This window comes from Stegostoma tigrinum, chromosome 8, assembly GCF_030684315.1.
Source record: "Stegostoma tigrinum isolate sSteTig4 chromosome 8, sSteTig4.hap1, whole genome shotgun sequence".
NCBI classification, from domain to species: Eukaryota; Metazoa; Chordata; class Chondrichthyes; order Orectolobiformes; family Stegostomatidae; genus Stegostoma; species Stegostoma tigrinum.
In genome coordinates, this window is record NC_081361.1 from 73,879,919 (window position 1) to 74,018,552 (window position 138,634).

At 40.5% G+C, this 138,634-nt stretch overlaps 1 long non-coding RNA gene across 2 annotated transcripts; it reads right to left on the bottom strand.

Moving 5' to 3' along the window:
* Positions 1-22,834: 22,834 nt before the first annotated feature.
* LOC125456612 (uncharacterized) lies at positions 22,835-116,457 on the bottom strand. Of its 2 annotated transcripts, none has more exons than XR_007248481.1 (4): positions 116,064-116,457; positions 83,156-83,276; positions 47,905-48,011; positions 22,835-23,200 (listed from the first exon to the last, which is right to left on the bottom strand). It is a non-coding gene; the product is annotated as an uncharacterized LOC125456612 (long non-coding RNA). The 2 variants fall into 2 exon arrangements; XR_007248480.2 differs by lacking the exon at positions 22,835-23,200 and adding an exon at positions 36,494-46,009.
* Between the last annotated feature and the right edge of the window lie 22,177 nt (positions 116,458-138,634).

A 138,634-nucleotide genomic window follows, 5' to 3' on the forward strand; every position in this document is an offset into this window, starting at 1 on the left:
GGGGGTTGGTTAGCTTAGTTGGCTGGATGGCTGGATTGCACTGTAGAGTGATTCCCATGCCAACTGAGATCACTCAATGGTTCCATATTCTCGACCTCACCCCTCACCTGAGGCATGGTGACCCGCATGTTAAACCCACCAGCAGTCGTCTCTCTCAACTGAAAAAACGATGGTGACTTTTACATCTTTTCTGTCTCAATGCCTCCCTTTTCTCTTGTCCTGATCGCTGCTATATTAAAACATGGGACATTCATTGGAATCTGAGACATGACTTTCCTAGCCTCCTTCACACTCAGACTCCAGTATATTACCTGTGATGAGGGTAGGCCTGCATCAGAATTTGAACCAGTTAAGACAGATGAGCTTCACTGAGAATCTCTCTTGTTGTGAGGGCTGAAGGGAAAGCCGCAGTGTCTAATGAGGCAAGTTGAACCAGAGAAGGCAGAGGAGGCACATAAAATTAGAAGTGACATATTCAGGCTTCTGTATAGTTTCAGTTATAGTTAGGCTATGATCTCTGGTCTGGATGGCAGAAGGATCAGTTAGTTGTCTCTTTTGCATTTACTATAAATTTTATTTGCTTCAATAATGTAGCTGTGTTTACTACAAAGCTGTACTGCAGCCAGCACAGGTTTTATTTTCAAAACAGTCTAGCCAAGTTTTGCAGCAACTAATATACTGGAGCCTCAACTTAACCACGAAAGTATTGCTGCAAACATTATGCTTTTTTTCATCATATTAGATTCTATCTTAGTTGATTTTTTATAATTAACAACAGACTTTAAACTTCAAGTTTCTGAAGGAACTTCCTTCCCTATATTTTCATCCTGAAACAGAGTCAACTCCAAGATCTAACCTTTCTTGGATCTGGCCAGTATTAGTAATTAGAGTCTTGACTGCCTTCACATTTAATTTGTTCTATATTTTTTTCAAAGAGATATTGCATTCCTCATTTCTCTATAACATTAGAGAGCTTGTTACTGGCTGTTGTGAGGATACTGAAAGTTATATAGTATTCTAATTAATTGTGACATGAGTTCATGTTAAAACTCAGAGCTTCCTCAAGGATATTTTAAACATAATTAACCGTGTCAAATTGCCACCAAATAGTAACATATGTGTTGTTATTGTTCATTTAGCGTGTGTTTTTTTTTCAGACAAGTGAAGTATTGGTAACAGCATTTAAGCAATTACTTCAATGTTTAAAGAACCATCTTTGCTACATTAGATAGTTCCACGTGTTTCACAGTCTAGTTTGAAAACTACATTTGGCTGCATATCACCTAAATAATCTTAGCTGCATACTCACTGTTCTGAAATTTAAAAAATTGTGGTGTGCGTGTTGTTGTTTATTTATTTTCCATCCCTAATTACTTTTGAGGAGGAAGTGGTGAGGTGTCTTTTAGTGTAGGTCATATCAGAGAGGGAGTTCTAGCATTTTTACCCAGCAATGGTGAAGGAATAGTGATAGAGTTCATATCAGGATGCCGTGTGGCATGCAGGGAGACATTGAGATGGTAATGTTCCTATGAGTTTAATGCCCTGTCTTTCACAGTGGTGGAGATTGTAAATGTGGAAACTGCCGTAGAAGCAGAATGAGTTGCTGCAGTGTATCTTGTAGATTGTATACACTTGCACTGTGCACTGGAGATGAAGGGAATGGCCATTTAAAACAATAGGTAGGGCGTCAATCAAGGGATTGCTCTGTCTTGGATGCTGTTGAGTGTTGTTAGAGCTGCACACAACCAGGCATGGAGAGCTTTCCATTCTATTTGTACTTTGTAGATGATGGATACACTTGAGGAGTCAGGAGGTGAATTGCAAATTGCAGAATTCCCAGCTTCTCAGTTACTGTTTTAGGCATAGCATGGTCTATCAAGTTTCTGATTCATGGTAACCTCTTGGATGTTGATGCCTTTTCAGTCATTGTAGGCCTATTACAAATGAACAAACAGAATGCCCTCCTGTCTAAAGTAGAATGTCAAAAATCACACAACACCAGGTTATAGTCCAACAGGTTTATTTGAAAACACAAGTTTTCAGATTCTTGCTGAAGGAGAGCAAATCAAATGATTTTTGACCTTGCCCACCCTAATCTAACCCCGGCACCTCCACGTTAAGAAAAATGGACACCACGTCATTTTAATGTAAATCTCTTCTAATAATTTCCCACCAGTTTTGGGAGACGAAACTTTAGACCATTCTAAAAAGCTACCTGCAAGCTATAGATGTGGAAATGGATCTACATTTGATTTAGAATCTTCGATCACTTCTATTACCTCCTATTACTCCTATTATATGGATGGTCAATATGCACCAGTGTTTTTTCACTGTCAATCTGAAATAAGCCTGCAGGTGGGACCTAAACTAAAGAAGCTTGGAGCAACATTGACCCAGGAAGTGTCACTGGGTCTGAAACGTCAATTCTGATTTCTCTTCACAGATGCTGCCAGACCTGCTGAGCTTTTCCAGCAACCTTCTGCTTTTGTGTCAAAAGCACGAGACTGCTCATAATTCAGAGAAGCAGTAAGGATAGGAGCAGATAAACAGGAACGTGGTATTTTTGGGTCTTTTCCACCTTTCAATAATACTGTGAGATCACATGTACATACTGGAGTAGGAAAATGGTTTGTGAAACTTCAGACACAATATTGTACTTTTAATACATGCTGTATCTGAGAATGCTCAGATGGATAATACTCCATTTCCTCACATTGACATTCCTTCCACCAAATTAATCTTTAAAGATAAATTACTAAAAAGTTTGGACCTTTTCTTGGCCTGACTGACTAGATTTTCAGTAGTTTATAGTCAATGAATGGAAAGTCTAGCACAACAGTCTTGAAAACGGGGATGGTGAGGTGAAATGAGACGCATTTGTTTTCATTCAGTGTTTGAGCCAAAGAATGCTTCTGTTGGCAAATAAATATATTAGGAGCCATCTGTACAGCTTACTCTTTGGCATAGTTGTCAACATGTTATATTAGTTTTGCATTTTTCATTTTTAATCCCCTTCCCACAGCATTTTATTACTATTGTACCTCAGCTGAACTTACTCGGAGATGTTATTACATGACATCAAAATGAAATAAAATCACATCTTCCATGCTGTAAATAACTACAAAATATTTCTGACGATTAAAGCATGGAGTTTAAACTGCAGCAGTGCACTAATAAGTACAGAACTGTACTTTATTCTTGCTAATATTTATTAATGATAAGGGCTCCATTTGTGGGAGCTGAATTATTATTTGCAGGCGCAGTGTTTGTTTCTCAGCAGTAACATGAGGGAAAACCAAGGTGCAGATCTTTGAGATGCCAACTGGCAGCAAGTTTTGTGTTAGTTTTTCAGGTATAACACTGGCGCAATTTATTAATATGTCAAAAAGATTGTTAGCAATTAATCTGCAGATGTGTTGTCACATTTTTAAATTTGCAGAGTCCCTCGTTTAGCTATCGCTACACCTAAATTTGAACAGCTAAATATATAAATGTCCGAAAAGATTTGCCACCCTTCGAGTGAGGGCCATTATTAGATCAGCTCCACTCACAATACTTCAGTGGGCAAAAATAGCTTTTAAAGAGAATGTTACATCAGGACTTAAGAGCTGCAGTGGATCACTGAGTTGTTTGGACCTGTGACTTTCTTCATGTGACAAAAGTGCCGACAAGGCCCGAGGCCCAAATTGATTTAACTTGCTTTATTATTGTCTCATGTAACTAGGCACAGTGAAAAGTTATGTTTTATATGCAGTACAGGCAGATCATACCATACAGAGATCATAGGGCAATCGAACAAAGCGAAGAATACAAAGTTACAGCTGCAAAGAATGAGTACAAAAAGCAAGATCAACATTAGATTTAAAATTTGACAGGATCATTCAGAAGTCTAACAACAGCGGACAAGGAGCTGTTCTTGAACCTGTTGGTATAGGTGTTTAAGCTTTTGTATCTTCTGCCTGATGGAAGAAGTTGGTAGAGATTATAACTGGGGTAGGAAAGATCTTTGACAATGTTGGCTGTCTTTCCATGGCAATAAGCGTAGTGGAGTCAATGGATGGCAAGTTGGCTTCCATCCACCTTCGTCAATCCTACAGTCCTTTGCTTGGATGTGCTTTGGATGCAGAACTGCATGTACTACATGCAGAACCCGAAACTGTTCCCTGCTTCAGAGCTGCCTTTGTGCACTTCCCTGGCAGCTCAGATAAATTTTTTGACAAAAGGTCACCTGCCCACTCTCTTCACTGGACAAGCAGTGAAGACTTCTTTTCAAAAAAAGCAAATTATCTACATAATGGCCCAGTAGATTATTGCACTGCCAGCAGCACAGTTGAATTAATTAGGAAAATAAGAATCAGGAGCTGAAGTAGGCTGCACTGTTCCTTGAGCTTGCCCCACCACCCAGTAAGATCATGGCTGATCCGATCACCCATAATAACTTTTCACTCCCTTGCATGTGCTCCCTGCTTCCACCAACTTTGGAGAAGACAGTTCAAAAGACACATGACTATCTGAGAAAGATTTTCTCCTCATCTTTCTGTTAACTGGGTAAACACTTACTTTTAAACAGTTCTAGATTCTCTTAAAAGTGGAAACATCCACTGCGTCAAGACCCTGGGAATGTTAAATGTTTCAGTCAAATCATCTCTTACTGTACAGAAACTGAGCAGTTAAAAAAACTTGCCAATCATACACTTCCTCATAAGCCAACATGCACATTCCTTGAATTCATCTCGGAATCTTCCGTGAAATGCTTTCAATGAATTTATGTGCTTCCTTGAACAAACACACAGTGCTGTACATAGAGTCCAGAAGTGGTCAAACCAATGCCTGATGTCATGAAAGCATCCTTGCAATAAATGATAACATTTTATTAACTTTCCTAATTACTTGCTGTACTGTACACTAGCTGTTTGTGACCCTAATCCCTCTACAACTCAGAGCTCAGCATCATCACATCATTAGGATAAATTTTTTTTATTCTTCCTATGAAAATAGCACTTTCACATTTTCCCACGTTATAATCAATTTGCTCGATCTTTGCCTGCTCACTTACCTATCTATATCTTTTTGAAGCCTCCTTATGTCCTCTTCACAATTTTCACTTGATCATAAATGGAACGATAAGGGAAACTACAGTGAAGCTCAGCCCACTGTCAATTTCTATTTATTCACTCAAGGAATGTGGGCTTGACTGGCTAGGGCAATATTTATTACACAGCCCGAATTGTCCAGGGGTTAGCCAACCAGATTGCTGTGAATCTGGAGTTACATATAGGCCAGACGAGATAACGATAGCAGATGTCTTTCCGTAATGGACGATGGTGAAGAAAACAGGCTTTTCAGACAGCCGTTTCGTGGTCACCATTAGATTTTTAATCCCAGATTTTTATTGAATTCACAATCCACCATCTTCAACTGCAGGATTTCAACCACCGATTGCTGCTCCCTCACTGTTCCTCCTCTCACCACCATCACCACCGACTGTCACCCCTCACCAGCCCCACTCTCACCGCCATCACCATCGACTGTTACCCCTTACCTGCCCGCTCTCACTGCATTAAAACCGCCAGTTACCCCCTCACCAAGCCCACTCTCACCGCGATCACCACCGACTGTTACCCCCTCACTGGCCCCGCTCTCACCGCGATCACTACCGACTGCTGCTCCTTCACCGGCCCCAGTCTCACCGCCATCAACACCGACTGTTACCCCTCACTGGCCCCGCTCTCACAGCCATCACCGCCGACTGTTACCCCTCACCAGCCCCACTCTCACAGCCATCACCGCCGACTGTTACCCCTCACCAGCCCCACTCTCACCGCCATCAACACCGACTGTTACCCCTCACTGGCCCCACTCTCACCGTCATCACCGCTGACCGTTACCCCTTCACCAAGCCCATTCTCACCGCCAACACCACCGACTGTTACCCCTCAACAGCCCCACTCTCACCGTCATCACCGCTGACCGTTACCCCTTCACCAAGCCCATTCTCACCGCCAACACCACCGACTGTTACCCCTTCACCAAGCCCATTCTCACCGCCAACACCACCGACTGTTACCCCTTCACCAAGCCCATTCTCACCGCCAACACCACCGACTGTTACCCCTCACCAGCCCCACTCTCACCGCCATCACCACCGACTGCTGCTGCATTGCTGCAGAGGACTGTGGGAGTCAAGTCACTAAGTGTATTTTAACCTGGGATAGATAAGTTTGTGATTTAACAAAGAGATCAGGCTTTTGGGAGAAAGCATCAAAATGGAGTTTAGAGACATATCAGCTATGTTCGAATCATGGAGCAGACTCAGTGGGCTTAATAGCCTGTTTCTGCTCCTATATATTATGGTCTTACAGCCTTGATTTCGAATTAAGAGTTATAACAAATGTAGCAATTTGCTGTCAACCACTATCACATACAGTCAAACATTGACTTCAAGTGAGAAGGGGGAGAGGGCGTAAAATTGGAAGGATAACTACAAGAGAACCTTTTACTCCAGTATGTTTTAAAAGTAAAGCAGATGCAAAGAATCAGCTGCTTAGAATGACCATCTGTGTGGATTATAAGATATTCAAGAGTTCTGCCAGTGCTGTGAGTCACTCCATAATTTAATAGGAAACTAGAAGTAAAAGGCTGCTTTATCCACAACACTACAAGTAAATCCTTGAACTTGATGACAGCGTTCCTCCTTACATTTCAGAAATGTCTACAATTTCTTTTGTTAAAAGAAAACACTTTAACAAAAGTTTAAAACCAATTATCCAAATGTGCACGATTATTGGAGAGCATTGAGTCCAAGCTGAGATCATGGGCACTTTGCCTATGCTTTTATGGGAATTTAATTGGCAGAAAATCACGGCTTCAAAACATGTTATCCCTTCGATGAATGGATGGGGGTGATATACCCTGCCAGTTGCATATTTTCATATGAATTTTGGGTAATTCATTATTATTTGGAAGGTTTGCATGGTAGTTTAGTTCTTATGAAATATGATTGTGGATTTATTCTGATTTAGTAGAAATTCATATCTATTATTAATTTTCACATTTTACAACATGTAGGCAAATGAAGTACTTTGTCTCCTCATTACTCAGTCATTGGTGAAACAAAGTCAACATATGTGTCAAAAATATTTGTAACCGTCACCAGCTACTTCCAGTGTTTCCATCTATGAGTGAGAGAATAATCGATATACCACTCACCTTCAAGGTCTCCCCCTTTGTCAGCTGCTCTATTTGTGATGTCCACCTCCAGTTCTGTCCCTTGTGTCTGCACTCTGTACACTTAGAGGGAAAATCTGGGCTGTGAGTCAAGATGTACTCTGGACAGATTGATGTAATGCATTTGGCATTGGTGACTATCAGATACACAAGCCAAATTGCATAAGTGGCAACAAAGTTTAAGTAAATGGGGAGACCTGAAACACAAGGAGAATGAAAGCTGAATAATTCTGAAAGTTAACTGGGTGTGAAGAGTGATGTGATTCAGAAGAATTAGCAAGATCATGTTGCGGGAGCATTTTATGAAAACAACAGTGGAGTGCCTGAAAGAAATGTTGATACGTTGCACATAACTTAGGAGTTGTGGCTATTGACTAACAAAATAAGACATGTGTAAACATGCTCCTGCATTCACGGTATGTACATGGGTTGCAGTGTAAATGACAGAAAAGAACCCCCACGTATTTGATGAGAGATAATGGGAACTGCCGATGCCGGAGAATCCAAGATAACACAGTGTGAAGCTGGATGAACACAGCAGGCCAAGCAGCATCTTAGGAGCACAAAAACTGACATTTTGGGCCTAGACTCTTCATCAGAAGAGGGGGATTGAGAGACAGTTCTGAAATAAATAGGGAGAGAGGGGGAGGCAGACTGAAGATGGATAGAGGAGAAGATAGGTGGAGAGGAGAGTATAGGTGGGGAGATAGGGAGGGGATAGGTCAGTCCAGGGAGGACGGACAGGTCAAAGGGTTGGGATGAGGTTAGTAGGTAGGAAATGGAGGTGCGGCTTGAGGTGGGAGGAGGGGATAGGTGAGAGTAAGAACAGGTTAAGGAGGCAGGGATGAGCTGGGCTGGTTTTGGGATGCACTGGGGGGAGGGAACGAGCTGGGCTGGTTTTGGGATGCGGCGGGGGAAGGGGAGATTTTGAAGCTTGTGAAGTCCACATTGATACCATTGGGCTGCAGGGTTCCCAAGCGGAATATGAGTTGCTGTTCCTGCAACCTTCGGGTGGCATCATTATGGCACTGCAGGAGGCCCATGATGGACATGTCATTGAAGGAATGGGAGGGAGAGTTAAAATGGTTCGCGACTGGGAGGTGCAGTTGTTTATTGCGAACCTAGTGGAGGTGTTCTGCAAAGTGGTCCCCAAGCCTCCACTTGGTTTCTCCAATGTAGAGAAACCCACAACGGGTACAGTGGATGCAGTATACCACATTGGCAGATGTGCAGGTGAACATCTGCTTAATATGGAAAGTCATCTTGGGCCTGGGATGGGGGTGAGGGAGGTGGTGTGGGTCAAGTGTAGCACTTCCTGTGGTTGCAGGGGAAAGGGCCGGGTGTGGTGGGGTTGGAGGGGAGTGTGGAACGGACAAAGGAGTCCCGGAGAGAGTGGTCTCTCCAGAAGGCAGACAAGGGTGGGGATGGAAAAATGTCTTGGGTGGTGGTGTCGGATTGTAGATGGCAGAAGTTCTGGCGGAGGATGATGCGTTGTATCCGGAGGTTGGTGGGGTGGTATGTGAGGACTAGGGGGATTCTCTTCATTCTTCTGATTCCAATCTCTCTTAGAGGCTAAAGGAACAAACAACAATACAGCTGATAAGCCATCAGTCCTCATATATTGATCCAGAAATTGAATTTTGACAACAAAACAGAATTAGCTCAAAGTACCAAGGCTAGGTCTTGAGTCCAGACATCCTAGCTCAGAGGTAGGGACACTACTATTGCATTGCTGCTGTTGTTGTGTGCACTTAAGGCTGAGATAGATTCTTGATTAGCAAGGAAATCAAGGATTGTGGGGAAAGAGCAGGAGAGCAGACATGTGCAATGTTGATCAGCCATGATCCTACTGAATATTGGAACAGTCTTGAGAGGATGGACAGCCTACTCCTGTTTCTGCTTCTTATTCTCTTAATAGAAAAGTCCTCGTAACTGGAATTGCGTGTTTGCAGGGAACTACTTCTGTAAGGTCAAAATCAATATGAGATCAAAATAATATAGTAAGTAATTAAGGTAAGAATGGTAACAGATGGTTGTTAACTGATTAGTTAATGTTTGAATGTACACATTGAGTGGGGAGAGAGGATTCCTGTGGTACAATGGACCCAGGAGGACCATGTTCAAGTCCCACCCATAAGTGTAATAACACCTCTGAACAGGTTGATTAGAAAATGTCTATGAAGTCAGGGAGAAGAAACTAGTTGTATGGTCGTTTCATTGTAATATCAGTAGACAGGTAATCGTAAGTGTTTTTATTCTGAAAAAGGGTTACTGGACCCAGAACATCAACTCTGCTTTCTCTCCACGTAGGCTGAGTTTTTCCAGCAAGTTCTGTTTTTTTTTAGATTAGTTTAGATTCTCTACAGTGTGGAAACAGGACCTTCGGCCCAACAAGCCCACACCACCCTTTGGATCATCCCACCCAGACCCATCCCCCTATAACCCACACACCCTGAACACTACAGGCAATTTAGCATGGCCAGTCCACCTAGCCTGCACATCTTTTGGACTGTGGGAGGAAACCAGAGCACCCAGAGGATTCTGATTTCCAACATTTGCAGTTCTTTGTTTTATTTTAACAAAAAAAGCTTGCTCGGTCCATTTTCCTTTTAGTTCAAGCCGTTAAGCCGAACCTCATGTTTAGCTTGCAGTGATAGTAGGAGCTGCAGATGCTGGAGAATCTGTGATAACAAGGTGTAGAGTTGTATGAACACAGCAGGCCAAGCAGCATCATAGGAGCAGGAAAGCTTTCAGAGATAGTAGGAACTGCAGATGCTGGAGAATCTGTAGAGATAGTAGGAACTACTGCTGCTTCTATGATGCTGCTTGACCTGCTGTGTTCATCCAGCTGTAGACCTTGTTATCTCTTCAGCTTGCAGTTCCTCGTGCACGGCTCCAAACCAAAATGGATAAAAAAAATTGAAAATAATGAAAAATCAATGATGGCTCTCACATTTGTGATATGTAGGTGCTGTGCTGCTTTGAAATGCAAAATCCATGAGTCAAAACTAAGGGGTTCAAGCAATTTGAGATTCCACAGCCTGGATTAATCAGTCAACTTCTGTGTTTTGCTTGTACAATTTTAGGACAACACGAGAACACTATCACACCCTGCCCAAAAAAATTAATATCAAAGACATACACCTATCCTTAGTCTTCTAGTTTTGTTACAGTTTAATGGTCTTAGAATGACAGAATCCCAACGGTTTGGAAACAGGCCATTTGGCCGAACAAGTCCTTACTTCCCCTCTGAAGAGCATCCTACCCAGACCCATTCCCCTAATCCTGAATTTCCCATGTCTAAGCTTCCTACCTAAGCATCCCTGGACACCATGGGCAATTTCCTGTGGCCAATCCACCTACCTTGTATATCTTTGGGCCACGGAAGGAAACCAGAGCACCTGGAAGAAACCCATGCAGACACAGGGAGAACATGCAAACTCCATACAGATAGTTGCCTGAGGGTGGAATCGATCCCGAGTTCCTGGAGCTGTGAGGCAGCAATGCTACTCACTGAGTCACCATGCTGCCTTGTTCACTGATAATGCAAATTCACTGTAAAACAAATTTATAGCACCTACTGATGCACAGATGCTGTACATCTCCGACTACAGCTACTAAACAGGTGGAAAACAATGGGGAATTATTATTATAATCATAACAGAACAAACCATGAGAATCCAAAATAACAAGGTGTAGAACTGGATGAACACAGAGGGCCAAGTAGCGTCAGGGGAGCAAGAACGCTGATGTTTCGGACCTAGACCCTTCTTCAGAAATGGGAGAGGGGAAGGGGATTCTGATATAAATAGGGAGAGGGGGAAGGCGGATAGAAGATGGATACAGGAGAAGATAGGTGGAGAGGCAACAGACAGGTCAAAGAGGCAGGGATGGAGCCAGTGAAGGTGAGTGTAGGTGGGGAGTTAGGGAGCAGATAGGTCAGTCCAGGGAGGACGGACAGTTCAAGTGTGCAGGATAAGGTTAGTAGGTAGGAGATGGGGGTGGGGCTTGAGGTGGGATGAGGGGATGAGCTGGGCTAGTTTTGGGATGCGGTAGGGGGGAGAGGAGATTTTGAAGCTTGTGAAGTCCATATTGATGCCATTGGGCTGCAGGGTTCCCAAGTGGCAAATGAGTTGCTGTTCCTGCAACCTTCGCTGGCATCATTGTGGCACTGCAGGAGGCCCAGTATGGACATATTGTCTGAGGAATGGGAGGGGGAGTTGAAATGGTTTGCGACTGGGAGGTGCAGTTGTTTAGTGCATACCAAGTGTAGACTCCGCTTGGTTTCCCCGGTGTGGAGGAGGCCACAACAGGATGCAGTATACCACATTAGCAGATGTGCAGGTGAACATCTGCTTGTTGTGGGAAGTCTTCTTGGGGCCTGGGATGGGGGTGAGGAGGGAGGTGTAGGGGCAGGTGTAGCTCTTCTTGCGGTTGCAGGGAAAAGTGCCGGGTGTGGTTTGGCTTGGGGGGAGTGTGGAGCAGTCAAGGGAGCCACGGAGAGAGTGGTCCCTCCAGAAAGCAGATAAGAGTGGGGAGAGAAAATTGTCTTTGGTGGTGGGGTTGGATTGCAGATGGCGGAAGTGTCAGGGAATGATGCGTTGGATCTTGATGTTGGTGGGGTGGTGTGTGAGAACAAGGACGATTCAGTTTTGGTTGTTATTGCGGGGAGGGGGTGTGAGGGATGAGTTGATGAAATGCAGGAGACATAGTCGAGGGTGTTCTCAACCACTGAGTGGGGGAAGTTGCGGTCCTTGTAAATTGAGGACATCTGAGCTGTATGGGAGTGAAATGCCTCACCCTGGGAGCAGATGTGGCAGAGGCAAAGGAATTGAGAATAAGGGTTGGCAATTTTGCAGGAAGTTGGGTGGGAAGAGGTGTATTCTGGGTAGCTGTGGGTGTCGATGGGCTTGAAATGGATATTGATTTCCAGGTGTTTGCCAGAAATGGAAATAGAGAGGTCCAGGAAGGAGAGAGAGGTATTGGAGCTGGTTCAGTTGAACTTAAGGTTGGGGTGAAAGGTGTTGGTGAAGTAGATGAACTGTTCAAGCTCATCGTGGGAGCACAAGGTGACACTGATACAGTCATCAATGTAATGGAGGAAGAGATGGGGTTTAGGGCCAGTGCAGCTATGGAAGAGGGGTTGTTCCACGTAACCTACAAGAGAACCTGGGCTGACCTATCTCCTCCCTAACTCCCCACCTACACTCACTTTTACTGGCTCCATCCCTGCCTCTTTGAACTGTCTGTCTTTTCTCCACCTACCTTCTCCTCTATCCAACTTCTATCCCCCTCTCCCTCTCTCCCTATTTAATTCAGAATCCCCTTCCCCTCTCCCATTTCTGCAGAAGGGTCCAGGCCTGAAAAGTCAACCTTCCTGCTCCTCTGATGCTGCTTGGCCTGCTGTGTTCATCCAGCTCTATACCTTGTTATGTCAGATTCTCCAGCATCTGCAGTTCCTACTATTGATGAGAATCCAATATACGTTATAATTGCATACTTGAATTTGTGCTGTGATCGGTTTATCCAACATGAAATCACTGACAAATACACACTTGATGCCCTCATGTAAACTGTATGTTTTGACTGTAATATTCTTGGTCTCAGTGTTCTGCTAATTAATGTTTGCAGTGTCCATTCTGGTGTGGAATCAATTAACCTTTTTAAAATAAGAACTTACTGTGACTTCATCTTGCTATGAGGCTGCAAGAGATTGCAAGATCATGTGACATTGCATCACTTCCTGAAATAATATATACAGTATCTCATTAGTGTATCACCAAACCCCTTCTACTACATCTCCTCCCTGATTCTATCCAGCAGATTACAGCTCTCCCGAATTAGTCTCCAGTTTCAATTGTTTTATATTGGCAAATTGCTGCAGTAGTTTCACAACGTCACCGACATATGCTCTCAACTCCTTTGGAGGAATTTGAAAATTTAAGACTACTTTCATTTGGTCTCTTGGACTCTGCAGTGCAGAAGTAGAATTGATAGCTCTGAATCTCTCATGAATACAGTGTCTCTGGTCAGTTTGACTGTACTAATAACTTACCTGAATATTAGAGGTATGCCCACTTGTGCATACCACAACATAGAACATAGAGCAGTATAGCACAGTACAGGCCCTTAGGCCCACGATGTTGTGTCGAACTTTTACCCTAAACCTAAGGTCTATCTAGCCTCCACCTCTACCTTATATTATCATTCATACGCCTATCTAATAGCCGCTTAAATGCCCCTAATGAGGCTGATTCCACTACCCTCTCCGGCAATGCATTCCATGTCCCGAACACTCTCTGAGTAAAGAACCTACCTCTGACGTCTCCCCTATATCTACCTCCACTCACTTTCAAACCATGTTCTCTCGTAATAGCTACCTCCACCTAGGAAAAAGTCTCTGGCTGTCCACTCTATCTATATCTCTGATACTAGTGCACATTTGTTCTGCTTCCCTTTACAATTTTCAATTTGAATAAAGTAGAGCCATGGATGTCCCACCAGCTGTCCATAATGAAGTGAATACAAACTGTCTTTCTTGATCAGAGATTTGGTAGGTTATGCGCTTTGTGATATCTGGCATCATTCTACATGTGACTGGAATGAAATTCTTCCTCTTTCTTCTTCACTTTTACCAAGTCATCCTTTTGTAACTATTCAAGAATGTATGTTGGAGAGTAGAGGGTTGAGTTCTCAGCCATCTTACCAAGAGGAGTTCACACAGAGCAAAACTATTTTTGATTAGGATTGGATGATAGCTCAGAAGTGTAAGCTGAACACCATTTTTTTGTTCCAGCAGCGGTTTCATTGTATGCACTCCTCCTCTTCAGTTTTATCACTGGTTTTGGGTATCATAGATGGTAAAGATGGATCCATATAATGTCATGAACTCCCTAAAGTAATCATTGACCAACTGTTGTCCATTGTTTAAGGCTACCAGATTCTCTGTATTGAGAAGAACACTTTTAGTGATAGATTCACTACTTCAAACATGTAACATTGCAGTTGCTTGACTGCTTCATCTGGACTCGTGGTCTGCTACTATTAACAACTTTTTGCCTTGCCTAACAGCTGATACAGTAGCTTGTTTGTGACACTTATTTGGGCAAGAACTTTCTGATTTGATTCCCTGGAACTTAGTCATGTTGTGATAAATTGGAAACTCCTTGACTGCTGATGTCTTCCGTGGATTAACACTGATTCTCAATGTGAATACAATATCCCCAATGAATGTGAAGTAGGTTTTGAGAACTGGCATTTACTTTTAAGGGTGAGATCTGTTTTTGTTGGTATTGTAATGCACTGTCGTGTTCTGCCTGAGTGGATCCTTGGTCAGGACAGTATCCACGTGACATATGATTCCATCCATTCCTTCAAGGATGCATGACATTGTCCTTTGGAAGATTTGTGGTGCTGTTGTGATGCTGAAGTGTAAACTGTCGAAAGAAAAAATTCCAAATGACATACTGAATGTTGTGAACAGTGTAGACTCTTCTTCATGCAGTATTTGCCTCAAAAGGCATTATTTGCTTTCTGAAGATTCAACTCAATCTTGATTTTGCTCAGCTTTCAACCATGCTCAGCCTAGGATGAACGTTGTATCTCCCTTACCTAAGGTTTGGAAGCAGTCCAGAAAAGATCCATTAGGTTGGCTGTTGGTATGGAGGGACAATCTTACGATAACTGATTAAGCAGTTTGGGCCTGTACTCATTGGAGTTTAGAAGAATGAGAGGTGACCTTATTGAAACATTCAAGATTCTCCGGGGACTTAACAAGGTAGATGCGGAGAGATGGTTTCCCCTTGTGGGAGACTCTAGGACATAACCTTAGAATAGGGGTTCATGCATTTAACTAGAAGATGAGGAGGAATTTCTTCTCTCAGAGGATAGTGAATCAGCTGAATGCTTTGCCACAGAAAGCTGTCGAGGCTGGGTCATTAACTATATTCAAAGCTGAGATAGACAGGTTTTTTTCTTAATTTGTACAGTTTTGAACCTAGAAACAAGGTTCCTCTTTACCTGTAAGAAGAGTGAATGTGGAATTTTGCTGGGCGTAATCAGGCACGCTTAGTTTTATTTCAGAATGTACAGTGATGTGACACACGGCTTTCAACTTTTCCAGTCCTGTGAATAGCTGTGGAAATACAACTCTGAAATGCTTAAACTGATTGTCTTGGTTTTCAGTGATAATTAGCTATTTGACAAATCAGATTTAAGATGGTATGAGCTTTTTTATATAAGTATAAAGAACTCTAGTTTATGACGCCACATAAAGTTTTAGTGATTTTTATCCCTACTAAAGGATTGCATTTGGTTGTCCTATGACCTTGAATTCTATACTTGGCCCATGTAGTTTTATGCATGACAGCTGAAGTGAGCTTTTCTCCAATCATCAGCATCAGAAAGAACTGAGACTGTAACTAATTTATATCTGATTTAAAGCTGGGTTCCCCTGTGGGGAAATCAACAGTCCAGTAACTGCCACTTGTTTCTTTGATCTTGTCAAAGTAAGGTCACTCCACAACTTTTGACACCTTCTATTTCACAGATTTTGCCATCTTCTCTTTTGGCTTATTGTATACAAGCTTCTTGTAGGGAACCACAGTCGGAAGTGACCCTTCATCTTGCAAAAATGGCTATCCGTATCATTGGTGGGACAATTTTCACACCTGTATTTTGTCAGCTATACTGACAACAGTTAGCTTGGGTGACTAACACACCATCCTTCCCACCTCCCACTACACATCCCCACATTGGTGTAGAACCACTATTTTTTGTTTTAAGTTTAACATGCTCAACTGAATTGGTCAATTTTGGGATATTGTTCTCCCAGTCATCCTAAATCATGATCAACCTTGCCTACTGACCTCATTTTGTTTGGTCAGTTGAATTGCCTTTACTAATGTTAAGTTATTCCTTGAATGCAAATGGACAGATAGTTTTTCATTTCACATTCTGTCACAGAATAAGGGGAAACAAGGGTGAATTTAAATTATAATTGATTTTCCTTTCTTAAACCTGAAACAGTGTAGTATTGTTTATTTACTCCTTTCCCTTTTTGCTCCCATCTCTTATAAAAATAGACTGAATCATGTTCCCCAAAGCCCCAGTTTTTGGATTCCAATTTTTGAAATAACACAGGAATCATAGGAAAAGAAGCAGGTCATTCAGTCCCTTGTACTTGTTACACCATTCAATGAGATCATGGCTGATCTAAGTCTCTAACTTCAAATACCTGTCTTTGGCCCATATCTTAGCTTGGAAAACATTATCTATCTCAGATTTAAAATGAACAACTGATCAGCATTCACTGCCATTTGTGCAAGAGGGTTCCACACATCTATCAACTTTCGTGTGTAGAAGTGCTTCCTAACATCTGTCCTGAATAACCTGGCCCTAATTCTCAGACTACGTCCCCTAGTTTTAGAATTCTCAACCAGTGAAAATAGCTTATCTCCCCTATCTTTTCCTGTTATTATCTTAAACACTTTGATCAGATCACCCCTTAACTTTCTAAATTCTCGAGAAAACAGGCCTAATTTGTTTATTCTCTCCTCATAATTTAACTCCTCATATTCAGGTATCCTTCTTGTAACCCTATGTTGTAGTCTCTCCAAGGCTAAAATATCCTTTGTAAGGTGTTGCACCCAGGGGAAACATCTTTAAGATTAAATCAAAGATGACGTTTATTAACAAAACATTCAAAATGCAGGAGAATTGCTTCACAATTTCACTCACATAGACAGGAACTCAGGGACTTAAGGAAGAGCAGTTCAGGAAAATGGACAGGTTAAACATTATAGAGATAATGGGAACTGCAGATGCTGGAGAATCCAAGATAATAAAGCGTGAAGCTGGATGAACACAGCAGGCCAAGCAGCATCTCAGGAGCACAAAAGCTGACATTTCGGGCTCAGACCCTTCATCAGAGAGGGGGATGGGGTGAGGGTTCTGGAATAAATAGGGAGAGAGGGGGAGGCGGACCAAAGATGGGGAGAAAAGAAGATAGGTAGAGAGGAGAGTATAGGTGGGGTGGTAGGGAGGGGATAGGTCAGTCCAGGGAAGACGGACAGGTCAAGGAGGTGGGATGAGGTTAGTAGGTAGGAAATGGAGGTGGGGCTTGGGGTGGGAGGAAGGGATGGGTGAGAGGAAGAACAGGTTAGGGAGGCAGAGACAGGCTGGCCTATTAGGTTATACATTATAATTTGGGTAATTCCAGAGTTATTGAAAAAACTTCAGTTGACATGAGGTGTGACTTCCCAGAAGTCAACATCTAATAATAATTTCCTCAATAAGCTGGGTCCATTAGTTTTCCATCTTGAAGATAAAGTGTAGACTACTTTCCATCCAGCAACTTGGAAACAGAAGTGGAAAGTCAGAGCCAGGGTGCCTAGTCCTCCTATCTCTGTCTGTCTGGATGTCAAACTGCAACAATATTAGACTGTTGGGATCATACCAGTGAATAATTCAATGAACTCCAATTGTAGTCATGTGACAAAGAGGCATTTCACATACTGATGGTCCACCTCTTGAGGCCAATTGAAATGTCATTAAGCTAACGTTGCAGCTTTACCTTAGGAGCACAAAAGCTGACGTTTCTGACCGAGACCCGAACGTCAGCTTTTGTGCTCCTAAAATGCTGCTTGGCCTGCTGTGTTCATCCAGCTCCACACTTTGTTATCTCGGATTCTCCAGCATCTGCAGTTCCCGTTATCCCTGATTGCAGCATTACCTCCCCATTATTGTTTCCATTGTAAAGTGAAGAGGTGGCTAAAAGCATTAACACCTGTTTTAGCATAATGGGTTTTGATATTTTTCTTCGCTCAGAACTGGCTTGAAGCTGATAGTTCATCTCCAAACTTGTCAGTCAGCTTTAGTTGGAATGCCTATACATTCAAGGGGATTCAGTAGCTTTTGTAAATACAATGGTGTGATTAACCTTGGATATTTTACGAGTCATACAAACTTATGAACAAGGAACAGGAGTAGACCACCTGCACTTCAAGCCTGCTTCAACAGGCTGTTTTATCCGCTGTTCCCGTTGTGGCCCTCTCTACATTAGGGAAACCAAGCGGAGGCTTGGGGGCCGCTTTGTGGATCACCTACACTCAATTTGCACCAAACAACTGCACCTCCCAGTCGCGAACCATTTCAACTCCCCCTCCCACTCCTTGGTCGACATGTCCATCCTGGGCCTCCTGCAGTGCCACAACGATGCCACCCGAAGGTTGCAGGAACAGCATCTCATATTCTGCTCGGGAACTCTCACCCAATGGTATCTATGTGGACTTCACGAGCTTCAAGATCTCCCCTCCCGCTACTGCATCTCAAAACCAGCCCAGCTTGTACCTGCCTCCCTAACCTGTCCTCCCACCTAGCCACTCCTCCTACCTCAAGCCCCAACCCCTTCTCTTACCTACTAATCTCATCCTGCCTCCTTGACCTGTCCGTCCTCCATAGATCAACATATCCCCTCCCTATCTCCCCACCTACACTCACCTTTACTGGCTCCAACGCTGCATCCTTGACCTGCCTGTCTCCTCTCCAACTGTCTTCTCCTTTATCCATCTTCTAAATGCCTCCCCTTTTCTTCTTATTGATTTCAGAATCTCCTCCCCCTCCCCCATTTCTGAAGAAGGGTCTAGACCTGAAACGTCAGCTTTCCTGCTCCTCTGATGCTGCTTGGCCTGCTGTGTTCATCCAGCTCTCCACTTTGTTTCTCAGTATCTTCAGCATCGGCAGTTCTTACTATCTCCATATCCACGTACTAATCATCTTCATTTAATGCACTAGGACACCCAGGGCTCTCTACTTCTCAGAACTCGGCGCCACTTCACCAGTTAGATAATATGCTTTATCTTTATTCTTCCTGCCAAAGTGGATATTTTCACCCTTTACCACTTTGTACTCCGTTTGCAGATCTTTTCTCAGTCACTAAACTTTCTTATATGCTTATGTAGGCTTCTTGAGCACAACTCACTTTCCTACCTATCTTTGTGTCATCAACAAATTTAGCTTCCATAACTTTGGTCCCTTCATCCTAATCATTTAAATAAGTTGCAAAAAATTAAGTATCCAGCACCGACCCCCGTGGTATACCACTTATGACAGCCTGTCAGCCTGAAAAGATTGATTTATTCCCGGTACAAAATTGTAAATTGCTGCAAGATCTCAGCAGGTCTGGCGGCATCTGTGCAGAGAAAACAGAGTCAACATCTTGGGTCGGATGACCCTTTTCAGGCCCATTTACGATGGTTCTGATGAAGTTATACAGTTTTTACTTATTCTTAGTCTCTGTTCCCATTAGTTAGCCAAGCCTCGAGAGAGAAATATCAAAGTGAAATCATAATACAGATGCCAATATGTTACCTCAACACATGAGCTTTTAATTTCCACATTTTGGTGTGGCACCTTATCAAATGCCTTCTGGAAATCCATGCACAATACATCCACTTAGTTCTCCTTTATTCACAGTACAAATTACTTCTTCAAAGACCTCCAATAAATTAGCTAAACATGATTTCCCTCTGATGAAAACATGTTGGCTCTACCTGATTACCTTGAACTTGTTTAAATGACCTGCTATAACATCTTAAATAATTACTTCTAACATTTTCACAAAGGCAGATGTTAAGCTAATGTGTCTGTAGTTTTCTGCTTTCCTCCTCACTCCCCTTTTGAATAAAGGAGTTACATTAGTTATTTTCCATCCATCCCAAAATTTAATGAGTTTTGCAAAATTAAAACCAACACATCAACTATCTCACTATGTCTTTTAAGACAGTAGGATGAAATCCATCAGGACTTGGGGATTTGTCAATTCATGATTCTAACAATTTACTCAGCACTATTGCTCAATGATTACAATTTTCTTGAGATCCTCGCTCCATTTCAATTCCTGATTTACAGCTACTTCTAGGAAGTTACTTGTTTCCCTGTCCAGCAAGATTGTCAATTTTTCAAAAAAAAAGAAGTTAAACATGAAGATTATAGAAAAGAACACAGTTTTCTTTGTGGTTTCTCTTCAAAATCTCTGGCCATAATAATTCCAGCCACAATCCTGTCTTTGATTCGGTCCTCTTCTGAGCTGCCATTGTCACAGCTCTCTGATCTGTTCAAATCATTGATAAAAGTATCATTGTTATGGTGCCCTTATTAAATTTAGCCCACTCAACAATGGTATTTTTTCACTGATTGAAGGAAACATGAAGCGATTTTATTACTTTCCCATACATAGCTTTTTCTTTTGTTGATCACTTGCCTGGCTAGAACATCACTTGCACAGCCAACTGTTATTTCAATAGTGCTGCTTTCTGCTTGACTTCACAGCCAAGTTAAATGCAGTGCAATGTCTTCACTGCCAATTCAGCCAAACGTCTGCTTGACTGGGTGCTGCGACCTGCTCAGAGCTTCTTGCAATGACAGAGTCTTCCATATTTATCTTTCACCGGCTCCCACAATATAATACTTTTGATCTGATTATGCTGTTAAAGAGGATTGATGGAGTTTGCTGCGGCGTATGAAGACAATTCACTTTGTAAAGGCGATCTTACTGTAGCCTCATCTTGCTATGAGGCTATAAGAGAGAGCCAGATCATGGGACCTTGCGCCACTTCCTGTGATGATGTCTTATTAGCATATCACACATTCAGACAGCACTTATACTACATTCCCAGAGACAGATTATGCTACAGTTTAAAAATACGTATTGAATGAAGTAAGGAGAGAACACTCAAAGTTCATTTAAACACAATCATCTTTATTTAGTTTGGTTGGTACCAGTTAGCAATAAAATAGACTTCTTTTAGTCATTCGTGAGATGTTGGTGTCACTGGCTGATCAGCATTTATTGCCCATTCCTACTTACTCTTGAGTGGGTGATAGTGAGCTGCCTTCTTGAATTGTTACTGTCCACCTGCAGTGGGTTGATCCACAATGCCATTAAGAAGGGAATTTCAGAATTAATACGGAATGACAGTGAAGGAATGGCAATATATTTCCAAGTCAGGATGCTGAGTGACTTGGAGGGGAACTTGCAGGTGGTGATACTCTCATGTATTGGCTGCCCTTGTCCTTCGAGATGGAAGTGGTCATGGGCTTGGAAGGTGCTGTCAAAGAATCTGGTAAATTTCTGGAGTGCATCTTATAGATAGTACACACTGCTGTTACTGATTGCCAGTGATGGAGGGATTGGATGTTTGTGGATGCAATGCCAATCAAATGGGCTGCTTTGCTCTAAATGGTGTCAGGCTTCTTGAGTGTTGTAGGAGCTGCATCGATCCAAGTTTATCACAAATACACTGCAAGAAGTGACATTATGACCACAGCAGTGGGTTTGCACTTTAAATGCTTTCTTTACAGTGAATTTGTATTGTTTTTAGTGAAGGTTCAGTAGGATCATCATAATTTAACAGGATTATGTGATATTTTGATGGATTTATTTAAAAACTAGTCATGTTTTTCAGTCTAAGGTGAGGTGAGAGTGATTGCCAATGACATCAAGGCTGCAGTTGACCCAGTGTGGCATCAAGGATTCTGTCAAAACTGGAATTAATGGGTATGGGGGAAACTCTCTGTTGGTGTGCATCATACCTGGTACATAGGAAGATGGCTGTGACTGTCTTGAAGAGGTTTAAGAAAAGTATGCAAACAACATCAAGGGAGTGCCCCAATGGCTGTGGTCAGTCATCTCAGCTCCAGGACATCTCTGCAGGAGTTCCTCAGGGTAGTGTCCTAGACCCAACCATTTTCAGCAATGCTTCAACAATGACCTTCCCTCCATCATAAGGTCAGAAGTGGGAATGTTTGCTGATGATTGCATAACGTTCAGCACCATTTGTGATTCTTCAGATACTGAAGCAGTCCATGTTCAAGTACAACAAGACCTTGACAATACCCATGCTTGTGCTGACAAGTGGCAAGTAATATTCATACCACACAAATTCTAGGCAGTGACCATCTTCAATAAGGGACAATCTAACCACCACACCTTGACATTCAATTGTGTTACCATCATTGAATCCTCTACTATCCTCTACTGCCTGGATGTTATTGTTAACCCCAGAAACTTAGCTGGACTCACCACATAAACATAGTAGCTACAAGAGCAGGTCAGAGGCTAGGAATACGATGGCGAATAACTCACCTTCTGACTCCCCCAAGGCCAATCCATCATCTACAAGGCACAAGTCAGGAGTGTGATGGAATACTCCCCACTTGCTTGGATGAGTGCAGCTCCATCAACGCTCAGGAAGCTTGACACCATGCAGAACAAAATAGCCTGCTTGATTTGGCAAAACCAAGCATCCACTCCCTCCATCTCCAAGGCTTGGTAACAGCAGTGTGTACTATCAACAAGATGTACTACAGAAATTCACCAAAGATCCTTTGACAGCATCTTCCAAGCCCACAACAACTTGTATTTAGAAGGACAAGGCAACAGGTACATGGAAACACCACCCCCTGCAAGTTCCTTTCCAAGCCACACACTAGCCTGACTTGGAAATATATCACCATTTCTTCATTGCTGCTCAGTTGAAAAGCTGGAATCTCCTCTATCAAGGCATGTGGACCAATCCACAGTACATGGACTGTGATGGTTCAAGAAGGCAGCTCACCATCACCTTCTCAAGTGCAACTAATGACAGGCGATAAATTCTGGCCAGCCAGTGACATCCATGGCCTACAAGTGAAGGAAAAAATGCTGATGTACCTAACCGCTCTTTTAAATGGCCTTTATGATTTTATTTCAAAGGTAGAAATGTTTATATCATTGTCAGGCTGGTCATGACCTATCAAAATCTACCTTAAGCTAAATTAACATTGGGGCATCTAATTCTTTGTTCACACCACCACGTTATAGCCCACCTTGATGTTGTTTGTGTACCTTCCTTAAAGCTCTTTTTCCTGGTGATGTATTCCAGGACGACCGAGAATGCAGTCCTCTAATTATTGACTCCTTGCAAGATGTTACCTGTTGAATTTAAAACAAAGTAAACCTGATTAAACATAAAAAAAATGCTTGCAGAGTTAACTTCTCTGGATTTCAAAAGAAGACAAGCTCAACAAATGCTGACTTCAATCAATCCATGTCAGCTCCACTGGTGTCTTTCAACTTCCAAATAAATTTTACACAATTTCAATTAACTTAATTTCTGTGGTTCTGTTTTATAATATGCCCAGATCAGACAAGGTGACTCCACATTCTTTGTACCTGGTTTCATTTTTAACTTATTAACTTAACTCAATTAACTTAACTAATTCCTGTTTCTTATCAAAACATGAAGTTTTGCTAATATTCTAGCTTTTCATCAAAAGCTTTTAATTTGGACTATTGTTTTTATTCTCATTTAATGATCCTTACAACTGTTGGTTAGATTTGCTATAGACTGAGGTGTTGTTTTTCATCATAGTCCAGTAACGTTGCCTACCTGTAAAAATAATTTCTGTAGCTTTCTAGTAGGTTAAAAATTCAAAAAAAGACTTTTGCCATTTAAGAGGCAGGCTAAGTCAATTAAGACAATTTTGCAGATTTGGTTTTTTTTGGCAACAACATATGGTAAACAGCAATCCTTTATTCATTTAAATCACCAATGCTTCTGTGTTGGATTGCTTCACATATCTCTACTCCAAATGTCAGTGAAATTACTATTCTAATTTGTTACTTGTAACGAACTTCAAATTGTTGGAACAAAGAGGATTGATGAAGGCAGAGTGGTAGACGTTGTCCAGATGGACTTCAGTAAGGCATTCGACAAGGTTTCACATGGTAGACTGGTGAACAAGGTTAGATCACATGAAATACTGGAAGAACTAGAAATTTTGATACAAAATTAGGTTGAAGGTAGGAAACAGAGAGTGGTGGTGGAGGGATGCTTTTCGGACTGAAGGCCTGTGACCAGCAGTGTGCCATAGAAATTGGTACTGGGTCCACTGCTTTTTGTCACCTATATAAATGTGAATACAGGAGGTATGTTTAGTAAATTTGCAAAGGACACAAAAATTGGTGGGGAAGTGGACAGCGAAGGTTACCTCAGAGTACAATGGGATCTTGATCAGATGGGCTGAAGTGTGGCAGATGGAGTTTAATCTGCATAACTATGGTGTGCTACATTTTAGTAGGACAGGGCTTGTACACTAAGTGGTAAGGTCTTGGGGAGTGTTGCAGAACAAAAAGACCTTGGAGTACAGGTTCATAGTTCCTTGAAAGTGGAGTCGCAGGTAGTTAGTGTGGTGAAGAAGATATCCTTGCCTTTATTGGTCAGTGCATTGAATATAAGAGTTGGGATTTCATGTTGCAGCTGTACAGGACATTGGTTAGGCCATGTTTGGAATACTGCATTTAATTCTGGTCTCCTTGCTAAAGGATGAATAATGTTAAACTTGAAAGGATTCAGAATAGATTTACAAGGATGTTTCCAAATTTGGAGTATTTGACCTATAGAGAGAAGCTGAATAAGCTACTTTCTCTGGAGTGTTGGAGGCTGAAGGGTGACCTTATAGAAGTTTATAAAATCATGAGGGGCTTGGATAGGGTGAATAGATAAGGTCTTCCCTCATGGTAGGGGAGTCCAAAACTAGAGGGCATAGGTTCAAGGTGAGAGGGGAAAGATTTTAAAAGGAACTTAAGGGGCAATTTTTTCACACAGAGGGCGGTGTGTATATGGAATGAACTGCCTGAGGAAGTGGTGGAACCTGGTACAATTACAACATGTAAAAGACATCTGGAAAGGTAAATGAATAGGAAGGGGCTGGCAAATGGGACTGGTTTAATTTAGGATACCTGGTTAGCATGGATGAGTTGGACCGAAGGGCCTATTACCGTCCTGTACATCTCTGACTGACTATTCCACAAACAAGGCTCTAGTACAATACAAGGCCCACCAATATCTGAAATAAAAACAGAAAATGCTGGAGAAGCTCAGCAGGTTTGGCAGCATCTGTGGAGAGAAATCAGAGTCAATGTTTCGAGTCCAATGAGCCTTCACCAGAATTCAGCCCTCCATATCTGTGTGTATATGTATGTTTAGAAAATTATATAAAAATTGTGCAACATCATAATTATAGATATAAACCTGCACATATTGATCACACAGGGAGGTTAATGTTGTTAGTGTGAGTGGATTAGGTAAGCCATTATGCTCAAGTATATTGAATAAAAGTAAAACAGAAGCTTTAAGCATTTGGCTGTGGATGTTTTAATGTCAAGAAACAGGCAGTAAATTGCGAGAACATTAGTATTGACTTTAGGGGGTTACCCGCCCTCAGAGAGTGTGAGACAATAGAACAAATAGCTCATAAAACAAGCACAATTCGCTACTGGGGAAACTAAGGTTCTGATAAAAATAGATTTCCTTTTTAACCAGATAACATAAGAGACATATAAATTGACAGAAAATTTATGATAGTCGCAGAATATTGAATGAGTTGAAGGATAGAATGATTGAGAGGTTTTCTTTGGCCTCACGTGCAGTGAAGATTGTCTCTCCAATTGATAAGTGGTAAACAGGGTTTATATAATAAATGTAAAAACACTAAAAGATGTTTGGAAGGGAGTGTGGAGAGTATGTCGTTGAGTGGAACTGCTTCTCTCAACAGTAATTTGCCAATGCAAAGGGGAAGATAATAATTTCAAGCTCCTGTTCTACCAGGGCCAACATTTTCAGTGTTGGCTGAATTAAGCAGACTGCAGCTGCATGTTCCAAGCCATTTCCAGCTTGATTTGATTTCCTCGGCATCACCCTCTGTTGCTGTTCCACTCCAGCTGAACTGAAGGCTGGTGGGGCCAGCTGTTGCCCTAAGCTGATTACTGAAGCATGAAAATAATAGTCAAAGGTACACCAATGAAGAACTAGAAGCTCAATGCATATCTGAAGCCTTCACACATGAAGGCTTGGGAAAGGGATGGAAGTGATGGATGTTGGTGTTTGAGAGGGGAAATGAAGCTTTGCTATGTACCACAGGTAATTGAGTTATTAGTTCCTTGAGAAGAACAGCTTTAAGATATTAATTTACATTTCTTCTGAAAAAAAATCAGAAAAACTGTTTTACTTTCACACGGTTGCTATTTAAGGCAATTCTGCAAGTGTAAGTTCTGAGTGTTGTCTGGTGTCACAGTATTTTTTTTAACAATTTTAGTTGAAACTAGGATGAAATACTAATTTTCCCTCTGAGTCTTTTTTAAATCCTTGTGAGTGTAGTTATGAGAGTCTCTGAAAGGAATAGCTAAATATCAAGGCACTTTTGATGTCATAAAAGTAAAATACTGCAAATGCTGGAAACTTGAAAAATGGAAATTGTTGGAAATGCATGGCAGGGTTTGGCAGCATCTATGGAGAGAGAAATAGTTATTGTTTCAAGTCCAATGCTTGGGATTTCCCTTCCATAGATCTGAATGACATTTTAAAAGGCAGGGTACTTCCCAATTATTTCATTTGCTTATTTAGTTGAGGGATTATTTTACACTTCCATCTATTTTCATATTCCTGTTGGCATCTGCTCAGCAGCAACTGAAGTAATAGGGGACCTCTTAGCTATTCCACAGGGTTAAGAGAGTTGAAATCTGGTTGATTAGCTGTGGTAGAGCCACTGTTTTAGGACGTGCTGGGTTTATATCCTGTCTAAGACTTCATCTGAATTCAAATTGGCGAGAGTCAGTGGGTAAGTCTTTTAGTCATTTTCCTCCTAATCCAACCATTGCTTTTGAGACATGTCACAGCAGTTTCTAGATGCCTCTGGGAATTCTACTGGTCAACAGACTTCAATGGTTTATCAGCGAGTTTTTTTTCGACTTGAGCAAACAATTATAGCTATGTGCCAAGAAATGATGAACTGGGGAAACAATTAGAAAGAATCAGTTCTATTCATCTGAAGACCAGCCTATTTTACAGTTTAGGGCAGAATGTAACTGACCAATGGACAATTTAATTTCGGTGTTTCAGAAATCGCAGTTATATAGTTGTGAAGTCATAACCACAAAAACATTTTGTTATCCTGTCTGGGGCTCTACAACAGTATCAGATCTAGCTGACTTGCTAGACTTGAGTGCTATGGAGGAACACTGTTGGCTGGATTTTAAGGCTGAAATTTGCTCATGAACATTTTACAATGCCAAATTCCGTTTTTTTTTAATTTTGAGGGAAAGATAGTATGATATTTTTAGTTTTTGTTTTACTGAAAGTACTGAAGATAGACTTTTAGCCTGATGAGAACTAGTATGTTTATGTTTTGCATTTATGGCCCATAGAGCTACACTAGTTTCTTTGATGAAAGTTTTTTAACGTTAAAGAAGAGAGGTTGACTGAGCTCGGTCTCTTTTCATTGGAGAAAAGGAGGAGGAGAGGGGACCTAATTGAGGTATACAAGATAATGAGAGGCATAGATAGAGTTGATAGCCAGAGACTATTTCCCAGGGCAGAAATGGCTAGCACGAGGGGTCATAGTTTTTAAGCTGGTTGGTGGAAAGTATAGAGGGGATGTCAGAGACAGGTTCTTTACGCAGAGAGTTGTGAGAGCATGGAATGCGTTGCCGGCAGCAGTTGTGGAAGCAAGGTCATTGGGGTCGTTTAAGAGACTGCTGGACCTGTATATGGTCACAGAAATTTGAGGGTGCATACATGAGGATCAATGGTCGGCACAACATTGTGGGCTGAAGGGCCTGTTCTGTGCTGTACTGTTCTATGTTCTATGTTCTATAATGCCCTTAGCTCTGACAACGCACATTAGCTATGAGCTTGTATTCTTAAGTGAAGGTGTTGCATGCCAAGAGAGAATTATCACTTGTTAGATTTCGACTGTCAGTGCCATGTTTGGGTTTGATCTGAGCTTCTAGCTGTTACTTACAGGTACCTGTCACTATTTTATTTTCCATCAAAACTTACCGATTATAAAGGTAATAAAGAATATATTTAATTCCCAGGCAATATTGGAGAGCCATAACTCACAGATAAAGGAACCTAGGGTGGAATATAATCCAAGTGATGGGGGTCTGATGTGAGTTCTACATTACTATGTTTGGGAAGGCCTACTGCATCATGTGCCAGCTGGCAATTGGTGACTGGCAGAGCTGTTGGGCAATCTAAGGTTGCCAGCTCCTTATATTGTCAGTGTCACCAGGGAGATAGTGGTAGCAATGCATCCAGCAGAAGCCCCAGATCAGAGAGGGCCACAGGTCACATCTGAGTGAGGGCAGGATGGGGATCATAAGGAAGGGCCCACTGGCTGCATTGGCCGGTGGTAATTGGGGCTCTCAGAGAGTCACCCTCTATTGTATCCTTTAACCAGGTACTGAATGGCTTTGAATCAGGGAGCCCCCTGAGGAAACCACAAACAAGCAAAAAGGGGTGCACATTTTGGCATTTCTGCATGGTGACTGTGCTACCCAGAAGTGATTGAAAACCAGAAAACCCACCACGAATTCCTGCAGTGGACATTCATAGCCATCGAAAGGGTCTCTACTGGGCTTCTGAGTCCAACAACCCTTCTTTAGAACTTTGTAATCTTTGAACTCAAATGTTGAGTTGAATCTTATGTTTCTTTTGCCAAAGTGTGAGTTTTATCGAGTCCTTTAGATTTTCTTTTGACGTGATGCCTAGTGAGATTTCTCATCATATCTTAACAAACTCGTCTAATTAAGTACCTCCTCCATCTCTATGGCGACCCTCAGGTCTGATGATATTCTGATCTAGCCATGCGTCATTCTGGAACAACCCATCGTTCGCCAGATACCCACTGAAACACCAGCTTTTCTTGGTGCCTGTGCCAGCTTTAAAAGCCCATTGCGCACCCGGATAGCACTGTCAGTTTGGACCTGCCCTGCGTGGTTCCAGACATGGCAGACAAGGGGTAATTGTTACTTTGCTTTGTGAATGGACACACGGAGGCCATACTGGTTGGGGTGGTGCAAACACAGGATGTCCTTTTCCCCAAGAATGTGTAGTGGAGATGATGACACCAGACCATACCAGCCTGGTCCCAGGTTACCACCCAGTCCAGTGCAGTCTCAGCCATCTGGAGGAAGGGACAGAAATGTAGGAAGAAGGTTAATATCCTTTTCCACTCTGCCAGCATAAGTGTCACCATCATTGTTCCATACCCCTCACACTCATTAGAACTGTGCCCACCTCCCACCAAGTTTCTTGTTCTACCACTCTCTCTATGGGCTGCTACATCATCTCTACACGCTCTCTCCCACCCAAATCCCAACACCACTGGCCCTGAATGCTCTCCGTGCTGCCTACTCACTCACTCAGGACACCTCTCCAGCTAAACATTGAGAGGTTTTCTGGAGTGTTGCAGGCTAAGGGTGACCTTATAGAGGCTTTTAAAATCGTGAGTGGCATGGATAGGGCAAATAGACAAGGTATTTTTTTCCCTGGGGTAGGGGAGTCCAAAACTAAAGCAGTTTAAGTTGAGAGGGAAAGATTTAAAAGGAACTTGAGGGGCAACTTTTTCATGCAGAGGGTGGTGTGTGTCTGAAATTATCTGCCAGAGGAAACAGAAGAGGCTGGTACAATTAAAACATTAAAAAGGCACCTGGAAGGGTCCTAGAATTGGAAGGTTTTAGAGGGATGTGGGCCAAATTCAGGCATTTGTGACAAGATCATTTCTGGATATCAGGTCAACATGGACAAGTTGGATCTATTTCTCTGCTGTATATCTCTATATTTCTATTTTCACTGCTATATTGAACACTATACAACTAGAAGCCCTGGTATCACTGCAGTTGCTGTTAGTGCTCTCAGGCAAATCTTCCTCAGGAATGAATTTACTCAAAATTATTTAAAATTGCTCTCAATGGAGACTTCTCAGATGGGTGGGTTTCAGCCTTTCAGTCAAGCTGTGCTGAAATTAAGCCAAATGTTCTTAGTCGTCCCTTTTATAAAATGCTTCTCGAAGATAGTTAGTGTTATCAGAACCTCTAAAGGCAGTCTGTCCTGCGAAGGGAGGAAAATTATGTGTTGTTTTAGCAACTGAAGGTGCCAAGCTATACATTTGCATCCATGATGTAGTTTTATGTCCGTAGCCGAGTTAAATTGTACTGTTACACTGTAATATCTGAGGGCATCAAGGCCGCATACCTAAATTCACTTCTGCTGGATAGATAGTCTATAATTTGGGAAATGGAGGAGTTGTCTTCTTGGCACAGATAGAAGAAAGGGAAGGGAGGGGAATGATATGATCCTTACCAAAAAGACAGTAGCTGTGGCATCAGATTAACCATTCACAATTATTTAATGTTGGACCAAGGTCATTCCAACATTACCAACATACACCTTTCCCAATAGTCACATGTCATTAACGCATCAAATACTATTAGGAATTTAATCACCTACATCAAGAAATTCATTGTAGCCTTCATATCTCTTTAGACCATATGTTATAGGTGCTAAAGTAGGCCACTCAGCCCATCAATGCTACTCCACCATTCAATGAGATCATGGCTGATCTAATAATCTGCAACTCCACTTTCTTGCTTTATCCCCATAACCCTTGATACTGTTACTGATTAACAATCTGTCTGGTTCAACCTTGAATATGCTTAATGAGTCAGTTTCTTGGAATTGTCCCTTTATTCATAATTTAAAATGGAGGGAAAAGTTGTAAACCCTCATAGTATACAGAATCTATCTCTCTCCCATGGGCAGGTTCAGTGGTGGGATGGGCCATATGATCAAACCCGATCAAATTTGAGGTGGAAAGGCCAACTGGGATCCATACGTGATTCCTTAAGAACCACACTTAAGGGTCTCATCCGACTTCAGCTAGTATTCAACCAGTTGTGGGTAAGGGACTAGGCATAATTTGATTAAGTACCTGATTGGAATGAAATATGTCAGACTTCCTGGTGAAAAGTGACTTATGGCCCTCACTCGTTCTCCAACCAATGGGTGAGGTTCCCTTTGCTAACTCCTGGTCAGACAGTATTTCAGTGTCATCGCACCCAATTAAGAAATTAATGCGCTCCAAATGATTCAATGCAGAAATCCTTAATGCTTTTTATTCCTCCTTTTTGTTGGAAATAAGAACAGGCCTGATAGAAGAGAAAGAATGACTAGATGAATCCTCCTGAATTCTGCTGTTGTATGAGCAGTCAAATGAAGTTAAAAAAGAAACTATTAAAATATTTAATTGTATTCAAAATTTGTTTTGTTTTAACTCTCAGATTACAAAAGTACCTTTTATTACACTTTTGAAACATCTGCAGCTTTGCATTTTTTTATCTTTATTTCTGGAATATCTGAGCTGTTTCCATGAGGCATTTTTTAATGGAAGCTGCAGTGCTGGGAAAGTGTGGGAGACACTAATAGACAGCCTCTTGCCATTATTGACAACGTGAGTAGTTGATGAAATGCGTCATCAGTAAGGAAGAAGAAAGGGAGGTGAAGATTCAACAGTGGAGCTGCCCATTCTATTTCCTCCAGCATAAACTCAGGAACTGCTTCAAAGTAAATAGATACACAAGGAAAATTCAGGCACAAGATGTCATGTGAATCAAGAGGTGTAACTGCCCTGCAATTCCTTTACAAGTGGATGCTCAGAAAGGCATCAGGTGTAACTAAATGCATAAACAAGATCTCACTAATACAGCAAGTACAACAATAATGCTTTTATATATCCCTATCAACATAATAACAACATTTCCAAAGTGCATCACCTTTGATCATTGGTCAAATGACCAAATACCTGGCGAAAGAAGTAGGTTTAAGGGAATAAAGCAGAGCGGAGAGTTAGAGAGAATTTTAAAGCCCAAGGTCTGGTTGGGGGAAGGCATGGCATAATAATGGAATGATTAATATTGGAAATATTCCACAGGCTAAAATTGGAGTTCTAAGGAAGGGTTACCGGACTCAAAACATTAACTCTGATTTTTTCTTCCTAGATGCTACCAGACCTGCTGAGCTTTTCCAGCAAATTTGTTTTTGTTCCTAACATTGGTGAAGTTTGAATATCATATGGACTTAAAGGGAGACCTGAGAAATTGGGGGAGGCCATGGAGATTGCTCAACCAGGATTCAGTATTAGTCAGTGACTACAGCAAAGATGATTGAATGAAACTTGGTAAGGATTTAGGACATGGTCAGTAGATGGAGGTGGCCTCAGTTTTACAGTGACTAGAAAGCAGCAAACTAGTCATTCTACATACTAGGCAATGCCAAGATCAAATCAACAGCAACATATAAATGTTCAAGGAAGTCAGAAAATTATCCAGCTGTATCTCCTCTTCAGTAATCACTTCTTCAAGAGTCATTATTAATGCAATTATTCTCCTTGTAGAAAATATAATGGAAAAACACTGCTGCCATTGTGTAATAAATTGTCAGATATCACAAGGTACAGTGACAGTGTTCCTCCAAATATCTGGAAAAGTAAATTCTTGACAGAATCAAAGAAAGGCAATTCCTGGATTCAGTGAAACAAGGTGTAGAGCTGGATGAAGACAGCAGGCCAAGCAGCATCAGAGGAGCAGGAAGACTGATGTTTCGGGCCTAGATGCGGGCCTAAACGTCAGCCTTCCTGCCCCTCCGATGCTGCTTGGCCTGCTGTGTTCATCTAGCACTATACCTTGTTATCTCAGATTCTACAGCATCCGCAGTTCCTACTTCTCCTGGATTCTGTGGCCAATTCTTGGCTTCAGTTTCAAGCTTTAAATCTTTAGCATTTGGAGTACATTAAGTGTTAAATTGATCCTAGGTGCTCCTGAGATGCTGCTTGGCCTGCTGTGTTCATCCAGCCTCACATTTTATTATCTTGTTATCTGTATCTTCTTTTCCTTCTCACTATGAAGGATATCATGAACTAAACATTAGATCGACAGGTATTCCTGTTACTGAATGGTTGTGTTCAGTTGGGTTTCACAGAGCTCAGTGTTGAATCCCTTACTCAGAGGCATATATAAATGATTTAGCCTTAAATTTAAGGATATGTTTGAAGGTTTGCTGATGATACAGCAATCGATTTTGTAGTTGGTAATAGGAAAAAAGCTATAGACTGCATGAGGGTATCAATGAACTAGTCAGTTGGGCAAAAGACAGGTAGCCAATGGGAATTCAATCTAGAGAACTGTAAGGTAATTCATTTTGAGAGAATAAGCAAATCAAATGAATATATGATAAAGGGTAGGATACTGAGAAGTATAGAGGAGCAGAAGGACCTTAACCTGCTTGCCTGAGGATCTCTTAATGCAACAGGACAAGTGGGTAAGGTGTTTAAGGAAGATACTTGTTTGCTTATCGACTGAGACTTAGAACATGAGTATACTGACGTAACACCAGAACTGTACAAAACACAGGTTTGACTACAGTATAAGTACTGTGTACAATTCTGGTCACATTACAATGGGTAATTGCTATATGAAGGGTATAGAGGAGATTTCTGAAAATGTTCGCAGGATTCAAAAGTGTTAGCTATGATGACAGATCGCATTGGCTGGAGTTGCTTTCATTGAAACAGAGGTGCCTGAAAGATTTCAAAGAAGTACCTAGCATTATGCAAAGCACTTGACAGAGTGTTTAGGAAAAATCTACTTTTATTCATAGAGAGACAATAATCAGAGATTATAGATTTAAAGTAATTGGCTGTAGGATCAGAGAGTTGAGGAATATTTATTTGAACTAGAGGGGTGAGGTACCAGATTCACTGCCCAAAAGGGCAGCAGAGGCTGGAAGCTATATCTTAATTGAAAATATGCCATGTGTGAGTACACGTCAGTAATCACAGGAGCTGTGCACTACATTATAAAAATAGAATCTTTTTCAGCTGACAGATATAATAGGCCAGTTGCATTTCTATGCTTCTAGAGACAATCTCCTCACACTATCCAATGATATCCCTAGAAGAACTACTCATATCTGTTTATAAAAAAAAGACAATGGCATAATCTTTCAAATAAATTTGTTAAGTGATGACATAGAATTTTGCCAATTTGAATCTTGGCTCATTAGGTCATGCACTAACTCTTAGAAGTTTCAAAAGTCTGTCTTTGTTATTGACTTAGAATTGCCCTTGAACTTATTTCTAAAGTATTACTTTTGACAAACATACCAGATTCTAAATAAGCAATCTGTTAAAAAAAATGTTCTTTCCGCATCATTTCCTTTTAACCTCATCAATATTGGCTGAAATAAGAGCGAATCTTCAAAATTTATTCAATGACATTTCTGAACATACATAAATTGATCATGGCTTTCTCACGGTATTCAGCATCTGTGTCTGAGATGATGGCCATTAGGAAGTGCACAATGTAGGTCTCCCTACCAGTTTAGGGAGTGTTTATCTTCAAATACTTTGCTGAGGAATGGTGCCTTACCATTTAAGGAATTGCATGTGCTAATTTGGACTATATTGCCTTCTGGTATACAAATGTTGATTTCTGGTGTAGGTCCTGTGCTGCTACAAATGGAACTAGATAGAATGTACAAGATAGAATTTTAAGATTACACCTCATTACTGTCATAGGTATTTCTGAGAGAGAATAATTAAGATGCAACTCTTATTGGGGTAACTACAGGTTTGATCGAGCAGCAATAAGAGTTTTAAATATATATTACATGCACTAACGAGTGAGTCTTATAACTTATCATATTTTTGAAAATTAATTCAGCTACAAGATTCAATGAAAACTTTTGTATATTGTTGTAAGTGAGAGTTGTGGAAATAATAATAACCGTACTTACAAATCACAAAGATTGGTATCACAAAAGGTCAAAGATCAAATGCTTCCTCCATTAATTTGAATTTGTGTTACTCCTTCTTCAGAAGGAAGTTCGAGCTGTCCACAAATCTCAGGAAGTGTAGTCAAAGGGGAACAACTTCTGTTCCTGCTGAACTGAGCCAGTGCAGTCTACAACAACTGTTATCAGCTCAGTAGGCACAGAAGGTTGAGCCCGGTTGCCCCAATTGTTGACGGTCTTTCAGTTCAGTAACCTAGATAATTCAAGCAGCATTTGCAAAGCAAATTCAACAGCATTTTCTTGATCTGCAATCTCAACTGCCTGGTAACATAGGGACAGCAGGGAACATCACCTCCTCCAGGTTCCTAATTGAGCAACACACGAGCCTGACTTGAAAATGTATTGCTTCTTTCTCATCATTGGGTTAACTTTCTGGAATTTCGTCCTTACAGGCCTATAAATATAACTACATAAATACACTGTAAAGTTTCAAAAAGGTGTCTCCCTAATACCTTCAGAAGGATGCAGTGATGGGCCATAAATTCTGGCCTTGCCAGCAGTGTGCACATCTCATGGACAACTAATGAAGAAAAAACATAATATAATAATAGCTCTACAACCATAGGGGCTGGGCCCTTCTTCATGTTAACACTTTGCAATCTTGGTTGACAGGTGGAGGACTTAGTGGTGTGGAATAACTTGGATTAGAAGAACATTTGCAGATAAAAGGATGGGGCCAGGCACCACTGTAACATTATCCATATCATTAGGTGCTTTATATTTATTTTGTTTTGGTAGTACTGCATTATTCTGTGCCACCCATTCAACACTTAATTGTGGTGCAATTTCTGGAGTGCAGGATAAATCGCCCACAAGGATCATCTCTGCATTGACTGTGCTTATGTGCAACTAATGCAAGTTAACTTATTGTCATCAATTTATTGTCAAATTGATTTACTAACTGAAATGTAGAAGGTCAGCAATTTACTGTTAGCTGATACAGAGTAGCACCCAGACAGTAAAATAACACTGTCTCTGGTATTTGATTTTGGAGCTGCTGAAGGTGGGAAGCACTGGGAATACGTCCAAAAAAGTATACCAGTGTAAAGATTGTTTAACAAGTTTTCTTTGCTGGTAATCTTCCTTTATAGAAATCATCTTTAATAGAGCTCAGCGTTAAGTAGACTCAAGCTTATTTGACATAACAGTCATGAAATAGATTTGGCAACCCTATTTAAAAATGATCTAACGCTGTTGACATTTAAATTCACTTCATGACCAAACTCTACTTGCTCTAGTGTTATTGAAGGATAGCCTGTCCTTATTTCCAATCCAGAAATGTTCTGCAAAAAATAGAGTAAGGTTAAAGGATAGTTTCATTCAAAATAAATTGAAATTAGAAATATTACGGTTAGAAGCAATTTTGCAATGATGGACAATCAATCGGAGACTAAGTAAGAACAATAACTTCACAAAATACATATGTATTCTTCCAAAACATTTAATTCTATATTGTACCTTGGATTAATAGTGATGTTGAGTTATAACATCTGTACAAGATCAAATATATGATTATGTTTTGATAAACGATCGATTTCACAGTATGCTCCTACTGAAGGACAAATTCCTTACAATAGTTATCTGCTTTTTGTGCCTGTACTAATATTTGTAATCTATGTACCTTAGTTCACCTCTGTGCCAGATTGAAAAATACATTAACCTATGATTGATGCAGCTTTCCATCTAATTTCTGTCTGCTATTTAAATAGAGGTTAATATTTAAATAATAATTTTGCACAAGCTAATTCCGAGGTTATTCCTCTTGTGGGGACTATATTTCTACTAGTTGGGATGAGAGTGCTGTTGGTAAAGTGGGCATTTATTGCCTATCTTTAGTTGCCCTTGAGAAATGGTGGTGAAGCCTTCTCAAACTGCTGCAGTCCATGTCATGTGCTGAGTACTATTTGCGAAGGAGTTCCTGGATAAGGTGAAATTAGATTAAATTTCAGTGGGACAAAAATGTGACTGACCGAGTTTTGTAACATAATTGAGTATTTAGCATCAGTCAGCAATTTCACCAATCATGGTTTGCTAGACTGTAAGTAGCAAAGTCTTATGCATACTCTTCTTTATATGTAGATTATAGTCTCGTGCGTTTATTTATTTTTTTGGTAAAGTTCTTGCATTCACTTACACAATGTGAATAGTGAGAAAAGGATCCTTTCTTACTGTTGACATGGTTATGGGAATATAAAGATGTTTTGCACATAATTACAGAAAATTACTTCAGTTCAAAAACAAATCTCTTAAGTTAATATTTTTGTTAATACATCAGATGAAAACACTGAGACATATGGCTCAATTTTCGATCCAGAGTCAGGTGCAAAGTGTCAAAAATTTTCCAGTTCCCTAAATCTGACTGGTGAGAAACTTTCTCAGATGATCGGATTTTCATCCTGGGTACAGGCACCAACTGGAATCAGTCTTGCCACCCTTAAAAACAGTGCACAGGCAGCCACAGCAAGTACTGAGGTAGGCAGTTTAGAAAACCCACCTCAGTTCTCTGGGCTTCCATCCTCATTATAATAGAAACAATATCTTCCTCTAGCCCTCATTCCTCACACTTTCCTTGCTGCGTCATACCAACTCATGCCTCTGTACTCACTCCCATACTCCTATATGGATTCTCAGAATCTGTGCCAAGTTAAAACCAACCCATGACCCCCACTCATCTTCATAGCCCAATAACTTTGCTAACTTAGTGTCAAATCATGTCAAATCATGTTTCACCCACATGCTCATGTCAACTCACAAATGTTTACAATAGACAGATCACAGGACACATATTGATTTAAAGTCAAAGTACCTGTTAAGAACTATTCCGTGAAAGTACTTATCCCTTGTAAAAGCAAACATGTATGTTCATAGCCTCATAGCAAAGGCGTTTAATTCCTTTATATTTACTTGGAGCCTACAATCAACATGTGTATCTACAGGCCCCCCACTGTGATAAGATGCATTGTGAAAGCAGTATAGAAGCAGTAAAGCTAAAATGATGATCCACAAGTCTGTGTCAACAAATAGCTAATGAAATTGCAAGCCACTTTGCTTTTTCGCACAGCAGGCATTTTTTGATCAAAATTTAAAGGGAAGGTGATTTAAACAAATTGATTGTTCCACACAGCTTTTATACACATCATTGTCTGTTGTTAATAATCCTGAAGAGGTACTTTAACCACTCCAGAGGTTACCCAGACCTCTCCAAACATATACCTGAGCTCCCCAAAGGATCACCTGACCTCCTCAAGGTGTCTGGTAGATTTAGAACTTTCCTCAAATGTCTAAAGCCCACAGATTATTTTTCAGAAATTTAGGTGATGAAACTCACCTCTGAGTCAAGGCAGTTGCACATTTAAAAGTACTGTGGCCACCAACAACTGTGGATGTATGAAATACCTCCCAGCCTAATACTCTCTTCTCCTCAGTGAGAACTGTGAGCTTGGGGGGCAGGACTTCTAGAATCAACACTCTGGTTCCAATCTGACTGAGGCAAGGAAACCTTCTCACTCAAAAAAATTGTGTCATAACCTTCCTGGTAAAGAGACTGCAATGAGCTCTTCAGAGCTTTTAATAATTGTTCTCATTAGGTACAAACCACCCTTGAAATGTTTTATTTCTCTGACATTGGATTGGAGAAATTCATTAATCTATAGCGCTAGATTAGAAAGTGGTTCGGAGCATGCAGTTTATGGAGGGATGATGTTCAGTTCAGCTGCCACGTAGCACTCAAATGTTATTAAGAGCAATAACTATTAGATTTGCACATTTGCTGGGGCCTGTCAGTCATCCTTCATTACTGTGTTTTCAATATTTAGAATTTTGTTTTATTTCATGTTCAGACACTCCAAACAAAACAAAGCACTCACAGAGATAAAAACAAATTATAGAAGCCAGTTTCAAAGTATATTTCAGAGGTATGCTATCCATTATTAAATCAAAAAATCTCTTATTACAGTTATAAATAAATTACAGCTTGTGCAGCCTCTAAGTGCCCAGTGTGAGCCTAAGCAATGACTGTCATCCTATCAATCAAAGGATGCTTATAAAAGCCCAGGAACAAAATCTACTGTGCCAAATGCATGTTAAAAGAGACTCGGAGTTCTGAATGATTCCTCCTTCATGAAACACAAGTAAGTTATGCTCTGTGCTATTTGGCTGGAGTGGTCAACAAGCCCTGGGTAGACATATTCAGCAGCTCCTTGTCTCCAGTTACATCACCAAGTTCAGCTTCATTGCGACCGTAATTGAGAGCGATAGGTAACAATGCAGGCAGCAAAAAATCCCACCCCCAACTAGATCCCCACCTGGCCTCTAAAAAATATTTTGAAAACTCAAACCTCGAAACAACAAAGGACAATATAAATATGCTTTCATAAAAACTTCAGGCTATATTTTGGGGACATTTCATCGTCATCAACATGGAGAATTTTAACTCTCAGATATGGACCACTTTCCCACTTCCAATAAGTTTCCCAAGAACTTAACAAGCTTTAACTGACAATGACTGGGAAAATGTTTTCTCATCAAGTAGAGCGCAATAGATCATCTGTCCGACCAATCTTGAGATGCAAAAGACTTTGGTGCCCAATGAAAACAAACCACATCAGTGGGATTCAAGTCAAAATCATGCATTGGGAAGGTCAGACTATTAGCTGTGAACATGACATTTTGTTTGCCTATTTCACTTTTTCCAAATATAAGCAAACAGCTTTTTGAAAATTTTATGAGAAAGAATTCTGGCTTTAAAACATCAGTGACTTCCACTTCGGAAAAGGCTTGATATTTTTGGACGAGGATTCAAAGTTATGAATATGTATGAACTATGGACATAAGATTTTGAGCAAGCTAGTGGATCAATTAAAACATGTTTCAGTTTAGGTTCTACAGAACTACCAGAGAGGTGAATTTCTCTTGTTCATGGCACTGTTCAAACCTTGATCCTGGATATGAAGGGACTGAGAGGCTTGCGTCAAGCACAAATGGATTGCCCTGTTCATGTGCTGTAAATACTTGTAAACATTAAATGCGTTAATAACTAAACATTTCACTTAAAAATACAGTTGTGTGGTAAAACCCAGCCATCCTGTTTCCCTGAATTTACCAAACAAAGCAAAAGTTAAACAAAGTGAATATAGGAGATCTAAAATAAAGAAAGTGCTGAAGAAACTATGGGTCTGGGAGCATCTGTAGAAAGAGAAGGTGTTAATGCTTTGAGTCCAGTGTAACTCTCCCTTGGAACTGAAAACATATGGAAAGTGATTTTTTTTTATTCTGTAGAAATCCAGGAAGATCAACTGAAAGGCAAGGTGAGGTCAGGTTAGAGGGTGAGGGAGATTAGAAATCAAAGGTACACTGAACAAAAATAGTAATGATTGAAGAGAAAATATAAAAAAAAGATTCTGAGTAGGTGTTAAGCGCAGAATAAAGTTCAGTTTTGCCTGAAAACAAAAACATGGGGTAGAATCTGAGTGACATAGGATATGGTAAGATGTGTGACACAATCAGAGAAGTCCAGATCACCTTGTTCAATCTTTCATGGTTTCAAATTTTTGTGTCGAGTTTCACACTAGGCAGCAGCAAATTGCCAATTAAGGGGGATTCTGGCTTATTAAATACCTTGCTGACAGCCCAACTCTCCTCGTGAATATTCAGTTTCCTGTTTTACCAAACTCACCTAACATTGTATGCGTGTGAAGTGTAGGTACTGGGGGTCAGATGCTGCTCAAAGGTAATTTGCAACATGCCATTGGTTCTTGCAAATTGAACTTGGGCACCTTAATGATTTGGATGTTAGCAACAAGGATGTTACAGAAGGCCAATACTGGTTGAAAGGGATCCAGTCTGTGTGCAACTTCCAAGGTTCCTGTGCAGACCACACAATGTTGACAGATAATCTGTCACATAGTTTGACAATAGTCTGTACTGAATGTGGGTGAGACAAGGGTGTCAGATCACTGCAGTCACTTCCTTCTTGGTGACATTGGTTGGCATCTTCACCAAGTTACCGTACAAGCTGAGCCTGAATATGGACATTCTCAGAGTGCTGCATGTCTCACTGTACAGAGGGGTATGCTTAGCCCCCATCTGTGTAGTGGGCCACCTATAACTGCTCGAAGTTCAGAGAACCTCGTTCACTCCTTCTGTTACCATTTCCACCAAGCCCTGCCACTGGTTGCAATGATGGTTTACTGTGGCTGCCTACCTACAAAGTTGAATATGGTTGCAGGAAGACCAGGGCCAACGGCAAACCCAACAGCATCAGGCTGGTGTGGAGGATTAGAATTCAACAGGCGGTTGCAGAGGTAGGACCCCTAGGAATGTTTGCAGTATTCAAGAAGCCTAGAGTTTCATTGGGTACAACTCTTTGCTGGGAAGAAGTGAGGTACAGTGCTAACACAAACTCTGTATGTATTATTTTTCCTTTGTTCATTCATGGGATGAGAGTGTTGCTGGCTAGGCAGCATTTATTGACCATTCCCAATGGCCCAGAGGGCAGTTAAATGTCAACTGCATTAATATGGATCTGGAGTCACATGTAGTCCAGACCAGGTAAGGATGGCCGTTTCCTTCCCTAAAGGACATGAGTGAACCAGATGGATTTTTCCGAAAATCGACAAGGTAGTGGGACACTGTAACTGAACCTTGGATGCTGGAGAGGGACCTGATGGCTGCAGCAGTGGGAAGCTGTAGGAGGCGTGCTGAGGGCTGCAGCTGTTACAGTCCATCCTCTCTGAGCGGCTGTGAGGGTAATGACAGCTATAAAGCTTTATGCAACTGGTTCCTTCCAGGGCGCGACAGGTGAGCCAAATGGCATCTCTCAGTCATATACCCACAAATACATCAGAACAGTGGCTGATGCCATCTGGGTGACACCACATTGACACTCTTAGCTGCCGAATGATGAGATCAATGCTGCAGCCCAGGCAGTAGGATTCAGAAATGTGGCTGACATCTCTGAGTTTACAGGATGCCATTGATTTTATGCACAATGACACTGAGAGTGCCATATCACGACACTGTGGAATTCACCAACAGGAAGGGGTTCCATTTGATTAATGTCCAGGTGATCTGTGATCACTGCAGCCACTTCCTGGACATGTGAGCCTGTCAGCCTGGCAGCTGGTGTGATTCCTACATCTGGAGCACTCTCATGGACCTGTGTATTTGAGGGCCCAGGGGCTTACAAAGCTGGCTACTGAGAGACCAGGGGTACCAACTATAACCACAGCTGATGACACTGCTGGGAAACCCATAACTGAAGTGCATTCCTCAACCTGGGCTATGGTGGAGCAGGTGATGGGCCTGATGAAGATGTAGTTCTATTGTTTGGCCCTCCAATATAATCCAGCCCTCCTTGTCGTTGACAGAGCTCTCATGTGTCAGGCATTCCCAGCCAGACAGGGTCTGACTGACTCGGTCCAGTAGATGTGAGTTGGATTCATCTGACCATCATGGAATGTTCGATAATCTTTGGTCATGATGTTGAAATCTGGTTTGCATTGTTGGGGTAAACATCAGCCTCTATTGCTGAGAATCTCCAGCAATTTCTATTTTTGTTTCGGTCTCTATTGGTTTCGGTTGTGTTCCCTTTTAGCTTTTATTGCAAATAAAAGCTCAGGTTTCAAGTTTATCCAGTTGCTTGTATGTGATGGTCCCCAAGTTGACAGTGGCAAGCAGTGGATCTACAGTGGGCATTGGGTCCTAGCTAACAATGACCTGAGGAAGATGTTTCCACAGGATGTAGCTATGGGCTGGTAAACTGCGGAGCTGGTGGTTAAACAACAACAAGTGTGAGAGAGACCGTTTGTGTGTAGGAGTGACAGCCATGCCAGTTACATGCTGTGACAGTGTGCGTTTGTGGCTACTGTACCATGACGTTGCTAAGGGCAATTGCAGTGGATATTCCTCCAAAAATCTTGATGGAATTGAGGTGTCAATTTCACCTTTTGGAAACCAAATACACATGCCAGCGAGGGTGGGTTGGTATATCAAAACTGTCACATCATGAACTCTGCTCACCATTTTTACCCCCAGTATCTGCTTCTTAAAATCATAGCTTCCCTACAGAAAGAGGCCATTCAGCCCATTGAGTCTGCATCGATCCTGCAAAGAGAATCAGACCCAGACACATCTCTCTGCTCATCTCTCTGCTCAAATGCAGTAACTCTGCATTTCCCATAATTAACCCTGCTAGCCTGCATGTTTCTTGACACTACAAACAATTTAGAACAGCCGATCCACCCAACCTGCACATATTTTGACTGTGGGAAGAAACCCACACGGACAGAGGCAGAACATGCAAATTCCACACAGATAGATATCAAGACTGGAATTGGACGTTGGTCCCTAATGCCATGAGGCAACAGTGCTAACCAGTGAGCCACCATGCCACCCTTGTTTTGATTCCTTTGTTTTCAGTCAGGACTTACCTTTATTCAACTGTGAACGCCCACTCCAGATTGATGTCTTTTCTGAGTTTTTCCAGTGCTTTTTTTTTAAATTTCACCAAATAAAGGTTTATTTTTAGCAGACCCGGAAGTGGAACAGTGCTTTAATAGCAAACATAATTGTCTTGTTGGACCCAGCATTGAAGGAATTGTAACATTAAGTTAGTAGTGATGTACTACAAGTGAATTACAATCTACAGTTTGCATAGTGAAGCAAGGTTAAGGTTCAGATAATAGTTTTCTGGAGACGAAAGCTGTTTCAGGTAAGTCCTGTTCTCAGACTGGTACAAAGTTTTAAAATGTTTTATGGCACTGAATGATGTGTGAGCATGGTTCAGTCTCCCTGCACTCACATGCTTTTTGCCCATATATTTGGCCTGACTACTCCTGCTGTACTTGATATCTTTGTAAATAGTTGACGAGAAACTTTCCAGACGCTTTGGAGCCAGATCCAATGTAATGCGAGTGTATTTAAGAGTTTTTTTTTACAATGTTTCTCAAGTTTAAAAATGACACAATTTAAAGATGTCTAGACCTGCCCTTATAAGACACATTTCCGCTTTTATTTTATCTTGTCACCCCCATTTGTTGCTGAAGTTGCCTGCAAAATACTTTGCTTCTTCTTTCATACAAAATAGATCTTTCCCTCACCTCAATTTTACTTGTCCTGTAGTTGGTTTGTTCTCCCATCAACTGTGCTGCTGTTCCATTTCATAGAACATAGAACATTGAACAGTACAGCACAGAACAGGCCCTTCAGCCCACGATGTTGTGCCGACCATTGAACCTCATGTATGCACCCTCAAATTTCTGTGACCATATGCATGTCCAGCATTCTCTTAAATGACCCCATTTCATTGGCCATTATTGTTTATTCTAAGATCGCACACCAACTCATTTGCTGCCAAATCACCCACTACAACATTCTATTGATCCTGTAACTTCAGTCCATATAGGAAATGATTTTGATCTTTTAAACTTGACAATTCTACTCTTCTTATTTTATTGGTTAATGGCAAGTGCAACGATGACCCTCCTGTATGGCTGATGTTGTCCACAAGATGCTTTGCTTCTTCTTTCATACCAAATACATCTCTTTCCCCACCACAACTTTAGCCATCAACTCTGTTTACAAATGCTGGGAATTTCCTCTCATTCCCTTCTGGATTGGGTATAAGACAAGGCATACTTTCAATGACCTCTATCCCCTAAACTCTCTTCTCATTATAATCTCCCTTGACCTTGTATAAATTTTCTTGTCTTACATCTCTGTAGCTCCAACTCTAGCATGTCCTCTCAACTGTGTCAGGTGTTAAATTTATTGATTCTTGCTCCATTTAATTATTTGACAGGATTTCAGTACTCGGGAATTATTTACTTCCCTTCCTTCGCTAGATCTAAGACTTCAAGATATCATTCTGGCTCTCGATTGCCTTATGCTGATTTATCTTATACCTTCTTTTACTCATTGCTAATCTGTGCTATCGGCTGAGCTTTCCTGAGGCTTTGGGGCCACAATGTCAGGAACAAATTGTGGTCCCAAGTCTGCATTTACCAGCAGTACCCAGTATGGAGCCATTTCACTGTGCTATTCAGGTTAGTATGCAGGGTCTCAATGCTACAGACCCAAAATAGAATACCTGGATTGACAGCCCCACCAAGAGAGGTGGATGTCATTGAGGCATGTTGGAGACGCCCATAGCAAACACGAATGCACATAAAACATTCTGCAGAATGAAGCTGTCAGGACCTTCATAGTGGAGGTGTGCTGCTTCCAGCTAGTAAGTAGTTTGGGCCCTAGGTGCAGTTTCACCTGCCCATGGAGGATGTCACTGGAGTGTGGAGTCTCCAATTAGGGCCTGCCCTCAGCCTCTGAAGGGACACTGCCTTCATTGTGCCCTTCCTACATCACCACAGTGCCATGCTGTTCCGGCAAAAGAATGGTTACACAACAAAACCACTCCTCATTGGAGTTTTAGTGATTTCAACTGGCTGCTGCTGAAAGCAGAAATGCGATGGGTATCGGCCCAAAGGGGTTTTCCTCCACTTTCCTGACCTGCATCTTGCCTTCAAGCTTCCCACTGTTGCTGGGAACATTCAGCCCCATATGTCATAGCTCATTACAGGGAAGTATGAAAAAGCATTTGTTTCTAAATCTTACTTAAAACATCGTAAGACACCACGTCAGTAATCTGGACCTCCTCTTTTCTATTTACAATCATTATATTGAAAGCCCGCTCTTGCTAATGAATTTTCAGATGGAATTCTATTTTGACTAGTAAATAATTTCAGTTATTGATTGCTGATGCAGACACCAAAAAAAAGTGATTGACAATTTAAAAACGTTTTGCTTACTGAGATACAATAGATAATTTAGAGGAAATCATTATACTGGGTGAGTTGGGGGGAGAGCGGTGTAGATGTCACAGCATTATGTTTTCATTGGAACATGCCAAAGCTTCCTTGGCCCGAGTTTGAATCCAGGAAATTAACTCTTCTCCAGCTGCTGGTCACAAGAGTTCCAAAATCCGGAATAGCCATAACTTGCATTGTAGTGCAAAGTTGGACATACATGTTAAGAAATAATTCATGATGTTTCCAGGGCTGTGTAATATAAAGAAAACATATGATTAAATGAGCAATATCAATCTGATCAAAGACATGCGCACTTGATGCTTTTGAAACCTTTGGAGAGATGAGATCTGAGAAAATGAAAAGATTTGAATATTTGGATATTGTCTCAAGATCCGCATTTACGTTTCCCTCAGTCTAGCATGCGGTTTTAATCATCCCATTGAACTCAAAACTATTCTGGGAAATGTTGTGCTGAATCACACAGCACAAAAAAAGATAATTAGTACTAACACGACCTGTGGACTGATTGACATAAGCCTGCAGTGACATATGAACTGCAAATGGTAGCCCGGAAATCTTTTTGAGTTTGACCCCTGAGGTGCGGAACTTAGCCACTGTGAACATGAAGGCATTCAAAAATCTGTTCACAGAGTTAGCTAAGTCCTTCACCGCACAAGGCTCATTGAAAAAAATCCCTCCTCCAGGGTTCCCTTTGTATTACCACATGGATATGCACTTCATAATCTGAAGCAGCTGATGCTGAGCAGCCAGGAATCATTGCACGCTAAGGACACAGGCATGAACTCACTCCTTCGTATCAAAACACAAAACTGGATTTTTAGTCTTTTTCAATGGAATATCATACCATACAATGGAATCAAACACATTCTCAGTTTTTTATATCAAACAGAAAGGAAGAAAGTGTAGTGAACAACTGAACATTTTTTGAGTGTTATTATTTTCCATGATTTACAGAGGATAATTTTACTGGTTGCAAAATTCTGAGCAATGCACATCCAATTTGTACCGACAGTGGGTGGGATTTCTGATCAGCAGAGTGGATTGTTGTGGCATTACCCTCATAAACTCTCCGCATGTTCACCACTCCTTCAGAGTGAGTGATACTATTGTGCTGAGGAGTATTCAAGCCTTAGAACAACAAAGCAACGATTACCTCTGCATATATCCTTTTCACAGTAACAAACTGTCCACCCAAACAAATTGGTTTTGCTAAAAGGTGAATTCAGGAAAAACAAAACTCTCCAGCAAACTCTTTATAATTTAAGTGCAACAGCAATGTAAAATGTACAATACTGTCCTCTTATTAAAACAGCTCTTCAGTTCCAATAGTTCCAGTAGATGTTTACTGAGTGGGCATACACATTTTACACTGTCAAAATAACTCCTGTGTCTGCTGTAATCCTTCCTAACAAGGGAGACATCACACAGGTTAGGAGAGGCTTCACTCTTAATGTGTGAAAAACAGAAGCTGCCCTGTTGCACCATGCTGTCAATGGAGCGGCAGATGTCAGACTCTGAACTTTTCTCCTCTAGCAATTCCTATGTTTGCAGTGAGGTGGACAGGGTTTACCATTCCCAGCTGTCCCCAGTGGCAAGATGCATTTTTCTTCTAGGAACGGCTGGTAATAGCTGGCGACAGGTTGGTAATCCCTGGCAATGTGATTTTACATTATTAAATCAAATCACTCTGCCAGGAACCCAACCAGCCACAGCAGGCAATATCTCACAGTCCTCAGGGATCGCTGATTTGCACCTAAAGCCAAGCTGAGACCCAACAATAATGTTTTTTGATACGTAGCTGATCCAGGTGAGTTAACTGCCATTCTGGGTGATGGTGTGAGACTTAATCCCCCTATTAAACAGCCAACATTTTCTAATCCAAAGTAAGACAAAATTATTGAAAGTAATCGAGCTGTTGTTCAATAAAAACATCTGACTCACAACAGCAGGTTGTGTCCCTAGAAATGAAACGTGATTAAAAGCTTCAGCAGAAGTAAAACTAGTCTCTTTGAGTAAACTAATTAAGAGAAAAAAAATCTGTTGGTCATTGAAGTAAAACATATAGTTTTCGGAAGGATGAAAATAATGTATGTTGGAGACAAAAGGAGGTTAATACATATTACCTCTTCAAAATGTAACCATCTCGTACAAGACACAACGTCAGTTACTACAGCAGCGAAATGGATAAAGTTTCCCCATGTTCAAGTCCTGTTATAGACTGGAGGTCTATCTGTAAAACAGAACACATATCATTTTAGCTCATAAGTGAATATGAGTAGTATTTATGCTAGCTCTGGTTCAGTCAGCGGCACTTTTAAAGCCTTACTCCAAGATGTGAGCACAAAAATCCAGACTAACTACTCCAATTCAGTGCAGAACAGTGTTAACTTTAGGATGAGATATTAAACTGAGACCCGTTTGCCTGCTTGTGTGGGTTGAAGAAGAAATGCAGGAGAGCTATCTCACAAGCCCTGGTCAATGTTTATCCCTCAATCAGTATCACAAAATCAGGTTATCTGATCATTACTATAATAGCTATTTGTGGGAGTTTGCTGACATAAATTGGCTGCTATATTTCCCACATTACATCAGTGTCTAAATTCTAAAAAAATACTTAATTGGATTTAAAATGCTTCAAAACTCAAATGCTTATAATTGATACAAATGCAAGCCTTCCTGTATCTTTTAGAATACTTGTTTCTCCTCTTGGCGAATCAAGCAGACTCACTGTATGAAAGATCTCTCTGTCAGTTATGGAAGCGTAGAGAAACTAGTATTGGAAATTTAATTAAATTGGCATTAATCCACAGCAAAACTAAACTGTGCCATCCAGTATTATTGGTTAGTGAAATGGCAATCTCACACAGGGAGACCACAAAGATGGTTAGTGTGGTGAGATGGGATCCTACACAGCTACAAATCAAAGATTGATGCAAAAAAGAATACCACTTGGTCCGTCTTGTCTGTTTGGGTCTTTAGCGGTTGCATTCCTGCTCTTTCCACAATATCCTGCAAAATTATTTTCTCTTTAAGTATTCTTTTGAGAGTTACTATTGCTACTGCTTCCAAAACCCAGTGTGGCATAACAACTCATTGCATAAAGACAGTCTCACATTGTCATCTCAGGTTCTGTGGCCAACCATCTTAAATCTGTCTACTTTGCTATCTTTTCTGTTGCCAGTGGAAATAATTTCTCTATTTATTTCACCATAACTCGCTTCAAGTAGAGCAATCCAGATTCTCAAATCTCTCCAAGTCGCTCATCTCTAGTACCACGCCAATAAATCGCTTCTGCAGTCTCTCTAAGCCCCCTAACATCTCTCTAAGTCATGGCTCTCAGATTACTCCAGTTAAGTTTTTTCAACAGTTTCGCATAACTCTTTTACTTATGTCCCCTATTGTATCAGCAAATCCTTGTGTTTTTCTTAATGGCCTTCTCAAATTGTCCTGTCACACTCAAAAATTTGAGTACATATAACCCATCAAGAAGTTGTCATATACAGAATATTAATCTTTAATTCCATTGACAGGCTTAACAATCAAGACTTTGTTATGGAAGAAAACAAATGAGCTCGAACATTGTGTTTTAAAATGGCTGCAAGGGTCACCTGACCTATAAGCGTGGATAAGTTTCCTACAACTTCTGACATGGATTAATAATGGATATGCCTGAACTGTTCCCCTGGAGAATTTTAAGCTTGCGATTATGCAAACTATCTTGAGAAATCCTCAGGATCTTGTCTGTAGAAACTACCAGAGACAAAGGGAATCTACCTAAACCCTTTGTACAATACTATTCAAAGATATTATACAAAGGGGTTCTGAAGACTTCCTTTGTTTTAATGCATTTAGGTGGCTTTGACAATGGGAGTAAAACTCTTTCATTAGCAATGGTTTGTCCCTATTTTGTTCCAATAGTCAGCTATCACTTGACCAAAACTGCCCTTTGTGAAAAGCTGATTATAAGCTTTTCTGCATATAACAGAAAAGTAATACGTGCCGTGTGGAATAACAACAGCTCTTTATCCTGACAGTTTTTTTAAAGCTCTGTTACAAGTTGGAATACATAACCGAGACAGTGAATTTATAAATAAGAGAAACTTCAAGTGCCAGAACACCCACTCTGGAAAAGAACTGATTGCAGTTTGAAAGAGAGCATCTCCAGAAGAACAAGAATAAGATTACATTGGCTGCAACCAATGGAACTTCAACTCTACCAAAGAAACTTGAAACATAAATTTATTTTTACCTATAGATTTTAACTTCTTGCCAGTTGCATCTCCCCCATTCCATAACATGTTCTGTTCTGCATGCTAGTGTTTTTGTGTGTATGTCGCTGAATTTAGGATGAGTTTTAGGTTTTTCAAATGTGTTTTATATGTGAGTGCATTTACAATAAAACTAATCCTTTAATTGTGGTAACTCAAGAGATGTGTCTGATTTATTTCGTCATGTAGCTTTACACAGGTTCAAGTACATATGGAATTTTAAAAAGACACATTTTTGTAAAAAAAATTCACAATTTTAAAGAAAATACTATTGTTAAACCAAGTTCAGGAATGAAAAGTGAGGAGTTTATTTGGCCCTCCAGACATGGTCGTAACTTTGACCTTCAGCGATGATGTAGCTTTCAGAAGTTATTTTGTCCCGGTGTTCTTGTTAAAATCCATTCTAAAAATGATATAATTTGGTTTACATTACCTCATCTCATTCAGTTGTCACATCATATTTGGCATTAAATTTCATCCACCAGGTGTCTACTCATTTTACCATTGCACCTGTAATCTTTTACAGCCCTCAGTATTTACAAATTTCTGCGTTTTGTGTCATTTGCAAACAATAAAATTATTATTATAAATCTAGTACAATAATGCATGCTTCAAGGAAAACATTTGTTCCAATACCATGACCACTCACTTCCCTCTGCAGAATAAAACACTATTCAACACTATTCTCTGCTTTGTAAGCCTTGTGCAACTTGAATTCACATTGTCAGTATCCTTTAATCCCAAGAGCTATAATTTTGCTGACATATTTATTAGTTAGTAAATTGATGAATGACTTTTGTAAGTCCAAATACACATCAACTGTTCTACCTTCATTGTTCCATCCAATTACTTCATATAGAGCTGGATAAGTTAGTCAAACAGAATTCACATTTCACAAACTGATGTTAACTGTCATCTATTAGCCCATACTTGTCCAAATGTCAACTCGTTTTTCCTCAGTGTTTTTTCAACTGAGTCTCAACTCCCAAAAACAGTTTGACAGCAAAAGGTTAAATAAATCTGGAGCAGGAAGTGAATCTGCCTTGTAGTCTCCCACTTCCTGTTTGAATGGGTGCAGGTTCAGGGGCACATTAGCAATGTGATCACCACTTTTTATAGTGAGAGTGTGTGTTCACTTTAGTTTCCCACTCTGATCTGTGTGCTGCCCACCCAAACTACTGTCAGACTCTCCCTTGCAACCATGACCCTCCTTTTGTGATCAGGCATCCCACGATCTACACCTAAATCCCACCATCTGAATACCTCATGATGCATACTGCCTACATTAGGCTAATTGGCCTAAAGTTGCCAGGTATAATCTTTATTTTAAATAAAAGATATAGCCAGTCCCTGGGTTGCAAACAGGTTCCATTCTGCAGTCTGTTCACAAGTCAAATCATACGTAAGTTGAACACAATGCCGGTCAATGGAAAGCAGCTGTTCATAAGTACAGGAAATGGTTGTGTGTTCGATATTTAAAATTACACTCCTCTATGGGGTTACATTTGTAAGTACAAGCATTCATAAATCCAGGGATCTCTTGCATAACATTTGCAATCCACCAGATACCTGTTACTTCTCCTAAATAAAAGAAGGATTGGAGGATAATGGCAAAGCCTTTGATAATTTCAAACGTAAGTTTATACCTTTCAACAACGCCTGCACTTCAAAAGTCTTTTATTGTGTGTAAGATACTGCAAGACTTCCCGTGGTTTTAGATGTTACAGAAACACAAGGCCCCCAGTTTCTGGTTTGAACACAGCCCTTGAAGCTAGTATTTAAAAGTGGCCAGTTGGTTTCCCCATTTTCAGCCTGGCAGGATGGGCAAGTACGGAGTGAGGCTGGGCAATCCGAGAAGAGGGAAATAAGCTGCCAGTTCCTGAAAGTTGGGGGAAAGCCTGGCTGGGGCTCCACAATTTTTAAAAACTAATACTGAAACACCCCTAAATACTGAAAGGTGGAACAATCCCTCTTCCAAAGGTACAATGGCCCTATCCCCCACCTCTTCGTCCGTTACATCGATGACTGTTTCGACGCTGCCTCATGCTCCTACAAGGAGCTCGAACAGTTCATCCACTTCACTAACATCTTCCACCCCAACCTTAAGTTCACCTGGACTGTCTCTGACACCTCTCTCTCCTTTCTGGACCTCTCTGTCTCCATCTCTGGCATTCACCTGGAAACCAATACCCATTTCAAGCTCATCGACTCCCACAGCTACCTAGAGTACACCTCTTCTCACTCAACTTTCTGCAAAAATTCCATTCCCAACTCCTTCGTCTCCGCCGCATCTGTACCTGAGATGAGACATTCCACTCCCGGACATCCCAGTTGTCATTGTTTTTCAAGGACTGCAACTTCCCCCCCACAGTGGCCGAGAACGCCCTCGACTGTGTCTCCCACATTTCCCACAACTCATCCTTCACCACCACCCCCGCAATAAAACCCAAAACAGAATCCCCCTAGTCCTCACGTATCACCCCCCCCAACCTCAAGAGCCAACACATCATCCTCTGACACTTCCACCATCTGCAATCTGATCCCACCACCCAAGACATTTTTCCCTCCCCATCCTTATCTGCTTTTTGGAGGGACCACTCTCTCCATGACTCCCTTGTCCGCTCCACACTCACCTCCAACCCCACCAAACCGCAGGAAGCGTGACACCTGTCCCTACACCTCCGCTGACCCCCATCCCAGGCCCTAAGAAGACCTTCCACATCAAGCAGATGTTCACCTGCACATCTGCCAATGTGGTATACTGCATCTGCTGTTCCGTTGTGGCTGCCTCTACATCGGGGAAACCAAGCGGAGGCTTGGGGACTGCTTTGCAGAACACCTCCGCTCGGTTCGCACTAAACAACTGCACCTCCCAGTCGCGAACCATTTCAATTTGCCCTCCCGCCCCTTGGATGACATGTCCATCCTGGGCCTCCTGCAGTGCTGCAACAATACCACCCAAAGGCTGCAGGAACAGATTCTCATATTTCCCTTGGGAACCCTGGAGCCCAAGGGTAACAATGTGGACTTCACAAGATTCAAAATCTCCCCTCACCCAACTGCATCCCAAAACCAGCCCAGCTCATCCCCGCCTCCCTAACCATTCTTCCCACTCAAGCCCCATCCCCATCTCCTACCTACTAACCTCATCCCACCTCTTTGACCTGTCCATCCTCCTTGAACCGACCTATCCCCTCCCTAACTCCCCACCTACATTCACCTTTACTGGATCCAACCCCGCATCGTTGACTTGTCTGTCTCCTCTCCACCTATCTTCTCCTCTATCCATCTTCTATCTGCCTCCCCCTCTCCCCCTATTTATTTCAGAATTCCCTTGCCCTCCTCCATTTCTGAGGAAGGGTCTTCTTTCCTGCTCCTCTGATGCTGCTTGGCCTGTGGTGCTCATCCAGCTCAACACCTTGTTATCACTGAAAAATCTCTCCTCCCCTCACCTCTTTATCTCCCTCACTCTTCATGTCTCATCCAAGATGTCCCATACAACCTAATGCCCTCAAACTATCCTCCCTGGCCCCTTTTATCCCAGTGCTAACCAGGCTCCCTTCATCCATCATCCTTTCCTCCTTCACTTACCATGACAACTCATTGCGTATTCTCAAGTACCTAAGCACATAGGAGAAAAAAAAAATACAGTTCTATTGCTTATGTTCTATTTTGCAGACCATACTTCACTGAGAAAAGCAATTTTGTTCATTAAAACACACTTTGACGCTTCTTGTCAAGTCCACACTTATTGACACTTATAGACACTGGTTGACAAATCTTAACAAGTTTAAGAGTTCCAAAGTGCATCACCACTTTTTAATGCACAGCATTCTCCACAGTTAAGTCCAAGATGCCTGACCCCCAACCCTATGGTGCCCTGGAACCATATCTATAGAGATACCTCATCTTCCCAAAGCAGGGCCTTGGCTTTCCAAAAGAATTGCACTGAGAACCAGCTTGGTCCAACTTGATCTAATCTCCCACTCTTGCACTTAGGACTCTAGAATCTTTGTTATTTATATGGCCAGCTATCTTGGGAACTTGACCCCTCATAAAAATGAAAGAGTTGGGTTTCAGATGGGACTTGATGTTTGCAAATTCACTGGCACTTTTGTATAATTGAAACACCCTTTGTCATGATGAAAGTCTCAGTTCAAGTAAATCATTTCACTTCTGTCAGTAACAGAGTTCACTCTATCCAAACATATGGCTTTTCTACTTGGATAGGAAGAAACTCACTGAGATTTGGGATGTTCAATGAAAAGAGAGCATTATTCAATATTTAATGTGTACTGTGTCTAACCAGGGAGATCAAAGTTTCCATATTATACATGCAGCATTTCTTGACAAAGGGTATAAACAAATAACTTGTTGCAAGAACCTGCTCACACTATGTTAAAATTGCTGTTACTTACAATTGTCATTGTTTCATTTGGGTTGCAGGTTAGGTTTCCCTCCGATACAAAGAACAAGGTTTAGCGTATTGTGCAAAATGAGCCTGTCTACTGTTTTACCTGTCTGATGTTATCTAAATAAGGAATTCTTGTCAATCATTAAGTGTATGAAGTCTAAGAGATAACTGGGAAGTCATTTCAATAAGTGGCAGTTTTGGATGCTCCCATTATATAATTTCTGAGCCCAATGATGGAAACGAGGAAGCGATGTACATAATGTGGATTTCACAAGCTTCAAAATCGGTCCTCCCCCCACTGCATCCCAAAACCAGCCCAGCTCATCCCCGAATCCCTAACCTGTTCTTCCTCTCACCTATCCCCTCCTCCCACCTCAAGCCGCACCTCCATTTCCTACCTACTATCCTCATCCCGCCCCCTTGACCTGTCCGTCCTCCCCAGACTGACCTATCCCTCCCTAGCTCCCCACCTATACTCACCTCTACAGGCTCCATCCCCGCCCCTATAACTGTCTGTCTCCTCTCCACCTATCTTCTCCTGTATCCATCTTTGAACCGCCTCCTCCTCTGTCCCTATTTATTTCAGAACCCTCCCTATCCCCCTTTTCTGATGAAGGGTCTAGGCCCGAAACTTCAGCTTTTATGCTCCTAAGATGCTGCTTGGCCTGCTGTGTTCATCCAGCTCCACACTTTGGTATCTCAGATTCTCCAGCATCTGCAGTTCTCATTATCTCTGATACATGTTGCCTTTGTTCCTTTCTACATCGCACTTTCTATTAATGAGGAAAAACTCTTGTGCATTACACAATATCACACACTAACGCTGAGATATGCATTTACCTAATAAATCATTTTACATCTGCTTGGGCGTAAGTTTCTGTTTCAAATTCTGCCTGGTTTTGGATTGGCCAATTGGATTGTGAAACCAAAGGCAGAAAATTGTCATGATTATACACATGAAGCATTCATCATTAGCTTCCATATAAAGTAGTTTATAACTACTTTTGATACTTTGAGATGAAGTTACAACTTCCAGATTGGTTGAAATTCTGTTATTTATTTAACAATATGTGCAGTTTCATTCTTTGTTCTCTGCCACAGCTGTCAAGTTGAAGGTCATGAACTAGCATGAAGGAAATCCCCATTAAATGTTCTTGATATATGCAGTAGCAGCTTCTTAACAGCTATATTATTTATTGAGAACTAAGTGAAGATGTCAAAGGTACAATGCAATCAATAAGACTGATCCTGTAATTGCAAGCTCCCAGCTGGGAGTTGTGATGAAAATGGAGAATGTGTTGAAAAACAGGGTCTATAGAGTTGTATTCCTACCTCTGACCTCCCCTCCTTTCCTGTTTGACTCCGTGTTGTAATAGTTGGGTGAATTCACTTGACTGCAGAGCAGTCATTATATTTTTTACTTTAAAAAAATCATCACTACATCATGATAACACATTATACATGGAAGAGCAATAGAAAAACCATTTTTATTTCTGAATAAATTATTGATAAATATCACTTCTCACAGATATGTGTGAAGAGGTAAGAAAAACATATTGACAGTTCACTACTCTTGGCTGTGTGCAGAATTGCAAGCTATTACATATTTCCCTTCACATCCCTCCTTTGATGTTGTTAAAGTGGAATGTCATAATTTGGATTTTGAAAGATTTAATGATGTTAGCTCTCAGACAGTTTTACATAAAGAGGCACATGAATGTTTTAATGATACACCTCTCATGGGGTCTTCAGTTAGCATGAAACCTGTACTATACATGAATGTGACAAGTTTAGTCAGTTTCCATAGCAGCTATCTGAATCATTGGACTTGCAAGTTTATGCTATAAATTTCTCGCTCTTCCTCTGGGCAACCAATTGCTCATTTATCTTTCCTGGGGTAGCCTCCATTTTCATGAACAGTTCCAACGCTCAAAAATTTAACAATCTCCAGAACAAAGTGGGCTGTTTGATTAGCAAACTGTTCACTGCCTTCAACACTCAACCCGATCGTTGCAAGCCATACACCATCCCAACTCTGAACTTTATTGCCGTACCTTCATTGTTGCTCATTCAAAATCTTTCCTAGCAGCACTGGGAGGTATACTTACCGCCACCAGCAGGAGCACTACCACTCCTCCCCTCCACCCCCTACCAAGAATTGTAGTTGTTCAAAGAGGTGGTTCAATACCACCTTCTTCTCAAAGACAAATAGGAATGGAGAATGCACGTTTGGCCCAATGGCAATGTTCTCATCTCATTAATTAATAAGGGGAAGCAATGGCCTAGTGGTATTATCGGTGGACTGTTAACGTTCTGGGTACTCAGGTTCGAATCCCACCACAGCAGATGGTGGAATTTTAATTCAATAAATATCTGGAATTAAGAATCTGACGATGACCATGAATCCATTGTCGATTGTCGGAAAAACCCATCTGGTTCACTAATGTCCTTTAGGGAAGGACACTGCCACCCTTAACTGGTCTGGCCTACATATGACTCTAGACCCACAGCAATGTGGTTGACTCTCAGCAGCCCTCTGGGCAATTAGGGATGGGCAATAAATGCTGCCTGACCAGTGTCGCCCTCATCCTGTGAATGAATTTTAAAAAATTAAATCACATTATCATCTCACAAGGCCACAGATTGAGTAATGGATGAAATGAAGGCATGCATCCATGTTCATGACAAAATGAATAGAATGTAATTAAAAAAAAGACTTTCCAGAAACTGTATCAGTCTTTGATCTGACAATGCTTACTGGGAAAGAGGAATTTTCGGAGTTAATCACTTTCCAGTAGAGACAGCTGTGAAACCTCTGTTGTTACTGATATGTCAGTTTGCTACAGCTGGAAAAGCTCTGTATTTCACTGTATACTGCTATCTGTTACACTGCAAGATTTTGCATTCTCAAAGTATTAACTTTTCTTGATGTTATGGGAAAGGATTGAATTGTCGTGTATGACACGTGTTATATAAATGTGATGCCACTGACCACAAGAAGGCTGTAATTCTGTGTACGTTTTAGCTAACATAGGCCAATTTGGGAAATAAATAGTCTCAAGGTTTTACTAACGTTGACAGCTCAAAGCATTATAAAAGGAATCATTTGGAATGGCGGAGAATCTTTTTGTTTACATTAATTAATAGTGTAAGATTGTGTGGCTGATAACTATTGCTTATCTGTAGCTTCCTTGAGAAGGACCAGACCACATTATTGAGCAATTCAGAGTCAACCATGTTGGTTTGTCACTGGAGCCAAATATGGATCTGATCGAGTCACGGTGACACATTTCTTTATCTGATGGATATGAATGAGCTACAGTTTGGTGGCAATCTGACAGCTTCATTGTCACTTGTATCATTGCCAGGTTGTGGTGTTCAAATGTACGGGAAAGCAATGTGGTTAATACAGTTGCAGAGTTCCTTGCTGCCATCTCAGAAAAGCTTCTACTATAATATATATAGACTGACATTACTGGGTCTTTTCTCCCTTGAGATTCAAGCATTGAAGTTAAGTGCACAGAACTTCTACTTACAGTGCAAATATCCACTGAACTTATACTGTTACACTTTATAAAGTGGATGAATAGAACAAAGGAAAGCAATTGTATTTTTTCCTCGCTGGAACACACTTTCTGTAAATGGGGTACAACACTTCTGGGTGCATTATACATTGTGCTGCGACATGTATCCACCTAATAAAATGTTTTACATTATATGGATGTAAGGTTCTTATTCAAAATCTGCATGCTCTTGCATTGGCTAATCAGGTTGTAAATCTGAAGCCAGAGAATAGCTGTGGCAGTATACGTGATACACATGACGCATTGCACATGGTTTTCCCCCATCATCTTCAAGTGACTTTAAAGATTAAGTGAAAAATAAAAGGAATGGAATAAATGTTGTTTATCTTTTTCCTTGGGATTTCCACAGATCGTTTATCATATTAAGACTGATAATAAAGAAAACCCCACCGATGCTAACTTGCGGATAACACAGAACAACATTACATTGAATAACAAACTTTCAAGGACCTCAGGGTAATTATGAAAATTAGATAAATCTCTGTCTCCAATTATGATTGTAACAGTATTTTCAAGCTCGTCAGTCCTTGAGTGGAATGCAATCTGCATGTTTCACAATGTGTAACATAATGTAAATTGCCCTGAATTTTCACCTGCCATTTTAACGAAAATCAATCTGTACTGTTGCAGAAAATTAGAAAATGATGCTTTTTGTCCTATTCCCATCACAATCCCATTTCTTTTCCCTTCTCCAGTCTACCTGGAAGATGAGTGGCTGTTTCTTTGCTGTATACTGCTTAATCAAGCTAGTGCGTTAGTAAATGATGCGGCCTTGTACATTTCCCTACATCTTTGTCTTTAACCACTGATCTGATTCATCCCACCGTGAGAAGAAAAGGGTTGTAGAATAAGGTCTTTGATTCACCATTTCTGAGAGGCAAAGGCATTATTAGTTCTTTGGCTAACAGAATTCGTGCTTGGTCTTTGGGTTTCCATTTCACCCCCTTTCCTAGCACCTCTGTTTTTGTTCCTGTATTGGAGCAGTAGTGCCTTTGCAGACATGGGCGTTGCTAGCTGGTTAGCATTTTTATTGCCGTTCCCCAGCAGCCTTTGAACTGAGTGGCTTGCTAGACCATTTCAGATGGTAGATTGCTATGGGTCCAGTGTCACTTGCAAGCCAGACCAGGTGAAGACAGCAGATTTCCTTCCCTGAAGGATGTTAGGGAGTCTTTGGGCTTTTCCCAACCATTGGCAATGGTTTCATGGTCATCAGTAAATTTGTAATTCCAGATTCTTTTTTGTTATTGAATTCAAATTCCACCATCAGCTATGGTGGGATATGAAACTGGGTCCCCAGTCCTCCAGCAGCAGGCTGTCTTTCTATAGCAATGGTCATACTGACAGAGAGCCCTGCTAACCTAAAGTCTTGTGAAAAATCATTCAGGATCAAGATGGCAAGAAGAGGTTCTATCCAGATGTAGTATCACAATGGATAGGGATTTTTTTAATCCTTTGCCACAGAGTATAATTATAGAATCCCTACAGTCTGGGAGCTGGCCAATTGGCCTGACAAATCCATACTGGCCCCTGAAGGGCATCCCATTCAGACCCATCCACTTACCCTTTCTTTGGAACCCTGCATTTCCTATGACTAGTTCACACACTCTTGTACAGTATGGGCAATTTAGCATGGCCAGTCCATCTATCTTCCACATCTTTGGAAGGAAACTGGAGCATGCGGCAGTAACGCACAAGGACAAGGGGAGAATGTGCAAATGTGCAAATAGTTGCCTGAGGGTAGACTTGAACCCGTGTTCCTGGTGCTGTGAGGCAGCAGTGCTAACCATTGAGCCACCCTTGATAAGCTCCTTGATATGTTGTATTCGAGCTGTAGGCTATGAACATATGCAAACTATGACCTTGTAACTGGCAAAGTACCCAGCATCCAACATTGCAGCATCTTCCATTCATTTATGGTATTCCTACTTAAGCCAATGGCAATGAATGTTCTTGGCAAAATGATTAGTAACATCAGCCGTCAGAAACAATTTCCACTAATCGTATCCTCAAATAGCCTCCAGACCTTTCCGCAGCAGAACATAATCAGCATTTGAGTTGTGAAACAAACTTGATGGAAACTCAGCAGAGAAAATGAAAAACAAAGCAAAAATGTAAAGTTGGTTTGTTTTTTGCAATGACTGATTCGGAAGTTGTAAACTATTCTAATCTTCACTAATCTTCACTCTTTGTCATAATTTATTCAGTGTGTACTGGCCTGGAAGCACCTTGTCGGGTAACTACTCATCAATGCTTAACACATTCACTAGAAGTTCTCTCTGTTACCTGAAATAAATTACTGCTTTCCAGTAAAGCAACAAGAAAGAAGCATTTTAATTGAACAAACAATTAACCCACAGTATAATTCCCAGGGAATGTATTTTTTGTTCCTTTTGTTACATTGTGGTCACTTCTTACCTTCGAAAACGGCTTCTCCACTATGTATCTTTGTTATGTTGTGCCAGCATAAAACAAGTAATATTTTTGTTGGTTTCCAGTTGTGCACTCAAGGTGTATTGCGGAAGGATGGAATCTACTGTCTGCACTACATCAAAGTCAAACACCCCAAGTTTAGGGATAGCAAACTTTAACAGCACCAGAAAGCTCCCTCTGCTCCTTTGCTCTGTACTGTAGAGTGAAGATTATCATGTCAGTATCAGATTATGGATTTACTTCGATTTCAGACGTTTTATCAATTAAAACAGGGTGGAGGCAGAAAGAAAAGAGGCTCTCATCGCCATAATCCCAGCTTAGTCTCCATCCATAAGTAAATGTAATCTGTTTATATTCATAATGTGCACATTAATTGTACACAGACTTTTCTTTTTAAAAAAAGTCTTAAAGGATATGAGAGTGGCTAGCCAGGCTAGCATTCATTGTCCATTCTCGCCCCAGAGAATGGGTTGGTGAACTACTTTCTTGTACCACTGCAAACCATCTGGTGTAGGTACAAGTACAATGAGCTTAGGACTGGAGTTCTAGGCTTTTGACTCAACAACAAGTGTGACTTGGAGGTGAATTTCAAGGTGCTGGCTTCTCTCCCATTTGTCTGCAGCCCTGTCCTGCAGAGTGTTGGAGATCACGGGTTTGGAAAGGACTGATGAAGTAAGCCTGTCAGAAAAAAAACATAAAAATATAGAAAATACAAGGAAAAGCAGGCCATTTGGCCCTTTTGCCCTGCTCTGCTGTTCATTGTGTTGATTACCCAACTCAGTAGTCTGTTCCTTCTTTCCCACCATATCCTTTGATCCCCTTAGCCCCAGGTGCTATATCCGAATCTTGTTTGAAATCATGTATGTTTTGGCCTTGACTGTTTTCTATGGTAATGAATTCCACAGACACACCCACCACTCTCTGGGCGAAGACATTTCTCCTCGCCTCAGTCCTAAATGGTTTGCCCACATTGTTAAACTATGGTGGCTGGCTCTGGACTGCCCTGTACAGTCAAACTTCATACAGATAAAAACATACAGTACTCACTTTATTGATTGCTACCTCAACAATTTTGGGAACTCTGCTGTTTATGGCTGGTTGAAATTCAGTCTTCACGCTTTCCCACTAATTTACATGTTATCTTTCATTGTAGGGGATCGGGAAATAACTTACACTTTGTGTAAAAAGTAACCACAGTTCTCTCTGCCATGTGCTGGCACTGACAACTAAAGACAGCTTTGTGAAAATTAAAAGCAAGAGGAGCTAATTTCTACTTCAGTAACCACAGGACTGGCCTGAATCAACCCATCTTCAGCAAAGTCAGTCCTTTCTACTTTCCTCTCTGTCTCTATTCCTTTCACACCTCACTCCATTATTTTTGCTGTCACTAATGAATTTTCATCTGCATCAGAGCTCACCAGTTAAGTGGATACCTTTCTCTACTGAATAAGTCACACCTTGCTTATAACTTGTTTCCATATCTAATGATGAGTCTGTAGCCTGTTCTCATGTTCATTCATTTCATACTCAAGATAAACCTTTAGTGTGTTTGTGATTAATTTTGTGGAAAGGATGTGAGGATTAAGGGAGGCATGTTGCAGCAGGGCTTTGCTTAGATATGGGTTTATTCCTCTGTCATTCTGCTGGTCTCGTTCATAGTAAACCTCTTCTAAAGTACACAATAAAGGGACGGGGAATTGTTTTAAATCAGTTTTGTTGACAGTAGAGTCATTAATGTTGAAATTCTATCACCATTAATCTGCCAAATATACTTTTGTTAACTGTTGACTCAATGCAGAGAGAGGCAGTAGTTACCGCTGGAAAGGCTGTCATCTGCAGTGTGTGCACAGCTGAGTAAATTGAAGTCCTAGCTATATACTTCAAACAAAATTAACAACCATAGACATCAAGGCATGGGGAGGAAAGAGGAGAGCTCTTGTCAAAATAGACAATGGTGGCTTCTGTTCACTCTTTATTTCTCAGGGCAGTGGCATCTAGTGGTCATACTATGTGAGGACTCTACATTTGAAATACCGTGGAGTCTGTTTTCTCTACTGTTTGGGTTGAGAGTCTTTGGGGAATGGCTTTCGTCAAACCTCTTTAAGATCTAAGTAAAAGAAAACTTTAGAGGGAGGCAACCTGGCAACAATTTGAGAGCAGAGTTAGGCAGCTTAGCCAGCCTCCAATATCACAGCCATCATCACTTTAAAATTTGAGCAAAACATAAACACTGCGAAAGGCAACAGCACGACAGAAAGCTGCATAAGGCAGAATAGGAATATGGGTTGAAAATTTAAGTTAAAGCAGGCATGTATTGAATTTATTAATTTGGTTCAATTTGATTTTTGATTTTCTCCAGCAATGCTGCTAAGGTTTGTAGAAAGCCTCTTAAAAGATTCATGCAGCCTATGTTTTTCCCCTTTCGTACAACAGCACCAAGGATTTGGTAATATTCAATTATAAATAACTTAAGAATGAGGTTCCCCTGTGCCATGTGGACTAATTTTATAACACATAAATTTTTGGATTTTAAAGAGAACCTCTTTAAATAACTGTGCAGGCTTGAGAGGCTTTCCACACAATATTTGCAATCAATTGTTTCCATAGTTTTCTATTGTGCCATTGAGTTTATCAAGATAAGACATACCAAAAAATAAAATGAATGTGTGGTGGGGCAGGAATTTTGACACGTTTCACCAATGTATGTGTTAATAATATGTCAGACCTGACAGCGTGATTGAAAATTAGAACGCAGTGACTTTGCAAAAGAATTTTTCATGTTTTTCATCACACAGAAGTTGAAGCTATCAATTGCTGAAGGAGACTGGCCTGTTGGGCTCATGAAATGCATCTCCAACAAACTGTCCAGTGCTCAGTCAGACCCCTATCTGGAGAATTGCATCCACTTTTGGGCACCACAAAACAGAGATGTGGAGCTATGACTCTTGTAGTCTGAGGTTTAAAGGGTCAACTATATATCTATGAACAGTTTATGGAGCTATGTCACAGTGACTTTGGATCAGATGAAATTAGAGTCTGAATCTGTAGAGTCTCAGGAGATGTTTTCCCATCCTATGGATATAGCTATGCTAAATCAAGCCATGTTCACTTACACGAGTAAGGACCTGATCTGATCATATGGCTGTAGTGGTGACCTGATACGTAGAATGCAAGGTAAGGAGCACCTAATGTCAAGCTTAGAGACAACATGGTGTTGTAGGTGAAACATGAAGCCAGCCAACTTTCTGAGGGCAGCGTGGGGAAGTCCTGATGGGACTTCGACTTGATTTGCAGAGCGATGGGCTGAATGACCTCCTTCAGCAGCGTAAAATGTCTATGATCCTGTGGAACTTCAGTAGTGACAGGAAGCAATGTGTGGCAGGCTTCCAGACCCACCTAGTCTCCAAACTGCAGAGAGAGAAATCCCACACAAAGCTGAAATACCCTGGGGGAAGGCCTATAGCTGGGAAAGCAGCTCACAATGGGAAAAAGTAATCAATTGACCACAGCAAGTCATAACCTCTGATAGGTCAGATTGTTTTGAGAAAGGGATAACTGGAGATGAGAGGAAAACCATACAATTCCAGAAATGAAAGTAAGCATTTTGGTCCCCATCGCCCAGCTGGAAACAGCCATGCCCTTGTTAGATCCTTTAGAGAGCCCTGACCAGGCCGTGTGTTGGGTAATTTAGCACCAATAAGTTTAACAGATGCCATGCTGCATCACAGCTTGATAAAAAGTGATTTAAAACCTGGTTAGTATATTATTGTTCAGCACCAGTACCAGCATCAAGCTTGCCAGACAAAGAATAACAGAAGAAACTGCAACATACAATGGTGTAATTAAAGGGTTTGAATTCCATTTAACATCAAACTCCCATCATAGATTAAGCAAAATATAATCAGCGCAGTCAAGAACTAGGGAAAGGCTTGCACCGTTTTATGAATAATTTATATTGTCTGTGAATATTTGCGAGTATGGGCTTCAGGAAAAAAAGCCATACAGGACTGCACAATAGTAGAAATGCTAGATGAAGCCATAACAGAATGGTTACAGTCTAAAGAAGACGTTACGAGCAATAGAATTCAGTAGACAGGCTGAACTTCATAAGCAGTACAGATATCTTATCCAAGGGAATATGGAATTTCACTGGGATCAGCTCACTGACTCTGATTCAGTCCACTTTATTAATCAGAGAGCTACTAGTAAAATACTAAATTTAAAAATCCCTGTTATCTTTTCACATATCATTTCAAATGATTGGGATGTTTACATCTAAGAGAGAAATGTAACATGTAAGCAATTGTGCTGTTTGAAGATTTATGATTTTTTTTGAAGTATATGCCAACATGGTGGTAGTTTGTGGGAGCATGGATTTTGAAGATTTGACTGAGCAGAATTTTAAGCCTCAATCTTTCACATAGAGCAAGAAGAAAAGAGTGAAAGTGAAACATGTATCAAGACTCACCATGTAAAATGACTTCGCATCATTCCAAACCAAGGCATACCAAATGGCATCAAGACAATATCCACAAACTTTCTAGCCAATTTACACAGATGGAAAGAATTACATTGACACACAAAGTGAGCAATATGGTGAGCATTAAAGAATACTACCCCTTGCTGTCATCAGATGCTATGCTCAAAAATCAAGGGTCATCTAATGATAAACATGATGATTTAACAAACCAGCATCAAGCCCATTTTACGCCATGACTTGAAGATTCCAACCCCGGCATCCATTAGATGGAAACTTTACTCAATAGACTCATCCTGATGGGTCAAGATATGTTGTGGATTCCATGAGTCCATTGCTTGCAGAGCTATCAATATGCTAGGACGTGTCAAGACACTAATGAGGACTATGCACCATAAAGAACATCATCAAAAACAGTGTGGCAGCCAAGTGTGGACAAACCTCCCCAGTCATCAGTCATTGGTACCTCCAGGAATATATGATGTACTACTTGGATAACAGGGAAAAATGAAAGAATTTCAAGCCCAGCAGGCAAGAAATGAATTACCAATCAGGACATTGGATGGGAATTTTAAGTACAACATCTGGAATCTCTCAGAAATCATTAGCATATGCCCAGAACCAAGCTCACTTCAAGTGTGAATACCAAGTGTCATTATAGTGCGATGACATAGATGCCAAATGAGAAAAACACCACAAAGAGAAACGCTGAATAACCTTGTTTTGATTAAGGCATCATAAACAAGGCAACATTAAGTAACATTCTGAAAATGTATTGTAAGTTCTGGCAAAATTCATCACAACCAAAGCTGGCTGGAGAAGCAAAGTACCAATGCATATTGGAGACATGTAAATTTATTTTAAAGTTAATTCAGACACAATTTATTTTCCTTTTTTTTATAAGTAGTTGGATTTTTTAAGGGCAAATCTTTGGTTTTGAAAATGGCATGATATTTTAATTTAATGTACATATAGCTTTAAGGGAGCACACCTTAAACTACTGTCTATCATCACTTAGGTCAGCAAGACATGATGTATAAGTCCCATGATTTGGTCTCTCAGCATTAGTGATAGAAATCAGATGTGCTATACTCAGCTCCCAGTGGACATCATCAATGGATAGTCTTCTGTTCAAATAAGAACCCACATTATTGAGCTTCTCTTTCTCATTGCTTGTTATAGAAGATAATGCAGAAAAACTCTGCTAAAAGGTGTGTTCCTCCTTACAAAAACTGAGCTCCAAATATGAGAGTGGGTGATGAGGGTGTTTTTGTATACTATACAAGGTATATTTTTGGGTACTGTACAAGGGATTTTTTTGGGTACTATGCAAAACCTGTTTTTTTTCTTTTCAATTTATAAAGGAGTGCTTTAGGTTAAATTTTTTTATTGCATGTTTAAAAATTTGTCTTTACATTTAAAAAAAATTCTGTTACCAGTTCTTAAAGACAAAAACGTCATGCAGAAATTGTCTAACTCAGGAGCAGTTCCAAGATCCACACTGCTCTCCAACCAAGATCAGAGCAGTGTCCACTATTATTTGTCATTTATATAAACAATTTTGATGAGAATTTAGGAAGCATGGTTGTAAGTTTGTCCGTGACATCAAAATTGGTGTTGTAGTGAAGAAGGCTATTTAGGATCACAAAGGGATCTAGATGAATTGAGCCAATGGGCTGAGGAGTGGCAGATGGAGTTTAATTTGGACAAGGAGGTTACTTCAGAGTACCACAGGATCTTGATCAGATGGGCCGAGGAGTGGCAGATGGAGTTTAATTTAGATAAATGAGAGGTACTGCATTTTGGAAAGGGGAATCGGGGCAGGACATATACACTTAATGGTAAGGACCTTGGGGAGTGTAGCTGAACAAAGAGACCTTGGAGAGCAGGTTCATAGTTCCCTGAAAGTGGAGCTGCAGGTAGATAGGATAGTGAAGAAGGCATTTGGTATGTTTGTCTTTATTGGACAGTGCATTGAGTATAGGAGTAGGGAGGTCATGATATGGCTGTACAGGGCATTGGTTAGGCTACTTTTGGAATACTGTATGCAATTCTGGCCTCCCTGCTATAGGAAAAAATTGTGAATCTTGGAAGGGTTACGAGGGTTACTTACGAGGATGTTGCAGGTTTGGAAGAGTTAAGTTATAGCAAAACATCGAACAAGGCTATTTTCCCTGGAGTGTCAAAGGCTGAGGGATGACTTTATAGAGGTTTATAAAACCATCAGGGGCATGGAAAGGCTAAATAGACAAAGTCAGGTGGGGGGATTCAAAAGCCAGAGGGCATAGGTTTAAGGTGAGAGAGGAAAGATTTAAAAGGGGCCTAAGGGTCATTTTTTTCACGCTGAGGATGGTATGTGTAAGGAAAGAACTGCCAGAGGAAGTGGTGGGGGCTGGTACAATTACAACATCAAAAGACATCTGAATGGGTATTTGAATAGAAAGGGTTGAAAGGGATATGGGGCAAATGCTGGCAAATGGGACTAAATTTATCTAGGATATCTGGTTGGCACTCACAAATTTGACATGAAGTGTCTGTTTTCATGCTTTACATCTTTATGGCTGCATGACTATAAATGTGAGGTGTCGCATTTTTGTCACGACAAACAAGGGCAAGACTTATGCAGTTATACAGCAGGGTCTAGGGGAGTGTTGTTGTGAAGAGAGACCTAGGGATTCAGGTACATATTCTTGAAAGTTGTGTTGCAGGTAGGCAAGTTGTAAAGAAGGCATTTAGCACATTTGCCTTCATTTCTCAGACCAGTGAATATATGAGTTGGGACATCATGTTGTGGTTGTACAGGATATTGGTCAGGCCACTTTTGGGCTATTGTGTGCACTACTGTTCAACTTGCAATAAGAAGAATATTATTACATTAGAGAGGGTACAGGAAAAATTTACAAGGATGTTACCAGAACTGGAGGGTATGAGTTATAAAGAGAAGCTGGATAAACAGGGACATTCCTATTTGGAACATAACAGTCTGAGGGATAACCTTAAAGAGGTTTATAAAATCATGAAGGGCATAGATAATGTGAATAACAAAGGTCTTTTCCCTCAGGTAGGGGAGTTCAAAACTAGATGGTATATTTTTAAGGAGAAAAGAGAAAGATTTAAAAGGGACCTGAGGGGCAACTTTTTCACACAGTGGGTGATTCTTCTGTGAAATGAACTACCAGAGGAAGTAGTAGATACAGGTACAATTACAATATTTAAAAGACATTTGGACAGGTACATGAATAAAAAATGTTTTGGAGGATATGGACCAAATGCAGACAAATCAGACTGATTTAGTTTGGAAGACTTGGTTGGCATGGATGAGTCAGAGGGTCTGTTTCCATGCTATATGACTCTATGACTATTATTGTTTCATTTATCCTTGTATATTATTGGGATGTTTATATCTAAGAAGATAATGTAACATCATTGAGCCAAATTTGCTGCAGAATGTCTGTGAAAGACTTGGGTAAAAAGCAAAAGTAAGGGAAAGAAAACAATAGGAAGCAAAAAGGGCTGTCTGGATTTTAGGAGGTGAGAAGGACAAGGGTTGTTCCTACACATGGTCAAGAGGCTATCAAGGCAATCTTGATGATGAAATGGGGGTGGAGAGGTGACCGAAGCATCAGTAACTGGAGTTTGATTCTGAGGATCTGGCAGTGGTGCTGCAAGACGTTCAATGAGGCATGTTTTAATAAATGACTTCAAAGTAAAAGATCCCCTGGGAAATAATGATCATAACATGATAGAATATAATATTCAGTTTGAGAGTGAGAAATTTGGGTCAGAAACAACTTTGTCTAACTTACATTGGCTAAAGTGTACTGGGTAGATAGATGAGCAGGAATGGCAGTAAACAAGCAGCGGTAGATATTTAAGGAGGTAATCAACAGCCCTCAGCAAGAATAAGATCCCAGTAAAGTTGAAAGGTTGTGAGAGGGATAAACCTTAAACCAACCATGGCTAAACAAGGATGTTAAGGAGAGCATTAAGTTGAAAGAAAAAGGATATAAGAAGGCATAAGTTGTGAGCCCTGAAGACTGGGACAAACTCAGAATCCAGCAAAGGAGGACTTACAAGGTATAAAGATAGAGAAACTAAACTACAAGGGAAAACTAGAGAGGAACATAAAAACTGACAATAAGAGCTTCTTTAAACACATAAAAAGGAAGAGAGAGATCAAAATGAACATAAGCCCCTTAGAGAATGAAACTGGGGAGGTGGTTCTGAGAAGCAAGGAAATAGGCAGTGGAGTTAACAGGTAATTTGCATCAGTATTTATGGTAGAAGATACTTCAAACATCCCATTAATACTGAAGTATATGGGGGAAGAATTAAGTACCATCTTCATCGTAGAAAAGTAGTATTAGCCAAACTAATGGGGCTAAAGGAAGATAAGTCTCAGGCTCTTATTGCTTATATCATAGGATCCTAAAAGTGGATGCTTTGCTTGTAAGTTTCCAAAAATCCTTGGATTCTGGAGAAGTGCCAGAGGATTGGAAAACTGCTCACGTGACACTCTAGTCAAAAAGAGGGAGAGGCAAATAGCAAGTAGATAGAGGCTGATCAGTCTAACAGCTGTGGTTGGAATAAATTCTTAAGTAGGTAATAGCAGAACACTTCGAAAATCATAATCTGATCAAGCAGAGTTTTCATGGCTTCTTGAAAAGGAAATCATGTTTGAATAATTTATTAAAGTTTATTGAGAAAGTCTTAACCAGAGTGGATAGAGGGGAACCAGTAGACATGTTGCATTTGGACTTCTAGAAGGCACTCAACAAGTTCCCTCACAAAAGGTGAAGTCATAATATAAGAACTCATGCTGTTGCAGATAGTATATTGCCACAGATAGAGAATTGGCTAATGGGCAGGAAACAGCTGAGAGTGAGGTCAGTGAATGCACCGTTTCACTAAACTCTTGCAACTCAATGCACAGAATAGCTCCAACACACACCCATCAGCAATCTCTGCACTTGGAACTCAGGTCTATCATTCAGGCATTCTACTACCCTTTCACACACTTGATACTGCTTCATAGCCACGTCCTACTGATTTCACGTAGCTCCAGCTCTGTGGAGATGGTGCTCTGTAGCATGCAGCCAGCTGGGTCAAAAACCAATATCTCCAGCAATGGTGAATTCATTCAGGATAACAGTATGTTTTTGCCTTATATCTCTTCTAAACTCCCATCTCAGCCATATCCTGCTGTTTAGTAATGAGGTCTAAATGAATCCTACTCTTCTGCATTTCTGCTTTCATCTCTCTAATGGCAGCTTGGCAGATAGTGACTGCCATCTCCTGAGGAAGCCATGAGGAACAGCAGACATGTGATAAAGAGGCAGTGACAGCCTGCAGCTCTGATAGAGGAGAGGGTCATGTTGAGCCGTGATCATCCGTCACGGTGTGTGAGTAAGGCTGGGAAAGATTGGTTCATGTGATCGCTGGGCAGCAAGGTTGCAGATGGATGAGGGTCTAGGCCCAAAACATTGGCTTTCCTGCTCCTAAGATGCTGCTTGGTCTGCTGTGTTCATCCAGCTCTACGCCTTGTTATCTCGGATTCTCCAGCATCTGCAGTTCCCATTATCTCTGCTCCAGGACACTTAGGTTAGGACTTTAATGGGGAGAGACACACAGAAGGATATGAATGGTCATTCCTATTGCGTTAACTACTGGACATCCCATCATCACTGTCAACGAAATGACAGCCAAGCTGCCTGTGCTCTAACAGACTACAAGGATTGGTGAGAGACCATTGCCAGCAGAGTGGCAATACTGTACGGACTTGGGTTGATCTCTCTTTCAGGATGAATGCACTCATACTGCCATTCCGTCAACTACAGTTGCCCCTCAGCCAAACAGTTCAAACTGCTGCCGCCTGTGCCATGCAGGTCAAAGCCCAGATTTGTCCAATAATCATACTGTTAGGTCATCTGTAACTGCCCAGTGAAAACCAACTGCCTTCCACCAGCCTTGCTGCAGCAGTTGACTTAGCAGAGAGTTAGAGAACTTCAGCAGTTTTGTTTGTGCTACTGGAGGTGCTTTTTCTAAAGTAGCTGGAATGGTTATATGTTGGAAGATTTTTGTTTACAGTTTTGGTCATGAGAATGCTGTGATGCTATAAGGCAAATGGATTGAAAAGTGGTAAAATCTAGATTAGTTGTGATGTTGGGATGACATCTTGGGAGATAACTCAATCAAAGCATAGGCATTCCAGATGCTTCCTCCTCCATTTGAATACTGCTCCATCTCTCTGCTCCCACCGTCTGTTGCCTATGCACCTTTTCCTAACTGTTCTTCATCGCATTAGAATCTACAACAAAATATTACTGAAGCAAACATTTTACCGTAAAGGTCTAGCTAACCTCTTATCCCTCTTCATTTAGACCCACCACCACCTTCTAGAAAATTCAAAATATCTGTTCTCCAGTGCAGCAAAAATGCCACAGGGCAGTAATCTGTAAGTAGTAAACAAAAAAATACTCGATTCATTATACTGTACTCTGGAAAGTCCTGAGATTTTCACAATTCAGCACTTTCTCAGTACCTGTATGACTTGATTATCAGGTTAGTCAAAATGCGTGAGGCCCAAGATTATAGTTAATGCTTTGAAAGTCTGTGAGTATGAAAAGTAACTGAATGGAAAATAGCAGGAACAAGGGGGAAGCAAGACAGGTGAACTGAGGATCAAGTTTGAGAAAGAACATAGAATAAAATATTGCCTCATAGAAAGAGCAGACAACAATAATACACCAGAGTGTCTGAGAAGAACATAATTTCCCTCATTACTATGCTGTACCTTATCTTTGTAATCTCTTATAATTTCAAGATCTCTGTGCTCCTCCAGTTCTGTTCTCCTGCATATTCCTGACTATAACCAGGCCATCCTGTAGCCGTAACTTCACTTTCAATTATTCTACATACAGGATTTCCTTTCTCAACTCTCTCTACCTTGTTTTGCCTTTTGAAAGATGCTCTACAACTTCTATCTGACCAAGTGTTTGGTCATCCACCCTGATATTGCCTACTTAATGATAATGTCTCAAATTTTGCTTTATCATACCTCTGGCAAGTGCATCAGAAATTAAAAACAAGTTATAAATGACAAATGTTACAATTATAAATATCATTGTTGCCTGGATGCTGCATAATAATTGAAGTCTGTGAGGCTTGTAAACATCCCATTTAACCCATATGTAGACAAAACCCTGCGACTGCAATCTTTACCAACAGTGTCAGCAATGAGGTATGATTTATGGAATAAGTTTGGATTGAAGCTAAAAGCAGTAAAATGATGAATGAAGTCATGCAACTGTCATTTCTGCAGGATGCAGCCTTTTATGAACATTGTCCCTGACTGATGCAATAAGCTGAAGACAAAAAGCAATTGCGTTACTGTTAAAGCCAGACAGGAAGAGCTTGACAGACATTATCGTCAATTTGTATCAGAGAGGAAACATGATTCAATGACCACAGAATCAGAACTTTTTAGTAATGGGTGGGTGATGAGGGGAGAATTTCCTGAAGCAATAATGTCATCAGTTAAAAATAACGTATCACGATATTATCAAACGCGCAGTGAATAGATTTGAAACGATCCTTTTGAGGAAAAACTGGCATGTAAAGGCTCAGTCTCAGTCAACACAGCCAAAAATGGTCATTACTTGGTACACACAACAATTGTGAATGCATTTCAGCTCTTGCAAAGATTTTCAGAAAAAAACTTAAGATTTAAAAGAATGTTTATTTTTGGAAACAACTTTAAAAGCAGTTTGCACCAGATGTCTCCGTAAGTGCTGGTTTTTTGACTGTAGAGACTGAAGTCCCAGTAACTGCAAGAGTGCATGAATGCAAAGTCCCATTCAACTCAATATCTGATGTTGCAGCTGAAGGCAGTGAGTGGGAAAAAGGTACTGCCTCACAAAGAATGAGAAGAACTGGTGCGAGTGAGAATCTTTGCTGGGATAATTCTGTTTACTTCCTAGAACAAAAGACAAATCTGGAGAAGCTCAACTCTCAGTAATCAAGACTCACGTCATAGCCTGAACAAGGAAGTAGCTGCTTCCCTGATATCAGGTTTTGGAAGTACAGCTACCTAGTGGTCGATAGAAGAGTTGACTTGTCAGTCATGATGCTGAATGCCTGTTTGCTGAATGTAGTGCTCCTTCTCTGCCCCAGCATTTTATCATGCCCTGATGCTGGAATTTTCGCCGGGAGTTGACAGAACCCAGTAACCACTGGAAAGGCTATGAATTGAGGACGTCACACTTTCACCCACCTCCCCCAGTGTATTGATGATCATATTCCTAGCAATATTGTTTCTTTACTCTTCCATGTGTCCTGTCCTGATAGCATTTGCAGATACTATGAGCGGAATCAATGGATTGACATGTACTTCAACCTTTTCACATTATTCATGCTGTTAGATCCATTGAAGAAAATAAACTTTGATGAGAGGGTGTGACTGAATTCTTAATTTCTTAATTCTAAATTATTATTATTGATGAACAACTCCATGGCCCTGAAAACTTAATCTTGTAAATGTGCATTCTCATTCTCTCAAAAGAATTTGTAAAAATTCCATGATTTACTGAAAAAATATTTTAAAGAATCTTTGTTGTAATTTTAGCTTCCACCTTCATTTCATATCCACGTCACAATTTTACTTTCTGTGACATGATGAAAAGACAAATTATGATCTGTACTTTCAACCTCTCATATTTTTTTCCAGTGAGAATTGTCCAGCCTCACTGGCTGATTTCAACCTGAAAGCTGCTTGCATTATTGTTGGATGCTACATGTAGTGCCCAGCTCAAAGCCACGTTTGCACAGAGAAAATCCATGCTCTAAGCCTGCTCCATCTTTGTTGGTAACCATTTGCAAGGTCAACAGTGATCTCTGCCCCTTTGCCAATGATTTTAAAATTCGGTAAAACGTCTCAGCTGGATATCATTAAGATTTACTATTGCTGACAAATACTCATTTTATCAAAGCTTTTCATTTTCCTCTCAACAGGACAATTTCCAAGAAATATCAAAGTAAAGGGAAAACAACATTTACGACAAAAGGATAGGGCATGAAAGGAGATATGAAAGCTTAGTTCTGACTGATTGGCAAGTGGACACAGTTTAGCAGAATGCATCAGTAAGTGATGACTGACAGTTAACAACCCAAGCTTTGTTTGAATTTTAAACGAGGTAAGTTCCACCTGCAGAGAGAGCAGGAAGCTCTATTGACTAAGAACAACACGAGGGAAGATGATGGCTAATGTTGAAAGAGCATCCACCTGGTATCATCAGTGGATCCCAGGCCATAAGTGAATGATGGTGGGTGGGCGTTTGCAGGGTTATTCATTGCTAGCCCTGAATTTTGAGCCCCCTTCCCCCACCAAATCCATTATTAGTTGAATACTGTTGGCTGCAGGAAAAGAGCCTTAAATGGGCAATAATTGCCTGCAGAAATGCCTCAATTGCCAGCAAGGTAGAAAGATGGTCCAAGGTCTCCATGCCATGGGCTTAGTCAGGATGAAAGTGGAAATGATGAGGTCCCTACCTGTCACCATATCATCACTCACCAACACCCCCCCGCAATTGCCACTAAATAGTGGACATTTTGCCCATTGACCATACAAATGTGGTGGAGGTGAGGTGCAGTACTGTAATCTTTCACTTGCCAACTAAGAAAGGAAGTGATTTTTATTTTTTAGAAAGGAATTTCCATTGAGCATATTGAATGGGGAAGTGCATAAGGCTGTAGCGCTGATTTGAAAATCACTGAGCTATGAAAACAGAATTCCATCTCTTTTTAATGAAAAAGTAAAAATGAAGAATCAGGAGGTAAACTTTTCTGATAATTGCCATCTCGACCACCAGGTATCTTGCTAACAATTGAAAATTCCTTGACAGTATGGGTTTCCTGATAAACATTGAGTGTGGATGAGGGTAATCGTTGCCATTGCAAATATTGGATATTTAGGCAATGATCCAATCTTTTAAGATTAGTTAAGAACCAAAAGAACTGTGAATGCTATAAAACAAAAACAACGTTGCTGGAAAAGCAGGTCTGGCACCATCTGTGGAGAAGAAAAAAGAGTTTACGTTTCGGGTCCAGTGACCCTGAGGAAGGGCCACCAGACCAGAAAGATTAACTCTGTTTTTAGATTGGTTGTTATAATTAATCAAAAATTCAATTGTCATGGTGTCATGTGATTACAAGGGTGACAGAAGGTGATCTGAAAGGGTCTTGTTGAAGGGTCTAGGCCCGAAACGTCAGCTTTTGTGCTCCTGAGATGCTGCTGGGCCTGCTGTGTTCATCCAGCCTCACATTTCATTATCTTGAAAGGGTCTTGTTTTTGTTTTTATCCAGCATTTTTTCTTTGTCTGAAATCATCAATTGAAGGCTATGAAAGAAGTTTTTGAAGATAGGCCATGCAAAGTTAGAATGGGGAAATTATTACGCTGAGTCAAATTGGGCATATAAGGCACACAACGTGAAGTGACCATTTAGTTGTAATATGGACAAATCGTATCTGGCCTTCACTGTTGAAAGGGTTAAATGGCATCAGGTAAGTTTGTCAGTTTTGGAAGAAGAACCAGAACCAGACTTGTAATGTGTTTTTTTTCCCATCTCCTTGGTAACAAAGAGATTTCAGTGCTCCAGATTTCCTGCCTGACAAAGACCACAATCTTTCACTGTAATTTAAACAAGTCAAGACCATTTATTTTTGTGATGATTAAGGTTTCATCAAATGTGAACTTCGTATCAGTGATATTTTCAAAGAAGAGTTGGATATGAGTAAGGAGTACTTCTTTAATGAATAAAAAATCACTGTGGCAAGACAAATATTTTTCAGAGGAAATTAGAAGCAGCAATGAAGTCAGCAATTCTGGCAAACTGGCCTTCTGTCCATGTATGTTTAGCCTGGAAGGTAGTTTTTCTGGATGACTTTTTGTTTAGTTTTATAGAGAATCCAAACATAACATAGGGTATTTCCAAGATGGACCTACTTCTGCTATGACTTCAATTTATAAAACTAAGTGGGTCTGAAACGGAGATGAATGACACACAACAAGCTCTCCACTTTTTCCATAAACTATTGTCTGATGCAGAGGAGGAGACAAAAGTGATAAAAAAAAGAGAAACAACATGTTCTTTCACCACCCCCACCACCCCCCAAATGTCTACTTTTCAATTCAACTCTGGGCTAAAATTAAGCTATGATGTAAAAGAGGAAGAGAATGCTCTTCTACCCTTGTCTTTGCACAGCTAAGTAACATTGCTGGCTTAAATAAGATGGATGGTGACTTCTTAAAAGAGCAGAACTGGAGTAAAATTGTGTTGAGACAAGGATTTAAGAAGGGCAACTCTAAAGAGGCATTTACAGGACATTCTCAATGCTTAAAGGGCAAGTCTAGCAGTATTGTAAAAGAGAGCCTCACTTTTATTTCTCAAGGAAATGAGTCACGGGATGGCAACTGTTCCTCATCCCGCGTCAATAGCTGTCCCTGAAGGGTGTGTGCCTACTGCAGCTGCAGACTGAAGTCTACCCTGAAAAAATACCAGGGCAGACAGTGTAGCTGACTCTTTTTGATGACTTGTGCAGCCAAGCAACTGGGTGTTGGGTGTTGTCCAGGGAAATCTGCCCTGAAGTATCAAATCAGAAGCCAAATGAACCCATAGATTCAGTTTACTAATGTATAACTAGGTCTGCCATTTTGCAAAAGGTGCTCCAATTGTGTTACAATGAAATAGAGATCTAGCTCTCAGAGGGTATGGATGCCTTGTGTTTAAAGCATCTGGGAAAGAGAAAATTACATGATATGCATTTATCTACAGAGTGCTATATTGCTGACTATACTACAACTAGTGAATTATTTTAAAAGGTACAAGTTAATGATGTATATGCAGGAGCAAATATGATCAAATCTAGTTGGAATTTTATGCAAATTAATATATACAGTGCAATGGGTTCATGTAATATTGCACATGTGAGTACAAAAAATAAGTGATGGAGATATGGGAAAACCACATCTCAAGAAATGCAGGTTTGATGTTAATGTTAAGCAACATTACTTTTTATTCATTCCTCAAAAGGATATGGGCATTGCTGGCTAGGCCAACATTTATTGCCATCCTTAATTGTCCTTCCCACATCTGGGAGTGATTAACTGGGTGAAACTATTTTGTGCCGACAGTGGCGACCCAGTGGTTAGCACTGCCTCACAGTGCCAGGGATCTGGGTTCAATTCCAGTGTCAGGCAGCTGTTTGTGTAGAGTTTGCACATTCTCCCCTTGTCTGCATGGGTTTCCTCCCACGGTCCAAAGGTGTGCAGGTTAGGTGGATTGGCCATGTTAAATTGCCCCATAGTGTCCAGGGATATGTAGGTCAGATGGATTAGCTATGGGATCTAGAGGGTGGTGAGGTTGAGTCTGGAGGGGATGCTCTTCAGAGAGTCAGTATGGACTTATTGGGTTGAATGGCCTGTTTTCACAATGTAGGGATTCTATGACATCCAATGGATCCATTTGCCATTAAAGAAGAAGAATATACAAACACTAATATTTAATTTCACACCTTTCAAGCTCCCCATTGTTTCTAATATATAGTGGGTGACTTGCTAAGAAAAATTGAAGCCTGTTGTATTAAAGGTACCACGATTGTTTGGTCCAGGGGTAAGTATTGAGACCACTGGTTCGTTTTTGATCTTGATTAATGACCATGAATTTGCTAGGTCATTGTTTTAAAGTTTGCAGAAAACATGTCAGGAAGAAATGTATCCATCAATAAGGTGGAGGTGACATACCTAGAAGGACATATGTAGACTCATAAAGTGAGCAGACGAATGGCAGATGAAATTTAGCGCAAAGAACTTTGAAGTGATCTATTTTGCTCAGGAGAGGTGAAAAGTTGAAATAAAACACTTCTAAAGAGCTGCAGGAGCAGAGAGACCTGGTTGATTATGTAGCCAAATCTTTGAAGGTAGCCTGGCATATTAATAGGCTGTTGAGAAAGTATCCAAGTTCCCTGACTCTCCCAGAGAGAAAGAAAACAGAAAAACAAAGCAACACTTACAAATGAATGTATTGGTTATGATGGATTCCATTTTAGGGAATGCAAGATGAGTCTGCTGAGTATGAGTCATTTGCACATTTTACTATTTTTTCCTTGTGGATTATTAGTGATAGGGGCTGAATTGTAACAGTAAAATATTTACACGTTTGAGTTGGGTGTGAAGGATTAAGTTGTCAGATATCTACACCCTAACCCATACTCACCTTCAACACATTTATTTCCAGCTGTTACTGAGGTTAGAATATGGGTGGGTCACCAAGCTGATCCAAATATGTGGCAACCACTTTAAATATGAAAATAAGGGTTTGAATCTCATTGTCATTTTACTTTTCAACTTTAACTATTGCTGACCAGGTTGCCTGACTTAGCAGCTCATTCCCTCCAGATGAGGCCTTGGTGGATTTAGGATGAATGTATGAATGTGCCATCATAACAAACTCCTCGATCTAGCTGCCTACTTCTGAGGCTTTGTGATTTGACAGCCCCTTCCCATGACTTTCTCCCGAAGGCCACTAATCCGGACTTGAAACCTGTAACTTCCTCCATGGCCTCTTCCACCTAGCGCTCCCCCAAGAAAACAAAACAGCATGATTCTAATCCCCACGTCATACAACGCTGCCAGTTAGGTTGAGCTACTGAGGCAGACTGGATCACTGATGGCACTATCCTGATGCGGAATTTTACAACAAGTGCTGGGGGACATTTCCAAAGGGCTTACAAAACAAGTAAAAACTTGTCTCTCTTGTCAGGCACTTATATAATGAGATAGGTCTTGCTCAACAACACAAGTCTGATTGTCATCTATATCTTGCCTCATATGGGCATGAACTGCTTTTGTATCTGAGGAGTCTGAATGGTGGTGAACATTGTGCAATCATCAGTGACTATCCCTACTTCTCTACTTACATTTGAGTGAGGGCCATTGATTAAGCAGCTGAAGGTGTTTGGGCCTAGGAATTATGCTGAGGAACTCCTGCAGAGATATCTTGGCACAGAAATGGTTGCCATCCAACAACTGTGACCATCTTCCTTTCTGTTTGTATGACTCAAAGTAGTGGAGTGAGTTCCACCCAGTTTGAATCCCAGTTTTGTTAGGGCTACTCAATGCCACATTGGGTCCAACGTTGTCTTGATATCAAAGGCAGTTACTAACACCTCACTGAAGTAATTGGGGAAAAAAAACTTTCTCTATTCACAGTATGGTCAGTAATTATTGGACACGGATTTAATGGTGTTGCAAAAAAAAAATCAGAAATGGCATAGAAAATGTTTACTTTTACTCGGCAGGTGTTTTTGATCTAGAATGCACTACCTGAAATGATTGTAGAAGCAGATTCAATCATTACTTCCAAAAGGAATTTGGATAAATGTATGATGGGAAAACTGTCAGGGCTGTGGGGAAAGGACAAGTGAGACTAGTTGAATAGCTTTACCAAGCCAGAACGGGCACAATGGATTAAAGGCCTTCCTCTGAGCTGTGTCATTCTGTGAATCTGTGGTATCAGGATAAAGGCTTGCAGCAGTCCAACTTTGTTTCGATGTACTATCTTTGGAACACAATAAACTCAAGGCCAAAAGTAGTAATAATTCATATTCATGCTTCTACCAATCAGCCAAATCAGCATTTGAAAACACTGAACACCATAGACTCAAATACTTATCAACCTTTGAGTAAATATTCTTTCCAATATAAGGGTTACACTTCATTTGCATTCATTTAAATTTATGACATCGTGAAAAATATATTTGGATTTATGTTATCCATCCCATACCTTCTTCATTTGTCTTATTTGAATAATCTGCTTGAGCCTCTGGAGATTGATTTTCTCTAACCTTTTTGACTTTCACTCCTGTTACACCCCAGATCATTCTTAGTGCTTGTTCTCTCACATTGCTTCCTCTTTAATGTATCTATGTCTTTACTGAAGCAGAGTAACTAAAACCACTCAGAGTATTCAGCAGGATTTCTCTCACCAATGCATTATAAAGTCTCAACAGACTCTCTGCAGACCTTTAACATAACCTTACTGGTCGTGTATTCCACTACTCATCTCGTTATTGCCTATTTAACATTAGAGTGATATCAAAAATTCTGTCAATTGTCAGTAGCAGAAGTTTTCTTCAATTTTCTGTGCTAATTCTATCACTTTCATATTATCACACTTATTTTTGTTCATTATGCAAATATTCATTTGGTAGTTCTGAACTGATTATCTAACTTCTGAACGATTTTATAAATGATTGAATGTTGCCTTAGTTCTTACACTTTATTTTATATTTTCAAGTTTACAGTTGGGTTCTTCATTCAGGTCATTAATGTAGGAACGAAATATTGTTACTCAAAGCTAACAATCTTGGAGGTTCTGAAATTTGTATTGCTCTTGGTATGCATCTAATGAGCAATCCTAGGAATTGCCACTCTAAATCTAACCACTTGCCTACCACTCTCCACAGTCAAGGCCCTACTTAAAACTATAGGGCCTATAGTTTTCGGTTACATGTCCTAGTCTATTTTATTTAAAAATCTATGCTTTCATTAGATATGGGCATCATTTTGTTGGCCATCCCTTGTTCTCATATAACTGAATGGCTTAGTTGGACATTTCAGAGAAAGTCAGTGTAGCAAATCTGGAATCACATTAGGTCAGATCAAGTAAGGATCTGATAAAAGGACTATAGTGAATCACTTGGGCATTATGAAGAAGACCAATGACAGTTTCAAATTGGTCATTACTAAAACCAGTTTGGTATTCCAGATTTTATTAATTTCATCACTTAATGTGGTGGGATTTGAACCCCTGTCCCAGATTATAAACTTGAGTTTATGAATTAATAGTGCAGTGACTTTACCATGATGCATCTTCATGTGGTTCAGTGTCAAATTCTGTTTGAGAATACTGCTGCACATATTCCAGTGAAGCACCTTAGGAACTTGATTTTGAAGGTGCTATATAAATAGAACCATTGCTATTGCCGTACGCTGTATTTGATTTTACACAGCCTTCTGTGGCCGACAGTTCCTGAAGTGTAGTTCTCCTGCTGTAGGTTGCAGCTCAAATTAATAATTTCATAAAACTTGAAATCAGGAAGTCCTCCTTCATTTTCAACGCAGGCCTAGAATTTCCTTATAGTTGCTTATGCTCTTTTGTTGGCTTTGCCAGAGGTAGCGCAGAAAGCATCATCACTGCACCTCTGGAAAGATTGTTGAGAAAGAATGGGAGAATGGGAGAAACTCCAAGGGTATTCCATTTTATGGTCTTCCACAGTGTAATTCCTTTCAGGAATCATCATGATCTAAAGGTAGCCATTTCGTACTGCTGACCTTACTAATGACTCCTCCATGTTGGGCACTAATCACCGTTCTTATAAAGGTGGATTTATTGTCCTCTTGTGAAACAATGTCGCACCAAATTATCATATTGCACTTAGGATTTTACACAGCACAAAGTAAGCTTCTTAGCAGTCAGGAAACTTGGCACATTTTCTTCCAGGAGCAGTAGCTTCATTCCTCCCAGTCCCTGAATGTAACATTTTGGCCTCCTCCACTCCTGATCACCAGCCTCCTCATGGAAATCTCAGTCAGCAGGCTCCTCATCCCTGGCCAATCTCCAGATTCCCAGCCCCTCATGTCTCTCATTAACTCATCAGTCCCTGATCACAGGCCTCACCTGCTGCTAAACCCAAACATTACTCACCTATGCCTTCACAGGCCCCTTTTCACCCTCATGCCTGGCCCAGTCACAGGCCTGTCCCTCCATGATGGATGACAGTCTCTCCCTCTCCTTCCAACTGTAGACCGACCCCACTTCCCACCTCCCTGCAGCCCCAAGAGTAGCCTCCTTCCCAACATGGCAGTTGGAGTCAACCTCGTTTCACTATCAATTCTTGACTTCTCCTCTCACACTGATTTCGATCCTTCTGTATTTTGACCACCAATAGCAGACACCTCTCTTTCCATCACTGATCTCAGCAACCCAAATCCAGTCCCAATTTTCAATCTCACCTCCCCGACTGGAGGCCTCCATCAGCTCCAACTGATTCCTGCAACCCCGCTTTACCACCCCTCCCTCCCTCCTACATGCCAGCCCTGCAGTTGCCATTACCAACCACCCGCTGGAAAGGCTGAGAATAAGATGAGCTGCTGGGCAGGCATTGAAGCTATGAGATTTCAATGAGGCCCTGCCAGGTCTTGCCAGGTTCCTCATCTGTTTTTGGCCTTTCACACAACCTCACTGTTTCCCTGTAAATATTGGAACTATAGTATCACTAATGTGTGCATGCACACTGGCCCGCTAGTCACAGACAATCTGTGTATCTATGTTCTACGTGCTGCAACTCAGCTCTCTGCAATGACTTAAATGTCTGCACTATTTAAGCCATGAAAGAGACAGCAATGCACTTCAGCCATTCCTCTGAAATCCTGACAGCAATATAAAAGCAGCTTCCCCTTTTTGCCCTCACCTAGATTCCTATGGTTTTAATTTTATTCAAAGTCTTTAACTTGTGAGGTGCTAAAAGTCTAATTTGGAAAAATATTAACTTGCATTCACATGGCACCTCATTGCATCCTTGGGAAATGTTTAAGTGCTTTACTCTCAATGAATAACTTTTCAAGTGCAGTCACTGTTGTAGGCAAGTAATGGAGTCACTGTGTACACATTAAGATCTGACTGACAGTCACTCAGATGAGTGGCCAGCTGGTTGAGCGAAAACTATTGACCAGATACTCATGAATTGCCTGCTCTGAATAATATCACTGAATCTATTACAGTTATGTGAAAAAACAGTTCGAGACATGGTTTAACACTTCATCTGAAAAAAATGGATACCTTTCAACAGTGTGAAACTCACTACATGCTTCACTGAGCAGTTAGTCCATACTTCCTAAGTGTGACCATTACCGGGTTTGAACGCAAACTCAGCAACCAGTGAATTTCATCAAATATACTCCTTATCATATCCACAAAGAAGTTCATCATTTAGGTGTTTGTTAACAGACAGGAGATGAACCCTTCAATCTATATTAGAAGTGTGCAGATTGCAAATATGAGTGTCATGCTTCAACACTCAAAATATTTTCCAGCTCCCAGAATTAATGGGACTGAATTCAACTTAGAAGTGGAAGAAGTACTTACCATTAATGCAAAATAATTGACTGGTCTGTCGTGCAATTTATTTCGTCTCAACATGGAAAATTAGCTGATTTAAACTGTGGCACCCAAATTCGACATCTCTGCTGTTCATCCCACTGATCAACTAGAAGATTAAAGGCAGTCATGTTAGTACATATTTCTAAGCTGCACTCCTTCTAATTCAGCCTGTTATTGCCAGCTCAGAGCTAGACTTGAAAGTACATGTTCTTTAATTAGATCATCCCATCATCTCTTCCAACCAATGAGCTTAACTTGACATTTTTATTGGCAGCTTCACTAAATATTGTCAGCGTTTGAATCAAGTGTCAGAAAAATGGGATCAGTCCTTTGAACCCAATGGTCACATTTAAATACACAATATGTTACAAAGTAGAAACAAAAACAAAGCTTACTGTAAAATTATCAGCAACATTCCTAATTGATTCAAAGCATTAAACAGGAAAATGGCACATAAATAATTTATAAAATATTGATCCTGCCAAAGGATTTAAGTGACATCAAACCCAGTCAGGAAAGCATGATAATTTATACTGGTCATCTAATCCTGCCAAAGATGTACGAGGCATTAATTGCAGCATATACTTAGGTGGTAAATCTTTGTTTTAAGTATTCCTGCTGATTTGATCTATGGTTATTTGTGGTACAATTGAATTTACAATTGCACTGCTGTACAGAGTTAGAAGAGATGTAATACTGATTTAGAATGCAGGGCCTGATCATATGATTTCATTAGACAAACAGATATTTTTCCATTTTTTCTCGTTTAGGAGAACATTTGTTGAGATGTATTATATTGTTAATTTACTGCTGCTTGCTTCGATTTACTCAGTCAGGCTGTCGCTAAGTCAGCTGTCTTTTTTCAGATTCGAGTACTGCTTTAATACAAGTTCTTTGAGAGAATTAGAGAACCCTGTAGGCTCTATTTATAAGGGCAATAATACAAATTTTTGTTTGTGTAGTCTAATATGTACTTGCCAACTTCTAAAGCATTTTAGAGATCCTATAATTTGTGTAGATGTTTCAACATTGAACATCAGCTAGACTGTCGTTGAAGCCTTCACCATTACAGTCCAAATGTCATTTTTCAACCATTGTAACAGGAGTTTACAATCTGTACCATTGTTGAATGAAGAGCCGGGTGCATGGTTAGGAACACCATCTGATGAAAAGATCTATCATCACGGGCTGTAAATCTATTATGTTTATCTGTACACAGACCAGGAAAGAACAATGACACTGAACTGCAAGTTTTAGTGACCTGTACATGAGAGGTAAAAGCTAGGTGGGCGACGAGCACAGGTTTCAATGTCATAGTTTTTGCCCATCTGTGCAGCTGCTAATGGCTACGTAATGAAAATTATGAAGGAAGTACTGCCTGAATCAGTCCTAACATCAAGCTAACGAAATAGTTATTGGAAGTATTGCAAACTGACACGAAGTGTTATGCCCAATCGTGATGGAATCACTAAAGAATATCAGTGCCCGTTTAGACTGAATATTCATAGGGCTGGGTAGTGGATTAAACAATTGTTCTTTCACACCTCAGAACAAGAGTTCAACTGAAACTGCAGAAAGTAAGTTCTTTTTGAGAATTTGACATCCAAATGAGTTTGAAGCATTTTACCTCAGTTCCAATTGGATGCATATGCGCACTATACAATTCATTGGAAACCGTGAAGAAAGTAAACATCCTGTTTAAAATTGTTGGCTCAACTTATCTAAGCAAATTTTCCTTGGCAATTAGGCCCACTAAACACAATTTTCATCTGCTGTACTTTCATTTGTTCTTTAAACATTCAATGGTTCCTGCTTTGGCACTTGATTGTGCATGCACTGCAACAACTCACCAATGTTTCTACGATGATATTTCTCAAAACTGCCATCTAGGTGGTCAAGGGCAGATGAATACTAACAACCGGACACTCCTCTCCAGGCCACACACCATTCAACTTGTAAATATACAGCCAAACATTCATTGCCACTGGGTCAAATTCCTGAAACACCCTTTATGACAGCACCATGATTGTACCCACACCTCAAGGACTGCAAGAATTGACGAAGGCAGCTAGCCATCACATTCTCGAGGGCAATTAAGATGGGTAGTAAAAGCTGGCTTTGTTAGCCCATGAGCCAATAAAGAATGTGGTTTGTCAGCATATTTATGTTAAGTGAAGTTCTACTCACAATCAAAGCTGCAAGACAAGCAAATAGCCAACCACGATTTCTGTCCTCATTTCAGGTCAAACTTATTGAAGAATGCTTCAAAATAAAAAAAACTGTAGCGTGTTGCATTTTACACAGGACCAGGGGCAGGAATGAATAATTAGCTGATATATCAATAATTGTGTTTGGGCAGACATAGCTATCACTATGAATTTAGATCCTGAGATCATACTGTGGGAACAAGTGTAAGAATGCTTAAACAACTTGTCTCAAATAACATTTTGCAATATTTTAGTGACAGCAATAAATCACTTAAAATATTGAGTTTGATGTGCAATGGTATTATTTCAGGTTCCTTGTTGACGTTCTTAATTAACTTTGGCATTTCGCAAATTCTGTCATCCCCTAGTCAAAAACTTTGCTGCCTCCATTCTAGGAGTTTACAAAGGCCAAAGTGTACATTAAATCATTTTTCAACCTACAGTAGAAGTAATATCTTCCCAGAGAGATAACATATTCACTCCTCCTGTACTCTCCAGTGGTATGTGGAAACAAGTATTAATCCTTCATCACTTGCCTATAGCAACATTGGTTCTGTGATTACTGGGTCTCAAAGAAGGTAGCTGTTTTTGTTGTCATGTGATGTAAATGATATGTTCATTCTTCCAGTTTATCATCAACTGTCAAAGGATAATTATATTTCCCTTCTCTTCAAATGAGAGCAGTAAGACTGCCCAGGGGAGGGCTAGCTTTCTCACCTTCAGGTTGCCCCAAGCATTTTTGATAATAAAGCTGCCTTTAAATCCAGACCCTGTCAACTGTTGAATAAAAGGATCCCATAAATAATTTGTCATTGAGGCTAAGCCTTTCAAAGATCCTCACTAATTAAAAGTTTTATTCATGCCATTAGCATGTAAGTGCAGGAAGGGAGAAAAAGTTTCAAGTTCTCTTTGAGGCAAAAAAGGGAGGCATTTCCTGCTGTTTGATAATTTACGAGTGTGTTGACTTTTACAAAACTCCAGATGCAGATATTGCACATCTTCTTCTGTCTGTTAACCATTAGTAACTAACACAAATTATACATTTTTCACATGAAATAAATTATCTCAAGGTCTATTTTCAAATTGAATACAGTATGTATACATACATACTTTACAAGATATGTAGGAACCAACGTTACTTAATAGCTTTAAGTAGGTTGTTGACACTGCACAACAGTACCAGTTTTGGAAATTCAATGTAGCCTAAATGTGGTGAAGCTTCACTTCCAGTAAAATCACCATTTTTATCTAAAGGCACTATTTTGCATGCAGTTACCTATGACCAAAATGAAAAAGCAAAAGGTGTAATATGTTTTCTTGTCTCTTGGATCATCTACTTTCTTGCCTCTCAGACCAAAACATTGCATTTTAAGAATAAAAAAATTGTCCCCCAGTCATTTTGATGATTTTGAAAGTGAAATAAAAGCTTGAAGTGGAGTTTCCTCTGCTTAAATTCATCCAGCTCAGTGTTCCTTGTAAGGTACTCTGTGACATTTCTTTACATGAAGGTGCCCTAAAACTACAAATTGTTATGGCTGTAACAGGGTGTAGAGCTGGATGAACACAACAGGCCAAGGAGCATCTTAAGATCAGGAAAGCTGACGTTTCAGGCCTAGACCCTTCATCAGAAATTGTTATGGTAGAAATTGTTGTGGCTTGTACTCTGTTTCCCTGTATGCACTGATGTGAGTTTTTGTAGATGTTGTATTTCTGTCTCCATCTCTGAATGTAGTGGTAGTAATTAAAAGGACAAAACAATGTTGCTTAAGCCTTTCACCCTATTCTGTCACAGTATGGTAGGCCAACAGTTTATGACATTAACTTACATTTTAATATATCCTCACATTCAGAAAATATCACAAGGTAGCTTACAGAAATGCAAGGGTGTAAATGGATACTAAGCCATACAAGGAGACATTAGAACGAGTGCCCAAAACGCAGATCAAAATGATAAATTTTAAGCAAAACTTTAAAGGGTAAAGGTTAATAGAGAGTTATGAAGAGTAAGAATGGACTTCTTGGTTACTAGTAACAGGGGAAAAAATAAACGAGAAATATAGAATGCTAAATGAATAGAAAGTTCAATGGTAGGTCAAAGGGAGTGTTGCATGGGGTGGGGGGTAGGGAGGAAACTGATATGGGGGAAACACAACCATTACAGGATTTAAACACAAGGATGAATATTTCAAATTATACACATTGAGGAAACACATCTAAAGGTAAAGTTTCCAACGGTCCTATTCTCTTACAAGAGAGAGATGCTGGTGGTAGTTTAACCTGAGAGTCACCATGTCTCAGATCAGGGGAGAAGTCAAGGAGAGCCCTTCATTGTCAGCCAGTGAAGGAATTCAACCCACATTGTTATTACTCTATAGTGCAAAGGCCAGCCATCCAGTCAACTGAGCTATGGGAGCTATTAAAAAGGAAGTTCCACCTGAAACAATCTGTAAGAACAAACAGGAGCACTCAAGTGAAAAACTGAGAAACTAAGTATGTAAACAGAAGGTGACTAGCCAAACCAACTAATTCGCAAAGGAAAACTACTATGACAGCATCAACCGCTTTTGACACCAACACATCACCCTTTTCAGAAACATATCTCCACGTGATGTCAAGGATCAACTGAAGATACTGCATACTGCAAAAGTTATGCGCCTTGACAACATTCCAACAATAGTACTGTAGGCACTACTCCAGAACTAGCAATGCCCCTGGCCAAGCCATACTGGTGCAGCTGTAATACTCGCACATACCCAGCAATGTGGAAAACTGGCAGGGTGTGTCCTGTCTACAAAACAAAGGGACAAATCCAAACTGACCAATGGCCACCTATCAGTCTGCCCTCCATAATCAGCAAAGTAATGGAAGGCGTCACAAGCAGTGGTTTCAAACAGTAATTTCCCAGCAATAAACTGCTTATTGACATGTTTAGGTTCACTAAGCTCCTTATATCATTATAGCCTTAGTCCAAACATGGACAAAAGAGGTGAATTCCAGAAGTGAGGTGAGGCCTCTACACCCTCAAGGCTTGCAGTGGTTCATGAAGGCAGCTCACCATCCCCTTCTTGGGGACATTTAGATGTGAGAAATAAATGCTGAGCTAGCCAATGATACCCACGTCCCATTAATGAATGAAAAGAAGCCCAAATAAACAAAGTGCTGATTCTATCTGGTTGGGTGCTGTGTTGTGCACTAAGCTGAACCAAAGGTGGTGAAATACAGTTTGGTATTTTTTTTAATAAATAGAAAGTTCTGCTCAGGCCTGATAGATAAAGGGTGGAGAGCTGGAACCTCCTGCTGTCCGTTTGATTTCACACACCAAAGTCTTATGTCCAGAAGGGTATTGCTGAAAATTCTCTCAGACTCTATCAGTTCTCTGAGGGATGTCGGGTCAGAATCTGGGGTGTGTAAGGGATCAGGAATATGTGAGTGAGGTAAGTATGGGGTCAGTTTAATAGTTACTGAGGAGGCTGACAATGTACTTAACAGTCTAACCTTTCCAGAGTAAATATTTCATTTTGTTTCATCTGAACTATCCGAAGTCTCCAATTTTTTTGGACACTTTCATAGGGTTGCAGGTGTAGTGGAATTTCCCAGTGGAAAATTCAACTTCACGGCCAATTCCTTCAAGGAGCTCTCCAATAGGGATTCCACATATGGATGCACAACTCTCATTTATAACCACATAAGAACTGTCTGGCAAGTGGAAAATCCAGTAGGGCATCTCAAGCTGGAATGCTACAGGTAATAAAGGCACTGTACAAGAGACAAGCCCAGAAGCAAAATATACTTACACTATTATTTTCCCCAAATTCACAACACATCACTGTCAAAATGTGAAGTTAATCGTTTCCACTTTAATGGCGCTACAGAGGAATGATAATAGCAGCAAATCCGAATAGAATCTGTCATGAGCAAGAATGTGTTAGCACATCTGGTGTAACCATTTGTCAGAAGTGCAACATGTAGAATCTGGGAAATGAATGCTGGTTAGCCTTTTTAATAGTTATATTGTACAGCATGTAGTGCACCACCAGCTTTCAGCCAACTCTTTCAGGAGCTTATTGTAGAATGTTCCCACAGCGATTCAAACAGCTCAAACATTGTTTGAGTACATCAGTTGTTTGCTCAATAATGTTCTTGTTTCCCTAGAGTTTTCCATTGCATGCTTTTTTGTTGGGAAACATGGATGTTTTGTAGCAATGTCATGGGCCATGTTTTGAGAGGGCAGTCCCATATTCTGAAGAGCCCACTATTCAATTTGTCTTCTTTTTTCCCTGGAAAAAGTAGGGAATTGATGATTCTTTTATGTTATGGACAGAAAGACACTCTTCAGAAACTTATTAATTGCTCATAGGCACAAATACTTAGTGACTACTGCCATCGATGTGGATTTTCATAAATTGAGAATGAATGCGAATAAAATATTGCTCTTTTGTGGTTGTAGTCAGTGGTACTATAATCCCAGGGAAGGTAGTTTTGGTTTTCTCCCTGGCACTATACTCAGAACTGATTTTAATATCAACATGTCACCTGCTGCTTGGGTAACAATCTGCAGATATTTGTAACAATTGTTGCCTTTCTACCTCCAGTGTCTGCCAATAATAAATCCTCATGGGTCTTTACTTATTTTTATCTATTTCCAAATTCCATGGTGATATCCAAAAATATTACTGCAGTTTCCATGTATACATCAACTCATGCACTTTGCTTCAGCAGCACCTCTCTTGACTCTTACACTTTCTCTAAACTGACACGATACTTACTTTGTATCTAGTACTGGAGGAGCAGAAATGCCTCTAATTTGATACTGGGAATACCGAAATCATTGCCTTCAGTCCCTACCACAAACTTTGATTCCTTGACCCAATCTTTGTCCCTGGAATCAGGCTAGGGCTGAACCAGGCCACCTGCATTCTCAGTGTCATTTTTGATGCTGAGATGAGCTTTCAAACATACACCTAAGACCACCTCAGGCTCACTAAGACTGTCTAACTTTGTCACTGTCAGATAACGTCATGTGTACTCCATTCTCTTTTGCTGCTGAAAATGCCTGCTTGCAGCTTTATTTAATCTACATTTGACTACTTCAACATGCTCTTGATCACTTTCACACTGCGCTATCTGTTAACTTGATGTCACCAAAACTCTGTTCCTGTACCTAACTTGCACGAAATATGGTTCCACTCTCACCCCTGTGCTTGCTATCCTACACTGGGTCCCAAACAAGTAATGCTTCAATTTTAATATTCTCACTGTTGTTTTCAAATCCCTCCCATTAGCATCATTCCTCCCAATTTTCATAACCTTCTTCAACTCGACACTCCTCCAAGATATAGTCATCTAATTCTTGCCTCTTCAGCATCCCATATCAGGACAATTTAGGTGAAATTGTAACTGAGAAACTTGGCACCATCCTGTCCTTCTCACCCACGCAAATGGTGGTAGAAGGAGATTGTGAGTAAGTTGCAGAAGGCAATAAAAACAAAGTTGCCATGAATACAGCCTGTTAGTATCAGTTCAAATGGTTCCCCTGTAAATAGTTGTTAAACGAAACTGAAGAAATTGGTTTACTGTTGGAAAAATCTTTGTTATGACTAGTTCGTCAGATGTTAGATTTGTGCATTATGTGAGATATGGCAGATTTAGGGTTTTATTCCTCTGGTAATAATGTGATGTTTCTTATGCATTCCTTGCCCAGCTTAGAGTTCATTCATCCCTCAACGATAGCCATACTGTCAACTATTTAGGAATGTGGCTCACTGCTACATCTTAAAGATAATTAGGAATGGACAACAAACTCTGAGATTTCCTGAGAACAGCCACATCTTATGAATGATGTGGAGGTGCTGGTGTTGTTCTAGTGTGGATAAGGTCAGAAATCACAAGACACCAGGTTGTAGTCCAACAGGGTTAATTGAAAACACAAACTTTTGGACCTCGGTCCTTCTTAGCAAGAGATTCTATACATTGATAAAACCTTTTGTTCTCTCAGGACTGTGACTTGAAAGAAATTCAGAGATTTACATATACGTATTCATCAATTAAAACCTTCTAACTGATTCAAGATTTAACAGTGTCTTAGGTTTGACTAGTACATCCTCATCAATGGTGTGAACCTTTGATCTTTTACTTATAAATTCTGTGTCCAAAACTATTCCTCTCACTAACACCTGAAGAAGGACTGAGGCTCCAAAAGCTTGTGCTTTCAAATAAACCTGTTGGACTATAACCTGATGTCATGTGATTTCTGACATCTTGTGAAGGAATACAATTAAATAAGCTCAGCTGGCCTTGGTGAAGTTGAACAAAGATGCACAAAACACATGAATACCTACTCAAAATGCAAATGGATGCAATCATCACACTCTTTGGGACTATCTAAATAGGTACAGAGCAATGTGGTTCAGCTCAATAAAAATATCGGCTGCTTCAACAAGAGACTGAAGCTAATTTACCTGCAAAGGTATGTAGGGCTCAAATTTCTAGTGTTTATACATAAGAAGAAAAATGCAGAATGCATTTAATCAACTGTAAATCTTCATTTTAAGATAGGAACTGAGCCCACTATTAAAATCAAAACATTACACAAGGCCGTCTTGGATTTAATTACTCCCTATAATTTACTATATTCTAGTGAAAAACAGCAATTATTATCTGTTATCTCCCATTTTTGGATATAGCTTATTGGGACACCTACCAGTTTCAGGAAGGGCCATGGGCTGCCTAGATTGAAGTTAATCAGGTAGGCCTCAGGTCAAGGGTTCGTACCAAGATTTAAAAAGACATTTTTGATCCTTTCCATATGTGATGCATAAAAAAGTATAGTACATGGCTGAAAACCAGGCCCAATAGTTATGCAGTTCTCAAAGACAGTCTTCACATCTTATTTTCCTTACGCACTCTGTTCACTTTAGACTGCACTTACCTCGTATATTCCCTTCACATCATGATGGATTTTCCAGATAAAATTATTTTTGTTTTGATTAACAGCCAGAGTAATAAAATAGAAGCATTTACTCTTCACAGTTTCAGGTTTAGGTTTTCTCTGGAACAAATTTCAATGGAAATTTGTGTTGACTGAAAACCAATTTTATCCTTCTTCCTCCAAACACAAAGTGTTGTGTGTCTCTCATCTCAAATTTAATTGGCAATAAAATCAATACATAACACACGGCATTTTGTCTCTTAATTATTTCTAGCTCCTTTAACAAATATATCTATAATATTATTTGGATTTACCTTGATATAAGACAATCCATGTCTTCCACATTTATTGTGATATTATATGAACTTTCTCCATTACTAGGTATGGAAGAAAGTACAATTCACAGCATTACTTATACTAACTCTAGAAAGTCCCCATTTATCTGGAAGGGTAGAAGTTAAACATGAGTCACCGTATTTATTCTACAAACTATTTTCTTCCTTATTAAGTACGGAAAAGATTAAAGGGTCGGCTGCATATCTTTTGCTTGACTAACTCCAGGTCTTATTCATTCAGTCGGGTCAAGATTTATATACTAGTCTCTGTGTTTATTGTATAATGACTAGACTTCCTGTTTATTTACTAGGGACAGGACTAAGTATCAGTCAGCATTCTGTGTGCTTAGAAGCATTGGCTTTTGATTTATCCAGCAGGACAGAGGTTACTGCATGTGAGTTAAAATGTAGAATCACTGAGATTCAGATCTTGAGCAAAGTAAGATAAATCTCATTCTGATACAAGTGATTCAGTCTATGAATGACGAGCAGAGTAATTTGCTTCTTGTTTTCCACAAATGACAACAATTTTCATTTTAATATTGCCTTTAATGTGATAATATTTCCAACATTATTTGACAGCAGAGAGAAATGGACATCAAGGAGGCTTTAGGAAAAGGGCTAGGTAAGGTGATTCAAGAATTGGTAAAAGAAATTGGTTTTGAGAAGAATTTTAGAGGTGGGGGCAAATGCTGTTCATTTAAAACATTTCAGAGGAGAATGGGGTGGCAGTGGTATAGTGATGGATTTCACTGTATTAGTAATCCAGCACCTGCAGCCAATGTTCCGGGACCATGAGTCTAAATCCCTCTATGCCACAGAGTGACATTTGAACTCAATAAAAATCTGGAATAAAAAGCTTACCCAATAGCATCCATGTAACCAATGCTGATTGTTGTTACAAACCCATCCGGTTCTGAAATTTGACTACATCAAAGGCAGCAAGCAGATGGGATTTGGCATTGGATAGAATATACAATGAAATTTTGGATGAGTTGAAATTTGTATTGCCTATGGCTTGGGAGGCTGGAGAGTAAAGTGTAACAGTAGTTGAATCTGAAGATAACAAAGGTGTAGATGGCAGTTTCCATAGCAATGGAGATGAGTTCGTGAAGAGGGATCCAGAAGCAGAGGTAGACACAGGTAATTTGGTGATGGTTAGGCTTAACTCAAGATACAAATTTCAACAGAGTGAAATTATGTTTTAAGAATTATATTTCAAAATTGGATTGAAACTCAAATGCTTGAATTTTTGTTCTGAATTTTGTGCTAATTTAAATGAAATTTTATACTCTTTTGGCTGTCTGTAAGAACATAAGAAAAAAGAGCAAGGCAGGCCATTCAGCCTCTCAGGCCTGCTCTATCAATCAATAACAACATGGCTAACCTGATCTTGGTCTCATTCCCATTTCCTTACCAGTTCTCACTAACACTTTACTCTCCTAAAACTCACAGATCTGTCTTGAATATATTTAATGACTCAGCTCCTCCTGCTTCTTGGGTAAAGAATTCCAAAGGTTTATGATATTCTGAGAGAAAAATGTGTCCTCAGCTCCTGGTTCCTAGATTACCTCACAAGGAGAAGCATCCAGTAAATGGATTCATGAAACAAAAATCTTTTTACCAAATTAATCTGAGCGAATTTCTGGAGCTGAATTTTCCTACAGTATCATGCTGTTACTGTGTAGTGGTGAGCGAATGACATCCTGCCCACCAAGGCCAAGGGTGAGATTTCTCATGTGGTTTTATGCTTTTCAATGCATTGGCTAGGCAACTGTGTGTTTTTTATTTCATTCGTCCTTGAGATGTGGGCACTGTTTGCTGGGCCAGCATTTAGTGCCCATCGCTAGTTGCCCTTGAGAAGATGGTGGTGGGTTGACTTCTTCAACCACTGCAGTCCATTTGTGTAGGAGCACCCACACAGTTCTCAGGAAATCATGTGGTGAACAAGGCAGGATTGTTCAACACTGTCAAGATTGTTTGACTTCTTTGCCATTGACGGCCCACTTCAGACACTGCCAGTGCAAACCCTCAAAACTGCAGTGCTCAACCCAAAAATGTGCAGGATAAGCAAGCCAACCTCCCCACTTCCAGGACAGAGATGTGGAGCTGCTGCTAGATGAGGCTGTAAGGGCAGTTCTTTTCTCCGTGAACCACCAAAGGAGTCAATGCAAACAGATGCAGCCTGGACAGAAGTTGTAGTACAAGCCAGTGTTGTGACCTGTGTGAAAAGGATTGCTCAGCACTGCAACAAGAAGCCCATGATCTCCTGTGCACTGAATAGCTAAGTGCCAGTATTTTCTCTCTCCTAATTCACAAACAAAGGCCAGCACTGGCTCTAACTGTGTCACTGTACATACATCTCACAAAGGCTGGCAGCCTGCAACTTGACATTAAATTTACGAGTACTACGAATGAAAGCTCAGACCCATAAGATGAGTGTATTGATATGAGCGCTAAAGCATCTTGTGTAAATGCACGATATGCGTAACCATCCCTGTCCGCAAAGACACCTGGCAGAAACATGCAAATTGTAGATTTCTGTCAGTTCTGAAGTAGACTGTTGTACAACTGAAGTGGTCCCTGAGTTGACACAAAGTAGGCAAGACAGTGTCAATCTGGTGGGTGTCTAATGTGGGGTTGTTCAGATGAAGGTTTGGTATCTGTATAGCTCCCTAACTATCTTCACAGAACTCCTAAGAGTGGTTGCACTGGACTTACAGGCCTCATTGCTTTGAATCCCCAGACTGTACAGGTACAGACTCCCCTACCCTAACAATTTCATGTGGTCAACTGACTGGATCCACTCCCCTGGACTGATATTGAAGGCTGCCCTTTACTTACCATGCTGGGAGCCCCTGCATGAATAGTGTCTCCTTGGGCTTCACTGAGGACTACCCCCCTCAGAGACATTAAGACATGGCAGCTTGCTTGAAGCACATGCAGTGCCTTTGGAACATACATAGCTGGCACATGCTGCATGTATAACATTGATGTAGCATAAAGCAACATGTCCACCCCATTCACTGATGACTGCTGAGAAAACGCGAGCTGCATGGCTTTGAGTCTGTGCTAAAAGGCAGGTCAGGACTGAAGTACTGCGTGCCTTTAAGGTGTGGCTGAGGGAACAAATTGCCAAAAGGCGGGGCAAAGAAAGGCACTGTGAGCAGCCACGTAGGCACCAATCTAGAGAGTGCTAAAAGCCAGGAAGACAGTCCTGAGTTGTAGCCTGGTTTAATCCATGAGTTGAGTGCCTGTCCCAGTTCACAAAGTATTCTTGCAACATCATTGCAATAAGGCATGCTGGTGCAGGCCAAAGTACTGTATTGAAGTGCGGAGCTAACTATAATTGATTCTGAGATGTGCCATAATGATGTGTTGAGACTGGTATGTGTTCGAGGGCAATGATCTTAGACACAGGGTGCATTTGACCCTTGCCCCTCGAGTCTGCCCTGAGATGTTGGGCCCAGGTAGAGCCAAGATAGAAGTGCAGAAGAGAAGGTGGCAAGCTGGACTCACCATGTACCTGCTCTGACTTTCGTGGCAGGAATTCCCAATGTCTAACTTCTATCCAGTGACAGGGAGAATGGGGAGCTGCATATTAATTAGATAATAATAAAGGTGACAATGAATGATAATCCATGCAAGCAGGCTTCCTGAATCCCATAGGATTCAGTTAGAAGTTGCAACTTTTTGTTCTTCATATCGAGTAGGGCCACAGCTGATATGTCAACTGATTTTTCCAAATTTCTCACACTAGACCAAATCTTTACCTAAATGTTTGGTAGTGCAGAACTTAGACATTGCTAAAAGCAGACCAGAATCTGAAGATCTTCATCTTACACTCATCAAAACTAGGACGCAAGAAATAGACTTGAGTTGAAAAGAAGACACCATTTTATGCAGAATGACAAGAGGGTGTTCATTGACTAGACCATAATTGCCATGGAGATTGATGCACAGTTTCTCATAAAAGTTGCATCCCCATGGCAATCCCCATCAGAATCTACTGGCTTGGTCTGAGAATTATGATAACAGTTATCTGTTCTTGCTGCATCTCCTGGCGAATTATATCCCAACTTAACAGCACCCTTTTCCCATTCTACAAAATGGTGACATTTTCCTTCAGTCTATTTCTTGTGTTCCAGTTCTAATGAGCACAAGAAGAAAAGCTTCTCCTTTCTGTATTTTAGTATTGTTATAGCCCAAGTCATTCAGGGGCTAGGAAGTTTCCACCCTTTGATGTTTTCGTCATTCTCATTTTATTTTGTCACTATGCATGCCAGAATTCTCATCATACCATGAACAAGAAAACACCCCCCCCATTGTATTTAATAAGGTGTTAAAATGTCAGCCCACTTTCCACATCTGAACCAGCATTAATGCAGCCAATGTGGGAAGAAGTGATTTTTGAAATAAGCAATGTATAACTAGAGGCTTTGGCAGGAATGATCCTAGCGATTAAAGGGCTGCTCTCGTTTGGGAAGATATTTCATCTCTTCAGTGTAAGGAAGTTTTTCCCAGTTGTCAGTGCTGCATTGTCCTCATTTATTATATCTCCATGAAATTACAAGCAGAGTTTTTGTCAGGGGTTGGAAGTACATGCTGCCACACTAATAGCCACATTTAGTTATTTCAATAATAAATCTGACTTTCTCTGCATTCCTAACCCTACACCACTTTCCTCTGGCCTTTTCAGGTGTCAGGAATGCCAAGTGCACAAAATGCAGCCCCATGTTTGCTGTGGTTGTGTTCTCCATTTAAAATGAGCATCAAGAACAGGATTTCCTCGAGCACACAATTTTCATCTGGTGGTGTAGGATTGTAGAAGCCCACTAAAAACACCACTGGATTTGGGAAGGATCTAAAATACCTGCGTAGAATCTGGGACATATTAGAAATAGAGTCATGAAGTCCTATGGCATGGAGACAGGCCCTTCGGCCCAAGCTGGTCCATGCCGACCAAAATGTCCATACACGCCAATCCCATTTCCCTGGACTTGGCCCATATCCTTCTAAGCCTTTCCTATCCATGCATTCATCTAAATGCCTTTTAAATGTTGTTAATGTACCTGCCTCAACCACTTCCACTGGCAGCGTTCCATATACATACCACCCTGTGTAAAAACGTTGCCCCTCAGGTTCCCATGTATATCTCCCCTCTTACCTTAACCTGATGCCCTCCAGTCCTCAATTCTTCATCCCTGAGAAGAAGACTGAGTGGATTCACCCTATCCATGCTTCTCATGATCTTTTACACTTCTATAAGATCTGTCTCCTATGCTCTGAAGAAAAAAGTCCTAGCTTGTGCAACCTCTCCCTATAACTCAGTCCCTTGAGTCCTGGCAACATTCTTATAAATTTCTTCTGCACACTTTCCAGTTCAATAGCACCTTTCCTCCAGCAAAGTGACCAAAACTGAACACAATACTCCAAGTGTGTCGTCACCAATGTCCAGTACAACAGCAACTTTCCAACTTTTATACTCAATGCCCTGATTGATGAAGGCCAGTGTGCCAAAATCCTTCTTCAGTGCCCTGTCTACCTGTGATTTCACTTTCAGGGAACCATGCACCTAAAACTCCAGGGTCCGTCTGTTCCTCTACACTCCTTGGGGCCCTATTATTCACCATGAAACTCCTACCTTGATTTGATTTTCCAAAATGCAACACCTCATACTCATCTATATTAAACTCCATTTGCCTTTTCTCGCCCACTTCCCTAGCTGATCAAGATCCTGTTGCAATTTCTGATAATCTTCCCCATTGTCAAAGATACCACCTATTTTAGTGGCATCCGCAAACTTCTAATCATACCTTGTACATTCTCATCCATGTCATTGAAATAGGTAGCAAACAGCAATGGGCCCAGCACCGACCCCTGAGGCTCACCACTAGTCACAGGCCTCCAGTCTGATAAGCATCCTTCCAATATTATGCTCTGCTTCCTACCATCGGGCCCATTGTGTATCCAGTTTGCCAGTTCTCCCTGGATTCCATGCTCTCTATCTTCCAGAGCAGCCTACCACAAGGAACCTTATCAAAGGCCTTACTGAAATCCATATAGACTATGTCTACCGCTCTACCCTCATCAACTTTCCTCGTCACTTTATCAAAGAACTCTAACAAATTTGTGAAGCATGATCTCCCCCACACTAAGCCACGTTGACTACTCCTAATCAACCCTGTCGTTCCAAATGCATGCACATCTTATCCCTCAGAAGCTTCTCAAGTAACTTACTTACCACAGATGTTAAGCTTACTGGTCTATAATTCACAGGTTTTTCTTTGCAGCCCTTCTTGAATGAAGGCAAAACATTCACTACCCTCCAGTCTTCTGGGACCTCACCTATGGCTAACGATGAACCAAAAATAAAAGCCCACAATTTCTTCTCTAGTCTCTTGCAAGGTTCTTCGATATGTCTGATCGCTACCAGGAAATTTTTCCTACACTCCAATGCTTCCAACATCTCCTCCACTGTGATATGGGCTGTCTCCAAGATATCGCCATGAACGCCCCCAAGTGCCCAAGTATTCATGCCTTTCTCCACAGTAAACACAGAGGAAAAATGTTCATTCAAGACCACACCCATTTCCTGAGGTTCCATATATGCATGTCCGCTTTGGTCCTTGAGGGGTCCGACTCTCTCTCTAGTTATTCGTTTTTTTTTAATATACTTAAAGAATCTCTTTGGATTAACCTTAATTTTCTCAGCCAAAGCTAACTTGTGCCCCCTTTTCGCCCTCCTGATTTCCTTCTTCAATTATCTCCTGTATCCCCTACATACCTTCAAAGATCCCCTTGATCCCACCTTCCTGTTCCTGAGCCATGCCTCCTTTTTTCTGGTCAAATGTTTTCACATCTGCAAGTTTCAATCAGGAGTTATGCTGACCATTACATTGGCCAGCCTTGCGTATTTAGCCACTGTATTAATGTGCTTTTCTAAAGAATAAACACAGTGGAAAATGTTACCAAATATCCTATCAGCCGGTGCTGCCTTCAGTGATTTAAATGTTTCTGGCTGAAAGCACAATTGGTTTTCGCAGTTAAAAATATACACATGAAAGAAAACCTTGTTATCTGTTCCCAAATTTATTGACAGACATTTGGCTTTCAACTTGGAAACAGCACCTGATGTTCTTTCCTTCTCAGAGAGTAGTCTGTTGTTCGGATAGCTGTGGTCATTATCAATGCTTGACTGAGCTTTAAGTTCTAATGGGTTTGAGCACAGTAGGTTATCCAATTTTTGGAGAATGAATGATAGTTTCAAGAAGTTGTATTACCAGTTTGTCCTTTAATATGGTTTATTTACACAGCTAACAATTACAAATACTGCAAAGTGTTTCACACACCAGAATGTATCTTTCCTTTAGAATCTAGGGAACATAAAATATTGCTGTTGCTATTACATGGAATCATGAGGATTGTATCTAGTACATACTGGTTGGGTGGCTATGGAGGATGCATGAGACTATAGAGGTAGAATGGATGACATGGCTTTCTGATGGGACATGGAGAATATACTGGGGTGATAGAGTTAGAATGAGGTGACAAGGGCATTGTATGGCTATGGGATAGGAAGCTGAGGTATGAATTTTAAATACTGTTTGGAGCAGAGTGCTGTGTGGGAGAGCTGAGGTGGACAAATTGAATTGCCTCTGCACCCACAGCCTTCACTCTGGTTTACAATTTGCAAACCATTCCCCTGTATAAAACATTTTAAATAAAACAACATGAAGTTGGACGTGGGATGGATGTGCAGTTTGCGAGCTATCAGAGTGCACAGATCGTTTTTTTTATCAGGGCAAGAAGACGTAACCTATGTATACAAATTTAATGGTGACTGATTTTGTTTTTTTAAGTGACTTTATGTCACATGAAATTAGAACAGAAGTCACTGGAAATACTTATCAGGTCAGGCTGTATCTATAGAGAGAGAAGCAGAGATAACTGAGTTATCAGTGCTGATAAAAAAACCCCATCAATCTGAAAAGTTAACTCTGTTTCTCTCATCACAGATGATACTGGTCCTCTGGTGTATTTCCAGCATTTTCGGGTTTATTTCAGATTCCCAGTATCTGCTGTATTTTCCTTTTATAATACTGTATTAGTTAAACGCATCTGATAGATCTTCACTTGATATATCTATCATTGTAATGTCTCAATCTCTCAATCACTTTTTCAATATGGATGTCATCACATGCCAACTTAACCAGGAACTTTTGTTATTGGGTATCCACCATGGCAACTATCAATGGCAAGGCATAAGGTACCAAAATGAAGCTAAGCCATTTGTTGAAACTCTCAATATTACAAAAGAATCTTAGATAATCTTAGGATTCACATGCTAGCTATAAACTGCATTAACTGGATTCAGGTGGACAATATTGCTTTACTAGGGGTTGGTTAGTTCTGTTGGCTGGATGGTTTGTGAAGCAGAGTGACGCCAACAGCTGGGTTCAATTCCTGTACCAGCTGAGGTTATCTTGAAGGCTTGACCTTCTCAACCTCATCTCCCACCTATTCTCCAGTTAATCAGCAATTTTTGGGATATGAACTTTTGGAAACTTGGAATAACTCGATAAATAAATTGTTAAGCATTGCTAAAAGAACACTTTTTGCATTTACACATTGTTGACAAATCACAGAGGTTTGTTGTGTATAGCTGTCAGATTTTTCATTTGGATTTTCATTAGTCAATGACCTAGTGAATACATCTGATGTTACAGAAATTCCCAAGTAAGTGTAGTTTCCAAAGACTCAGCTATGAGTACATAGACTGAAAAGTTATTTGTTCAATATTGTTGCCAATCAAATGAAAATGATATTACTGACTTTGTCAAAATGGGACCTACATGTTTCCCTTATCAATAAAACATATGTTGCACAATGTAAATAACTACAGCACACCAATGTACTGTTAATGTTGCTCTATAGCATTCCAGAAATGTGGATTTAATGCCTTAGTATAACATCTATTTCAATTCAGGCACTTTAAGAACTTAAATTCAGTTTTTAAAAATCTCAGAAAGCAAAGCAAAATTCAGAATTGTTGTAAGACCCCAATTCTCCAAAAAGAAACAGTCCAGCTCTCCCCTTCCAGTCAAGCCTACACATAACCTCCATCACATACTAATAGATTTGACTGAATTGGCCTAACCTGCTGACTTGTTTTAAACAAAGGCAACTATGAGCAGGCAATGCAAGCCATCCTTGCCAGTGCAAGCCACACCCTGAAACTAAGAACAAGGACAGTCAAGCATCAGGCATTTCTGAACAGGCAGGTCAAGGGCACCATCGGCAGGGATTTGGAATCAAATAGCTTGTGACTGAGTCCCAAGAGACCTAAAACAATAGAGAGGAGAGAGGAAATACCTTACCCATCTCTCCCTTCTAAATAATGACTATCGAAGCCTCTTTCCCAGCGAAAGTAAGTAGAGCTCCTTAATTGGCACAATGTATAATAAATGAGGGCCGTTAATAGGTTTGGAATTTCATAAAGTAAAACAAAAATTAAGCATGATTTCAACAGTAAATAATACATTATTGAAAAAGCTTAGTGCCAGAAAAGGGAAATGTTATTATTTGAAATATCATCTTGCAAGTTTTTTCCGATGTATACATGCTTTCCTGTTTGTTGGGAGGTGGTTGATATGCTTGACTGCATCAAGAGAATTCATTTTTCTCATCAAACGTCTGGGGTCAAGAGTAACATACTGTTTGATAGCGATATGGCAGACACAGAGGTTGTGTTCAAAAACTATCGCACACTCTGATCAAACAGTTTCTACATTAATGCAATCCAGCTTTCCCACAAAGATCCTGCTCTTTTAAAATCCATTTTGCCCCTTTTCAGGCCCTCTTCATTTCAGCTGTTATTGTGGATATGGAATCACTAATGTGCTGTGAAGTTGTATTTATAGGGGGTTGTTTCTGGCCAAATGTCTATAAATCTCTCCGTGGGCATATTAAGTACAGAGTTCTGGCATCATGAATCCTTTTAAAGGGAGAATTCTGAAAAAGAAAATGGAATTTCTTTACAAGAGGGAGTCACACTGCAAGGAATCTTCTTCCAAAAGTACCTTTTTTGATGAAGCACAACTTTATCTGTAATTTTAGTCAGATGGTTATCCCCTCCTTAAAGTGAATTTCATGCAAAGTTTCTTTTTGTCGGGCTTTGACTCATGAATGTAAAGCAGCACATCCATAGAAGTAAATGAAACATATGAAAAAGTAACAAGTGCCATCAAAAATATTGTAACAAAGAACGAAGAAGCAAAATAAATCTTCAGTAGCCTTTACAAAAAGCAATGATGGCCAAAAGCAAGTGACACCAATAAAAATTAACTGAACATTCTCCAAAAAATCTAAATTACACTGTGGGATACTAATGTATGATCGTTTTTATTTGTTCATGGAAATTAAGTGTTGTTGGCTCGGCGAGCATCTATTGCCTGTCCAATATTACCCTGGAGAAGGTGGTGGTGAGTTGGCTTATTTAACTGTTGCCGTCCCTGGGGTATAGTAACACCCACAGTCCTGTTAGGAAGGGAGTTCCAGGATATTAACCCAGTGACAGTTTAGGATTGACAATAGAGTTCGTAGTCAGGATGGAAAGGAACTTGCTGGTAGTGGTATTCCTGTATATCTGTTGCTTGTGTCTTTATAGGTGGAAGAAATTGTGGATTTGGAAGTTGTTGTCTAAGGGGCTTTGGTGAGTTAGTGCAATGCTTCTGATAAATGTTATACAGTACTGACACTTTGTGTCAGCGGCAAAGGGAGTATACGTTGAATGTGGCAGGTGGTGCGGACTGGAGGCTGGTGCCAGCATGGAATGGGTTGGAAGGAATGTTGTTCTGAACTTTTTATTTCTCTATTTTCTAATTGATTCCTACAATCTCTAATGCTGAACGTTTAACTTCTTTATTTTTCTATTCATTTTTCTTGAGAACTTGTACTGAAGAATTTGTACCTAGGTACCTTATACCTAAGATGGCACTCTAGGTGGCGACATATAAATGTTTCACTGTACCCATTTTAGTGCATGTGACAATAAAGCTATTCCAATTCAATTCAATTCCATTCCATTCCATTCAATCCGTTCAAACAAGTGAGCCATTTTATTCTGGAGGATGTCTTACTTCTTAATGTTTTTGGAGCGGCGCTCATCCAGATAAGTGGGGGGCTATTCCATCAATGCCGTTGCCAGAATTTTGTCAGGGTTCACAGCCTTTGCAGTTTTCAGTGTTTTTAGCCTTTTCTTGATAACACATGGAGTGAATTGACTTGGTGGAAAACTAACAGCTGTGATGTTGCCTCAGCACAAGGCCAAAATGGATAGTCAATTCACCATATCTGACTGAAAATGGGTGCAAACACTTCATTCTTGTCTGTTGTGCTGACGTGCTTGGCTATCCCACTGTTGAGAATAGAACTATTTAACAAATCTCCAGCCCCATTAGCTATTTCACTGTCCATCATTATTCATGGCAGGGCCATCTAGTCTGGTCTATTGGATGTTGGATTGTTTAGGCCTATCTATTGCATTTTACTTCTGCTGTTTGGTATGCGAGTTGTCTTGTGCTGTAGCTTTCACTAGATTGATAAATATGTCTGATATTGACATACCCTACTGCACGCTTCATTGAACTATTGAATAGTTGATGTGTTTGGCTGGAATTCCTCATTACAGAGCATGAACAGAAATACTGGGTCAGATTTCAGCTCCAGATTCTCAAACCCATTGGCAGGAGTTTATGTAATGGGGCCATCAGAGAAAATTTTGTGTTGAAAACCAATGAAGCAGCACCTTTTAGGAGCTCTGTACAATTAAAGATGGTGGGCTAGCCATTGGAAGCATCGGAAGGTTTACTTGGCTGGTGGCCCTACCAAGAAAGGTGTGGGTTGTCATTGAATGAGGGGACAGCAAGGGCGCCTTCTGAAGACATTCGAAAGTTGAAAATTAAAATGTGATCCGAGCTGTCACATCAACCGAAGCCAAAATCATGAAGTGGAATCGATCCACAGGATGGTGGACAACTGCAGTATGGCTCTCTAGTACCTTCAATGTCAGGGAAGGGGACATGAAAGGAGGCATCATTGGCTCCTGCTGATTTGTCACTGCCTCTTTCTGTCTGCCTCAGCAGGGGCCTGTATACCTTCTGGAAAATTGGCCGTAAAGGCTACCCAGTGACACAATAGTTGGGAGCACAATATAGCCACGAGACTCCTTTTTAAACCCACCATGTTGTAGGATTGAAATATAGCCCATAAACTCATTTTACTTGAATTAACTAGTCCACTAAAATAGGGATGAAAAGAATTTCTAACAAACATGTTATCTTGTCATACCTCGTTTGGGTGCTATTATCAGCGAAATTTATAACCAAGCCATGAAACTTCACCCATTTAAAGACAGAATAATTTCTACTCAACATAGTTGCTGATTTAATATTCCTAAATTCCTGTGTTTGGATAATAAAATGCTGCCACATGGAACTATTTTATATTAACATTCCTCACATTTTTGACCTTAATAACCAATAACTAACTTAAAATGAAGCTTTTAGTTAAAAAATATAATTCTTTTGATATGTAAAGGAAAAATTGCCTTGTAAGCCTCTTGCAGAAAAATATTGCACATTCTTTTCAATTAATTCAGATGTTTATTAATGTTCATCATCAAGAAGTAATATTTGAAATTTAGCTTCCTCTTTATTTATGTAATAAATGATTGTTTCTCTACTTACTTTTGGGGCAAAATTCATTGTCAAATGACACAAACAGTAGGCAAATCATGGGTCAGTTGCTAGTCATACATCTCTCCTTTTTGAATTAATGGAAGTGAAGCCTGTGCATGTCTATATGATTTATTTCCCAGTTGGAGCTGAATTTAATTCCCAGAATGTTTTCACAGGTGTGGCAATCCATGCGCGATGGAACCAGGAGGCAGAAATGTAAACAAATATTTAACGTGTAGACTCAACTGTCAATAAATAAGTACACAATATTTATTGACTGACTTTATAAGCAGTAGCTGTTTCCGAAAAATTTAAAGCAAGCATATGTAGATAATTAATCCCCCTGTTTAAACACAAGAACTTCGGAGTATGCTGAATTTGGATACACGCATGGTTATGTCACTGCGAGAGCAAACGCACAAATATCTCCAGTTCAAAAACAGTTTGGAAAATACAAATAGTAAATATGTTAATATTGATTGTCAGGATGCATTTTCAAAGGTAATAATATTAAATGAGTTTAGATGATATTTACAAATAGTGATAGCTGTCAGCAGACCCGAAGCGGTAACTCCGATCTTTTTCTTCACAGATGCTGCCAGACCTGCTGAGCTTCTCCAGCAACTTCTGTTTTTGTTCCTGATTTACAGCATCTGCAGTTGTTTTGGTTTCTAACTGATCAAATATTTACCTTGTAATTGCTCCTAATGCTCCTCCTCTTTGTCATGATATATAAACCACTGATTAATTACGGATGATAATTTTGCTCAGCATAGAGTTTACATTTGAAGCTGTGAAAAGAATGGAGAAGGGTCTAGGCCCGAAACGTCAGCTTTTGTGCTCCTAAGATGCTGCTTGGCCTGCTGTGTTCATCCAGCTTCACACTTTGTTATCTTGGAGAAATCTGGGAGCTGTCTTTTATTGCCTCTGTAAGCAAAAATGCACTAAAATTCTAAAAAATACAAAGCTCATGCTCCTACCTATTCATTCATTCATTCAATACGGCTCTGTTTCCTAAACTTGTGGAAAGGAACAGGCAGACAGCCTGCTTCTGGCAGCTCTCTCGTTAATATAGCAAATCAAGGTCCTTTGTTATACACTAAGAATGTCCAAGATACCCCATACAATTTTCAGACACCATTGATTGAGTACGTAATCAATTCCCTTAAAGGAATCAATCTCACCATCTCACAAATCTTGTGAGCTTGGATAGTTTATGTGAGATTGAAATAGGACAGCTATTCCTTTGATTTTTCTTGCTTTGTGGTGTTTTTAACTGCCTTTGACGAATGACAGGTACCTGGGTCTGACATTGGTGGTGTGCAAGTTGTTGATGGTGATTCTGAAAGATAGGGTTGACATGCATTTGGAAAGGCAAAAAATTGATTAGGATAGTCAGCATGGTTTTGTGCAAGGAAAATCATGTCTCACAAACATAATTTAGTTTTTTAAGGAAGTAACCAGAAAGATTGATGAGGAAACAGGGATAGACATTGTTTATTTGAACTTTAGTAAAGGCTTTGATAAGGTTTCACACAGCACACTAACCAGTAAATCATATGTAATTCTGGGTGAGCTTGGCAATTGGGTATAAAATTGGCTTTACAGTAGGAAACAGAGGGTGGTGGTGAAAGGTTGCTTTTCAGACTGGAGGCCTGTGACTAGCAGGGATTGGTACTGTGTGCACTTTTGATTGACATTTATATAAATGATTTGGATGAGAATATAGAAGGCATGGTTAGTAAGTTTGCAGGTGATACCAAAATTGATGGCAGAGTGGACAGTGAAGAACAATTATTTAAGATTACAAAAGGATCTTAACTGTTTGGGTGAATGGTCTGAGGAGTGGCAATGGAGTTTAATTTGGGTAAATGTGAATTATTACATTTGGTAAAACAAACAAGGGCAGAACTGATACAATTAATGGTAAGACCCGGGGTAGTGTTACTAGGGGCTCAGAAACACAATTCTTTGAAATTTGTGTCACAGGTAGATAGAGTGGCTAAGAGGGCATTTAGCACACTTACCTTCATTGCTCAGACCTTTGAGTATAGGAGTTGCGATGCCATGTTTAGGTTGTACAGGATGTTGATGAGGCCTCTTCTGGAGTACTGTGTGCAGTTCTGGTTGCCTTGTTATAGGAAGGATATTGTTGAAACATATTCTTAAATTGGAGACGGCTCAGAAAAGATTTACCAGGATGTCGCTGGAAATGGAGGGCTTGAGTTATATAAAATAGGTTGGATTTGCTGGGATTTTTTACAGGAGGTTGATGGGTAACCTTATAGAAGTTTATAAAATCATGACGGGCAGAGATAAGGTGCATAGCAAAGGCCTTTTTCTTAAAGCAGACGAGTTCAAAACTGGGGGCATATGTTTAAGGTGAGAGGAGAAGGATTCGAAAAGAAATGAGGGGCAACTTTTGTAAAATAAGTGTATCTGATTTTTGAACTCTGTCAGTTTTAAGCATTCTACATGCGTTATTGCCTGTGCAGATTTTTTTTTGCCCTTGTTTATGCTCTGATAATCTGCTACTGGTTAAAAAATTCATATAAAGAGCATAGTTAACATAACCAACTGGTTCTACATCTCCACTCTACTATACAGCTAAGGGAATGTATAAAATCTTGTCTGCCTACTGACCTGCCTGATGCTGTCACTGATGTCTCATTCATAAGCTTGTCCGTTCAAATTGTTCATTCTTAAGAATTACGATTTTAGAGTGAGCCTTTACAAGCATTTTGATAAGTAAATGTAAAGAAAATATTTCTGTCTTGTGGGGAGATCACAAATAGAGGCTATCAATGTAAAATAGTCACCAATAAATGTGACAAGATATTCCAGAGAAGTAGTCTGCATTATTCATTTTCCCAAACATGGGGTTTATTCCTACTAGAATATTTTTAACTAGGAAGTTATTTTATTAATTAAACACATTTCCTGATTAGAAATATTTTATTTCTGCCCAAAGGCATTTGTATGCAACTGATTTCACTACATTTTGGGACTTTGATTCAGAAGAAAAATTGAATTCCAGAATCAGGAATCCTTCTAATTCTACATGTCCCTACACATTTCTTACTTACCGCTTTGCTCAGCATTCAGTCTCATTATTATATACATTATTTTGCTGAATGATCTACTCAGTTATCCAGTTTTATTACTTGAATCATACTTCTTTGGTCAATGTTTACGTAATCAGTGCCTCTCATGGAAAACAAATAAGGGGTGCTTCCACAATTCCGTGCTTTCAACTAAAAGAACACTCACAGCTAGTATATCTCAGTGGAATAGTATACAGTTCCTTCACAATCTGCAAAGCTGCTACCACACAAATGTGAATGATTCCCTCATACTATATATGTACTAGACATGTATAGGAGAAAATGTTAAGACATTCCAGGCAGGACTGAGTTTCCATCTGCTCCCTAGCATGTTCTGCAAGTGAGATTATCACAAACAAACAAAGCATTTGTCATGTAGCAGTAGTAGCTTGGAGTAGTTAATACATTTTTAAAAATTGGCCTTTCTTCCTACCTTGCAAAAGGAACACCTGGTTTCACTGGATTATTTTCTAAAACATACACGTTGCCTATGTTCATACCAGACAAGTTACTGCTTTATGAATTAAGTGTATTTGAAAGCTTCACGGTCGGAAAGGAATTTCAAAAAAACACAATTATTTTAGTAATTTACTAATGAAAAGCTTGTCTGATCTAATGCCAGGAAAAACTTCAATTAGCAATGCACTTGGAACAGCTCCATGTCAGTGAAGTACTTCAAATAGTAGGTTTTCATAACTTTTGTTTTAATCGCATTAGTAATATGCACATTTAGCGTGCACATGTCATTTACATAATATAGGAGCCAGTAACAAAACAGAGAAGAATTGTATAATGCCTGACAATGAATTTTTCCCTTTTACTTCTTATGTTCAATACATATACAAGGGCCAACACAAAGGTTGATGTGAGATATGTGGGACTATCTGTATCAGACAGAACTAGAAAGTGAAAGGTTGAATAGAAGGGACTATTGGGGCATGTCAGGAACAAATCTTTCCATCGCTAACTATATGGGAAGGGTTGGAAAATAGGACAACAGCTTGCAAAAATTATAATTGATAGAATTAAAGAGTCAATGAAGAAATGTGTGGTTAAATCCAAATCTCTAATTCTAAACAGTACAATGAAAATGATTCGACTTCTATAATAAGAATTATTGTTGCTTTTTAAAACATGTTGAAACAGTTCAGGGAGGTTACATGGCAGGCTTGAAGCTGGGATCCATTTATATAAAGCTACATCAAATTCACTCCGATATCCGTTATGACAGTGTAAACACACAAGGTTAAAACATTGCATCTGTTAACATCATACAGCAACTAAAATTAAAGTGCAAAAAGACATTTTAGAAATGCCAGAGACATAAGTACTGACAACTGAAACTCATAAACAAAATAAATTTTCTGCAATTTCAATTTCAAAGTAATTATATTATTTGACACTTTTATAGAGAAGTGCATGCAGTTTCATTTAAATCACATTCTACTCATTCAAAAAAGTGGCAATATTTTGATAGTGCTTAGTGTTTCTTTATTATACTTTATATGATTGATCTGTTAATCATATCAGTCTTCAAAACAATTTTCTTTAGCTGGTATGTCTTGTGGGCTTTTTGCAAGCATTTCAGAAGTCAGTATAGTTAAATTTGCAAAATGTAGCTGTTCTTAACTATACAAAATTAGTAAAATTGAATCTCACCTAAATATCAAAGAAATCTGTAGCATGTATGTGTAATGGGTTTCCACTAGGGAATCGAGGCTCGTAGAATGACTATGTGGCTTTTCTGGCCCAGTTCTGTTAGAACCAGTAAAGGCATTGCAAATCTTACAGAATTGTGAAGGGACTTGACACAGTAGATGAGGAAAATCTAAAGAGTTAAAAATCAGAGGCCACTGATATAAAGAATGGCAAACAAACAAAAAGTAACATTCGCAAAACGGTTTTACACAGCAAGAGGTGAGGATCCGAAAAACACTGTTTGAGATTGTGATGGCAGAAAATTTAAACATGACTTTTTGAAGAAAATCGAAAAATTATCTGAGGAGAAAAGATTTGCAGGGCGATGGGAAAAAGGATTGGAAGTGAGACTAGCTCTTTCAGATGGCCAACTCAACACCAATGGGCAGAATGGTCTCCTTCTGTGCTAGACAAATTCCACGTCTCCAATAGCACTGAAATAAGGTTCAGCAATAGACTGTAGGGATTGCCACTCATTCCAAATAAATTGGCAGTTAAAATTTTTCCTTTGGCATCTCAAATTGGAAATTTAAGTTGAAGGTCATTAAAGTGTATCCGTAAGATTTATAATTGGAATACATCTATAAGTAAAATGCATTGTGACATAAAACTACATTCTAAATTGAGCCATAAATCAAGGAATAATGCATCATAAATCAATGAATCATAAATGAATAAATCAATGAAAGAAGACTTTCTTCAGCATTTCGCCTATAAAATGGATATAAACTGGAAGGTGTATCCTCATTGCGGATAAACAGAGATTATTAATGCTATTTCAGTGATCCTGTGAACATTTATTGTTGATCTATGGAGCAACTTTGAATGCATTCTCTATTTGCTGCCATATCCACCTAGAATAATCCTGGCTGAAATCACCCTCTGGCTTTCAGAGTTAGTATAAAATTGATATCGATGTTAATATTGCTTCAGTTTTGAAAGTGGTTCTTACTAAACCTTGACATGGGTGTGCCACAAACATTTAACCAATCAACAATGTCGGGTCAGCAGCGTTTTAATGCGCATTTCTTTTTCTTAATTTGGACCACAGTTTGTTTAGAATATTTCAACGTAGAAAATAAATTATGAAGGATGCATCACAGGATGTCGATTGGCTATGACTCATCTTAAATTATCTCACAAAGTCAAACTGCGACCATAGATCAATACTGAGTACACATACATTTGTACCTGTATTGTACAACGAGTGGAGATTGTGGGTGAGAAAAAGTGAGTATGTATTATTCCAGAGTTTGAGGCTTCAAGAGGGCATTTTACATTACATTTCACATTTTGATCAATTCTAGATTTGTACCGTATAAAGCAACAACAGAATCACAGAAGTGTTACAATGCAGAAGAAGGCTATTTAGCCTGTACTCACTCATTAAATGAACATCATCACCCAGTGCCTATCTCCTGCCTTTTCCACACACCTTTGCACGTTATTTTTATCCAAAATATTATTCAACATTCTCTTGAATGGTTCAGTTCAACATTCCACCCTCACATTTCCATGGAAATGCTTTCTGTATCCTAAATACTTGCAAAGTGAAAAAGTTTTTCCTCAGTTCACCCTTGCTTCGTTTGCAGATCACTTTAACTCAATGCTCTCTTGGTTCATGTTCCTTTTACAAGACAAAAAGTTTCTCCCTTTCTAACATGGGTTTGACAATGTGCTAAAAAGGCAAGTATTACTGGAGGGCTACATCACTACTAAGTTAGAAACAAGTAAGGACTTGATTAGCATTTCTAAGCGCAGATATGCAACAGCTAAATGTTATTAAGCCACGGAAGCATGGATGTGGAGCAAAATTTCACTCTTACCATTTTGGGAATAATCATGTTTCACGCAATGAACTGAAACTTAAACATGGGAATTGCATGACTCCAGGGATCATTATTGTTGCGTTTATAATTTCCCTAATGATCATGTGGCCTTTTGGAGCTCTGTCGCAGTAGAATTTAAATGGTATAAACTTGTTGCAGATGGATCACTGAAAATGTCATAGTTCCATCGCATTTACTCTAAATTCTGCCTTCTACCATACCTCCTCCACAGGAGCCATTTTACAACCCTGTGGGGTATGGGTGTCTGCTTCCTTTTACTGGAACAATTACGGCTGCGTTTCCCTTTTGCTATAATCTATTTACTGAATTAAGGCTAATTACACACATTACAAAGTCACTATCCCTATAGGCTCATTCAGACTGGAGTTTTAGTTAATTGATTAACACAAGGTCCTATCGACAAGCGAATGAATAGGCACCGATATAATAACAGAACAAAAATTCATGTCCTGTACAGGTTTAATCTTTCAAAGGATTTCCTTTATCTACCACTGTTTCCAGCCATATCACATGCTCTTTGCTTGTTTGGTAGTGGGAGCACACCCATTTCCAATATGCAAATAGTGCCGTTGGACTGCTTTTGGGAGGTTTCTGAAGTTGTTAAATTCTTCCCATCTTTTGTGGACAATGCTAAATTTCGAACTCATGACACAGAGATCACAGGGGATGGGAAAATCTGCTGATTGTGCACTCTGTGGCACAGCAAGCTAGCACATAAGTGCCACATTTTGCCAGGTCTTTGGTTTGTTTTCATATGATTCAACAAAGGCCCGGCGAGCATCAGTTAAAAACAACTAAAACAAGATAGAACACTGGCTTTTTCAGTGATCAAGCATTAGAAAGAACAGAAACATGCTTTCAAATCCACAAATGAAGGCCTTTCATAGGATTAACACTGTCACATGTGGTAGTAACATTTCTACAATGTCAATGTCAATTAGGCATTCAAAGTATATCAGCAAAGAGGCACTTTTTATTATTCCCCGATCTACTTTAGGGTGTAGTACCTTGGAGATTCACAAAAGAAGGTAGTTTTCAGACATCCATATCAATTTTTGAAGGATTTGATATTGCACGGATACTTCAGGGAGATTAATTCAAGTTTGTTTGTTTGAGAAGGGCAGGGTTTATTGGGCTGTTTGTGACATCTTTAAATGGGTAATTCCTTTACAAGTCAGCACATTCGGAATCTCACATGTTTGTTACCCTTTTGAATATTTTTAACCAGAAATCAGAAGCAGAAAATCAAGTTACTTCACGAAAGAACTGTAGATTGGAATATGCAGAGTGTACAAACAACACTATATTGCATATTTAAAGAAAAGGACGCAACGGTTCTCCAGAAAATCCCTAATATTGAAGTATAAAATGTAGTATGAAAACAATGTAAAATATTTACAACAAATGGGTTTGTCCTAGAGAGGAACTGGACTGATCAGCTGATATGCATTAATAATAAATTTCTAAGAAAAAAGTGTTAAAACCCCTAGGTTGGAACCCATTCCCAAAGAAGTCTACATAATGACAGCAACCTAAATACATTATATAATAGCTACTCCATTGCATTTGGTACTGGTCACAATGAATAACTGCATGTGTATTTTTTTCAACCCAGGAAGCTTCAGAGACTACTCTGTGTCCCCCTTTATTTCTTGATTGCATAAAGTTCACAAGTGAATGTATTTCCTCGACACAGACATTACATTTTCAAAATACACCTCCACTCAGATAGACTCTACGTAGTTCTTTCCACTGTAGTGATGCCACCATGTTCTGCATACGGCTAACGTTGTACACGTGGAACACTGTGCAGATGCCAATTCACTCATACAATGACAGAATGAACAAATGGCTTACTAAACATTGGAATCTGTATCTTTCTGAAGGTCAGCAGACTGAATGTAGTTCTTCTCTCACATAAACGTGTCAGCTCACATATATACAAGTCTACAATAAGTGGATACTGATGATAGACATGTTTTTAAAAATCCAGATACCAGTTTCTTCCTGGGGTGGAGTACCTCCGCTCTGGGCGCATCTGATTTTACTGAAGATAATTCAAGGGAATGTCTTAAGCATGCACATATTTCAGAACAAATGAACTATTATTTTTAATTTTTGTGTTTTCACTTAAAAAACACTCAGATTTTAGGACCAAAAGGTAGCTTTGTTGTTAACAATATTATATCTGTAGGGATCAGTGGTGTTGAGAGGAAACGTTGGGAGTAGGAATCAGTAATTACAGATACAAGTTATGGAGCTGCAAAAATTAAAGCAAAATTTGAAGATTCAAGGAGTTATATCAATAATTTTTTCCTATCCTGAACCTGAATCACCAGAAAATGACCATGCACAAATGCAGCTCAACTCAGAATGTTCTAATTACAGGTGAAAAGTTGTAGGATTTGACAAACACGAATCTCTTTGAAGGAAAAGATACATTTAACATCCATAATAAGTAAATTCAGAGGACATTTTATTATTTTCCTCAAGCTTTTCTTCAGTGAGTTTTGCATTAGAATTCGTGCCTTTCTTTTCTCATGTTTTATATTGAGCTTACTTTTTCTCCCACATTGGGTCTTCCTGTCTTTCAGGCTCACACATTTTTTCTTTAAAAATTAAGTGTAAATAAAATAGAAGTAATCAAGCTACAATGAGAACCTTGTTACAACAAACATCTCATTATAGCAGAAGTTTTATTACAGTCCTTGCTGAAAATGAATATCAATCCAATCCCTTCTTCCGGACTTAATTTCTTCACCGCGGTTATAAATCTATAATCGTTACATAGGCAGCAAGTTCCGACAAAAGAGGGAAAAACCATCAGCAAAACAGAACAAAGTTTTCAAAAATCAATCAGCTGGCTCCTAAAAGTGCATAAGTAGAGCTGGTTTCATTACGCCCGGAGTTCAGTCATTGATAACTTCTTCGGGAAAACCAAACTAGCTGTAGTAAGGAGACCATTCCTTTTATCATTATTGCACAATAGATTGATGTTCCTTCAATACCTTAAATACTAATGGCAAAATCTCACCAATTTCACCGTGGACAGAGTAATTTAATTGGGTAGACTCAGTGAGCTTGGGAAAATGCAATTTGCAAAGCATTTAAACTTAAAAGAAGAGTTTATTCCAATTGACTGGAGCAGTCACGATGACTAGTCCCTGGTTTATATGATCACCTCTAACTGGAAGTTGTTCTAATTCCAGCCAAACTTAGCAAATTTTACCTTTAAATGTACTGTAAATCTATGCTTTCTGTTTTCCTCCTTCTTAACTTCTTGAAAATGAAACCGTAATCTTCAGTTAGTGAATTAATGAAGTGGACCAGACTATAAATTTTTGAACAGGACAAAGTTGATATTTTTTCAATCCACAGAAACAGAATTTAGTGATAATTACTGAGGATTACAGATTAACAACATGAAAATTCAACAATGCCATAAGGGTGTCTGCGCAGACAGGACCAGTCATTGAAAGAGTTAAAAAAAAGGAAACTTTAAGGAAAGGTAAATCTTTGTTGCGGGCAGATATATTTTCGGACTGATTTCCCTCCTGTAAATTTTGCAGTTCACTCCAGCCATGTTTGAAAAGACAAAGGTAGTTGCTTCACATATACTAAAACTACCCCATCAGCCACGTACACGTCTCATTTGGCTCAAATGAACTGCTGCTTTCAGAATCTGTCTCACTGTCGTGCCAAAATGGACCATTCAATGCTATTTATTACAATAACTATGCCGTGATAAAGAATTTTTGATCAAAAGATTTGCCAGGATAAAGAACTACTGTGAACTAAATTTAGCAACAAGTGCAATTTTATTTGTACAGAAACCCACGCCCCTTCAAAACGAGTCAAAGGCAAACATTATAGACAGCAGTAGCCTGCTTTTAACTGAACATTTTTCAGAAGTAACTTGCTCATTGACAGAGTAATTCTGAGCTGGGCATGCGTGTCTCAAAATGAGAAAGATTAAACTGAAAAGACTTACATGTAAGAAGACTTTAAGAGAGTTTTGAATTGTTACTCACAATCAAGCCGGTCTTCCCCTCTAGATGACTTGTGTTCAGCAGGAACATATTTTAACATCATTACTTCATTGCTACAACATCCCATCTGGTGGTCAATTGCATTCAACTTTCTTCTGAAAAAAATGACTTTGTTTTATAAAGGACAGCCCCTTGAAACTCCTCCTTCCTCCCTTTTAGGGCAGGGACATGCTTAGTGGCTGGAAATAATAACCCTTCCCAGATCATTCATGGCTTCTTAAAAAAAATCAGAACTCCACCCTGGTGCACTGTAGCCAGAGGATAAGGGACAAGAAGGGAAGGGGGTGGGATAATGGAAGTGGAGAATTAATTGCTGTCAATAAATACTTTCTCTGAGACAGAATCGCAGCAGTTTGCAAACTCCCACCTTGCTCTTGAACTGGGTTACCGAGCTGTGAAGTACAGCAGGCTATGTAACTTTCACCTGCTGTGTGGGGAATTCTTATCGATGACAATGCTTATGAGTCAGCCAGAGGAACCCCACCCAGTGTGGGCGGCTTGAACTGTCATTTAAGCCTTATATTGCCAGCATAAACAGACAATGTCTATCTTTTGATGACCTACATAGACAAGGATTTTCATTTTCTTCAGATTTTTTCTTTTAACTTAACTTTCAAAATATTTTATTGCTAATTGTTCAGTGTGCTGTAAAGTCCAATTCATCACCAACCTCACTTTAAACATTTAAGCAGCTAAACAAACCCAATGACTACTTGCATGTCTATGAATAGATGCAAAGCATGACAATCTTTTCATTGATTTATGCCTGTCTTATGTCTTGTGTGGCATATTTCAAACTGTACATATCTCAAGATCTCTCTCATCTTGATCTGCTGTCCCCAACTTCTGCCATGTGACATGCCACTTCCCTTCAACTAACTTTCGTTCCCTGATTTCATGATTACTTTTCACCTCAGTGACTCCATTTACACAATATTGACTTCCCATTTTAAGTCTGTAATTTTGTTTCTTTTATTTTGAGGTCTTTCATGAACTAGTCAGCCTGCTGATGGTGGGGAAATGTTCAGAGATAATAATCTGCAACAAAATTATTTGGTTTTTGGAAATGAATGGACTGAGAACTAAAAATCAGCACAGATTTGTTGAAGGCAAATCGTTTTTAAATACGTTGATTGAATTTGCTGATGAAGTAATGGACACGGTTGGTCGGGATTGATACGCATATGGATTTTCCAAAGACATTTGATAAATACCACATGATAAACTTTAATCAAATTAAAGGCTAGAGAATTAAAAGCTCATTGGCAGCATGGATGTAAAATTGGCTAAAGAACAGAAAGCAAAGGGTAGAGGTGAATGGTTGTTTTATAGATTAAAGGGAGGTTTTCAATGGTACCCTCCAGAAGTTGATACTAACGCCACTGCTCGCTTTGATCTACTTTAGTGATCTGGGCTGGGTATACAATGTTTGTAGATGACATGACAGGAAATTCTTAAATGTGGTAAATAATGCTATTGTTTTGGATTTAAGTACATAAATGTTTAACCCAGGCAACACATATTGAGTAGGAACGCATGCCTAAATTTGTTAAGAAGTGGCGGTTGCGAGATAAACGCTGGATGAGCTATTCAGGAAGTGACTTATAAAGGCCTTGATTTGGAGTGTTGTTCTGTATGGATGTGAAACTTGGTCTCTACAGAAAGATGTGAACAACTTGCTAAATAATTTTCAAGTGTGAGTTTAGAGGAAATAGAAAGAATCAGTTGGACAGAGAAGCACCAAATAATGAAATGTGTCAAGAGTGAAGGAAGAAAGAAATTTGCTGAATGCGATAGAAACAGAGGGAGAACCTGGGTTGAGCACATTTTAGGAAGAGACAGATTTGTAAGTGATGTTATTTTGGGAAGAATTCAAGGCAAGAAAGGAAGAAGAAGAGAGAAATTATCAATGGTGGATTGAAAATGTAAGGAAGTTATTAACAAATGAAAGGGTTTCCACAAGATAGAGAAAGACATGGAGAGGCTATAATGAGCCAGGAACCAGCTATCAGGCGCAGCACTCAAGATGATGATCATCATGAGAAGATAAGAGTATCAATATTATGCAAAACGACACAAAAACCTTAACAGGCTCAGCTAAGCCCAATTCACTTCTGAACACCACACTTTAGGAAGAATATCAAAGTTTTAGAAAGTTTGCAAAGGATGTTTACTAGAATGGTACCGTAGATGGCGACATCTGTTATGAGGAATGATTATGTTGGGTTATTGTCCTTAAAGCAGTGACGATTACTACATGGAGCAGTGATCAAGGTGGTCAAAGTTTTACACAGTTCGATGAAATAAATAGAAAAGATTTCTGGTTGCAAAAGGGTCGGCAACTAGAGGAGTTGGATTTAGGGTGATAGGGAAAAGTATTAGATACTGTGTCATTGAATATTTTCAAAGCTGAGATAGGCTGATTTTTGATTGACAAGAGAGTGAAGGATTATAGGAGACAAGCAGAATTAGGGGAATTAAGAACACAATCAGATTACCCACAATTTTATTGCATCTTATCTTGTATATTTTAACTCCAGGAACATGAAAAAATTAAGTTTTATGCTGCAAGTTGTTGAAATTTGGAACAAAAGGGTTATGGAAGCAGATTTGACAGCATCAATAAAATTAGATAAATACTAGAAATGGAAAAAAGTTACAGGGATATTGAGATTGACACTATGGAATTAGAATAAAATAGTATGAGAAATAGAGGTAGGAGTAGACCATTCAGCTCCTTGAACTTGCTGTGCCATTCATTAAATCTTGCTTGAGCTGATTGTGTCGTTACTCTATTTCTCTGCCTGCCCACAAAATTGTTAACTCCCTTCAAATCAAAAATCAGTCCAACCCAACCTTGAATCTATTCAAAGACCCACCTTCCACTGCATGCTGAGGATGAGAATTCCAAATATGGCGCATCTTAGAGAGAAGAAATTCCTAATCTTGGTTTTAATTGGGAGACTCCTAATTTTAAAACTGTGCCTCCTTGGAGAGGAAACATCCTCCCTGCATCAATCTTGTCAAACATCCTCCAAATCTCATACGTTTCAAAATATATTACCTCTTATTCTTCTAAACTCCAATGAGTACAGGCCCAACCGTCTCCTCTACAAAATTCAAACCCTTCATCCCAGCAATCAGCCCAGTGAACTTCCTCTGAACTGCTTTATTATGACCCTGCTGAAGTATTGAGACCAAAACCACATACAATGCTCCAAGAGTGATCTCAGCAATGGCAAGTACAGTCGTAACAAGTTTCCTTTTGGAATAAAGACCAGCATTCCACTTGCCTTCCTAAATATTTGCTGTATCTGAATGCTGACTATTTTTTTGTGTTCATGCAGAACGAGACACATAACGCTTTTGTATAATCGCATTCTGTAGCCTTTGCATTTAAGTAATGTTGTGTTGTTTCTGTTCTTCCTCACATGTTCCTATACTCCATCTGCTCAATTTTTTAGCCCAATTAATTGCATTGTTTTCCTACTCCTTTCAAGGGCTTTGATCAGAATGAGAACCACAACTAATGTTATAATTTTTGTGAAGGTTTGATTCCAAATCTGTGAGCTTCAAGATAAGTTCTGATCAAATCAATCTTTATGAACGTAAAATTGTAGATACTTTGTTGACAGGAAGCTGTGTGAAGCCTGACGCTGAAAAGGAACTGGGAGCATTCAAAGAGTTAAATTGTTACACTAGCCCATTATTCCATGCAGTCCAGTTGATTTTATTGACCATATCCTCATAAATTTGCCATCTGTTATCAACTAACTCAGGGTGTCAGCAAAGCTTCAAATGATGATAATGCTATGATAACAATTGAATAGCTGACCAACTGTTAGTTTACATGCTGTTTTAATATCTTAATATCTTAATTGTTTCTAACCAATTTCAGGATTACTTGTTATTCCTTTCCACAGGTTTTACATCCTAACAAAGGCAACACAACACAGATTGTACCAGAGAATCCTCACTCTGCACACTGCCAACTGGAATCTACCACATGATGCATGATGAATTCTCCTTGTATTACTGACTTTCAGCAGTAAGAATCTACCAGCCCATCAGGAGGAGCTGGGTGGTGGTTGGGAACAAGTAAAATGTCATGGAGGCAGACTGGAACAGTGCCCTGGCACAGTCTGCAGAAAGGAAGTTACCCTGCCATTTCCTAGTGGTGGAGAGCCTTCCCACCAACCCTGCTGTGGAGGGTCTGGGATTCTGATAGGCCAGGAGTGTGGAGAACCAAACTCTTTTTCTTAGTAAGATGGCAGGCGTTTTAAAAGTTTTATTTGCTCATGGGACGTCAATGCCTCTGGCTCAGCCTGCACTTATTGCCTATCCCGAACAGGCCAGAGGGTAATTAATACTCAACCACATTGCAGTGAGTCTAGAGCCATATGTAGGCCAGGAGTCACATGCAGGCAAGGCCAAATAAAAATGGCAGATGTTCACATAAGGACATTAGTGATTCAGATGGACTTTTACAATAATTGAAAATGGTTACATGGTCATCATCAGACTAAATTTCACCATTTGCCATGGTGGGGTTCAAAGTCATGTCCTCCAAAGATTAGCTCAGGATTCTGGATTATTAGTCCAGTGGCGCTATCACTACACCATTAGCCTCCCGTTAAGAAGTCAACTTCAGGAAAATTCCTGCTGTGATCCCACTGCTCCCCAACCCCCCCATACGGAAACACGACCCACATATGATCCTAATATCACAACCTTTGAGAAGATCCTGTCCCAAGTTTGATGCAGGTCTCAAATGTCCGGTAAGTTGTTTATTTATTTGATAATGTGAATGAACAGTGCACTGTTTAACAAATTGAGACTTGATTGTCCTCTACTCTCTGCAGATTAAAGACAATTTGTTTTCTCTTGAAATTTAGGCCTGAGAGCAAAAGATGCAATAAAGTGCTGCTACGTACTTCATTGTGAGCAGACAATCCGTAACAAATTCAGAATCATGGCCTAAGATTTCTGCAGCATTTCCTGTGATAATTTGTACAACTAAATGCAATCTGAGGATACGCTTCCTTCTGTGTAATGCCGTACCTAAAGAATGCCAGATTCACTGACTCTTTTTTTTTATTAAATAGATCACCTTGGATCTGTTGCCTATTACACATGGGTTGTGACACAAGATTAAGCCATCAGGCCCAACCAACTCAAATCAGTATATGTGCTCCACTCACAACAGCTAACATCTTTTGCCATACAACCCTACCATTATAAGCAAGTATTCCCTTTGCTTTCATAAGCTTGACTAGTTTTGCTTTGATCAGTAGATCCCTTGGATTCCCTTTACATTGACTTCATTAAGATCAAATTTTGGTTCACTTCAAGTCAGAAGGAAAGCCAACAGAAACTGAATGGTTCTATTACTGGTCTAGTAATTGAGAGGCCTAGACTAATACTCAAGGCATGTTAGACAACATTGCTACTGACCTGGCTTGTGGAGAACCAACTGATCAGAAATGCTTTTAAAAATTCATTAAGGAGGTGTCCCTGGTTAGGCTAGCATTTATTGCCCTTTCCTCATTGCCTTCAGAAGCTGGTGAGCTGCCTTCTTGAGCCACTGTAGTCCATGTGACGTAGCTACACAATAGGATTTTGACCCAGCGACAGTGAAGAAATGGAGATATATTTCCCAGTTAGGATGGAGTATGAATTGAAAGAGAACTGACGGCACATGGTGTTTCCCACTGGTTCTCAAGTGGGTTGATTGTGCTCGATGATGTTGACTTTCTTGAGTGGTATTGAGCAGAGAATTTTCCAATATGCTCCTGATTTAAAGTGATGAAACAAGAGTGATGGGGGAAAGAACTTTGTTACACAGCGAGTAGTCAGGGTATGGAATGCATTGCCTGGTGGAGGCAGGTTCAATTGAAGCACTCAAGAAGGGTTTTGATGATTATTGGGATAGAAATAGTGTCTGGGATATGGAGAACGGGTAGGAGATGAGCTCTGGGTAATTGGTCCATAACAATTCCATGATCGTGCGACTTGTAGATGATTGACAGGCCTTGAGGAGACGGAAGATGAATTCACAACCTCTGACCTGCTATCTCTAGCCACGGTATTTAAATGGCTAGTCAAATATAGCTTCTGGTTATAAGTTACTCCCATATGAAGGTGCGAACATACAATGTACAAGCCGAAGTAGATTTCCGGGTCCTTGATTCTGCTCCACCATTCAATAAGACCATGGCTGATCTGTTTATGTTTTGCATTCCACATTCACCTCTACACCCAATAATCTTTGATTGTCTTGTCTAGCAAGATTCTGTCCACCTCTGTCTTAAAAATGACTGTGCCTCCAAAGGCTTCTGAGGCAGAAATTTGCAAAGTTGCACAACACTCTGAAAGAAAACATATTCTCCCTGTCTTTGTCCTAAAAAGACATCCTCCAATTTTAAAATGATTCTGGACAACCCTATAAGAGGAAACATCCTTTCACATCCAGTGATAATGGGAACTGCAGATGCTGGAGAATCCAAGATAACAAAGTGTGGAGCTGAATGAACACAGCAGGCCAAGCAGCATCTCAGGAGCACAAAAGCTGACGTTTCGGGCCTAGACCCTTCATCAGAGAGGGGGATGGGGAGAGGGAACTGGAATAAATAGGGAGAGAGGGGGAGGCGGACCGAAGATGGAGAGAAAACAAGATAGGTAGAGAGGAGAGTATAGGTGGGGAGGTAGGGAGGGGATAGGTCAGTCCAGGGAAAATGGACAGGTCAAGGAGGCGGGATGAGGTGGTAGGTAGGAAATGGAGGTGTGGCTTGAGGTGGGAGGAAGGGATGGGTGAGAGGGAGGATAGGTTAGGGAAGCAGAGACAGGCTGGGCTGGTTTTGGGATGCAGTGGGGGGAGGGGAAGAACTGGGCTAGTTTTGGGATGCACTGGGGGAAGGGGAGATTTTGAAGCTTGTGAATTCCACATTGATACCATTGGGCTGCAGGGTTCCCAGCGGAATATGAGTTGCTATTCTTGCAACCTTCGGGTGGCTTCATTGTGGCACTGCAGGAGGCCCATGATGGACATGTCGTCTGAGGAATGGGAGGGGGAGTTGAAATGGTTCGCGACTGGGAGGTGCAGTTGTTGGTTGCGAACTGAGCGGAGGTGTTCTGCAAAGCGGTCCCCAAGCGTCCGCTTGGTTTCCCCAATGTAGAGGAAGACACACCGGATGCAATGGATACAATATACCACAGTGGCAGATGTGCAGGTGAACAACCCTGCACGGCCCGTTTCTATCTCCTTCCCAAAATCCACAAACCTGCCTGCCCTGGTCGACCCATTGTCTCAGCCTGTTCCTGCCCCAATGAACTCATCTCCACCTACCTGGACTCCATTTTCTCCCCTTTGGTCCAGGAACTCCCTACCTACGTCCGTGACACCACCCACGCCCGCCACCTCATCTAGAACTTCCAATTCCCTGGCCCCCAACACCTCATTTTCACCATGGACATCCAGTCCCTATACATCTATATTCCTCATGCAGATGGCCTCTAGGCCCTCCACTTCTTCCTGTCCCGCAGGCCCGACCAATCCCCCTCCACCGACATCCTCATCTGCCTAGCCGAACTCGTCATCGCCCTCAACAACTTCTCTTTTGATTCCTCCCACTTCCTACAGACAAAGGGGGTGGCCATGGATACCCACGTGGGCCCAAGCTATGCCTGCCTCTTTGTAGGTTACGTGGAACAGTCCCTCTTCCGCACCTACACAGGTCCCAAACCCCACCTCGTCCTCCGTTACATTGAAGACTGTATCGGCACCGCCTCTTGCTCCCCAGAGGAGCTCGAACAGTTCATCAACTTTACCAACACCTTCCACCCCAACCTCAAGTTTACCTGTGCCATCTCCAACACATCCCTCACCGTCCTGGACCTCTCAGTCTCCATCTCAGGCAACCAGCTAGAAACTGATGTCCATTTCAAGCCCACTGACTCCCACAGCTACCTAGAATACACCTCCTCCCACTCACCCTCCTGCAAAAATTCCATCCCCTATTCCCAATTCCTCTGCCTCCGCCGCGTCTGCTCCCAGGATGAGGCAATCCACTCCTGCACATCCCAGATGTCCACGTTCTTCAAGGACCGCAACTTTCCCCCTGCAGTGGTCGAGAACGCCCTTGACCGCGTCTACCGCATTTCCCGCAACACATCCCTTACACGCCGCCCCCGCCACAACCGCCCCCAGAGGATCCCCCTCGTTCTCACTTACCACCCCACCGACCTCCGGATACAACGTATCATCCTCTGACACTTCCGCCATCTACAATCTGACCCCACCACCCAAGCTATTTTTCCCTCCCCACCATTGTCTGCCTTCCTGAGAGACCACTCTCTCCATGACTCCCTTGTCCGCTCCACACTCCCCTCCAACCCCACCACACCCGGCACCTTCCCCTGCAACCGCAGTTAGTGCTACACTTGCCCCCACACCTCCTCCCTCACCCCTATCCCAGGCCCCAAGATGACCTTCCATATCAAGCAGATGTTCACCTGCACATCTGTCAATGTGGTATATTGTATCCATTGCACCCAGTGTGGCTTCCTCTACATTGGGGAAACCAAGCAGACGCTTAGGGACCGCTTTGCAGAACACCTCCGCTCGGTTCGCAACCAACAACTGTACCTCCCAGTCGCGAACCATTTCCACTCCCCCTCCCATTCCTCAGACGACATGTCCATCATGGGCCTCCTGCAGTGCCACAATGATGCCACCCGAAGGTTGCAAGAACAGCAACTCATATTCTGCTTGGGAACCCTGCAGCCCAACGGTATCAATGTGGACTTCACAAGCTTCAAAATCTCCCCTTCCCCCAGTGCATCCCAAAACCAGCCCAGCTCGTCCCCCTCCCCCCACTGCATCCCAAAACCAGCCCAGCCTGTCTCTGCTTCCCTAACCTGTTCTTCCTCCCATCCATCCCTTCCTCCCACCTCAAGCCACACCTCCATTTCCTACCTACCACCTCATCCCGCCTCCTTGACCTGTCCATCTTCCCTGGACTGACCTATCCCCTCCCTACCTCCTCACCTATACTTTCCTCTCTACCGATCTTGTTTTCTCTCCATCTTCGGTCCGCCTCCCCCTCTCTCCCTATTTATTCCAGAACCCTCTCCCCATGCCCCTCTCTGATGAAGGATCTAGGCCTGAAACGTCAGCTTTTGTGTTCCTGAGATGCTGCTTGGCCTGTTGTGTTCCTCCAGCTCCACACACATCCAACTTATCAGGGCAATGCAGGATCTTGTACATTACACTCAATTCGTCTCTCGCTCTTATAGGATCATACCAAGCCTGATAAATGACAATCAGGGATTCTGGGGAAGGGTCACTGGACCTGGAACATTAACCCTGATTTCTCTCCACAGATGTTGCCAGACCAGCTGAGTACTTTTTCCAGAAATCCCTGTTTTTGTTTGTAACAATAAGGGGACCTGGCCATTGACATGTCACCCATGGATATTTGAGCTCATCTTTGGCTGGAGTTGTGTGTCCACCTGGCTGAAAGGTTAGTATGCTGTCATTGCAGGAGAAGACATGACAGTCACTCTCAGGGAGCTGCCCTCATTCTGTACAGAGCAGAATGCAGATGTGCTGAAAGGCTCTTGAAACCCTCTGCTCATACATTTCCTCCAGCTTTGCAATCCAGACTCCACCACTAAGAAAGCAGCTTCATCCAGAGTCAGACTTGTTAACAGATACTCTGTTGTTGTGAGTCCTTCTGAAGCTTCACAATGCTCACCAAGCATTCCACTTTTAACTGCATGGTCTTAATGCCATGCGTAAAGACATTACACACTTTGGAACTGGAACTCTCTGAGTTGCTTAGTGGTGGGCAGCTCAGGTCACTTTGAAAGTTTCTGTTGACTGATGTCTATTTTCATATACAGCTCCAAGGGAGACACGATTCCAGAGCTCTCTGCATAAACCTGTATTATCCCACCTATTTTTTATTGTTTTTGTTTATTCCTTCTTTGTCCTTAAGTGGGCCAATCCTTTCTCTAGTTACCCTCTTGCTCTTTATATATGAATAAAAGGCTTTGGGATTTTCCTTAACCATGTTTGCCAGCAATATCTCATGCCCTCTCTTAGCCCTCTTAATGCCCTCATTTCAGATTCGCTCTATATTCCCGATATTCTTGCAAAGCTTCGTCTGTCTTCAGTCGCCTAGACCTCATGTATGCTTCCTGTTTTCTCTTGGCTAGTCTCACAATTTCACCTGTCATCCATGGCTCCCTAATCTTGCCTTTTCTATTCCTCATTTTCACAGGAACATGTCTCTCCTGCACGCTAATCAACCTCTCCTTAAAAGCCTCCCACATATCAAATGTGGATTTACCTTCAAACAGTTTCTCCCAATCTACATTCCTCAGATCCTGCCGAATCTTGGTATAGTTGGCCTTCCCCCAGTTTAGTACTCTTCCTTCAGGACCACTCCTATCCTTGTCCATGAGTATTGTAAAACTTACGGAATTGTGGTCGCTATTTCCAAAGTAGTCCCCTACTGTAATATCAACCACCTGGGCGGGTTCATTGCCCAGCACCAGATCCGGTATGGCCCCTTCCCGAGTTGGACTGCTCTAGAAAACCCTCCTGGACGCACCTTACAAATTCAGCTCCATCTTGACCCCTAACACTGAGTGAATCCCAATCAATGTTGGGAAAATTAAAATCTCCCATCGCCACCACCCTGTTTCTCCTGCACCTTTCCATTATCTGTTTACATATTTGTACCTCTATCTCATGCTCACTGTTGGGAGGCCTATGGTACAGCCCAACATTGTAGTTGGAATTGCCCTCAAAAACACAGTCAGGGAAATTTCTTTCAAATGCCCCTGTGAGAGTTATGCAACGCATTGAATGCTTAACACATATGATAATCCCCCGCTCTGATTTCTGCATGAATGCTTACTTGAGCTTACTCATGACTTACTCAATATAACACTTGTGTCCAAGTGTCACTCTTGTTTTTTTTTGTAGGAAGAAAAAGATCCTCAATTAACCCGGTCAAAATGACAAAACAAATCCAGTGAATGGTAACTTGCTAATGCGTCCTATAGTTCATTGCTCGCTTTCAACACTCTGTATTGAAACTCAATATACTTTCAACACTCTTGCTGCCAGCACCAACAGTTTGACTATATAGTTACACTGAAGGGATTGTTCTGGTCCCTGTAGATATTGGACAGACCTTGGTCATGTCATAACTCAACTATTTCAGCCCATTTCCACATTTCCCTATAAGATCCTTCTACTGAGCCTTAGTTAGGATCCAATATTGCAGTGACAGTCAGTGAGATATAGTGACTTCCACAACAACAATGCCTGTCCAATCAGTTGAATCCAGGCCCTCATCAAGGTACCTAGATCCTTGGAGCGGGCATTTGCTTCCTGGAATTAATCATGTGATAGCCCAGGAGGAATGGATCTGTTGGGAACCTGAACTACTCTCCCATGGGTGCGCACTCATCCTATTTTCCCGGTTCATGGACTAAATAAATGTCCTTCTCACCAGAGCCATGCAAGTGAGGTGTCCTTGCACTAATCTATATATCTGGCACACATCAGTATAGAAGGGCACAAATGATGATAGTCCCAGTATAAACACCAACATCTGCATCAGTACCAGAGATAATGGGAACTGCAGACGCTAGAGAATCCAAGATAACAAAGTGTGGGGCTGGATGAACACAGCAGGCCAAGCAGCATCTTAGGAGCACAAAAGCTGATGTTTCATGCCTAGACCTTTCATCAGAAAAGGGGGAGGGAGAGAGGGTTCTGTAACTTTTGAGTTTCTAAATTAATAAGCTTGAGGGTAAACATCATCCAAATCAGAGCTGTATTTCAAATGCAAGATAAACTTTGCTCAGATTCAGACTGGATCGAAATAGAAGTATCTTCCATACTGTAGCTATTTCAAGATGGGACTGGAGGGTTTGAGCTATAGTGAAAAGCTGAATAGACCAGAGTTTTTTTCTCTGGAGTGTCAGGCTGAGTGGTGACCATATTGAGGTTTATAAAATCATGAGGGGTAGGATGAATACCCAAGGTCTTTTTCCTAGGGTACAGAGAATTCAAAACCAGAGGGCGTAGTTTTAAGGTGAGAGGGGAAAGATTTAAAAAGGGGTAACAAGGTGTATGTACAGAACAAACTGACAGAGGAAGTGGTGGAGACAGGTACAATTACAACATTTAAAAGGCATCTGGATGGGTATATGAATGGAGAGATACAGGCCAAATGCTGCAAGTGGGACCAGATCAGATTGGGATGTCTGTTCAGCAGTTGAACTGAAGGATCTGTTTCCATGATCTATGATTCTATGACTAGTACAAGATCCATTGTGATTCAGATTAGTACAGTGAGCATTTCAGCTCAATCCAACAGAAGGTAAAGTTCATCCTTCTTTGGCTCAACGTCAAATTCAAATCTTACTCAGCTATTAAATTTGCACAACTGCTGGTCAAACTCCATATTTTGATAATCCAGGTTTCAAACTGAGATTAATGTTTTATGATTATGGAATCTCACTTGAAAAGATGAAAGAAAATAATATACATTGCTTTTTGGCTTCCATCACTTCTTTTCATCTTACTCTAAACACATTGTGTGTGAATTGATTAATTCAGGTGCTGGTAAAACGGATTGCTGTAGGATACATGGCCGTTCCTCTTTACTCAGTGCTTTAAGAGTACAACCTTATTGTTTGGGCCAGTCACTCTAGGAGTTGTCTCTACTCTGCCTGTTGATGATGTTGATCTGCTGCTTGACCTGGCAGGATGAAAGCATGCCAAAAACTTCTGGGAAGTCTTTTGAAGTCAATGAACCCATACAGCCGCAGGAGAAAGTGCCTGGCATTTTCCATGGCTGTGTGATCACATAGTCTATAGCCAGAGGAGCTGAGCCAGTGGAGGTTTGAGATAGCACTGCCAAAGAAGACTCTCCAGTCTGGCTATCTGAAATCTTTTTTCAGGAATCTAGAAGATCCCAAGGAGGTAATGAAGAGAATTTCATTGGTAGCCACCTAAAAATTGGCCCATCTGGGACATGGGTGGGTCAAGGCAGACTACAGCCAGAACTGTAAAGATCAAAGTGACAGTACATTACCTTATAACCATAACAATAAAGGAAATCATGAGATTCTTGATCATGTGTGACTTCCACTGAAAGTTCCTCCCAAGTTTTAGGACAACAGCTGTGCCATTTTCAGACCTACTACAGTATAAAGCAAACATAATATGGACTGAGGAATGCCAAATAGCTTTTGAAAACCTGAAGGCTGGTTTACCAAGCAAGCCTATACTTGAGCTCCAGACTTGTTCAAATATTTAAAGTAACTATTGATGCAAATGACAGTGGTGTAGGAGCTGTCTTTCTTCAGGAAAGTGAATCCAGAACAGATATACTAATGGAACACTTGTCCAAAAAAAACAAAAGCATCAGAAGTGGAACTCTATGGTACAAGAGGAAATATTTGGTGTGTATATCACTGTCAAACACTTTGAGGTGCAATTCCAAATGAGTACAGAGAGGCCATTGTCTATGCTGACAACAACTGTTAACCTTGCAGAAAAGTTTAAGATGCAGAACATCAGTTTTGTGGCATTGGAGTTTATTCATTCATCCATACCACTTTAAAAAATCACTCACGTTGGTTGGAAATCAATGTCATTGTAGACACTCTGCCCAGAAATCAAAGAGATGTGGAAGAGTAGAGAAGAGTACATTGAATGGGGCTAAGAGAATGAGTGTCTGGATGCGAATGTGTTTTCTGTTCTATATAATAATTCTTTTCACTCTTTGCAATAAATTGAGAATGACTGTTGTTTATTCATCTTGCTAGAAAGTGTCACAACCACAGGTCATGACTCTAGACCACCTAAGGACACATCAAACTTTTTATCCCAACATGAAGTTTTGAAAAGAGCAAATAACTATAGATACGAATTCAGTAGCTGTCTAATGCAAGAGATGCTGGAATGCTACACCTGACAAAGTTTAAAAGAAGCTTCAAAGGGATAGATGTATAAGGGGAAAATTGTACTACAATCTATACTGCAATGATCTGGAAGCTATCGCAGACTATAAGAATGATGGAAAAAGACAGCAAACTGGGTGAGAGACATGTTTTTTGTTTTTCCCTTGCAAGAACATATTAAAGCAAGGCTAAATGGCAACTAAGCCCTCGTCTCTGCGTTATTGGAAAAACAGTGTGCTAGTGAGGTGAAGTGCTCATGTGTACCAATGGGTTTAGATATGAGCCTGGGTTCAAAAGCTAGTGTGTTCTGAAAGTCACAGTTAAAGAACCATGCAACACCTCCAAATATGCAAATGAAGAATGGGAGTAGGCCATTCAGTCCTTCAAGCCAGCTCCAGCATTCAGTAAGATCATGGCTGACATGTGGTGTCACCTCGACTCCACATTCCTAAACATTTGGATAACCTCATATCCACTTGGTCAACGATAATTTATCCCAATCTACCTTAAAAATATCCAAGGACAATGCTTCCACCACTTTTTCAGATAAAGAGTTCCAAAGATGCAATTCACCTGACTGACTGATTGATTGATTAATTCATTCATTCATTATATTGTCACGCATACCAAAATATGGTGAAAAGCTTTGAGAAGTACAGTCAGATCACAGCAAGCAAAGGATGCACAAATCAAAAATACTTAGAGGCTTGCAGGTTACATTATTTGAGGCTAGAGTCCATTCAACAATCTGATAATGGCAGGAAAGAAGCTGTTCCTGAACCTGCTTCTGCATGTGTTCAGGCTTCTGTATCTTCTGCCTGGTGGAAGGGGTTATAGGAGATCATCACCAGGGTGCGATGGGTCTTTGATGATGTTGGCCACCATTCCGTGGCAGTGAGCCATGTAAATGGAGTCCCTGGATGGAAGTTTGGCTTCCATGATGGTTTGGGCTCTGCACACAACCTTTTATAGTTTCTTATGGTCCTGTGTAGAGCAGTTGCCATACGGGCCTAATGCACCTGGACAGAATGCTTTCAATGATGCATCAATCGAATTTGGTGAGGGTCCATGTGGACACGCCAAATTTTCTCAGCCACCTGAGGAAGAAGAAGCGCTGTGCCTTCTTGACTGTTCCACCTATGTGGGAAGTCCCGGACATCACTCGGTTATCATCATTCCAAGGAACTTGATGCTCTCCACCCTCTGAACCTCAGTTCCTTTGATATAGATGGGGGTGTGTTTTCCTCTCTTCTTTCTGAAGTTGATGATCAGTTCTATAGTTTTACTGATTTGAGAGACAGATTGTTTTTATTGCACCACATCACCAAGCCCTCTATCTCCCTTCCGTAGTTTGACTCAGTGTTGTTAGATATCTATCCCACTACCGTGGAGTCATCAGCGATGGTGTTCGTTCAGAATTTGGCAATGCAGTCGTAGGTGTACAGGCAGTACAGTAGGGGCTGAGGATGCATCCTTGTGGGGCTCCAGCATTGAGTGTTACTGTGGAGAAGGTGCAGTTACCTATCCTCACTGATTGCAGTCTATAGGCCAGAAAGCTGAGGATCCAGTTGCAGGCAATGGAGCCGAGTCCAAGGTCACGCAGTTTTGAGATTGGTCTGGAGGGGATAATGGTGTTGAAGGCGGAGCTGTAGTCAACAAGCAGGAGTCTAACATAGGTGTCTTTGTTGTCCAGATGTTCCAGAGATGAGTACAGGGATCGTTGTGCATCTGTATGTCAGTAGGCAAACTGAAGGGGATCGAGACAGGTTGGGAGACTGGAGTTGATGTGGGCCATGAACAGCCTCTTGAAGCACTTCATGATTATTGAAGTCAGAACTAATGGGCGGTAGTCATTAAGGCACACTGCGTGTGATTTCTTGGGTACAGGGATGATGGTGGCCATCTGAAAGCATATAGGGACTTCAGCATGAAAGATGGATAGTTTTAAATCAGCAAACCTTGAATTTTAAACAGTGATTCATACTTCTAGATTTTCTCACAAGAGGAAACACTGCCCCCCCCATCACCCCCACATCTACCCTTCTCAGAACCTGATGTATTTCAGACTAGCTTGATTTGGACAAAGCTGGTATCCAGTAACAGCTACATGTCACAGCTGTAATACATCACCTGTCTAACCATCCTTAATGCGTTGTAGCTGCTTAATTATTAGATTCAAAGTTATACTTACTCTTATTTTTATATATTTTACTTATCACACCACCAGCTGCTATTCTGTCTTAGATAAGAACCAGGAGCAGGAATAGACCATCCGGCCCCTTGAGCCTGCCCCGCCATTTAATAAGATCATGGCTGATCTATTTGAGACTCAGCTCCACTTACCCGCCACTCATCATACCCCTTAATTCCTTTACTGTTCAAAAATATATCTAGCTTTGCCTTAAAAACATTCAGCGAGGTAGCTTCAACAGCTTCACCGGGCAGGGAATTCCACAGATTCACAACCCTTTGGGTTAAGAAGTTCCTCCTGACCTCAGTCCTACATCTGCTTCCCTTTATTTTGAGGTGATGCCCTCTTGTCCTAGTTTCCCCTGTTATCAGAAACAACCTCCCCGCCTCCACCTTATCTATTCCCTTCATAATCTCATATGTTTCTATAAAATCTTCCCTCATTCTTCTGAATTTCAATGAGTATAATCCCAGCCTACTCAGTCTCTCCTCATAATCCAATCCTCTCAACTCTGGAATCAATTAATTGAATCATTGTGGATTTCTTAAAACTTAGAAATCAAATAAACTTTAATCATTTACCAGATTTTAATCAATTAACCAGTTTTTTTCTTCGCTAACAGAGTAAGAATCAATTCCTGGAGAGCTGTAATAGGGCAAATGCAACATAACAGCTCTTTGCCTCTCCCCCCTAAGCTCCCTCTATCACTTAACTAGCTCCATTGTAAATCAGCCTCAAATGTTAAGTCACACTAGGCTGGCGAGTTTTACATGCTCCTAATGTAAAAGGCCTAACTGATTCACTTAATAAGATCCAGATTCAGATGGTTCTTAATGAAGATACTCTTTCACTAGAACATTTGAAAAATCCTAATTTAATCTGACAACTACTAAACTTAAACTTGTGGTCAGAGATAATGGGAACTGCAGATGCTGGAGAATCCAAGATAACAAAGTGTGAAGCTGGATGAGCACAGCAGGCCAAGCAGCATTTCAGGAGCACAATGCTGCTTGGCCTGCTGTGTTCATCCAGCTTCACGCTTTGTTATCTTGTATACTAAACTTAAACCGTTGATTTCACTTTAATGTCAACTGCAAACTAAATTAAATTTGTACAAAATAAAATTTTAAAGAATTTATTAACCAACAACCGTATGCATTTGGTCTGAAGTCAAATTGAGTTTGCTAGCTGAATTTAACTAATAATCTTCCCATGCCTTGTATGTAGATGATTATGTTGGTCTGACAGCTAGAAACCAGCAACCAGTCAGCAGGAAACGAACAAAAGGATTTCAACTAACCATTGAAGAAATGAATCCTGAAATTAACTATTCATGTATCAGCATTCCATATGCTTCCTGCAAGATCCAGAGATTGGTCAATTTTTAAAAACTTTTCTTTGGACTCATTCTTTACTTAACCATGATTGATCTCCTTAATGATAATTGTACAATATGGGGGAATATGTTTCAACATGAATTTGCAGGTTATGGTTAATTACATTCTGCAGATACAGATGCTCTGGTGGCCATGGTGCAATGGTGAGCATGCTGGTTTCTGAAACCTGTGATCTGAGTTCAAATTCTAGGTGCAGTCTCCTTCCTGGTGACATGGGTGACGAGCCTAGTAAAGTCTTTTGTCTTCTGGGCAGCATGGTGGCTCAGTGATTAGCACTGCTGCCTCACAGCACCAGAGACTTAGGTTCGATTCCAGCCTTGGGTGACTGTCTGTGTGGAGTTTGCACATTCTCCCTGTGTCTATGTGGGTTTCCTCCCACAGTCCAAAGATGTGCAGGTTAGGTGGATTGGCCATGCTAAATTGCCTGTAGTGTTCAGGGATGTGTAGATTAGGTGGGTTACATGGGGGCTGGTATGGGTAGGATGCCCTGACATTTGCTGTGGACTTGTTGGGCTAAAGGGCCTGTTTCCACAGTGCAGGGATTCTATGACTTCTATAGTCCACACTGCTTCATGAATGCACAGTATTGAGTTGCTAGCTGTTTTTTAATTCTGTCATGTTCAGCATTGTGGTAGTGCAATGTAATGTGATGGAGTACATCAACACAAGGGGTTTGTGCAGTGATATTGTCATGGATGGAGGGATCTGCAACAGTTGGATTGATGGGGCTAAGATCAAATTCATTTATCATTTATCCCTCACATATTTTTCAGTTAATATCAGCTCAAACTCTCAGGTATGTTCTTCAGGAGTCAGTCAACGCAGTCAGAAATAGTGCTCCTGAGCCGCTCTTAATACAAACATTAAAGCTTAACATCCTCTGTGCATTTAGTGATGTTGCTATCCTCAGTGCTACTACTAAGTAATGTATGGTTTAGAAGGGGTGGACGCTAGGAAGTTGTTTCCGTTAGGCAGGGAGACTAGGACCCGTGGGCACAGCCTTAAAATTAGAGGGGGCGAATTTAAAACTGAAATGACATGACATTTCTTCAGCCAGAGAGTGGTGGGCTTGTGGAATTTATTGCCACGGAGTGCAGTGGAGGCCAGGACGTTGGATGCCTTCAAGGCAGAGATTGACAAATTCTTGATTTCAGAAGGAATCAAGGACTACGGGGAGAGTGCAAGGAAGTGGTGTTGAAATGCCCATCAGCCATGATTTAAATGGCGGAATGGACTAGATGGGTCGAATGGCCTTACTTCCACTCCTATGTCTTACGGTCTTATGGTCTTATGGTCTTAAGAGGTGTTCAACATGGAGGAATGCTAGTACTTTAGGACAGGGGCTTGGGTGGGTGTTAATCTTCAGGACTTGTTTGGATGGGATCCAGAGTAAATGCTGAGTGACACTCCCAACTGGATACCAAGTTTCTTCCATCTCTGCTGGGACGGGACAAACCTTCACAACGATGAAGGAATCTGGGACATAAGCTGTATGGTAAGAATCATTGAGAATGTTTATCATGCTGCTATTTGATTGTTCTATAATGCAACCCTCTAGCACAAAGTCCCCAGCTGATAGTGAGGAGGACATTTTAGAGTGAATGGAGCAGTCTATGGGTTTGTTGCATCTGAATCCGATGCCTAGAACAAAGCCAAGTTATCTGTCCCATTTAATTCTTATGATGGTTTATTATCACTGTTTGATAAGGTTAAGTGGATTGCTGAACCATTTCAGAGGGCAGTTAACATTTAACTACTGTGAGCCTGGATTTGCATATTGGCTGAACAAAGCACAGAAGGTAGGTTCCGTTCACTTTAAAATATTAGTAAACCAGCAGTTTATTTTTGAAAACAATCCCAATACTTTCCTGATCACCACTTCTGATAGTAGCTTTAATTCCAGATTTTTTTAAAATTTAATCAACTGAATTTATCTTCCACATTTGGTATGACTGGTTTTGAGTGTTTGCCACCAGACAAGGCCTCTTGAGTACTCGTCCACTGCTCTAAGCACTTGTGCTACTGCTCCCAGTAATGGAGCTGAAGAAGCAAGATTGCTAAAGTAAATGTGAAGAATATGTTTACATCTGTAAACCCACTGACAGTCACAGTTGAAATATGCTGGTCAGTTTTTCCAGTTGTACATCTTTCTAAATGAACAAACATGCTCATGTTCTTGTATACACTGTATGTGATGAGATATTCAATCCTGAGAGCGCATCATTTAACAGATATTAAGCAGCAAATACCATACCAGAACAAAGGCTCCTCACTGCTCTGTGTTCTTAAATAATGCAGCTTGCTTCATGAAAGCTGTATGATGCCAATGTTCCCTCACATTCCGGGGTGTTGCTGTGAGAGCAGAGGGTGGTGTGAGAGTGCCACCAGACCAAAGGAGGCAGACAGGGTTGGTGCTTATGTGAGCAATAAGATGGGTGCTACGGGACTTGAATGAGTGGAGGGAGGGTGCAAGCGCCAATTGTAGTATCCTATGCTTTACTGATTTATCTTAATCACTACCAGTCTCTGAAATGAGTGCAGATGTATCCCTAATAATAAAGATACCTGCAGTCATTATGACTGAAATTGTTGGCCATCATTTCACCCAACACGAGGGCATAGTAGGGAACATCAATGTTAAGAGGCAGACATTGACACCACTGCAGCTATCCATTTCATTAACACATGGATAGTATCAGAAAGCAGAAGAAAACACAATCTGTACACATGGTTCCTGGTTGTACTGGAATGTGTACTATATGTGGGATGCAGCAGCATTTGGGATCAGCTAGCGACGTTAGCAGCACGTGAGTGTCCATTGATGGAAATGCCTTAAAGCCAGTTGGGAAACTAGTAATGTTAAGGAAAATACTGGCTATTTTTTGATACACACATGAACATTTTTCCACAAATGTTCAAGAAATATGTTAGTGACTTGGCATATTATTTTTAAACTAAATCCTAATTGTGATTTTTAAATTGGCAGAATTGCATTTAGGTAGCTGGGATTCTGTTGTGTTGGTTGATGTGGTTAACCCCTGTTGTTTGTGATCGTAAGTATCTGCAGTCACGGCAGCTGAGCGGAAGTACTGCATGGGATACACTGCATGGAGGTGATTCCACTGACTGTAGATTTAATTGTTTAAATGAGTCCTGCAGTTCCCAAATGTGCATTTATATCAGATTAAAAGTACTTCACTTCAAATAAGTGTGTCAAATATAATTGAACCCTTGATGACATTGTGAATGAATCCAGTAAAAAAAGAACCTAAGCTGCAAGAGTCCAGTGTCATTCACACCTTGTGTTGAACTAAGCAAAATCAGCCAAGGCAGCGGTAAAGATTCAAAACTAGCTTCTGCATCCCTGAGTTGGGAAACCATTTCTGTTCCGGGTTTCTGGTCGCTATGTGACAAAGTCCATGTGATGTACATGTGTGGCAACATTGCCTGAGGTAGAATCTAACTCAGTTCTCAGCGCTCCATGACTGAAAACCTACTAACGCTCACAAGTCAAGGTGCAAATTTAAATAATGACCTCAACAGCTTTCCTGAATTTTAACCAGAGCATGACTGAGTGTACTCGAAAAAACAGTTAGTTACTTCAGGGAAGGGGGTGGCAGATAAAATTGGTAAGATGGAAACCACCCTTAATAGACAGTTTTTGGGTGGATATTTTCAACTTATTGTACCATCAACGGCACTTCACACAAATGGGCTGAGTGTAAAACTGTACTGCCCACAATACTCTAATAAACCACTTGCTGGAATGTGAGGCTTTGCCAGTGGTGTGGGGCCTCAGAAGATTCCATCCATATATTTAATTTATTTAATGCTGCCAACATTGCAATGCAGTGGTAATTCGATATTTAGATACTCTTCAAATTACAATATACAAATTACAAAAGCTAAAACTTACAATAATCATGTTTCAAATGCATGTCATATTAGAGATGAGCCATATTTACAGCACTATTTCGTCCAGCTAAGCTACTAAACAAACTAATTCCTTATCCTATGTGTGCTGCTCTCACCATTTGTCTCTTCTGCTATATAGGACACTCATTTACATTTTTATCTTATTCAGTGTTCATGGTCAAAAGCCAAACATGAAACTAGTAGTAAATTTTCAACTTTAACTCAACATGGATTTACACGTGCAGAGGATGACACTAAAATATATGCTGAGCCATAGCCAAATCAGCATGAATAATATCTGTCTTTTTCTTTGACGTGTACTGTAAAAGTGACACTATTTGCATTTCAAATCATACTCATGCTTACTGTTAAGAAATTGGAGGAACCTGTGGAACATTCAATTCCCAGCTACTGAAAAACCAAAGCATGAGGCTTCAAAGCCCTTTCAGCTTTGGTGACTAATATAAACATCAAACGTACTTACCAAACTCCTTTTCTTTCAATCCATGCAAGTCTGAAAGGTATGGAACTCCATGTTGTAGGTACTACAGACCACTGAGTACTTGGCAGGAATAGCCACACAGACATTAAAGAAGCCAAAGAATGTGGAGATAAAATGCAAACACTTCTGTTCACATGAAAACTCCTGCCAAGAATAAGAAAAACAGCGCGATGAGTCACTGCTGCAGAATTGCATCCAGATCGGCCCAAGAAATTTCTTCAAACCTGAGCCCTGTGCTCACCCAGATTTGGAGGCAGAGTAATAATAATAAAAGTTATAATTATTTTTAAAACAGTAACAGATCCAGGACACATAAATTTGTAACATGATAAACCACTCAATGGTTTCCTGTAGAAGCTGCCTTTCTTCCTTTTGTGTAATATTTTATAATAAGGTATTATTTGGTCTATGTGCTTTAATCAAAGAGGAAGCACATGTTCCAACGAAAACAGATGTGGGCCAAAAGATGTTTCCAATTTCCACTTGACTGATTTGAACCTATAAAAGGCCATATCCTTTATAAATTAAAACATGTGAGAGAGTGAGCAAGCTTACCTGC